Source organism: Camelus dromedarius, chromosome 1, assembly GCF_036321535.1.
Source record: "Camelus dromedarius isolate mCamDro1 chromosome 1, mCamDro1.pat, whole genome shotgun sequence".
NCBI classification, from domain to species: domain Eukaryota; kingdom Metazoa; phylum Chordata; class Mammalia; order Artiodactyla; family Camelidae; genus Camelus; species Camelus dromedarius.
Genome location: NC_087436.1, coordinates 6,201,690 through 6,315,043, shown reverse-complemented (window position 1 = coordinate 6,315,043; position 113,354 = coordinate 6,201,690). Strand labels below are relative to the sequence as shown.

At 42.1% G+C, this 113,354-nt stretch overlaps 1 protein-coding gene across 3 annotated transcripts; it reads left to right on the top strand.

The window, feature by feature from the left end:
• Positions 1-30,850: 30,850 nt before the first annotated feature.
• GASK1B (golgi associated kinase 1B) lies at positions 30,851-80,234 on the top strand. 3 transcript variants are annotated; one of them, XM_010982619.3, is made up of 5 exons: positions 30,851-31,038; positions 32,265-33,399; positions 50,616-50,830; positions 74,629-74,855; positions 77,705-80,234. In XM_010982619.3, exons 2-5 carry the CDS (start codon positions 32,499-32,501, stop codon positions 77,910-77,912), a joined length of 1,551 nt encoding a protein of 516 aa, XP_010980921.2. In that variant the 5' UTR covers positions 30,851-31,038; positions 32,265-32,498; the 3' UTR covers positions 77,913-80,234. The 3 variants fall into 3 exon arrangements, with proteins under 3 accessions (XP_010980921.2, XP_031319679.1, XP_031319689.1); XM_031463819.2 differs by lacking the exon at positions 30,851-31,038 and adding an exon at positions 31,272-31,543; XM_031463829.2 differs by lacking the exon at positions 30,851-31,038 and adding an exon at positions 31,272-31,547.
• Positions 80,235-113,354: the final 33,120 nt, after the last annotated feature.

Genomic DNA, 113,354 nt, shown 5'->3' with positions numbered 1-113,354 from the left:
CAGCCCTGGGAGTGCGGCAGTGACCAATGCAGACTCAAACTGTGGGTAGATTCCAGAGTAGCCAGGGACAGAGACATGGACAGAGAGGCTCAGAAAGAGGAAGTGCTGGGTTCTGTTCTCGTCTAAGAGTTCAAGGAAGGCCTCTCTGAGGAAGTGACGTTTAATTGAGACATTTCAGAGGCTGGTAATTGTGGTGCAGTTCCAAGAAGGAAGAAACATCCAAGGACTGTTCACAGACAGGGTTGGCCCTGGAAGGAAGTCCTGCTTTAACTATAGTCACATGCATGAACTATGATGTAACGTAAGCGGGTGGGAGGGTAAAGTAGCATGTCACTCAAAGAAGTAAAGAAGACAAGGCTTTTCACTTAGGGGAAAGGATTAACTTAGCAGTTCAGAAAAAGTTTAAAGAATCAAGTTCCACTTTCCACCTATACATAGTCACAGATAACGCACATACACGAACTCTCTGTCTTAAAAATATAGAGAGCCTAAAACAACCTAGAGTTGCTTCATTTTGTGATCACAAGGGATTTCAAGGAGTGTGATCATCTGGGTAGTTCCTGCTCCAATGGTCACATTAAGAAACTGACATTCCCTTTGTGAATTTCCTAACGTCTAAGCGCGGATTGGAAGCTGAGTCAGGTGGGAGCACATTTGTTACGGAACATCCCAGTGCAGTGCTTTTCACATCATGCTTCAGAGCCAACTGGAATATGGACAATCCTCTGCAGAAACTGAAACTTCTCTTTCAAGTTGTTCCCTATGCATTAACGCCTTAGCAGAAGGTCTGTGCAAGAGTCCTGGCAGATTCTAGAAGATCTAAGTTAACTTCCCCCATTAGCCCTTTGTCTTTGGGAAAGTCATTAATCTGTCCTAATCTCAGTTTTCTTGGACATGAAATGTCTAGCTAGGGAGATGTGTGTCCCTCACCCTGTTGTGCGGTCCAAAGCTGTAAGGGATGTCAAATATCAGTATTAGGACTTCCGGTTGCCGCTTTGATGTTTGAAGAGCTTAGAAGTTGTCATTACTGTCATCACAACAGGGAAAAAAGCTGAACCAACTGAAAATCAACAATTCTTCTTACATCTACCGGAGAAACTGAGGTCACAGGACAGATCATCTCCCTGAAAACTGCAGAAATAAGTAAACACAGACGATCACAGCTACTTAGCCGCGGAAGCCGCTGGAGCCAGTGACGGGTGGGGGCCACTCACACAGTCCCTGGTGAGTCACCGGAGATTGAGGGTGGCCAAGCTGAGAGGTGCAAACGTGGGGGAGCAGGGCCCGATCTTGGGGCACCCACACTTTAATGGTATATACTGGATATAATCTGAACCCTCGTAAACTTTCTCTGAACTTAGCTGCACTGTTTATGAAAATACCAGAACCAGTTGATGTTTGTGGTTTGGGGGAAAACATATTTGTGTTGGGGGATTGCTGTGCGGGCGGGGGGAATAGAGTAGGGGGTTATTTTCCAATTTTTTTGTACATTTGAAACAGTCACAATAAATGAGTCCCCTTTATACTGTCTTTTCTCCATGAAAAACAAAAACAAAAACAAACAAACAAACAAACAACCCTCTTTAATGAGCTTTATCTGCAGAAGCCCCACCAGGTTCTTCCCACGTGAAGATCAGAGGAAACTTCCCTCTCACAGCTGGCACGTGGAGGGAGGAAGCACTCCTTCCGAAATACACCCAGAACTTTCTGTTCTGGAGACAAAGGCCGGCCCTCAGGAGAAACTTCTGTATCAGCGCTCTGTCTGACCTAGAGGGCGAGCAGCTACACAACCTGGACCCCTTCTAGCCTGCGTCACAGGAGGGGAGAAAGGACTTCTGCTTCTTACTCTGATATTTGAAGATGTCAGAAGTGGTCACTCTTGTCTACACAACGAGAAAGAAGCTGAAAAGCTATTCTGATAGCCCAGGCTTGCAAAAAATGGACGTTTAATCATAAAGTTAGGGCATGCCTCTCCCTTCCCTTCCCAGCACCTTATGGCCATATTAAAAGTGCTCCAGTAAACAGCAGTGGGTTGCAACTAAGAGAATTGCAAGACATGGACACTGTTCAAAAAGGAGTTTCTTAGAAAACCCAAAGACAAAACAAAGGACATTAGGGAACAGTAAAACCTCTGACACAGCAAACATTAAACACAGCCCAACTCCTGGCCATATTAACACAAAACCTCACACTAAAGACCTGTTCACCTTAGCTCGTATTATTGGATACATCATGGCGAGGTAAAGCACAGTCTGAAGAGATAAAGCCAGTATCAGAACCAAGACTCCGATATGGTGCAGGTTTTGGAATTATCAGGCAGGGAATTTAAATTAATATACTGAGAGCTGTATTGGAGAAAGTTTACAGCATGCAAGAACAGATGGGTAATTTAAGCAGAGAGACGAAAACCCTAAGAATTAAAAGGAAATGCTAGAAAACAAAAACATTGCAACAGAAATGAAGAATGCTTTTCACAGCTGAGAAATAATCGGTGAGCTGGCAGATATATTGATAGAAACATCCTATGTTTAAATGTAAAGAGAAAACAGAATTTTTTAAAAACAGAACAATATTCAAAAACTCTGAAAAAATTGCAAAAAAATAGTAAAATATAAGGAATGAGAATCCCAGAAAGAAAAGAGAGAAAGGAGAAGAAATATTTGAAGTTAATAATGGCTGAGAATTTTCCAGAATGGATGACTGACACCAAACCAGAGGCTCAGGAAGCTCAGAAAACACAAACAGGATAAATACAAAAATATCTACATGTAGGTGTATCATAGTCAAATTGCAGAAAATCAGACAAAGAAAAAATGTTGAAAAAAGCTGGAGGGAAAAATGTACCTTACCCATAGTGGAACAAGAATAAGATTACATCAGCCTTTGCTTCAGCAACCACGCAAGGAAGAATGGAATGAAATATTTAGAGTGTTGAAAGGAAAGCCCACCAGCGCAGAATTCTGGATCCGGTGTAAGTATCCTTTGAAAGTGAAGAGGAAATAGACTTTCTCAGGCAACAAAAGCCGAGGGAAGTTTTCACCAATAGACCTGCCTTGGAAGAAACGTGAAAAGAAGTTCTTCATAGAGAAGAAAAATGATATAGTCAGACATTTGGATCTATGTGAAGAAAGGAAGAACATGAGAAAAGGCGTAAATGAAAGTAAAAATAAGAACTTTTATTTTTATTCCTAATTGATCTAATAGAGAACTTCAGAATAATAATACCGATAACATATTGGGAGATGATAGTTTATGGGTGAGTGAAGTGAGTGGCAGCCATGCCGTAAGGGGCGGGAGGGAGGAATTGGGAACAGTTCATTATAAAGAGCCTGCACGACCCGAGAAGAGGTGTGGTGTTATTTGAAAGTGGATTTAGATTAACTATAAATGTGTCCTGCGAATTCTAGGGTGACTCTTAAAACATTTCTTTAAAAGTATAATTAATCTGGTAAGAGAGGAGAGAAAATGAAATCACATAAATGCTCAATTAAAACCAGAGAAAGCAGAGGAAGGAAGGAAGACCAAAAAGAAAACACAGAAGAAGGGCAACAAATAGGAGAAAAGTATATGGTAGATATTAACCCACCTCTGTCAATAATCTCTTTAATGCAAATTGTCTAAGTACACCAATTAAAAGAGAAAGACTGACAGAGTGAATAAAATATAAGACCCGATTACACGCTGTTCATAAGAAACCCACTTTAATTATAAAGACACAGATTAAAAAGGATTGGAGAAAGATATACTGTGCTAACACTGACCAGAAGAAAGCCAGGATAGCCATTTTCATTTCAGACAAAGCGGACTTCAGAACGAGGAAATTAATGTTCAGGGATCTGTAATGATACAGGGGCCAACTCACCAGGAAGACATGGTAACCCTGTGTCTGCACCTCACAGCAGAGTGGCGAAGTGCACGGGAAAGAGCCAGATAACCCTGTAAGGAGAAAGAGATGCAAATGCGCTTTTATAGCCGGAGTCTTCAGCACCCCCTCAGTTTGTAATTGGCAGATCCAGCAGGTGTAAACTCAGTGAGGATATAGTCGAACTGATCAGCATCATCATTATCTGGATCTAACTGACAGCTGTGTATTTCGTCCAACCACACGGGACGACATACAGAGCACTGCGTCCCATCGCAGCTCTCCAAGATCACGTAGACCATTAACCAGGAGAGGCTACGTTCTAGGCTGTGCAAAGCATCTTCACACATTTAAGAGAATAGATATCATACAAAGCATGCTCGCAGACCACTAGAAATTACACTAGAAATCAATAATAGAAAGATAGCTGGAAAAAAAAAATCCCCAAATACTGGAAATTGCACAGCACACCTCTAAATAACTCATGAATCAAAGAAAGATTCTCAAAATGAGATTTATGTCAAACTAAATGAAAATCAAAATACTGCTTATCAAACATATGGGATGCAGCAAAAGCAGTGCATGGAGGGAAATATATAGCATATAATACATTTATTAGAAAAGAGATATCTAAAATCAGTAATCTAAGTGTCCATATTAGAACACTGGAAACCGAAGAGCACATTAAATCCACAGTAAGCAGAAGGAAAAAAAGGTTAAAGTAGAAATCAATGAAATTGAAAACAGGAAAATAATAGAGAAAGTAAAGGAAACAGCTGTTTATTTGAAAAGATCAATATTCACAAAATAAGTTTCTAAGATTTTTATTAGGATTGCGCTCAAACTATAGATGAAGTTCAGGAGAAGTGACATCATAACAATATTTTCTTCTATCCATGTGTTCTACTCCCTACTTTAAGGATTCCATGTATAATGAGAAATTATGAACTGTGTGCAGGCAAAAAAAAAAAAAAACAAAACCCTATTGATTCATTAGCTAGTGTCATCATTCACTGTAGTGTTTAAAACAAACTAAATAAAAATAAGAGACCTCTCCCTGTGTTCTTTGGAAAAGAAGATGTCAACTTAACACAAATACTTTCAAGAAGAGTTTATCATATGAAAGCAAACAAAAATTTTCCAGAATAACCTGACATTAGAAAAAATATGCTATGACACTGACAAATGATAGAACAGAATGTTAAAAATAAATGTGCCTGTCCTGATCCAAAGCTAGTTTTTCATGTAACATATTTCACAATAAAGTTTCCCTCAGTGAATAATAAAACTATTGCCTTGTGTTGACTTTTTAGAATAGGGTTCATGAGAAATTAAATCTTTCTTCCTAAGAAATTTGCAAGTCTCTGATACACTGAACCAATGATCGTTTTAAGCACCCATTCTGAGTTTAGGAAAATAATAACCCTATTCACTTCTTTCTTTTTATTTATTTATGTTAAGTTCCTGAAGTCTTTAAGGCAGTGTAGAATGAGAACACAGTGAAATAATGGGAATAAAGGATAAAAAATAGAGAACTTATAAAGAAGAGAGGAAAATCAAGATGAAACAAAGCAAAGATGTGGATTCTAAGGACACGTATAGTCACTTTACGTACCAGCAGTCAATTTCAGAGACAGCTTTATAAAAGTGGGTGCAGGTCCCAAAGGCCTACGTTTGAGGCATCTTTAAAGGTACTATGAGTTGGGTATCCTTGCGTCCTTAACAGTCATGCATTCATCTGACGATAAACTGGACAGTGTTCTAGACGTTGGGGACAGTCAGCCATCCCTGCACCGACTCAGCTCTCAACTGCCAAGGGCAGAGACCACACACAATATAATGGTATAGTAAACAGCACTGTCAGTAAGGAAGAAAAGTAAGGAAGGAGCATGCGGACGGGTGTGCGTGTGGTGGTGGGGGAGCCGGCTGTTTGGAAGGGTCATCAGGGAAGGCTTCCTGGAGAGGGAGACATGGAGAGAAGGCCTGAAAGCTGAGGGGAGGGGTGAGTATGGTGAGGACAGAGGCCCTGAGGCTCATCCTCAGGAGGGCAGGGAGGCCTTCGTGGGCGGAACAGGGCGCTGAGAAGGGGAAAGACAGAAGATGAAGTCGGAGAGGAGGTAGGGAGTGGACAGAGTGGGAGAGGCTTTGGGAGGCCTCCAGGGGGCTCTGGCTTTTCCTCAGAGGAAAGTGGGGAGCAGCAAAAGTCCTGTGATCACAGAAGATCTACCGCTTATCTACAGCTGCATAACAAATGATCCCCAATTACAGTGGCTTAGGGAGCGCTAGGCACTCATTCTCTCAGTTTCTGTGGGCTGAGAATTCCGAAGCATCTAGGGTGGGGCTCTCCCTCAGAGTCTCTCCCAAAGCTGCAGCGAGACACTGGCTGTGGTTCCAGGCATCTGAAGGTGTGCAAGGGCCTGGGGGCTTACTCACGGAAAGAGCACCTTGGCCCCGGCTGCTGGCGGGAGACTTGAGTTTCTCTTCATGGGCCCCATCCTAGGACTGTGTGAGTGTTCTCATGACCCCGTGTGACTCCCCCAGAGTGAGAAACCCAAGAGGTGGAGGCTCCATTGTCTTTTATGACCTGGCCTCTGAAGTCACACACCACGGCTTCTGCAGAATTCTCTTGGTTGCCCAGTTCCAGAAGGGACCGTGTCACAGCATGGATACTAGGCACTGAGGATCACCGGGGGCTGCCTTGGAGGCGGACTGCCAGGGACAAGAAAGGAGAGAATTCCTAGGAGAGGGTCCTTGCATGAGCCAAGCAGGTGCAAAGCAGAAGAGGTGGCCTTGTTGGCTGCACAGAGAGGTCACGGACAGTGCACGCGGGTGCAGCTGCAGGGGGATGGGAGATAGGGCGCTGTTCATGTTCCCTTCTGATTTTCTCCTGCTGCTCCATGAGACAGAAAACCAGGTCACAGATGAAGAAGGAGGGCTGGGTTCCACATATAAGTGATATCACACTGCATTTGTCTTTCTCTTTCTGGCTTACTTCACTTAAGAGTGACGATCTCCAGGTCCATCCATGGGTGAAGGGGCTGGGAAGGGCTAAATTGGGAGTTCAAGACTAGCAGATACTAACTACCATATATGCAGGAGATAAACAACAAGTTTCTTCTGTACAGCACAGGGAACTATGTTCAATATCTTGTAGTAACCTAGAATCAAAAAGAATATGGAAATATATGTATGTATATGTATGACTGAAACATTATGCTGTATGCCAGAAGCTGACACATTATAAACTGACTATACTTCAAAAAAAAAAAAAAAAAAAAAGGAAGAATGAGAACTGGGGAGGAGGTTTTGGAAACTGATCAGTATTCCAAGCTTTTCAGTGTCTCTCAAGCAATACAGCAGTCACTGTCACAAAGCCTTGCTGGGTCACATTACTAAGGAGAAACAATCCTTTTTTGATCGCTGTTGTATTATAAGAGGCACAGGCTGGGTTTTGGTAAAGAGGGAGAACACCAATTTTTTTTTTTTGATTTTATTTTAAAGACGGTGATTTTCTTCTTCTTTGGTTAAGAAATTTCTACATTTATAGAATGGGAATTTTTAAGCTATAAATGTCCTTGGGTTTGCAGTTAGGTTACTTTGTTACTTTTTCTTATGGAATGGGATAAAATACAATTAAGTATGCTTAAAGGAGACATTTAAGATATAAGATATGGTCTTTTCCTAGTCTAGCCAGCCTAGACCACCAGCTATTAGCCTGTAGAGCAGCTGCTGCCGAGTCCAAACTCATTCTGCTCACCGCACAACAGGCCAATAAATTGGGAGACCAGGTGTTGGGGCAAGGAATGGTGACTTTATTCGGAAAGCCGGCAGACGGAGAGGATGGGGGACTAATGTCCTAGAGAACCATCTTCCTCAAGTCAGAATTCAGGCTCCTTTTATACTAAAAGGGGAGGGATGAAGTCCTGGTTCTGGCCAGACTCTCGAGGGGAGGTGCTAACTTCTTCCTTCCTGCAGCCATTCCCAGGTGAGCCTGGTCAGGATGGTTCCTGTGAGCTAAACAAAGGTATTTTAGCTAAACGCTCTTATCTGGGAGGCAGGGTTCCCAGAGATGGGCCATTATGTGTAATTTAACTTATAGGTGACATCATGTTTAGTGACTAACAAGCGATAGAGTACAAAGGTTAACATAACAGGAACAGATCCAGTGTGGGGTCAGATTCGTCCTTCCTGTTACACAGCCGAGGTGGGCTTGCCGACTCACTGCCACGTCGGGGGCCGCGCGTCAAAGAACCATGGGGAGTTTCGCCAAAGAAAGGGAAAGAGAGTGAATTGGGGATTTTTGCAAGAGTAGAGTTCAGGTGTGTTTGGCTGGGATCCAAGCCAAGTAGGGCGGCGTGTGAAGGGGTCACCATCAGTGCTGGTCTGTGATGTGAACCCACGGTTCTGTTTTCTTGGAAGCAAAGTTAAGACAGATGCCACAGTACGTGTCCAGGACCCGCTCCCTGGAGCTCTGCATGTGGATGTACGGCAGGGCTGCTTCGCTGTTTCACAGTGACTAAACTCCTCCAGACCAGGCCCGGGGATTTTGTTCTCCTGAAATAGTTTCAGACACAGGTGTTTCTGAGAGTCCGTGATTTCAGACAATAAGATTTCTCAGTAGGAAATCAGTGGTCACTCCAAGAATTGGGCTGTCACGACATTTTATGGCAGCACTGCTATCTACTGTTTTCTGATAAATTTTCTGATAAATTCACACCTGGATTTCCTGACAGCTGTGATTCGGGATTGATGAATGGTGAGGCAGGCAGTTAATTTCTCAGTCAAGCCAATTTTTACTTTTTCATTCTATATCATTATAAGCTACTACAGCTCAAAAAATGGATGCATAAGTCCCTGTCCCTTCCTGGCTAATCTTGGTCCAGACACTTAAAGAGTTTGTACCTCATATTTTTAATTTGTAACATAAGGAGGCTGAAAAATCCTCAGCAGTCTGTGTATATTGTTAGACCTCTTTTATTACTCATTTATCATTGATGTAGAGTTGATTTACAGTGTTGTGTTAGTTTCTGGTGTGCAGGACAGAGGTTCAGTTATACGTGCATATGACCTTTTTCATTACGTGTTGTTATAAAGTATTGAATATAGATCCCCGTGCTGTACATTAGGACCTTGTTTTTTTATATATAGTAGTGTGTATCTATTAATCCCAAACTCCTAATTTATCTGCCCCCTTTCCCTTTTGGTAACCGCAAGTTTGTTTTCTAGGTCTGTGAGTCTGTTTCTGTTTGGTACATAAATTCCTTTGTACTATTTTTTTTAGATTCTACATATAAGTGATATCATATGATATTTGTCCTTCTCTGTTTGACTTACTTCACTTAGAATGATGATCTCCAGCTCCATCCGTGTTGCTGCAAATGGCATTATTTTATTCTTTCTTATGGCCGAGTTGTGTTCCATGGTATAAATATACCACAACTTCTTTATCCAGTCATCTGGATATTTAGATTACGTCCACGTCTTGGGTATTGTGAATAGAGCTACTGTAACATTGGGGTGTGTCTTTTTGAATTAAAGTTCCCTCTTTATATATGCCCAGGAATGGGATGGCTGGCTTATAGGGTAAATCTGTTTTTAGTTTTTATGGAGTCTCCATACCATTTTCCACAGTGGCTGTACCAATCTACACTCCCACCAACAATGCTGGGGGGTCCTTTTCTCCACACCCTCTCCTGCATTTATCACAATGCCTCCTGCCGTGTGTTTACAAGACCTCAGCATCCGAGTGTCCTGCAATTATGTTTGCCAGTCTCTGAAGGGAGTTCTCCGGGTGCTCACGGTCCCCATGGGACATCGTCACAGTCTTCTTTCCTTGCCCCAGTGTCCCCAGGCTAACACTGCCACCATTCAGGTTGTCTGAAGAAGGCCTCCTGTCGCTGTGACCGATAGCGGCACTAGCCCCGAGTTTCCGTGGCTGCAGCTCTCTGAGGCGCGGAGCCCGGTGGGGTCCAGAAGAAGCTCGGAGGACTCTCTCCTCACTGTGTGCCCTCTGGGTCCTGAAGGGGTTCTGCTCATGTTCAACCTTCCAGCAAAGCTGCTTCTGCCCCTGTGCCTCGTCACCTGCACGCAATCCTCAAAACAAAACAAGCCAACAACCAAAACCAAAACCAAAACAAAGAAACACATCAATCAATAATAATGTGATAATGATAATAATAATAATAATAATAATAATAATAATAATAATAATAATAATAATAATAAGGAAAGGCAGTCAGTCTTCTTAGAGATCGAGCTCATGATTCTACCATACATGGTGACTGATCAGACCATGACACCGAACTTCAGCCTACAGGTCACTGCAATTTTGTCAGAAACAGAGGACTTGCCTTAAATGCATATTGATTTTCTAAAAACAAGATGACAATGTGTCCAGATCATTTTAACTCTCCACCTTTAGAGACCAAAACCTTCTCCTAGTGCCATATTTAATTGAAACTTTTTACTTGATTTTACTCATCAAAAATGTGAAATCTCTTGAGTCCAGTCTTAGCCGGGATCTTGGTTGTGCTGAGTCATCTTTCACCTGCCCGCCAGCGAACCTACATAGCCTCTCAGCTTGCTTGTTGGCACGACCGACCACGTGATGGTTCTTCAACAGTGTCTCCGGCCAAGGGGGTCACAGGGTGAGAGGGATGCAATGTGACACTGGGAGTGGAAGGACAGAGGGGCAAGGTCACGGAGGTGCTGATGTGCTGAGCCTGTGGCTGTTGAGAGCTGGCAGGGGTCCTCAGTGGGTGCAGAGAGAAGTGAGGAGGGAAGTCACTAGTGGGGCTTTAAAGGGAAGCCTTCAGGGTGGTGCATGATACCACGAATGACAACTAACAATTACTGAGTGTTTATTCTAGGCAGGGACTGCGGGAAGACCCTTATCTGCATTATCATGTTCAATTCTTAGAACAACGCGGAAAGTTACATGCTATTATTATTTCAGTTTTATGGATGAGAACGCAGAGCAGGGTTCACAGAGTGTCCCTCTCAGATTCACGCAGCTCATCGGTGGTAGTGCTAGTTCTCAAGCCAAAATCTCACTGATTTCACCGCTTGGGTTATTAATTCTTAACGCGCCTTCCAAAACATTATGAGATCTGTGCCTCATTCTGACCTCTTCGATAGACCTGAAATGTGCATCCAAGTATCTGAAGCAGGTAAAAAAACTGTAAAATATCTATACACCTTGATGTGTGTGTACAAATATTCTCTAAGCCTGCTCTGTCCACTGCCAACTAGCTATGGCTCTGCTTGTCTTCTTTCTGACTTCTGAATCCTCCTAATCTGACTCTGTTCCCATCTATCTTTATACTTTCAGGTGGATGTCTCATTTTCAAAGTTAACATGGATTTCTCCCTCTAGGATCTCAGCTGGGTGTCATTCAGTTTTGAGGACCAAAACCAATAGAAAGAGACAGTTTTCCATTTGCACGTGATCACAAGAAGAAGACCAGATATGTTTGAAAGGAACTGTCAACACTAAGCTATGGATCTGATATGGGAAGTTTATTAATGAAAATGTATAGTGACTCTAGTAATCCCACGTCTGGGAATACATCCAAAGGAAATGGAATCAGTATCTCAAAGAGAGGTCCGCACCCCCACATTCACTGAAGCAAAGCCAAGAGAGGGACACAACCTAAGTGTCCGTCGACAGATGAATAAAAGAAATGTGACACAGAATGGAATGTTACTATATATAGATTATGACAGAATATTATTAATCCATAAAAAAGAAGGAATTCTTGCAGCTCGAGACAACAGGGAGGAACCTGGGGAACATTATGCAAAGTGGGGAGTGGCATGTTGTCACTTACACGTGGAATCCAAAACAGTCTAAATCATAGAAGCAGAGAGTAGAATGGTGGTTGCCGGGGGCCGGGGGTGGGAGACATGAGGAGACAGTGCTGGTTAAGGGTACAAACTTTCAGTTGTAAGTTCTGGGGATCTAATGTACGGTGTCAGGGTGACCCTTAATAATATTGTATACTTGAAATTTACTGAACAAGTAGATCTTAATCATTCTCATCCCACACAGAGAGGTAACTGTGTGAGGTGATGGATGAGTTAATTAGCTTGGTTGTAGAAATCATTCCACAATGGATATGTACGTCAACTTGTCACACTGTACACTTTAAATATGTACAATTTCATTTATACCTCAATGAAGCTGCAAAAGTGATAGTGAAACTTTAATCCAATTAGGGTCCAAAACTTGACACAGGCAACAACTCCAGTATCAGGAGAGCACGGAGTTGCTTTAGTTTTGTCTGTAGTTGATTTGGCCTTTCTTCCCACCTGCTCGTGAGAAGGAAAAACATTAGCTTTGAGTTAAAGCTTAGAGTGGTCTGCTCATTTACACAGAAGCTTGATCGAATGCTCAGTTTCTCTTAAAACTAAAACAGCATAGACAGTGTCCAGTTTATCAAATATTCACCCAGTCCCCTGCTGATCTCCCCTCAAGGGGTGTCCCTGTGCCTGGGAGAAGGGCTGTGGCTTATGAGACATTATGAACACGTGGAATCAGAGTCCTAAGATGCCATGTCTTATGCATCCTCTAGTTTCCAGGACAGCGTCCCACTTAACCTCCATCTCTCCTGCTGATAAACACGGCTCAAGAGGAACTCCTGCCTGGTGCTCCCATCACGTGGTGGAAACTGCCCAAATCACCGATGCCAGCCGCATGGCTAAATCCAGTGGCTAATTCTTTGTCGTTATTTCTGTGACCCTGTGTTAGCACCTGTCATCGTGATTTCCCCGTCACTTTGGCGTTTGTCCTTGACGTGGCTTCCAGACCGTCACATCCTTCTGGTTCTCCGGCTGCACTCTGAAGGCTTCTTCAGTCGGCTTGGATGGCTCGTCACTGCATCACCGGCCCCTCGGTGCTGGAGTGCCCCATTGCTCTTCTGAAATCCAGCCCCACGTGCCTCATAGCTTGCTTGACTTCTCTGTGTAAGTGTCCGGGAGAAAACGCAAACTCACCCCAGCTTGTCATCTTCCTGCTCCTGGTCAATGGCAGCCCCATCTTTCAAGCTGCTCAGACCAAAAATCTTGGGGTCCTGAGGCTCTGCTAGCTCATGACCTTGTCTCCTGCCCAACAGGGGAGAAACAGTTCAGGATTTTTTGCTCTTAAGGTCTTGCCTCCTTGTGCTTCACAGGCCTCTCTCCGCTCTTACTTCACAGTGTCCTCTCTCCTGTAGCACATTGCCATTTTAAAGTGCACGGAATTGTGTTGGAAACCAGAGTCCTAGGTAATCTTGGGGTGAAATCACAGTGTTCAGTTTAAATTTGAAGTGTAGTCTGAGATGACCTGTTTCATCAGCATCAATTGCACGCCTGAATTGTCTCTGCTGACTTGAATAATAACGCTAACTGTCCACATTTCCTTGGTCTCTCATTGGTCCTCCATGGCGCCTCCGATTCAACATATTTAAAACATTATCCTCTCAGTAAGAAACACCTACGGCTATGCCGCCCTTCTTCTGGGAATAGTACTTCTATTGTTCTTGGAATTAATCCTCTCCCTCCTCTAACTTTGTGGTTTCCATGAGCATGGCTGTTTTTCTTACATGAGTTTGCCCCACTGGCCTCATTTATTGGTTCAGGGGTATCTTCTAGGTCAAGTCAAGCCAACAATAGGATTTCAAAACCCTCGGTACAATCCCTTGATTTATTACATGACACAGGGTGAGTCAATGAGAATCCTTCCTTAGAGGTTTTGAACTTGGAAGTACAGAGCATAAAAGGCAGAGAGTAAAACTGCCTTTTAATCTCTGAATTTCCAGATTCAAATATATACATACATATATATATATATATATATATATATATATATATATAGAGAGAGAGAGAGAGAGAGAGAGAGAGAGAGAGAGAGAGAACCTGGTTCAAGAATAGAGACAGAGCCAAGTTCAAAAATAGGGGTAGAACTTATGAAAAGGCAACCCAGGGAGCTGGGCGGTAGCCACCTTGCCAACGATGCAGAAGAAAATGGTCTGGAAACCAGCATCCAGAGAGAGGCACAGGTGAAGGGTAAAAGACTGGATTCTGGTGACAGCCCAGTCCCCAGATTGAGTTTTTTCTGAGACTCTAGCCTTTCAGCAGGTATTCATGGAAACTCTTATGCTGTGTATTACAGAGGTGCATTGCTAACCAGCCTAAGGGAGGAAAAAGGAATTTGTTTCCTTCTATGGCTGGGAAGGGTATTGAAATAGCTAATGTGATCAAAGAAATAATTGCATTAACCAGGCTTCTACCTATGCCTGGACCTGCTTGTCTCAGCTTTTGAGTTGGTCTCAACTGAACTTCATGCAATTAGCCTTTTCCGAGGTTGCCAAGGAAGAGGGTTGCTTGTTGCTACAGTTATTCATCCTTCTAAACGTTGCCCCAAAGACAAAAGCCCTAGAAGAGTCTCTGCTGGCTTTAATAGAAGAGTCTCATGAAGTCCCCAGATCGGCAAGCTCAGGTCTGTGACCTCTTGTGAGCTGATCACTCTGGCTGGAGCGTGGGGCTCTCTGATTGGCCAGTCTTAGCTCAGTCACTGCTTCTCCGTCTGTGCGTAGGTCAGACCTGGCCAGACTCAAAACCTGGACACTGTTATTAGAGGGGATATGAAGATGCATTCTGAGCAGACGATGCTGTAGCTACCACAGCTGCATCATCTCTACTGGGACCACCCTGTGTCAAGCCTCCATCATCTCAATTGGAATTATTCTGATGGTCCGAAGATGGTTTTCCTGCTCTAACCCCCCTACCCCCGCCCTCTCAGTCTGTCCCTAAAACAACCAGAGTGATCCTTTTCGATCCTTTGTAGACTGTGTCCACTGAAAATGCTGCCGTGGCTCCGTATTTCCCTGGAGTCAAAGCCAACGTCTTTCCAATGGCCCTGGCTTTGCTCTGAGCTCTCCTGCAATATGACCTTTCCTCTCTCAATCCTGTCTGGCCATCCTAGCCATCCTGTAACGGAGTGGTGGCGGGGGGCATAGTAGGATGGTTAGGACAAAAAAGTGGGTGAAAGGGCAAGTTGGACACAGGGAATGCAGTGGGGGCAGCCCAAAAGGTGGGGTTTAAATAGCGCAGAGCAAGAAGGTAAGAGGTGGAGTAGAAGCAGGTCAGGAATTCTGTCCCAACCAAGTCAAGTAAGAACATGATCCGGACCCAGCCACTTGGAAAGGAGCCCAGGATGAAGAAGGCAAGAAAACAGCCCCATCAGTATCTTCAGAGAAACTGGCAACCGCGAATGCCCCTGAGTCCCGGGTAGACATGGGCCAAGTGTGGTCTGGCTTCGTTGTGGAAGTATTCGGTGTCAGGAAGCCTGAGCATGTCTTGACAAAATAATATTTCCAAATCTGGTGGTATGCAGCACACACTCCATTAATAATATTGACCTGCTTTTCTCCTAGAGAAGTGTTGGGAACCGAATGTTCCTTGGGAGCAGCTGGGATGGGTCTAGGATGAGGGTGAGGGTTAGCGTACCAAAGAACCAAGGCGTGTGGGAGACTCAGCCTTGATCCAGCTCATGGATAATCTTCCTTTTTCTGCAGGGACAGAGAAGACATAGACCAAAAGCAAATATGCCAAGTGCCATCTTTAAGATATCATCTTGATACACTCAGGATTATCACCGCAATGAGCAGAGACTGCAAAACAAAACGAATATAAAAACGGGTCTTTTGCTTGTTCAGTATAAAAACATTGCACTTGGGAAAAGATGCTGCAACAAAATCTCCTGGGATTTCACAGCAAAATCAGGGTGGGAGACGGACCCAGCCTCATGGTGTGCCTTTTCTCTTTTTCTGGTGCTGATCTCAGCCTGCTGACTCTGTTCCAGTCTGCACATGTTCCTTCTTGCTTTGTTTCTCATCCAGGAGCTTTTGTTAGCTGCCTGCATCTGAGATTCAATACCCCGTATGATTACTTGGCTGTGGCTTGTCTAGTGGCCACTTGCGTTGCTGAGATCCCTGTGCTTGAGGTACCTGTCAGTGCAGGAGGCTCCGCTATTGTTATCTTTCCCCTGCTGCCCCTTTGTCATCTGCATCCTGGTTTCTTCCAGATCAGGCCCTTGGGTGAACCCGGTTATCCTCGGAGATGCACCCACGGAGACACAGACTCCATGCAGACATCTCACGACAGGATAGAAGACTCCAACAGAGCACATCCAGCTACCACATAAAAGATTCTGCAGCGCCGACAAGGTTAAAGCTTGGGCGTATGCTATGAGAATTTGTTCCAGCTGAGAGTTTAGGACCTGGCACTCGATCACTTCTACTCGTACAGAGTTGATCCTGTCGGTTCGCATGGAGTTCCATCCCCCAGCTGCTGAGAATATAGACACTGAAGCTTAGAACTACAGCTCTGTCCAGAGAGTCCCCTTGGGTTAACAGGGTGCTTACTCCTCCCCTCCTCCAGCAGACCACCTGGATTAGAGTTCAACTCTCACTTTTGGCGTAGGTGGAGCTGGGGTTGAGGTGGGGGGGAATGCTTCCCCTGGGAAATCACTGTACGTGGTTCTCAGAGAAAGGTTATAAGCCTGTGACTTTGTGCTGAGTGACTGGTGTCAATCAAAATAATCCTTCCTCTCACCTTTAAATACAGTCTCCCTGGAGACTTGCAATTTTTTGTCCATTCAAGCATTAAAAGCTTTCTCTCACTCTGATTATTGGGGAATGACTTCCAGATGAGAGCTCTGACACATCTTCTCGGACAAGCTGTCAAACCCGTACTCCGTCAAGTGTGTCTGAGCCCAGACATGACTTGCATCTTTTGGAGGTAACAGATCTTCAGACTTAGAGAACAGGGGTAGGAGGCAGTGTGTTGGCCCCTCTCATCAAGCTGCAGGGATGTGAAGCTCTCCAGAGAGGAATTGGATTCTGTTGCCATGGCAACTGCTTCACTGCTCCAGGAGAAAACAGCACAGCAATTGAAGTCTGGGTTAATAGCAGCTCTAAAAATAACCAGTTATGTGTCGAAATCAAGTGAAAGACCCAGAAAGCATAGGTAAAAATTACAACCGCACAGGGCGGGACTGAAAATAAGGTATTGTGCAGACGTTATTACAATTACAATATGCTTTAGAGATAACAGGAATGGTTGGTGGCAAATATATTTTTGAGGGGAATCAATTATTACTTAATTTGCTCGTTCATTTGGGCGACTGTTGAGCCCTGATTGTGTCCCAGCCACGAGGCAGGACCTGACGATACAGGCGTTTATCAGCTGTCTGTCTTACCTCGGGGTTCCGTGGGGGTAGTGGAAAAAAGTCTGCCCTGGTTATAATGGATGTTTTGTTTGTCCACCGCACACCATTCTAACTGTTTCCCAGTTAGCAGCTGAGAGATTAAGGATTGGTATGGAATAGTCCCCAGCCCCAGGGACAATTCAGAAGCATTTACCTATGGTTTTTGGTTCAGCCACGAGCAGGTAACCAAGGGGCGAACTGGTGTCACCTTCTTTTCTCTGCAGTGATTGGCTTCTGCCTGAAGCTCAGAAAACTCAGTTGGTGCTTGTGAGATGCTTGTAGTGTTTTGGACCTAGACGTGAAAGTCTGTTGCTTCAGGAAGCCACCCGGAGCTCAGGAGGAAAGCCAGCCTGAGGAGGAAGTCAGCGTGGACAAGGCCACACACTGGAGGATGACAGAGCAATGCCACCAGGCACGCCTGAGCTGCCCCAGACCTACTCCATGCTTGGCTGTTCCAGGCCTACTTGCTAGTATGGTTTCTTCTTGGGATGCTGGAACTGAGTTTGTAGGTCTTCTGCTGCTGGAAAACAACAACATCAAAAGCACCCAAGTGATTACAAATGACGTACCATGGAGTGAGTCAAAATTTGGAAATAAACAGAGGGAATGACGGATGGACAGAGGAAGAATAAATCAGGGAGGGAGAGGAGGTTGCAACTAAGTCCATCTTGGAGAAAGGTGTGCAGGAAGGATCAAAAGCATCCTCTCTCGTGATGCAGAGAATTCAGTGTTCTGTCGGCACAACTCCTGACTGTCGGGCTCTCCAGGATTGCTGGAGAAACAGACCTCCCTTAACCCAGGCTCTGTGCCCAGGAGGACACTTCACCAACCTAAAGACATTGAGCCCAGGTGCCTGTGACTCACACTACCCTTTGGCAGCCCCAGTGGCACATCAGTGCCCCGGACACAGGTCGCCCTCCAAAGCCCTGTGGTGTTTCTGGGCTGTGGGTGAGGGAGGGGCAGCAGCACTCTGTGCTTTTCCCTGACCTCCAGCTCACAGCCCTTGGTGGACTGCATCCAGCCTCTGGCCCTTATCTCTGACCCCAACGGTGGATGCTGCTTCCTACTCTACCTCAGAATTGCTTTGCATGGCCCCAGCCCCAAAGTCGGCCAGCAGTGTGAGGGAAACCAGAATGCAGATTGGGGGCACCCTCTCTGGGTTCCTCTCTCCCCAAACCCCAGCTCCTTTGGCATCCCTGACTCCACATCTGTCTCAGACTGGGAGACCGCTGCCACTTTCTTGGGCACTTGTCACCCTGGACACAATTCAGAAGATGCCCACAGGAGAATTCCGAAGTGTCTGTGGGGTACCCCTGGTGTGCTTCCCTTTCTTAAGAATTCCAGCTGCTCCATGGTACTTGGGCTGGCTCTCCAAGGCCTTCAAAATATGGCTTCCAGGTTGTTCCAACTTTTAAAGTTATTTTTGGTGGAAGATGTCATTTACTGTAAGCTACACTGTTGGATCTGGGGCTCAAAACTGCTGAATTTTATCGCTGAATTTTAATTTCAACAATGTCTTTTTATCCTTTCTAAATATTACTTTAAAATTTCTATTCAATGTGTGCTCAATCATTTTTAATCCCTTCTCACCCTCACTTTGTTGCCTTTTGAACATTATAGATATAGTAGACAGTAATTTTATATCTGGATTCTAATTCTAAAATTTCTCTGTCTCTTTTTCTTTTTTTCTTTTCAATATTGGTGATTTCTTATATTCACCTCATATAAACTGATATCCATTTGTAGAAAATTTAAATTTGAAAATTGTTTCTTTTTTTAAATTGAAGTAGAGTTGATTTCCAATGCTGTGTTAGTTTCAAGTGTTCAAAAAAGTGAATCATTTATACATATATATGTGTGTGTGTGTGTGTGTGTGTATATATATATGTATATATTCTTTTTCAGATTCTTTTCCATTATAGGTTATTACAAGATACTGAATACAGTTCTCTGTATTATACAATACAGAGAGCCTTTGTTGTTTATCTTTTTTTTTTTTTTTTAATGGAGATACTGGGGATTGAACCCATATCTCATGCTTGCTAAGCGTGTGCTCTATCACTGAGCTACACCCCCAAGTTTGTTTTCTAAATCTGTGAGTCTAGCCTCATAATGGCTACCATAGCTTAATGTTAAATTCTCTTTAAAAAGATTTTTTTTTAATTTTTAAATTTATTCAGGGGGGAGACGTAATTAGATTTATTTGTTTGTTTTTAGTGGAGATACTGGGGGTTGAACCCGGGACCTCGTGCATGCTAAGCAAGTGCTCTACCACTGAGCTACACCCCCCAAATCTGTTTTCTGAATCTGTGAGTCTGGCCTCATGGCGGCTACCATAGCCTAATTTTAAATATCAAAGACAAAAATGTCCAAAGATTTGAATCCGAAGTAGCAAGCAGAATGTACCCCGATTATCTTTTTTTTAAGTTTATGGGTTCATTTTAAAGAATATTAATGAATAGCCCCTAATTATCTTTTAAGCCCTCTGTTAAGTATAGAAGGAGAGGGTGAAACAGATTCTGGACGGTTTGCTATAGGTGTGAGTCAGTAAGACTATTTTCAGGCTATTTCCTGACCCCGAAATCAAGCGTCCATGGATGTTTTATCCACCGGTGTTTTCTTATAGTCTCTGTAGAGAATGCCCAGCCATCAGCAACATCTTTGCGAGAACAAGAGCAAGTCTAGGAACCATCACTTCCTGCTGGGTATCAGGCACCGTGCTGAGTGCTTTACACGCACACGGTATGTAATTCTTCCAACAACCCTTGAACTAGATGTAACAATCTCAGGTTTTCAGATGAGGAAACTGAGCAAAATGAAATTTACTGGTGTGTTAGTTCCGACTGCTGTAACAAATTACCATAGATGGGGTGGTTAAAACAACAGAAACTTGTTTCTCACAGTTCCAGAGGTGGGGGGTCTTGAGATCAGCGGGCCAGCGTGGCCGGGCTCTGCTTGAGAGCCCTCCCCGCGGTTTGGGGACGGCTGCCTTCTTGCTGAGTCCGCAAAGGACACAGGGCAGAGAGACAGGAAGCACACCCTCTGCCTCTTCTTACAAGGGTGCTAATCCCACCACGAGGGCTTTACTTCGTGGTCTCATCACCTCTGAAGGTCTCATCTCCAAGACACCATCACGTTGGCCATCAGCGTCTCAACGTGAATTTTGAGGGACACATTCCATCTGTAACACTTGCCACGAGCACTTAGCTGAGACAAGAATAGTTTGTTTACAGATTCCTCAGCTCAGCTGAATTTAAACGCAGGTGTATTGTCATTAGCTGTATTGTCTGGTTATTTCTAGAGTTTTATAATTGCAAAGATAAAGCAAGGAGAGTCGCCTTTGAGATGGTGATGACCTCAAAGTTATCTTCATTCCCCAAAGAACCTCAGAGTAATGTGCTTTCTTAACCAAAGCGTTGGTTATTTCCTGTGGGAAATTGTGTTCTATTTAGAGAAACAGCATGTTCATTCTTATAAAACTATTTGATTTTTTCTGTGTGCTATAGTGCTTTGTATCTGTTCATCGTTTTAACTTCAGAAACCATTCCAGGCTTCTCACCAAAGCTTCTTGGCTTACAATTTTTGGCAACGATACACACTATGTGGTCACGGGAATCAGATGACTGCCTTTTGGAAACCAGTGTGATTTTACCCTACAGTGTGTCTCTCTGGGTGCAGAACTGGTGATGGCTTGGAGAAGATTTGGTTTCTTTCTGCCATTTGCCTTAGACAGTCCCTCCACCCCCAGCCACGAGGGGTCCTGGGTTTTCATTTTGTGGGTTGTGAATTGTAGTCTCTCCCAAATACTTTCTTTTGCCAGTATTTCCACACCATGACCCTGCTTTGAGAAAGGGGCTGGAATGCATAGGGCTGGGTAGGTGAGGGTGGCTGATGTTCACATTCTGTCTGTTCTAATCTGGTGGATGAAATGTCCAGGAGGATACAGATCACTTGTAAAGAGGGAAAAGGTACAGGGCGCCCTTACCTGATGTTGCTCTGAGTCTTCACACAACTTTTCACTCTATCTTTCCTATTTGGGCATTTTCCCCTCTTCTTCCTCGCCTGCCCTATTCTTTTTGGGTCCTTCCACCAGGGCATTGGTTCTCAACCATTAGCTTGCACCAGATTACCTGGAGGGCTTGTTACCCTTGTGAATGAAAAATACTGCAAGCCGTATCAGTAAACAAAGAATACTGAAGCTATCAAGTCATTAGCGGCTGCCGCCACCCCCTAGTGAGGACAGGCCTGCAGCCCGGCCTCTGCAGCCACTCACAATGGTGCATCCTGAGGGGACTCAGAATAAGAAAGGACAGGATACTGGCCCTAGATGGCTAGGTGCTTGTCAAAGGGATGAATTCAGTGAGCCCAAATGTTTGCTCCCTCCCATACACAGAAAAGCGCTAAATTCTTTAACTTGAGATGTCTGATCTTCACTTAACAAGTAATTTTGTAGTGTTCTGACTACTTAGTCTTTGTTGTAAAGCTCCTATAGATCCTAGCTCCTGCCCTACCTCTGGAACAGTCCCTCAGAGTGATCTGAGAGTCAGTCATCCCAGGCTGAGTCCTCAGAAATGTCCACCGAATAAAACGTAACTCTCAACTTTTAGGCTGTGCATTTATTTCAGTCAACGCCCTGCAGATTGATTCAGTGGGTCGGGGGTGAGGCTTAAGGACTGCGCTTCTCATAAATTCCCAGGTAATGTCGATGCCGCTAGTCCAGGGCCAGTGCTTTATCATCTTAATATTTTCCTTCATTCACTCATGGATTCCTTTGTTCTACATTTATTGAGCCATCACTGAGCTGGGCAGCACCTGAGACCCTGCGTGACCCCCACTGCCCACAGAACCCAGCTTTGGGAACTGGCATTTAGTGGGTCTTTAATAAATGTTAGGTTATTGTACAACCTACATTTCCCCAGATCACAACAGACAGCGAGTACCTAGCTCTCCTTAATGGGACTGACTCAAACTGTACTGATGCTCACCCCCTTCTGCAGAAAGCAAGACCTCTGGCAGCTCTCGAAAAGCACTCACACATGTCCCAGGGAGGCCTGGGCTTGTCACGCATGTGCTAAGAACCCAGTCAGATCTGGTTACCGCACGCCTGTCTCTCTCCTGGGTGTTTTCTGTCCATGCAGCTACTGAAGGGTGACCCGCTGCCCAGCCTGGGCTGCTGCTGCCTTCTCCAGGGTCCAAGCCAGGACCCCAGTGCCCATGCCAGGACCCCAGTGCCCCCCCCCCCCCCAGCTGTCAGCGTCTGCAAGTGAGGGAGGATGGGCTGCCCCTCGACCCTGCGTCCCATTTCCTTGCCTGGAAAGCAGTGTGTGCTACTGGTGCCTCAATGTCTCAGAAAAATACATGAAAGCACCTCTATCAGGGTTTGTCTGTGGTTCTCTCCTGGGGCTTGAATCTGTCGGGTGGGATACATGACATTAATGCATCCTGTCTTTTCTAATCGTTTCTCTGTCATTTCATAAAACATGCATGTGTGGTTTCCACACCCTTGCTGCTCAAACACGGCCTCTGTACCCTGTTTACCAAATTGAGACTTGAGGACAGAGTTGTGGACAAAGTAGAAAAGGCAGCTTAATTTCTTTGCAGGCAAAGAAGGTCATAGTGGGCTAATGCCTCTAAGACTGTGAGCCTGCTGGGGAGAGAGGGCAGTAAAAGTTCAAGAGTTCAGGGGGCAGAGCTGGTTTCCATAGAGATCACACACAGGGTAACAAAGTTTTGCAAAGTTGTCCTTGGTTTTGCAGATGCAGTTACCCTCTTCCATCTACTGGGTATGAAGCTCACCTCTGGCTCTGGGACTTTCAATATTCTTATTCCTAGAACACAGGATGTATAGGAAGGGGCTCCGTGCAAAAGAGCTCTAGAGAGAAACTTGTGCAGTTTAAAGTCAAATTGATAAATGCTTTTAGCCTTTTGAGCAGGCTGAGGCCTGGGACCTTCTGTTGCAGGCTGAGGGCTGCAGCTCGAACAATAGGATACAAGGAAATCACAAGGGGTCAAGAGGAGGGCACTGGAGGCAGGAGCAGGGCACTGAGCATGACCCCTGCACACAGGGGGTTGGGCAGACCACCCAAGCCTCCCTCCTCTCCAGCCCAACCCTGGTCAGAAAGAGCAGGAGAAAAGCCTTGAAACCATGATGCAATCAGGCAGCTGCAAACACCGTTGCAGATACCAGACAATCACCGACAACAACAGGGTCTTGCCCGGTCACAGCCCACAACTTGTCAGCTGTGCCGCACGTGTCAGAAGCACAGTGGGGGACACAGCTGAGTCTCAAGACAACCAGATAAGAATTACAAAAAGGACCCCAGATTTCCCTCTACCTACTTCTGTAATTTCAGGAGTTTAATTGTAGCTCCAGAACCTTCTTAATGGGCTAAACTTAGTCTAGGAAGGCTGGGGGCCTTTCTTCCTTTAAATGTACACTGTCTGCTGCTTATTCTTTCACACTGAGTCGCCTTAGGGGAGGAGAGAGGAGACTGTGGCTCTGTGCTCAGTTTCCAGCAAGGAGACCAGGGATTCAGACATGGATAGAAAATTACTGCTGCTTGGGGAGTGCTCTCCAAAGCCAAGGATGCCCTGGGGCCAGCGCATCTGTCCTGCCTTCTGTGTGTGTGGCAGGGGAGTGGGGCGGGAGGCTGAGAGTTCAGCACCCACGGCTGGACAGAGAAGCCTGGTTGTCTGGACGGGCCGGGGGCTCCGAGGAGGCTCCCGAGGAGGAACTCAGGCTGCCTCTGACTCACCTACTTCTTCAGTTGACTTCTTTCAGCAGAGACCATGACTCTGGCTGCCCTTGGGTTTTAGAACTAGGAAACAAATGCTGATTTTTTTTAACATTTTTTATTGATTTATAATCATTTTACAATGTTGTGTCAAATTCCAGTGTTCAGCACAATTTTTCAGTTATTCGTGAACATATACACACTCATTGTCACATTTTTTTCTCTGTGAGTTATCATAACATTTTGTGTATATTTCCCTGTGCTATATACAGTGTAGTCTATTCTACAATTTTGAAATCCCAGTCTATCCCTTCCCACCCTCCACCCCCCTGGTAACCACAAGTCTGTATTCTCTGCCTGTGAGTCTATTTCTGTCCTGTATTTACGCTTTGTTTTTGTTTGTTTGTTTGTTTTTGTTTTTGTTTTTTAGATTCCACATATGAGCGATCTCATATGGTATTTTTCTTTCTCTTTCTGGCTTACTTCACTTAGAATGACATTCTCCAGGAGCATCCATGTTGCTGCAAATGGCATTATGTTGTTGGTTTTTATGGCTGAGTAGTATTCCATTGTATAAATATACCACCTCTTCTTTATCCAGTCACCTGTTGATGGACATTTAGGCTGTTTCCATGTTTTGGCTATTGTAAATAGTGCTGCTATGAACATTGGGGTGCAGGTGTCATCCTGAAGTAGGGTTCCTTCTGGATACAAGCCCAGGAGTGGGATTCCTGGGTCATATGGTAAGTCTATTCCTAGTCTTTTGAGGAATCTCCACACTGTTGCCAAAGCATTACTGAAGAGAAAGAAAGAGGCTGGAGGAATAACTCTCCCAGACTTCAGACAATACTATAGAGCTACAGTCATCAAGACAGCATGGTATTGGTACCAAAACAGACATATAGACCAATGGAACAGAATAGAGAGCCCAGAAATGAACCCACAAACTTTTGGTCAACTCATCTTTGACAAAGGAGGCAAGAATATACATTGGAATAAAGACAGTCTCTTCAGCAAATGGTGTTGGGAAAACTGGACAGCAGCATGTAAAACAATGAAGCTAGAACACTCCCTTACACCATATACAAAAATCAACTCAAAATGGATTAAAGACTTAAACATAAGACAAGATACAATAAACCTCCTAGAGGAAAACATAGGCAAAACATTATCTGACATACATTTCAAAAATTTTCTCCTAGAAGAAATAAAAGCAAGAATAAACAAATGGGACCTAATGAAACTTACAAGCTTCTGCACAGCAAAGGAAACCAGAAGTAAAACAAGAAGAAAACCTACGGAACGGGAGAAAATTTTTGCAAGTGAAACCGACAAAGGCTTGATCTCCAGAATATATAAGCAGCTCATACGACTCAATAAGAAAAAAATAAACAACCCAATCCAAAAATGGGCAGAAGACCTAAACAAGCAATTCTCCAAGGAAGACATACAAATGATCAAAAAGCACATGAAAAAATGCTCAGTATCACTAATTATCAGAGAAATGCAAATCAAAACTACAATGAGGTATCACCTCACACCAGTCAGAATGGCTGTCATTCAAAAATCCACAAATGACAAATGCTGGAGAGGCTGTGGAGAAAGGGGAACCCTCCTACACTGCTGGTAGGAATGCAGTTTGGTGCAGCCACTGTGGAAAACAAATGCTGATTTTTATAACATGTATAGATCGTCTAACCACCCAGGAGTGAAACGAGGACCATACCAGTATCTGTTCTTCCCGACGGACGTCACGTTGGCTGCCGCACGTTCCATCGGTTTCCCGGGCAGCGCTCAGTCCGCGCAAACACTGCTCAGTTTCTGGTCACGTGGCAGAAACATCCTACCACAAACACAACGTTAAATAAAAGGAACAAAGATTCCCAGGGAGATGGGGCTCCAGGGAAGATTGCAGGAGATTTCTACGCTGGGAAAAGGGAGGGAGACTCTTCAGCCGGTGTGACAGCAGACAGAGAGGGAGGACCCAATGCAGTGAGATGCGGGAAGTTCGTCCCCTGGAAACAGGCCTGTTGGACACTCTCTCGGTCACCCGTGAGCCGGGGCTGTGGTTCTCAGCATCCCTTCGTAGAGTTGTAAGGCTAGCTCTGAGGAGACACAGAGTTTTCTCTGAAGTGCTTCTCCTACGGAAAGCAGATGTGGCGGCCCCGGGAAAAGTGTAGGTCAACGGGAAGAATGTCTTTAAGGAGCAAGTCATCAGGTGCCAGATACAGGTGCACATACTTCTATAAAACATAACACAATAGCTGCAATCTCTTTTTATGGTTTTCAAGACAGGTATGATGTAGAGCGCTGTTTAAGGAATGGTCAACGTCTTGGTGCCAGTTAAACATTTCTGAAAGAAAATTTCAAAGATGACAGGGCTAAGAGTTTTTCAGTGACAGGCCAGGCTAGCTGGCTGCTGCCCAGGCCCCGTGTGAGAGTGGGTGGCGGGAGGACTAGCTGATTCCACGTGACAAGCAGGACAGAAGTCATACCCAAGAACTGTGGCTAAGCCAGGATTAGAGCTCTAGAAGGGCTCTGGGTCCTAGAGGTCAGGAGGGTGGTGGGCAAGGGTTAGGGGCCCAGTGGGCAGGTCTGGTCAGCACAGAGCAGAGACAAAGCATCCATCTGTAGATCTGCAATCTGTAACAAGCCTAAGTCAACCACAGCAAGGAGGAGCTTACGACTTAGCTTTGCAGGGGCTGGAGGCCTTACCTATGCCTCCGAGGGGCAGGCCTGAGGCCGCAGCTGCAGGGAGCAGTACCCCTGCCATGGTGGACACTTGGGGAAAGAAGACTGTTCCGAGGTGGGAAACTTGGAGCCCTCCCCACTGTCGGATCTGGTCCTGGAGTTCTCCCAGATTGAAGGAGAAACATCCTTCCCACACTCGGGTCTCACCACTGGAAGCCTGGAAGGATTTAAAAATTATTTCCCTGCCAGGAAAACCTATGACTTATCACTTGACTGCAGAAAGGTGCTAATTTGCTCCTGAAACCGCCCTTTACCTTTCAGAAGAGCGCATCATAACCCTGCACGTTAGACGTTTTTCGAACAATGGATTGGGGGTTCCACCTCACACCCATTACATGGGAATCTCCGGGGAGCCGGCTGGGACCTAGGCATCTATCTGTTTCTGAAAGTTTCGGTGATTTCATTGTTCTTTAACCTCTTCACTGAATTTTTAAATGATGAAAGTATCATGAGCTCTTCACTACAAGTAAAAAAGATGGAAAAAAGGATTTGTTTTCCACTGTCTTTCTAGAAGGGGTTTAGCGTATGTCTACATGCTATAAAGAATATTCTTGTTTACCCACCACCTCTTTCAGTTTTATTAAAGGATAAGGTGCACCAGTCATAAATGGACAGCCAATGAACTATCCCCAAATAAACACCATCTGGGTTTAAGAGCATCACCACCAGCCCCAGACCCTGCCCATGTTTCTTCTCCACCATCACCTCCATAATTGTATCAAAATTCCCAGGTTATTCTAATGGTCCAGACCATTATCTTATGGTCTATTCTTCAATTTGTTTTCCCCAAAGATTTTTTTTTTTAGTGGAGAGAAAATATTTTAGGTATGAGGATTAGTGTATCAGTCACTCGGAGTTAATAACAGCCGTAACGATAACAAATGCTTTGAATGTTTTACGTGTACTCACACGGCAGAGCTGAAAATTCTATTGTGGCAACAGATTTTCGAACCATTAGTCATGCAAGGAATTTAGCCTGATTTTTCTAAAACTAAATGAAATTTTTCTCTTGAGTCTCATGATACCTGATGGTAGAAGGTAACTTTCTGGTCAATTTCAGCAGAGACCACGAGCAACATGTGGTCCCGTTGCCAAACACACCCAGGGAAGGAGGCTGCAGTGCTGGGGAGCCTGAGGTTGCTGGGGTGAAGGGTGAGGACCATGTCTGTTGGACCACTTGTGGACGATACATCCAGGCCCGAGTGAGGAAGCCAGCCTTCTGGTCATCTTAAATGCTGCCCGAGAGAACAGCCCGAAGAAACGAGGCGGTCTCCGTGGAACAGTGGGCTGCCGGATTCCAAGGCGCTGAGTGGACACCAGCAGCCAGCCAGGGAGACAGCGATCTTCAACATGATGGCAAAATGCCTCCAAAGGTCAGCTTTATACACCTGCCGCTCCCTGAGAGCCGGTATGCCCGTCCACAACAATGACAGTGGAGTAGCAGGAATGTTTCTGCTGATCTCACCCCTCCTTCCCCACCACCCTGTGACTCCGAAAGAGCTGGAGCCAAACTCAAAGTGGAGTGACTGTAACAGGGAAGTATAAGTCTGACTCCACGTTAGATCCATTTCTTTCACTTTGACCTTTGTATCTATTGCTTTTGCTTCCAGTTCATCACTAAAGGGATGTAGCCTATAAGCTTAAATTATACAAAATGGTGCATCTCTGGGAACCCTGTCTCCTAGATAATGAGCATTAAGCTAAAATATCTTTGTATTTAGCTCACAGGAAACATCTGACCAGGCCCACTTGGGAATGGATGCAGGAAGGAAGAAATTAACACGGCCCCTCTGGAGGCTGACTGGAGCCAGGAAATATTTGACTTTACTCCCTCCCCTTTGAGTATAAAGGAAGCCCCAATTCTAACTCAGGGAAGATGGTTCTTTGGGACACTAGTCCACCATCTTCTCGACCTGCTGCTTTCTGAATAAAATCATTATTTCTTGTCCCAACACCTCATCCCTTGATTTACTGACCTGTTGTACAGTGAGCAGTACATGCTTGGGCTCAGTGACGTGAGTGGGTGGGTGGATGAGGAATAAAGCCCTAGACAGAAAAAATAATCCTAGATGGATTTCTTCTCCCCTTTTTCAGTAGCTTTTGGCCATACTTTTTGAGGGACAGCTAGCTTCCAGACAGGGGAAATGCTTTAAATTTAAAAGGCATTTGAAAATCTTGACCAGTATGTAGAATCCAACTTTTGATTAGGTGTGTGTCTTTGATGAAAAGGACCAGAGAAATCTTTAAAAATCTCAATACGACTAGGGAAGTCCTGCCTGAGTTTTTATCCAAAGGAGTTGAAAAGAGCTACTAGGTCCACAGAGCAGTGGGGAGAATGATTAAAACTGGTTTCCGATTTTATCTGCTGAGCATGGTTTCTGCATTGTATTTGTAATATCAATATACTAGCTACACCAGTAATTATATTTTTTAAACTGAAGTGTAGTTGACTTACAATGTTGTTAGTCTCTTTTTTTTCCTTATTTTTATTGTTTTTATTTTTATTTTTTTTATTCATTTAATTGATTACTTTATTTATTTATTTTTTTTATTCAGTCAGTTACCATGTGTCAGTTTCTGGTGTACAGCACAGTGTCCCAGTCATGCATATGCATATTCTGGTGTACAGCATAGTGATTCAGTTACATGTATATTCATTTTCATATTCTTTACCAGTATAGGTTATTATAAGATATTGAATATAGTTCCCTGTGCTATACAGTAGGGCCTTGCTGTTTATCTATTTTATGTAGTAGTAGCTTGTATCTGCTAGTCCCAAACTCTCAATTTATCCTTCCACTCTCCCTCTCCCCTTTGTAACCATAAATTTTTCTCTATGCCTGTGAGTCTCTTTCTCTTTTGTAAATAAGTTCATTGGTCTCATTTCTTACATTGTACATATAAGTGATATCATATGATATTCGTTTTTCTCCATCTAATTACTTCACTTAGTATGATAATCTCTGGGTCCTTTCATATTTCAACAATAAGTCAATGAACTGGTTCCTAACTCTACCAGACAGCATCCCCTTGGTGCAATGGTGACTCCCTGTCAAGATGTATGTGCTGGGAGAAGGGCCTCCCAGAAGTTCGATATGGTGTCAGGGACAAAAACACTCTAAATTTTCATCCTATCACCACTGTCTCATACAGGCGTCCCAAGAAACCCACGAGGTAAGTGCAACCATCATTCGTCTCTTTGACAAAGGAAATGAGGCTAGAGAGGAGGTGGGTTTCCTGTGCCTTCAGGAAGGACCAGAGCCAGGAAGCGAGAGGGTGGGACTCCAAGCCACGCCTCACCTTCTGAAGCCCTTTCCCTAAGTATTACCCTCTTCAGCCTCCGCTAATCCCTCTTGTGCCTGGAAGGGAGGTGATATATTGGCCTTTTAATAAAAAGACATTTCGTTTGGGGGAGAGGTGCAGTCAACAAAATGTACTAACTTGACAGCTCTTATCTACTTCCTAAGCATTTCTTCACCAAAAAAACAAACAAACAAAAAACTGCTTTAGAAACAGCTGGTGGAGGCTTCTGTTTAGTATAACCCAGTCTCTGCCAAAGACAATTTTAATTTTTAGAGTCAGGTCAGTTATTCTTCAGAAGGTATGAAAACAACAAGATAGTTTGAAAAACCAGCCTTGAGACAGTTTCCTTTGCAGAAGTTAATATTTACTAGCTAGAAAATAATTCTGTGCTTAGAGAAGGGTATCTTAAGAGTACTGGAACACCAAGGGAATTGACTGGATGCTTAAATTCTCATGAAGTTTAACCAAAATCGACAAGTACTTCCAGGCCTGTGTCAATATTGAAATTGTTTCTTCTTCCTCCACGTGGCAGAACTTGTCAAGAGGCAGAAAGGTCTGCGTTTAAGAGTGCTAAAGTAACAGTTCTGTTACAATATTTGGTATTTTACACTTGGAAATTTATTCATTCTTTCCCTCTATATTCCAATACCTTGACCCTTTTTTGCATCGTAAAAAGGCAAACTTGTTAGGATTGTACACCACATCCCAATCCCTTACCTGCCCCCCATCCCCATAGCACAACCTTCCTTTCCAGTGGGAAAACCTTCCCTGTCCCCGTCCTGCCCTGCCGTCCAGATTCTATTTGCTGTAGAAGGAAAATCTAAGTGAGACCAGAGGTTATCAACCCTGCCTCTGTGCCAGGACACACAAACCACCTAAACCAATCACTAACCTTTTTAAAAAAAAAAAAAAAAACCCTCCAATCAGAGAGCATCCACAACTTCTTCTTGGGAACTGTTGCACCGGGCAGAGGCAACACTATAAACGTGTCTCCCCATCCATGTGCACTCTTATCTCTCGGTTCTGTTTTTTCCCCTCATTTGCATTAACCCTTTCTTACCTTTTTATGAACTTCTAGACCTACGCTTCTCAGAAGGGGTGGGACACCCACGTCACTCTGCCCGTGGCCAGGATGGAAAGGTGAGTCCCTGGGAACCGGGGCACTGTAATCCTGGGCAGCCAGGACGGACAGAGAGCTGGTGGCATTCAGACTGCCGCTGAGCACACTCTCAACCCCTTTTAACTCCAAGAGACTCTCATCTCCAAGTCTGTTTCCAAACAGGACGCTAGAGGGCTCCCAGGGGTTAAAAATCAATGGGAAAAAACGATCTGAATGAAAACTGCTTCTATACGGCATTTGTTTTTTCCAGAATTTAAAATCAAAGTTTATTGCTTAAACTATTAAAAAAAAAAACCCTCAAAACTTACACGTCTGAAAAGTGAGTTGTCAGTCGCCAGTGAAGAAGCAGCTGTTTTGCTTTGCAGTCAGTAATTTTCAAGGACGCTTTTGAAAGCTGAGCTATTTGAAATGTGGGACACTCTTGACCTTGAAGTATGTTCTACTTACATGCCTCAGCCTTTAAAAGTTCTTTGCATTAGAGTCAGGGATCGCATTCTTCCTGGAGCCAAGCACCGGGCCAGCCGTGTAAGTAAGTCCTTATCAGCCCTTGTTCTTTCTAATAATGTGACAGAATAGAGCTGGAGAGGTCTTTGTTTTCTTTCAGCCGACTTTGGTGGAAAGAAAAGAAATAAAAAGCAGTTTGATGTGTGTTTTGCATTTATGTGTGTGTGCCTGTGGATGAATACACGGAACTGCTTCCAAGATACGTAGGCATGTGTGGCTTTACATTATAATAACTCAATATATGCTAAGGGACTCTATTATGAAAAAAAGGATGGTACCATCCGATGAAGAGATTATGTTTCTGAATTTGCATGTGAATACTAGCTGCTTCTTCCCAAGTAGCTTTTTGGGACACAGGACTTTTTAAAATAAATGTGAGAGAGCTATAGGTTTTTGTTTTTTTTTTTAAACTATTTGTTACTGGTCTTAAATTATTTCTGACTTTCAAAAAAGGAAAATCTGGATTTGCTGAATTATAACACTTTTCCTTCAGGATCGAGTTAAATGAGTCTAGTTACAAGTTATACAATGCTCTTGGATGTTAGTGGTTTGTTTTCACTCATTGAAACTGAAGGACAAATCTATACATCTTGTTTCTATTTTTTAAACCTCATTTAAAAATGATTTGGCGGTGATGGTGATGACAAGAAAGGGTTCCGCTTTTTCCTTTCCTCTTGTGGAGGAACTGGACTAGTTTGAGACGGTGACTCAGTTAATGAAGTCCGTTTCCATTCATTCTTAGGAACAAGCCGCACTTCTTTTGGGGGAGACTGATAGAAGTTTAAAAGGTCGGCTGTGGCCAGTGTCAGAGACATTCCCGGCTCCATCACGCACCCTTCGAGTCCACCTCTGCCCACTGGAGACCACTTAGATACCCAAGCGGAGGCGACAGCTGCATTCAGGAAACCATGCCTCCCGTCAGCGGGAGCCAACTGCAGACTTTCAACCCTGTTCAACATGTGGATGCGGCCGAGAAATGACCTGTCCGGACAAGCCGGGGCAACTCATAAACTGGTTCCTCTGCTCCCTGTGCGTCCCGCGGGCGCGGAAGCTCTGGAGCAGCCGGCGTCCCAGGACCCGGAGGAACCTTCTGCTGGGCACCGCCTGCGCCATCTACCTGGGCTTCCTGGTGAGCCAGGTGGGGCGCGCCTCTGTCCAGCACGGAGGGCCGGCCGGCAAGGGCCCGCACCTCAGCCGCGACTCCGCCGAGGTGCCCTTTCCTGAGATACCCTTGGATGGAACGCTGGCCCCGCCCGAGCCCCAGGGCAATGGGAGCACGCTGCAGCCCAACGTGGTGTACATCACCCTGCGCTCCAAGCGCAGCAAGCCGGCCAACATCCGTGGCACGGTGAAACCCAAGCGCAGGAAGAAACACGCGGTGGCTCCTTCGGCCCTGGGGCCGGAGGCTTGGGTTGGACCATCCTTTCAGCCTCGGGATGCTGCGGGGGCGGCTGATGCTGAAGTGCCTGGGCATGTCCAGGGAGGACACCTGGGGGGGCCACCCTGGAGGGGGATACAGGGTCCGGGAGTGCGAGGTGGCCGCTCGGACTTCCAGCTGCCCCAGGCCAGGGAGAGCAACATCAGGATCTACAGCGAGAGCGCCCCGTCCTGGCTGAGCAAAGAAGACATCGGCCGGATGCGCCTACTGGCGGACGGCGCGGTGGCGGGTCTGCAGCCGGCCCGGTCCAGGAGCGGAGCGCGCCTGCTGGTGCTGGAGGGGACCCCGGGGCCCTCCGCGCCCGCCTGCGGCCCCAGCCCCTGTGGCCTGCTCAAACAGCCTGTGGACATGAGCGAGGTGTTTGCCTTCCACCTGGACAGGATCCTGGGGCTCAACAGGACCCTGCCCACCGTGAGCAGGAAATCCCAGTTCATCCCAGGTAACCGTCCCCCGCGCGTGGTTATTTGCAGCTGTTGGGGGATTCGGGCTGATTTTCCTCTTTTCCCTCAATCCCTTTTTCTAAATGATTTTCTCCGCCCACGTTTCACATTTGAACAGCAGCAGCAGCGTGTCTTTCCAAGCGCTTGGCATGCTTGAGTCTCCCAGCTTTGGGAGGATGTGCGAGTTCCAGGGAGATGCTGTTCTCCGCGGGCAAGAGTAAGCCCACGCTGTGCGATCAGTGCTCCACGTTCCCCTCACTGCACTTCCCAGAGGCTTATTACATCTAATTAAAGCCGTGGCAATTTGCATGATGAGGAGAGGAAGGGGGTGAAGCAGAGAACTTGCTGACAGTCAGGCGTATGATTAGAGAGGTTGCTATGGAAAGTCAGTAGGATTTTGTTCATTGGAAGTTTTGAAAAGTGAGGGGAAAGTGGCTTATCTTTCCATCTTCAACAGGGGAAATCTTTTTAAGAGGCTCCAAGCCAGACCAGGTTAGCCAGATCCACCTCCTTGCTTTTTCATGATGGATTTAACCCCTTTATTTTGCAAAGAAAATGAGGCAAAAAGAGGTGATTTGTTCTGTATATGTACTAACTAGCCATGTGGTTTCTCCAAGCCCGTGACTTTGATTCATGGAGACTGAGGGCCAAGACGCTCGCAAGTGACAGTCATTTTGGCAGGTGTACAGTCAGCCACTTCAGCTGCAGGCACAAGGGCTAGTCTGTGACCACACTCATGCCAAATAAAGAATTTTCTCTGCATCCCGAAGCTATTCCAGGCTTTGAGTACAAAGTCAGGTGGGTCCACGACTTGCGTTTGAAAGCAGAGTGATCCTGGAAGTTGTCACCCTGAATCCAGGCTGGTCCAAGAGGCTAAAAAGGACCACAAAGAGATGATAAACTCCAAGTTTATTTCCTTACTCCCTGTCACCATACAATTTAGCATTTCAGCCCAGCTTCCGTGGGGTCTGGACTGGAACGGATAAAGCCTTGGGAGTGCCCAGGAGGCACACTGCATTTTCAACGGCTCTAGGAGTATAATTTAGTCTCAGAATGAGTACTTACGGAAGTACCCGTGATTGACTTAGAGAGACTTGGCCTTCCTTCCTTACCCCGGTTTGTGGCTAAGTGCTGCAGGTTGACAGGTGTGTTTTGATGTCTCACGTCCCAAGTCACAAAGCTGTCTACCATGCTGCTGCTGACATGAGAAAGCCTCTCAAACAGTCCATCAGATGTTGGTGAGGGCTCACGATTTGCTAAGCACTGTGCTCACTGATTCATAGAATCCGCACACGCCTTGACTCCTGTGTATCCCGCAACAGTGCAAGGAGGTAGGTTCTCTGGTTACTTCCACTTAGTAGATGAGAACATTGAGGCTTATTTAGGCAAAGTAACTGGCCTCAATGGCCACCGCCAATGTTAATGGCTAAGCTGGGTTTCGAACCAACTTCAAAAGGTCAGTTCTTAGCCATTGGGCTTAGGTGACAATACTCCTTCCTGTCCAGACAGGAGCACCCTGGAGACAAGGATGATGTTGGCAGGCGTTGGGGCAACAGACACACGCTGAGGCTGTCCTGGGCCAAGCAGGGCAGAGGGTCACCCTGTAATGCTCTCTTGCTGTCTATTGTGATGTCATAAAGTCCCCAAAGAGGTGCTTGAATATATCTGGAGGCACGGCACGCCCATCTGTCCTTTAACTTCCCTGGGATGCTCCTGGGTGGAAGTTGGGAGAGTAAAGCAGTGGTGAAGACCCTGGGCTCTGGAGCTGAGCTGCCTGGATTTGAATTTACCAACCACGTGACCTGGAAATGTCACAGCATCTCTCTGTGCCTTGGTGTCTTCAGTTGTAAATGGCAATGATGCCTACCTCGGGAGGCTGTTGTGAGTTAATACATAGAAAACACGTGGACCTGGTGCTTGACACGCAGGAAACCTCTAATAAGTAAGTATTGGCTATTTTTGCTACTACTCGAGGCATGTGAGGTATTCACTGAGGTCACTCACATAGCCTCCAATCCTCACGTGTCATTTCTTTTATTTTTTAATTGAAGTATAGTTGATTTCCAATGTTGTGTTAGTTTCTGGTGTATAGCAAAGTTATTCAGTTATACACACACACACGTATATATTCTTTTCAGATTCTTTTCCATTATAGTTTATTACACAATATTGAATATAGTTCCCTGTGCTGTACAGTAGGGCCTGGTTGTTTATCTATTTTATATATAGTAGTTTGTTTCTGCTAATCCCAAACTCCTAATTTATCCCTTCCTACTGCCTTTTCTTTTTGGTAACCATAAATTTATTTTCTATGTCTGTGAGTCTGTTTTGGTTTTATAAATAAGTTCATTAGTATCATTTTTTAAAAGATTCTACATATAAGTGATATCATATGATATCTGTCCTTTTCTGTCTGACTTACTTCACTTAGTATGATCATCTCTAGGTCCATCCATGTTGCTGCAAATGGCATTATTTCATTCTTTTTCATGGCTGCGTAATATTCTGTTGTATAAATATACCACAGTTTCTTTATCCAGTCATCTGTTGTTGGGCATTTAGGTTGCTTTGATGTCTTGGTTATTGTAAATACTGCTGCTCTGAACATTGGGGTGCAGGTATGTTTTCAAATTGGAGTTTTCTCCAGATACATATAATTTCTTTGTGTGATAGAACTAGGTCAAAACCCAGGTCTCCCGCTTACCTGGTGAAACTTTTTGGTTTCAGCATATCTCTTAGATATTTAATTCTGTTCTTTGAATATCCAGCATCTTTGGAAATAAAGAAGGCAGTTGCATCCAGTTTGAAGGAGGCATTTATAATCCCAGTATAGACTGGCTGTTCCTTGCTCCTTTCAGAAGTAAGTGGTGATAGGAACTGACAAGGTTGTATTGATGTGACTCTCAGTGTGGTGAATTAAATACCTAAGATTATATCTCAAGTGACACCAGACCTTTCTTTGTCCTTTCTTTGATACTTTCTCTTAGAAAGTGGTTAAGAGTCATAAAATCAGGTCAGTTTCCTCAGGAGCCTATGACGTGATTTAGATATAGTTATGAGCACTCAATATGATTCTGCTCATGTAGACATGGTACTGTTGTAAAGTCCATAAATAGATCAGTTCTGGTCATGGTAGGGGATACACAATCCTAGGTCCTCAGCACCTACCTCTCGTCTTTTCCCGACTTGCGTCTTTATTCCACTGATTTCCACAGATGTGTGTCTTCCCTAGAGGGTCTTCCTGGTCTTCTCTTGGTGGAAGCTCAGCTTCATTTGATTATCTTTCTATCTTCCTGTCTAAGTAAGAGGGTGATAGATCTTATCTAATTACCCGGCACCTGTTTCTGGTTCATTCTGCATCATTGCTTTGTAATCATAATCACTTGTTGGTAATTATAACCATCTGTCCCTCCCCATTGGGGTCTAGGTCTGTGAAGGTAGAGATGTTTCCTGCCTTGCCCATCATTATGTTCCCGGATCCTAGTGGAGAGTCTAGCACATAGTAGGTGCTCAATAAATATTTTTGAATGAAGGCAGGGACACATATTTGGCCTGACTCTAAACAGTAAACCTATATTTGCTTCCAGCTTTCAAAACTCAGGACAGATATTCCCTTTTCAGTCCTAAATCCAAGCTGAGATTTCTCCTGGCAATTCTTATAAATGGCTTATTGTAACGGTAATGACAGATGTCCTTGGCAGCCTCTGTATTATGTGAATAATAAGTTTCATAGGACTTATTCTTGTGAGGCCCATCAATATGGTGGGCTTCGCCTCACTGTGACGTCCGTTGATAATGAGTTTTCTGTAGGAGGGACATGGGGCCTTAGTGGAGGAATGTGTTTCCCTGATGACCTGGCTTGGTCTGGGAGCAGATTTTTTTTTTTTTTTAATATTTGGGGAGTGGATGGCCAGCGATTTCTGTAAGTGATCTGCCCTAAGTATTGTTTCTGTTCTCTGACTTTTGATTAATGTTTGTGAAAATAAATTCATGCTTTATACCAAGAACTTAGCTAGTCTGCCTCATGAGTTGAATATAGATATTTGCCTTGTCTGGGTTAATCTTTGGAAGCAATCTATGCTGTAAATATTTTTTCACCTCAGTTTTGAGATGAAAGAAAGGTAAGAAGAAGGCAGTTCAAGGTCACACAATGAATTAATTGTTCAGAAAGAATTCCAGCCCTTGTCTTCTAACTTCCAAGTCTTTCTTCTTTGTCAATCTGTTTTCCTCAACAAATCCTTCCAGGGGCCTTCAGGTACGTCTTCTTCCTCCATCACCATAACCTACTTGTATATCTCTCTCTCTGACATAACTGGACCCTGATGACTTCCACACTGATGGGCAGGTACAGGCAGCGGGAACCTGTTATTTCTCAATGAGACAACAGCCATCACCACAGCAAGAGGAATACTGAATATGACCATATACCAGGCCCTGTTTTTCAGTCCTGTGCGTGTATTATCTCGTTAAATCCTGCCACACATTTTAGGAGGTGGGTACTCCATGAAAGACGTTTCCTGGACGTGGAAATAGAGGCCCAACATCATTAAATACCTTTGCTCAGAGTCATGCACGTTACCTAGGTGTAAAAAGGAGACCTAAGATGCAAAAAGATGTGTGGAAGAGAATCAAAGGCTATGACTGAAGGATCTGCCAGCCCCAGCCTCTCAAGTGACGCTTTCTGTTCTTTCAGTCCAAAGGCAAAGGGTCCCAATTATAAAGCTCATCTTCAGGTATTTATTTGTTTGTAAATCTGACATGAGTGATCCTACCAGCCCAGAGCCTCCAGCTCAGGTTATTCTGGGACAGGTTCTTGATTGTGTAACTTGATGAATTCCAGATGATTCTCCTTGACTGCAGACATCTATGTGTGAAGTTGACAGGTTTACTGGCCCCGTACTGTACACCAGACCATTTTCTGACAGGTGTTAACTCTAAAGGTATCCCAGAAAATGCGAAGGGCAAGGTTGTAATTATGTAGACGGTGCCAAGAGTCTACCACATTACAAAGTCCAGCCATTCACACTGGAACAGAGTCTTGTCCCATGTGTATCTTTGGAGGAAAAGGGGAAATACAGAAATGAATTGAAAAATAGCATCCAAGGCCTTTTTAAGAAATCCATTTTTGCAATAATGAAATCTTTTTCGGTTGTGAATCTATAAAGAATCTAGTGTCTAGATCTCACATCACATTTTAACACAACGAGTGGGGAGGGTATAGCTCAAGTTGTAGAGCATGGGCTTAGCGTGCACAGGGTCCTGGGTTCAATCCCTGATACCTCCACTAAAAATAAATACATAAAATAAATTATCTCCCCCCCCCGAAACAAACAAAACAACAACAAAAAATTAACACAATGATTTCTGATTTACCATTGTGCCAATATTTCTATTTAACTTCTTTTTCCAACTCAACAACATAGTGTAATATTTTTACTCAGGGAAGTAATTATGATAACTACTCTGAACACTGCTCCAAGGGTGGTGGTGGTTGTTTAAATTCAAGCCAATGCTTACCAGATTTTCTTATTTTACCACAAACAATCATATGTATATAAATATGGCTCAGCATAGTAATGCATTTCTTGCCAAACTGTCTTAGTGAAAATCATCAATCCTTGCAAAGGTCACCAAAGACTATGTGGTGCTGGTACCTTCAGATAAATTTTTGTTAAACAAAATCTTCTGAAATATTTATCTAAGACAAGATGAACCATGTCAAAGCCAGGGGCATAGGAACCCTAGCACCTCTCCAAGGTCTTCCATTTAGCAGCATGGCCAAGCCTACCAGCAATCCGAGCAGCCCCGTGCATGAATCCCAAAGGCTACCATTTTGGTAGCACTTAAGTGTTATGCTATTTCTCATGCCCAGCATGGAAGATGCATTATGCGTGCTTCATTTTTAAGATGTTGCTTTCTTGCCACAGAGCTGTCATACTGAATTAAAGTAGCCTTGTTCTAGGAATTCTGTGTGTCAAGGCTGCTTGGATGACAAACTGCAGGCACCTCACCAACTTCCTGATGAATTTAAATTCATCAGAGATTGCACGTTGTCCACTGTTCTTCAACTTGTGCTGCCTCGTCTTACTCTAAAGCAGGAGAAATACACTGTGTATTTTCCACTCTCTTTTTGAGTCCATGTGAGCTGCACTGGGAGTTGTCGGCTGATGGTGCAGTGGCCGGGGCAGGGGGATGGCAGGTGTGCAATTCATGTTGTCCCAGGTTCTCAGATAAGATCAGAGGCATTTTGCAAGGAGTTGTGAGCATAACCCAGTTGCCCACACAACTTGGAAACACCCTGACTCCAAAATCCTAGAAATCTGGGACATGTGTGCAAACTTTCTTAAAATATTGATGTGAGAGTATAGGAATCATGTCTTATTTTTGAAAATCGAGTTGAAAGCACACTGTGTTCTTTATCAGAAAAGCCCTAAGGGTATTTCTTTAGTGATCAAATTGAGCTGGTCAGCTTAATACTTTCATTCATCAGTGAACAAAGTTTGCTGAGCGTAGGCTCCAAGCAGCGAGCGCTCGGCTGCACGGTCCTCTGGTTTGCTCACTGCACACCTTCCTCGGCAAAGTGGGGGCATGGGGTGACCTTCTCTGCTGTCCCTCTGGAATGTGTCCCTAACCTCACACGGGGCTGGGGCAGAGGGGACAGTGGGTAGTGGTTGCCACACGGCTCACAGCTGAAAAATGCTCGTTCTTTGCTCCAAGCAATCTGTCCCCTTTCACAGTATCATATTGATCTTTTCTTCTTTTAAGAAATATTTTACCGAGCACCTGCTGGGTGCCAGCCACTCCTCTAGTGACTGGGGTCTACATCAGTGGACAGAACCATCCAGAATCCTTGTCCCTGTGGAGCTGACACTATTGGACCACGTGAGAGTTCAGTGGCCTGGAGGGGATGTTCATATGGGCCACGGATTCCGAGATTCACTCAGCACCAGCCTGAGCCCAAGGTCATGACCCTTCCAGCAGGACTGAATCTGTTGCTGTCTCTGGGTTAGTTCAAGGACAGCAGAGATGCTGACCTCCGTTAACGGGCAAACATTGAAGTTTGGGGTGAATTCGATTGTAACTGATAGCATTTGCTTCCTCTGCGTGAAACACTGTTCTAAACCTGGAGAGAAGCTGAATCTTTTCTAATTCAAAAAGCTTGGCAGTTAAGAACGTGGACCGGCGTGTCAGTTTGCGAGGGCTGCCGTCACGGAACCCCAGGCTGGGAAGCTGGAACGGCAGACATTTCTTTCTCACACTTCTGGAGGCTGGAAGTCCAAGATCAAGATTTTGGCAGATTTGGTTTCTTCTGAGGCCTCTCTCCTTGGCCGCCTTCTCCCTGAGTCCTCATCCGACCTCTCCTCTGTGCACACACACCCCTCATGTCCCTTTGTGTTTCCAAATCTCCTCTTCTTACAAGAAGGACGCTGGACAGATGGGCTGAGGGCCCCCTCTAACAGCCTCATTTTAACTAAATTGTCTCTTCAGAGGCCCTTTCTCCAAACACAGTCACATTCAGAGGTGCCGCAGTTGGGGCATCAACATACGCATTTTGGGGAACACAGTTCGGCTCATCACAACTGGCAGTCTAGACTCCCTGAATTTGATTCCTGGTTCCACCACTCGATCACTGTGTGACCTGGGAGAACTAACTTAACCTCTCTGTGCCTTATGCCTTCATTAGTGCGACAGGGATGATGATAATGAAAACGATGACCCTGATGACAGCACTTAGCTCCAGAGCCGTGAGAACTAAGTGAGCTGCTACGCATGAAATATCTATGATGGCGCCCATCCGATGTTCTTGGAGAGATTTCCTATTGGGAGAGTGAGGCTGGGAGAGCGACGCATGTCCTCCAGAGGCCCGCAGGTCGTGGGTGGCGGGGCTGGGATGTCGACAGCGTGGGTCAGAAGGGTTCCACAGCCCTGTTCTTTGCGCTGTCTGCACCATCTCCCATTTCCCACATCACTTGTCAGCCCCAGCGGTTGTGGGCTGCGGTTCCCAGGTAACCACGCATCCCCATGGGAACCCACTGCCCCTACTGCCTTTTGGTCTGATTCCTGAATGAAGCCGTGATGCCTTAAGTGTTCCCGTCTCATGACGGCGTTTCAGGGTCCGGAGGAGAGAGGCAATGGTCTTTCCACCTCTTGTTTTCATCACTCTAGTGCCTCAAAGAACGGTGGAGACAGAAGAGTGGATTGTTGAGCACAAGCAGGGTAGAAGGAGGGTGTGGAAACCCCTGCACACACCACCTCTATTTCTCGAGTGTCTCTCTGATCCTTCTCAATCCTTCTCAATCTCAGTTTAGAGTGAAGACAGTGAAAGCCCAGCTTACGAGGAGGTCACACCAACCAAACTTTTTTTTTTAAATTGTTTTCATTTTTATTGGGATACAGGGGACAGGTTGAGAAATATTTATGCAAGTCATGCTTCCCCAGGAGACATCCATCATAATCTTGCTGGGACAGTTTTCAGAGCCTTTTATTTTTCTTGGAGCCGCTGCTCAACCAACCACACTGTTATTCAGGACCCACTGACCATTCCTTAGAGCCTAAGGGCTTAGAGGTGAAAACTGGGGATTCTGAACCTTCATTCAGTCATTCATCAGAAGTTTTGAAAGCTTGCTCTGGTTATGTCAGGAGTTGGAGACCCAACGGTGATTCTCAGACAGCTCCCAGCTTGGAGGGTAGGAGACAGCCAAGCAGACAAGAAGTGCAGGATAAAGACCTCAGTGGAGATATTTTCAGGGAATCCTATAGGCACAGAGAGGGGGAATTTGGTCCAGAATGTGTGTGCATCGGTGGGTGGGTAGGGGGATTAAAAAAAGTTTGAGAAGAGGTAAAGTCAGAATTGGTTCTTAAAAGTCACCGTGGATGGAGTGAGGGACGCAGTGGGTACTGACAGGGAGGAGAGAATTGATGGGTGAGAAACCTGTGAAGGCAGAGTGTGCTGGGGAAACTGCCAACAGTTCTGAAACAAGGAGATTGGGCTTGGGGGGGCGGTGAGAAGGGAGTGGGTGGGTTTTATGGCATGTGAGGACAGGGGACTTCATCTCAGCTGTAATGGGAAATCACTGAAGGGTTTGAAGAAGAGGGGTGACATGGTAAAGGTCACTCTGGCCAGGAATTCGTGGCCTCTTCATTCACATTAATAAACGCTGAGCAGCCCAGGGCCGGGGCACCCTGATGTGATCAAGACTTCATTGGCAAAATGCGACTGTTTGTAGAGCCTGGCAGTGACCACATCATCCCTACCCTCTGAAGTCAAGGTCAGGGTTGGTTCCTGTTTTTCTACATGGAATATTGAGACAGGAAGAGTCTGAGAGTTTCCACTGACAGAGCGGAAGTCCAGGGCAGACCTAGAAAGCAGAAGTTCCCGTCCATTAGTCAAAGGTTCAGAACAAAGCGTGGCTTTGTTCGTAAAGTGGAACTAACGGTCCAGGTCGTTTGAGTCGTTTGTGATGGAGGAAGTCACAAGTGCTTCACACTTAGCCAATTCTGGAGGAAATGTGGAGATTATTTTAACTCAGTCCAACCTCGGGAAGGCAAGTTATGAAGTGAAAAACAGTTAGGAAGGTAACTAAATACATTTTTTTTTTGTTAGAAGAACAGTATTCTAAATCACTTAGAAATCCGTTCCTAAGAAAAGTCCTTACTTCCAGGACTTGGCTGGTTAGAATCTACAACATATGAAATCTATGGAATTCTGCCTCTCTACTGCCTCCCCTTAAGAACTGAACAGAGGTTGGTTCTTTCTAATATTCAGCAGTGCTGTATCTTCACTGTTTCCATGGATATCCCACAGCCCTGCTAGGGCAGGTTTGGAAAATGGTCTTTTCATGCCTTGAGGAACTCGCTGTCTTGGTCAGGGTGGTTGGAGGACTGGGCTTGAGTCTGGGGAGGCCAAAGACATGGGCCAGAATAGAATAAACGCCTGTGATTTCTTCTTTGACCCCACGCCACACGCTCAGCTCCTCTTCAGAGAAGGTTCTTCTCCTATTATTGCCCCAGCTCACCACCTCACTGTTCCGGGGCTCGGCAATCCTTTGTTTCTTGGCTTTATGCTGAGAGCTCAGTCTCTGTTTTAGTCCCTCCCTTGCTCCCTTCAAAACACCCTTCAACTGGCAAACCTTTAGCTCGATCGCCATCACACGCAGGCTTGTCTGTTTCTACGAGACTCCGAGCTGCAGCCCGGGTCTTGCCTGGGACTGGGATCTCGTAGGACCACCATGTCTGGCATGCCTCACTCTGAATTCTTTCTGTCTGAAACCCAGCAACCAAGTGGGTCCAGATATTGAGGGACGATGGTAAACACATGTTGCTGGAAGAAGTGGATTAACCGTGATGAAAACCCTGAGCAGAAGTAACGTCTCATCTCATCCGTCACATTTCCTGCCCTCTCAAGGCTGTCACAGCATCCTGCACCCTGTTTTGCCCTCCCTCACATTGACTAACTGGTTCACCATCACCAACTCTAAGCCAAGAGATCTTACCTGTTTTTTTCGCTTTGGTCTAGTGCTTTTAATGGCCAAAACCCTACTGTGATAAGCACTGTCGAAAAACAGAGCAGATAGTACTTAGGGGATCATTCACAGCCAGACGCCTGCCACACAGTCACTGGAGACACACCCACATCAGCACGTGATTTCAGCAGATTAGAGATTTGCAATGTTAAGATCTTCCTTCAGTGCGTCGGACGGTTGGAACATGACAGAGTTTCCTTCCCATAGCAAAGATGAGCCTCAAGTTGTGACGGGTCTCTGTTTTCTCGAATGGGTTTTAGAGTTATTTTTAATGAAGGGCTCTGAGCTGAATTGTCACTTTCCTTTTTGTCTTGTTCACGAGAAGTCTTGGAACTTGGCCCATGTGATAGAACAGACCTTTGACTTCAGAGCTCAGGATGTTTTGACTTATTTTTGCTCAGTGATAAATGCAGACAGACATTCACAGCTCCACCCAGCATGCTTAGCATTCACCTGTGGTTCCACAAAACCTGTCACCCTGTGTTCAAAGTGTGGGGCACTTAATAAATCCGTGCAGAGGCGGCTGTGTGTAGCACTCATTCTCAGTGAATTTTCACATTCATCTTCTCAAGAGAATGTCCTCTTTGTGCTTTTGAATAAAAAATGACTTGGGAGAACATCAAAATTCAGAGGAAATATTCCGATTTTGGGAAAAGATAAGTTTTACTGGCAAGTCTCATCTTTTCAAAGACAGCTGCATAAGCTTTAATACACGTGAACACCCACATATCTTTAAAACCCCACCTTCTCTCCCCACTCTGACAGTTAGAATTGTATTTCTTCACCATCACGAGGTCTTTAGAGAGGACAGTCCTGCATCATTTTGACACACCTGGATGCAGAGAGATGAATGCTCCTCGTCTCTGAAACCCTTCAGGTGAATTGCTTTAACCAGTTTCCTGCTTTCCGAGGTTGTTTTTCTGCCATCCTTTCAGATGGATCAGAGTTCATTTACTTCTGTTAACAGCCATATTTTATAAAAAGTGAAATTCCCCTCACAGTAGTGGTCATAGCTCTGATGTTAGCACTAAAAGGGAAATTTGCAAGGATGCTTGAAGAAGACCTGGCTCAGCCTGAGGACTGCCACGCCCCTGCTTCCCCGAATCCCGCCTTCCTGCAGTGACGGACGCCAGGCAGGGCAGGACAGAAAGTCTTTCTGGGACAGTCAGCATATTTTGCTGAGGGGAGAGGGATGTGAGGGAAAACAGATGATATTAGCTGAAAGACAATTACTCCTATCAGCTGAAAACTCCCTTTGGCAGTTGAAGAACAATTATTAAAATAATTTAATGGAAAATGTATCATTCAAAATGTTTTTGGATTTAAAGGAGAGAAATGGTAAATGAAATACAATTTACTCATCGGTAGCTCAGGGGTTGATTCTCTATGGTCCGTGGGTGAAAAATGCCCCTCACCTCCTGCAGCCCAGTTTTGCGTGGTCTGTGAGCTACCAATGGTTTCTATAGTTTTAGATGATTGAAAAAAAAAATCAAAAGGTTAAGAATATTCCAGTAATGCTTAAAAATTCTATAATATGTATATTTCACTGTCTATAACAAAGTTTTATTGGAATGTAGTCACCGCCATTTGTCTATATATTGTTTGACTGCTTTTGTATCACGATGGAGTTGAGTACTTGCTAGTTGAGATGGTATGGCCCTCAAACCGAAAACACTCATTGTCTTCCCTTGACAAGGTTTGCTGACCACTAGGCTAGACTATTATATCACAGTTAAAGTCATACTATTTATTATTTATTATTTATTTTTTATTGAAGTACAGTTGATTTTCAGTGCTTCAGGTCTACAGTAAAGAGATACACTTATAAATATATATGTAAATATATATTGTTTTTCAGATTCTTTTCAATTATAGTTTATTACAAGATACTGAATACAGTTCCCTGTGCTGTACAGTAGACCCTTGTTGTTCATCTATTTTGTATACGATAGTTTGTATCCCAAATTCCAAATTCATCCCTCCCGCATTAAAGTGATACTGTTTAAAAATATTTAATTGTGAGAGAAATGTTTATGATGTAACATTAAGTGAAACAATTATGACAAATTTTATATATATATATATATATATATATATATATATATATATATATATATATATATATAAAGATTCCAAATAGTTTATTTTCATTGCATAATTTTTGCCTTTCCCCTGGTGGAAGTGTAAGGTTTATGAAACTAAAACAAAACAAAACAGAAAAACAGCTGAAAATCTGGCATGTATGTATGTATGTATGTAAATTTCTTAAGACAGTTTACTTTTCCAGGTCGGAAAGAGAGGGATGGGAAAATGCCAGATGTAAATATATAAATAATAGAACCAATTACTAGGATAGGAGATTGTCGATATTGTTGTTTTCTTGGCTATGAATTTTTAATTTTTTTTTCTTTTTTGTATTGGGATATAGTTGAGTATAATATTATATTAGTTCCAGTTACAACATAGTGGTTCCATATTGCTATAGTTTTATACTCCATTTAATAAAGTACATAACAAAGTTATTACAAACTATGACTATATTTTCCTGTGCTGTATACTATATCTTTGTTGTTTATTTTATACATAGTAGTTTGTGACTGTCAGTCCCCTGCCCCTATCTCACCCCTCCCTCTTTCTCTTCCCACTGGTAACCACAACTTTGTTCTCTATGTCCATGGATCTGTTTCTGTTTTATTGTATACATTGGTTTGTTTTATTTTTTAGATTCTACATGTAATTGATAACAGAGTGTTTGTCTTTGTCTGACTTATTTTACTAAGCATAGTATTCTGTAGGTTTCTCCATGTTCTGGCAAAGGGCAGTTTTTCATTCTTTTTTTATGGATGAATAATATTCCACTGTGTATATATACACCATATCTTCTTTATCCATTCATCTATTGATTGGCACTTAAGTTGCTTCTTTATCTTGGCTATTGTAATAATGCTGCTGTGAACATAGGAATGCATGTATCTTTTCAAATTAGTGTTTTTGTTTTCTTCAGATACATACCCAGGAGTAGACTTGCTGGATCATATGGTAGCTCTATTTTTAGTTTTTTGAGGAACCTCCATATTGCTTCCCATAGTGGCTGCACCAATTTCCAATCTTACCAACAGTGTGTGCGGGTCTCATTTTCTCCACAACCTCATCAACATTTGTTATTTTCAGTCTTTTTGATGATAGCCATTCTGACAGGTGTGAGGTGATACCTCATTGTGGTTTGCTTTGCATTTCTCTGATGATTAGCAAGGTTGAGCATCTTTTCATGCACTGGCTGGCCATCTGTAAGTCATTTGGAAAAATGTCTATTCAGTTCTTCTTTGCATTTTTAAGGGTTCTTTGCTTTTTTGATGTTGAGTTGTATAAGCTGTTCAGTAGGTTGTCTTTTTGTTTGGTCAATGGTTTCCTTTTCTGTGCAAAAGCTTTTAAGTTTCATTAGGTCCCTTTTGTTTATTTTCTTCCTTCCTTCCTCCCTCCCCTCTTTCTTTCTTCCTTCCTTTGTTTCTTTTCTTTCTTTTCTTCCTTTCTTTCTTTGTTTCTTTGTTTCTTTGTTTCTTTCTCTCTCTTTCTTTCTTTCTTTCTTTCTTTCTTTCTTTCTTTCTTTCTTTCTTTCTTTCTTTCTTTCTTTCTTTTTCTTTTCCTTCCTTCCTTCCTTCCTTCCTTCCTTCCTTCCTTCCTTCCTTCCTTCCTTCCTTCTTTTCTTGCCTTAGGAAACAAGTTCAAATCATAGGGCTATGATTTATGTCAAAGAGTGTTCTACCTATGTTCTTTTCTAGGATTTTGATGGTTTCAGGTTATACATTTAGGTCTTTAATTCATTTTGAGTTTACTTTTGTATATGGTATCAGGAAGTGTTCTAATCTCATTCTTTTCCATGTAGCTGTATAGTTTTCTCAATACCACGTGTTGAAGAGCCTGTCTTTTCTCCTTTGTGTATTCTTGCCTCCTTTGTCATGGATTAATTTGCTGTAGGTGTGTGGGTTTATTTCAGGGCTGCTTTCTGTTCCATTGATCTCTGTGTCTGTTTTTGTGCCAGTACAACAATATTTTGACTACCACAGCTTTGTGGTATAGTCTGAAGTCAGGGAGCAAGATACCTCCAGCTGGGTTCCTTTTTCTCAAGGTTGTTTTGGCAATTCAGGGCCTTTTGTGGTTCCATATAAATTTTAGGATTATTTGTTAGGCTACTTCTGTGAAAAATATCCTGGGTAATTTGATAAGGATTGCATTAAATCTGCAGATTGCCTTGGGTAGTGTGGCCATTTTAACAATATTAATTCTTCCAGTCCAAGAGCATGGGGTATCTTTCCATCCCCTTGTATAATCTTCCAATTCCTTCATCAGTGTTTTATAGTTTTCAGCATGTAGGTCATTCTCCTCCTTGGTTAAGTTTATTCCTAGGTGTTTTATTCTTTTTGATATGATTGCAAATGAGTTTGTTTCTTTAATTTCTCTTTCTGAAAGTTCATTTTTAGTATATAAGAAAGCAACAGATATCTATATATTAATCTTATATCCTGCAACTTTACTGAATTCATATTTTAGTTCTAATAGTTTTTTTTTTTTATTTTGGGTGGGAGCGTTAGCATTTCCTATATGTAGTATCATGTCATCTTTCAGCTACACATTTTAAGAATTTTCCACATTTTCTAAAATGAGTAGATTTACTTTTAATTGCTTTTAAAATATGAAACAAACGTTTCTAAAGGGAAGAGAAACAGCCCAGAAGTTGTTACCTGTTTCAGTTGTTTTTGTGCATCATTTCCTCATTTCTCTGAGGGCCTTGTATGAATTGCTGAGGAGAATGCTGGCCTGTCTCGTGTATTGACTTGTGTTGTTGAAGTTCAGTGTCAGATTTCAACTCCCTCTGAATGCTTCCTGACCCTAAGAATGCAAAGCGCTATCTGCAGACGACTTTGTTCCAAAAACACTGACCGATAAAAGCCTCTTGGTTGATCTGGATAAGTCTGAAGTGCCCATGTCTTTGAAAGCCGTGTTGTGTCTTCCATGCACATTTGGTTACGCTGGTTTATACATGTCTCCCATTGCACAATGGACTGCTTTTACCTCGAATTTATTATTACTATTTTTTAAATTGGCATACCATTTGGAGCATATACGTTTAAAATTGTGTTTATCTAATAGCTAAGATAATTAGGTCCCAGCAGCCCCAAATCATTTATTAAAATAAAACGAAACAAAAAGGATGAAGATAACAATTAAGTTCTTTAGTTATGGTTTATGTTTCTTCTCTATTTTTCTCTTAATTGTACACCAAGGCCTATAGCCTGTTTTCCACAATCTAAAGGACATTCTGTGTGCCCTGGCCTAAATTGGAAGGCTAAAAGGAGGAAGATTTTTATTTTGAACAAAACAGGAAAGTAGGTGATTAGAATGATTAAGTGAATGCTATTGAAATTATTGAGGTTGCTGTAACATTACATTCAAGGATGGTGAGAGAGGGTGACTGTTTCTTGTATTAAAGACCAGAGATAAGAACTCAGTGAGAAGGCAAACCAGCAAGGGGGTAAAATAAACGTCTTTAACAAAAAAACAAACAGTTATAGAATGAGAACCTCTCAGGTTACTTAGAAGAGCTTTAAAAATCCCTGTGATGTCTTGACATTCCAGCCATAATTTCAGTCTTCTGTAGTCCAGGCCTGCTAAGAATGAGTTAAATGGGTTTTGTTTTGTTTTGTTTTCAAATCTTTGTCTCTTAGTTGTTGTTTTTTTCCAAGGCACCATTCTGATTTTTTTAGCTGGTTTACCTTACCTCACCTCTCAGTGACTTTATTTGGCAGACGTGGGGGCTTGAGCGTGATCTTTTGGTTTTAAGTTTAAAGCGTCATTTCATGTTCAGTTTACCAATGAAATTTCTAAACCGTCCAGAATGAGGCAACAACATTTGAGTGATCAGTTTTTGGAAAAGTCACCCATGCACAGGCAATTGAAGAAATGACATTTGCTTAAACTTTGTGAGGCTGTGACCTCACCTGTAAGTGAATAAATAATCCATCACCCGGAGCGCCACTGTTTCTATCAGAAAAGAAGAAAAAATCCTCCTGCTTCTTTTTTCTTTCTTTGGAGTTTATAGTTGCTGGTGTGAACCATACAATTTCACTGTTAAATTTGCGACTTCTAAAAATCCCTTCTCTTCCTGACATCATGCTGTGGCCTTAGAAAGTCAGACAGTTGTTTTTACAAATAGAGAGCAGCTCCACTCAGACACTGAATAGACAATTATAAATGTCTGGATTCTTTCCTTTTTCAGGGCGGCTGCTTTTAGATGTGGAAGAAAACCGCATTAACCAGAGGACGTTGTTATTGGTGGTTAGTGGTCTTTTCCTGCCACATCTGTAAGGCATCTTGTTTAAAAAAACAAAACCAAAAAACCAAACTTTTCTCTCCTTGTCGAACAGTAATGTTTTGTGTTACAAGACTTCTATCAGGAAGTATCGAGGTATAAAAATATTAAATGTTCAGAAGACAAAGGACCGTGCGCTAACGTTCTGTTATAAAACTTGTACCAGGAAGCATCGCTGAGGTATAAAAGGACCATTCATGTCATCTGATCACACTGTGGCATGTGGCAGGTGACAGTGTGACGCTGTAAAGGAGGGCACGGTGGTCAGGAGTGCACACTGAGCCAGCGGCAAGCTCAACGTGTGTTTGTTTTTTGGATTCTGTAGATGGCCGCCCACGGCCGGTGATTCTCTGGGACCCATCTTTGTGTCCGACAAGCAACGAGACCCACTCTTCTGTGAAGCTCACCTGGGGAACTTACCAGCAGTCGCTGAAGCAGAAGTGCTGGCAGAACGGCCGGGCGCCCAGACCCGAGTGGGGCTGTACAGATGTGCATCACCACGAGTGGTCCAAGATGGCCCTCTTTGATTTTCTGCTACAGGTAAATTTATTCAATCAAGTAAGTGTCTATCTGAGCCTGACACTGAGTTATGTACTTCTGCCATGAAGGAGTTTTCTGCACCTTGAGTTTTTATGAAGCCAGGGTTTAGGTTCTGGAATGCTGTATTTCGCAAGCATAGCACCCCATCACAAGATGTTATATCCTTTCGGGAAATATTCAGAAGTGTCCGTTAGCCCTTTCATTACATGCTGAAAAAGTACTTCCTCAGCACTTCACTCCTGCAATAGTCGTACCCATTATAGATACAATTTATTGAGATAGCCCATCGACGGTTCTCCAAGGGGAGTGTTCTTACCTGACTTGGGAGGCAAGTAAGTAAACTGAAGTTTGGTGAGGTTAAGTAACTCACCCAGGTTCTTACAACTACTGAAAGTCGGGGCTGGGATTCCTGGGGTCCGCTGACAGTCAAAGTTTGTCTTATTTCTGATATTCCACACTGTTTCAATGGTCACTTGGCCACCTAGCTTACAGCCACCGTTTCCTCTGTTTTCTTTCCAGTAATTTTTTGCAAATATTTTATTACAACTAGACATTAGAGAATTATAAATATTGGCCATCTACATAATTGAGTGATTCAATGTTTTGTAGGTTTCTTTTTTTTCCTTTCACATTTTTTAAAATTGAAGTATAGTCAGTTTACAATGTTGTGTCAGTTTCTGGTGTACAGCATCATGTTTCAGTCCTACATATACATACATAGATTCGTTTTCATGTTCTTTTTCATTATAGTTTGTTACAAGATATTGAATATAGTTCCCTATGCTACACAGTATAAACTTGTTGTTTATCTATTTTATATATAGTAGTTAGTGTCTGCACATCTCGAACTCCCAATTTATCCCTTCCCACCCACTTCCTCACTTGGTAACCATAAGTTTGTTTTCTATGTCTGTGTTTCTGTTTTGTAAATAAGTTTATTTGTGCCTTCTAACAGAAATTCTACATATGAATGATATCATATGGTATTTTTCTTTCTCTTTCTGGCTTACTTCACTTAGAATGATGATTTCCAGGTCCATCCATGTTACTACAAATGGCATTAGCTTTTATTTTTTTATGACTGAATAGTATTCTGTTGTATAAATATACCACATCTTCTTTATCCAGTCATCTGTTGATGGATATTTAGGTTGTTTCTATGTCTTGGCTGTTGTAAATGTAGGTTTCTTATAACTCTTATCTCCTTTTGGTGAAGATCTCATGACTCTCCCTACTCCTCATTCCAATTATGACCTTCCTTCCTCCTTTTTAGAAAAGCTGGTTTTCTGTAGTTGTCACGTTAATTAGTATTTTGTGGCAATTTAGGACTGCCTTCACACATGTGCAAACCATTCTCCTTATGTTAATTCTTGTGTGTATGTGTGCATGTGTGTGTGTGACATTTCAGCAAAGAACCAGAGGGAGACAAAAATGTAAGAAGAAAATCAGTTTGGTGCAGAGTCAGTGTGGGATTGGGAACCTCCGAGATGGAGGGGATGACCTCTGGTGTCTGTGCTGCGAAGCCCCCAGTGAGAACTGAGCCTGAGAGCAGGCTACTTGGTTTGGCAAGCTGGTCATCAGGCATCACCAAATACTCACGAAAATACAGCTAAGCAGCTCAGGCTGGTTTGAAGCTCTGTATGTGTATTATTATTCCATTTCATTAGCACACTTACTCTGTGAGGTAGGCAACCGTTCTCCATTTTACAGGCAGGGAAACTGAGGCATAAAGAGGTTATTATCAAGAACTGTGAAGGCTCTGAGGTCTTACTCTTCCTGTAAGCTGACACGTAGCTAGCCACAGGTTCATAAAAGACAGAAGGCTTCCAGCTCAGAGACAAATGACTTTGCTAGTCGTGTTGCTTTGCCCTTCGAGTCCCACTGGGTGATTTGAGGTGGCCCCAGTGAATGCTGTATATGGTGGGTTTTTGTACATTTTGAGAAACTCTAAGCCTAGGAAACCCCAATCTTCTAAGAGTTGCTAGCAAACCTGCCCAACATTTGCCCCAGAAGCTGACATTATCTTTATTATCTTGGTCAGGAAGCAAATCTGTCTTCCACCCCAGCAGGAGACACTCTTTATACCTTCCAAAGCTGTTTGCTCTACTGACATCCTTGAAGAGAGCATGCAGAACAAAACTTGATATAAGATGTGCAGAAATGCCTTCGAGAATTTTTTAACAGTTTCCTGTCTTACTTGGCTAACTGTGGATGCCATCATTTTAACTATTATTCTATAACAATTACCAAGTCATCCTTTGTTCAATGAAAGAAGTTGGTGTGATAAAATGTAGTAGCAAATATGGAGAAAGAATAAAGATTTCAAGGATTAAACGGACTCACAGACATAGAAAACAAGCTGTTGTTGCCAAAGGGGAAAGATGGGGGGAGAAATAACTTGGCAATTTGGGATTAACATATATATACTACTGTATATAAAATAGATAAACAACAAGGTCTTACTGTGTAGCACAGGGAACTCTGCTTAACACCTTATAATAGCCTATAATGGAAAAGAATCTGAAAAAGAATATATATATATATATTATATATATATATTATATATATTATATATATATAATATATATAAATAAATCTATTGAAAAATCTCTATATAGAATCTCTATGTAAAATCATACATATATATATGAGGGAAGCTACAGCTATCCTTCAACAAATGAAGATGTATTTTTGCAACATCTACTGTGCGTTTTACTGTAGAAAACCACCACAGGGGTCACAGAGTAGTATAAGATGGTCATCCTCTCTGCCCCTAGAAGATGACTTAGTTAGGAAAATACACTATATAAAACAAAAACATAGATCCATGTAAGAATGGGTGGCTAAAATTATATACGTTCTTAGTGTTACAAGTCAAAAGAAGACCTTGCTGCAAAATAGATAGTGAAGGAGAAAGTTTGAGTAGGATTGTAGGCTGTAAATGAGAAAGACGATGGAAAAAAACATGAGAAAATACATAGGACTGGGGCTGTTCATGCAATATTGAAGATATCCTAAATACAGGCACAGCTCAGAGAGATTTTGGGGTCGGCTTCAGACTACTACAATAAAACAAATACTGCAGTAAAGTGAGTCACGTGAATTTTTAGGTTTCCCAGTGCATGTAAAAATTATGTTTACAGTATATTATAATCTCTTCAGGGTGCAATAGCATTATGTCTAAAAAAAACCAATGTATTCATCTTAATTAAAACATAATGCTGCTGGGAAATTGCTCTGATAGACTTACCCCATAGACTTCTTGATGAAGAGTTGCCACAAACCAACTTGTAAAAAGCTCAATGACTGGGACATGCAATATAAATGTTCGCCTGTGTACTATTTGTCTGAAGCAGTTATGTAAGGGAGTAGTGATGCTCACTGCCTGTGAGAGTTATGCTAGAACATTGAGGAAGAGAGCTATTTTCACAGAGTAGAGTTACTTTGTAACTCTCTCTGCGCATCACCCTGACTCAGCAGGAGCAAATCCCCGCTGAGTCTCCCCCGCATCAGCGGTTTTATCATTGCCATGTCTATTTTCTGTGGTCTTGAGGACATATCTGGGCACATGGAATTGCTATTATAATGTTTCAAATCCGTAAATGAATACTATTAATAACCTCACCATCATTATAACACTTGCTGTGTGCCTGGCACTGTTCTAAGCACTTGGTTCTAAGCACTAAGGTATTAACTTATTTAATTCTCCTATCAACTATAAAGTAAATACTATTATTTCTATTTCAGAGATGAGGAAGTCAAGAGAAAGAGAAATTAAGTAACTTGGCATGGCTGGTATGCAACAGAACTTGTAGTCACACTCAGGAGTTCTGTTTTAGGAGACAAATCCCCTACGATGCCTCTTCCTATTCCTTTGGTGGGGAAACGGCACTGCTGTCATCCAATTTTCCAAGTCAAATGTTTGGAGTCATTCAGGGGCTTCACAGTACTTACCTTCCATTCATACCGTGACCAAATCCTTCATATCCACCCCAATCCATCTTGTCTCACGAATAGCTGGTGCCTTACCTGAGTTCGGACTTTAACCAGCTATCACCCGGATGACTCCCTCCAGTGCCCTCAAACCATAGGAGCCAAGATCACCTTTGGTCTGAGACACTGGGCATCAGCTGCTGCTGCCCGAGCAGGAGCTGAGCCTCTGTGTAGGTCAGCTCTATCTGTGGTCTGCCCTCTGCTCCTGATGCCTGGGGCAGGGGCAGGGGGTGAGGGAAGGGGTCTTCCTCATCCTTGATAATCCCTGAGGATGGGATCTCTGACCTGCCCAACTTCAGACACCAAGACTGGAGTTCCTAACTTTGGATCCTGTTAAAGCACTGAAAATCTAAGTCAGAAGTTACTCTGATTGTTAAGAGTTCATTTAATTACTGTTTACAGAAGTTTATCAAGCTCCATATACACAGATGGCTTTGTGAGAAGGCACTTATTTTTTTTTAAATCCATCCAACTTTTATTTACTTCCCACAGTAACAGACAAAAGGCTAACTTCCCCTAGATGTTGCTGTGTTTTACAGTTCCACCAGGAAGGTATGAGAGTGCCTGTTTCCTGTCTTTTGCCAGCTTTGGGAAGTGGAAAACTGATTTTTTTTTTTTTTTTTTTGCTGTTTTTATGGAGGATAGGGGAGTTTTGTATATATTTTGAGTTCATATATTACTAGTGAGGCTGAGGATTTTGTATTTTCAAATATTGATGGTTTGCATTTTGTTTTCTATGAATTGCCTGTTTGAATCGTTGATCTTTTTTTTATTGCATTCCATAACTTTTTTCTTATTGATTTATAAAAACATTTTTAATACCATGAAGATGAGCCATTATCTAGTCCCAAATGTCTCAAATAATTTCTCTTACTTTGCTGGTTTTCTTTGGACTTCGCTAATAGTAGATTTTGCTCCAGAGCAATTTTATATTTTTTGTAAGATCATATTTCATTTACTCTTTTTCACTCCCCATGTTGAGCCTCATACAGTGTTTATAGAGAGATGCTTATTGAAAATGTTTACTGAAAAAGTAAATGAAGAAAAGAACAAACTTAGGTCATTTTTCATGAGTACCATAATAGTTATCTTTTATACAATAATCCTTCTCATCAATTACGCTGAAATATTTAAAGTCAAAATATATGCCTTACTTAAATGGCATTTGGGAGTGTGTTGGGTTGTCTTGGATGGGTTTTGTGAGCAGTCTTAGAAAAGTTATGCCTGAAGCAAACCAAAGTCACGAGATCTAGGGCACCACAGCAAGGCGAGGGAACACAGAACGCAGTTGTTAATTTTCTGTACACAACACTCTCTGTGTTTCACCCAGTTACCAAATCCACATTCACAAAGGCTATGCCATTTTCCTGGGTCTGTAAAATGTGACAGAGGCACAAGTAACCTTTTATTCTTGAAGCCTGGGGAGTGAACTGAGTAGATAAAAATTTGCTTCCATTAGGATGACAAAGAGTGGTATTCTAGAGAGCGTTGGAGTTTCCAAGGCTTGGTCAAAATTTTTTCGAAAGATTAAATAACAGAAGAAGATTTAAGAGGTAGAAAACTTGCTTTCTGACCTCGGATATAGTCTGTATAATAGGTAGGGATTGAGATTCCGGATTCCGGAGCCAGCCTGCTAAACTTGAATTCCAACTGCCAATAACTAATTTTTTTTTTTTAACATTGAGAAGTTCCTTCATCTCTCTCTGCCTTGGTTTCCTCATCTGTAAAATAAGGATAATAATATCGTTTATCTAGAGGGCTATTGAGAGGATGCAATACTTTTATATGTGTAAAGGATTTAGAATAATGCTTGTTACACTGTAGGTGCCCAGTGAGTACTCATATTAATTAAGAAATTGATCATCCAGAAATAATAGTAGAGGTAAATATCAATATAAAAATTAAAATATTTTATCATTATTTTTACTCATTAAACTGTAAATTATTCCCAAACCATTTCGTTCTTTCTATTCTTCTGTACTTTCATATTTACAAGCTAGGTTTTAGCCTACTAAGTTTTAATTATTTTTGACTAGTCTGTCTTCTTTAATAAGCTGTGAATTTCTCAAGGGCAAGTTCCTGTCTTCTTCAACTTTGTAACCTTTCAATTTACAGCAGCGTGTCTGAAAATGTCACAGTTACTCAGGGCATTGTGGGTCTTTTTTTTTGATCAAAGAAAACTACCTAGTTATATTAAGATATTAAATCCAAAGTGTCAAAAGTGTTAAAAAGGAAAAAAATAAAAGCATACTTGCAGTAAAGAGGTAAAGTTTTGTTAAAGGAAGGAAATGAGAAGTTTAGCAAATGAGAAATCAAATGAATAGAAATATTTAATATTTTTACTATTTAATAAACAGTCGTCCCTATATTTATATTTTCTGTTTATTTGATGAGAAATTAAGCAGTATTTCCATGGAGGGGGACCAGCAGAAAGGTGTCTTGGGAGCTGTTTGCTTCCACCATCAAGAAAGTAAGTTTCACATATATCTTCCCACTTGGGTTTGTCAGACGCTTTTCAAGGTCTTCTCTGTCCCAGACACTCAGCAGGCTTAGTGCTGGTGCTAAAAAGATGACTAACATCACCTATCTCTCTGCCTATGAGAGTTACGCAGTCTAATAGGAGAGAGATCATCATAGCGGAGTGTCTCGGGTCTAATAACCCAGTTTAGCGTCCTAAGGAAACAGGTAAGGTGCTGTTAGTTCTTGTGGCACTTGAGGTAAAAGAGTGTGGATGGAGAATGTGACATTTCACCCAGAAACTGAAGGCCTTGCAGAAATCAGGAGAGCACAAGAGTCAGGAAGGGAGTTTGAGAGAAAAGGCCTTCTAACAAAGGACCGGAAGTGAGGACACATTCACTGAGTGGGAGAAACGGCCCTTATGGAAACTTGCTGTTCCACCGAGGTCGTTGGCTCCCAGATGTCCGCGAGTTATGAACTTATGTTCGTAAATTCAATAAGAAACAATATGCACTGGCACGCCTGGCCCCCTAGACTTGTCTCTCCTAACTTTTACCTGGCTGCTTATGATTTAGTTCCTCAGTATAATGAATTCGATTGATCTAGGGTCTTAATCCTTAATATGTTTCCTCCCCCTCTTGATTCTGTGGGTCCCTTTTTTTTTTCTCTTAATGGTCTGACAGAATGAAAGTAAAATTTCCAACCAACTGTCATCTAAACAAGAGGACACATTGCTTTTCATTAAAAAGGAATTGTTTTTGTAGGAACGTTCTATATGTTAAGCAAAAAAAGATTCTGGGGTAGATAATGACTATCTTCCAGGCACCCTGTCCTCTTAACCCTCCTACTCAGTGATCAAGGGTCTCGCTTCCAACTTTTAGAGGTCAGTGAGGAAAAGCACACACAGGCAGGTGCTCTGACAGGGTCCCAGACATTGGGATTTCAAATCTAGAATTTGGGTCAGTTTTGCTGTTTTGTAGAATTAGCACCTGCCAGTCTAAATGGCTTCGAGCCCTGTATTTATTGGTCAGTCCAAAGAAGCAGATCGCATAGCATCCCATTCACTTGCTAGCAAGTAATGAGGGGTGATGCAGTCAGACACTGTCTTGGCTTCAAGTCGCCAAGAGAGTCTGGGATTAGCTTTGGCAATATTGGTTGGCATGCTGCATCGGCTGGGATCTGGGGAGCAAGGATTGCCAAGGATGAGAGGATGTAGAGAACATTACATTCCTGCTTTTTATTTTTTGTTGAAAAATCACAGTGGTTGGCTTGATTATAGAGGGTTGTTTACTAAGGTAAGAGGACATGGGGAATGTGTCATTCTAAGCTTTAAAAATGACACGCTTCAAACTTTGCAGATCTGCCTGGGCTAAGCGCTGAAATATATTGTAGGTAACTATAGAAGTGTCATTCTGTAAAACTAAGTTTGCCCTTTTGAAATTCAAAAGCCTGCCTTTGACATAGCTTCTACTATACAAATGTTCACACGATCACCGGGAGAAGTTATTTTTAGTATTAATGATGCTACAATACAGGGATTTTTAAAGAGGCCTCAGAAGACTTTCCAGATTATCTTGTGACACCATAGTTTCATTCTTCTGAGTACTGCTTGCAATGCGTGAGCAAACTGGCCAGAACACTTGGTATGTTTTGAGCACCTACAATGTTTTTTATTGCTTTTTATATTTATACGTGAAGAGATAGGAAGGGAAACTTACTTCTGATATCAAAGAATATAGACATTGTTTCAGGAAAAAGGATATAAATGAAATGACTAAACCATGCCAAGAAAGCATTTTTTTTTAATTGAAGTGCAGTCAATTACAATGTGTCAATCTTTGGTGTACATCACAATGTCCCAGTCATGCATATATATACACATAGATTCATTTTCATGTTCTTTAAAGGTTCTTACAAGATATTGAATATAGTTCCTTGTTCTTCACAGAAGAAATTTATTTTTTTAACCTGTTTTTATATATAGTAGTTGATATTTGCAAATCTCAAACTCCCAAATTTATCCCTTCCCATCCCCAAGAAAATATTTTTATTAAAGAAGGATTTGGGTTATCTTGATATTTGTTCCAAGAAGATTTGACTTCCATTTTGATTCAAGCATTTTTATTATACAAATTTATGACACTTTATTTTTAAAGAAGTCATCATAATTGGGGAGAGGACATCATGTTTGTGCAGGTGTAGCTAAACAAGAGTTTACTTTTAACAAGTCAAAGTACGACTTTTTAATTTTTGACAGAATTTTATTTCTGAGAAAATCACGTTGTCACGTCAGCCTCTCAGACTTGAAGTCTGGGAGCACATTTGTCACCTCGTTCCCTAACAGTTCCTGTCTCGACTTGAACCTATGTCTATTTCTGACATTACTATTTTTCAATCAGCCAGGTTTGAAATCTTTGAGTCATCCTGGCATCTTCCTTTGCTCGATGCCTCATAGTTGAGTAGCACTAAACTCTGACAGTTCTTTGAAATGCCTCCAGTCCCTTTTTCTTTTCATTCCTGTTAATGCCACCTGGATCAGGCTCATCCATGCAGGGCAAGATGCTGTAGGAGGCTCCCGAGTGACCTCCTTGTCTCTACCTCTGCCCCAGAGGCAATTTATTGTGTGAATCACTGCTAAATTTATCATCCCTACTTTCTTTTCAATCATATTGCTTCTTGAGAAAAAAAAAAATCTCTCAAGACTTCCATTTGATTGGAAAATAAAGTCTAAATGCCCTAATGCATTGAAAAATGTCTTATGGAAAAACTAAGCATATACAAAAGTAGATAGAATATTATAACGAAACTTTATGTACCTGTTATATCCAAATATAACAATTAATCAACGCATGACCAGTCTTGTTTCGGCTCTGTCTCTGCTACTTCTGATGCCCGCAGTAATTTGAAACAATCCCAGACCTCATATTCTTTCATCTGTAAATATTTCAGTACGTATCATTAGAGGACAAAACATGCAAGCACAGGACCATTATCCCACTCAAAAGAAAAATTAGGAATAATTTCAGACAAACATGCAGTCAGTGGTCAGACTTATACTTGTCTCCCTAAATGTCTGTTTGTCTCTCTGTCTGTCTATCCATCTATCTACCTTCCTACCTACCTACCTATCTATCTCACAGTTGATTTCAGTCAGGATCCAGATGAAGCCTACCCTTGGTGAATGGCTGGTATATCTTTTAATCTACAAACTCCACTCCATCACTTCTGTTTTTTCCCCTATCAGTCTACTTACTGAAGGAACCAGATCACCGGTTTTGTAGAGCTCTAGACTCTGGAGTTCGCTGGTTGCACTTCTCTGGTGACTTTGTTTGTCCTTCTATAATCTCTGCTCCATCTACATTGGTGTCAGGCTTAGGGACTTGATCAGATTTAGATTTAATTTATTTTATCCAGGCTCCTTTATAGATGGTGATGTGTTACACTGGGAGACCCTGGCAGATGTCCAGGGAGCCAGTCTGGTCATGATAGTAGCAGCTATTGGTGCTCAGTATTAACCTCTCCAGTCACCAGGCATCAAAAAATGGGGGTATTCTAATTCTGGCATTATTTCTTCATTGATTAGTTGAAATACTTCTTTTTAAAAATTTTTTATTTTTATTTTTTATTTTTATTTAAAAAATTTTTTAATTTTTCTTTTTCTTTAGTTACTTTTTCTTTAATGGAGCTACTGGGGATTGAACCCAGGACCTCCTTCATGCTAAGCACGTGCTCTACCATGGAGCTATACCCTCCCCCTCAGAATACTTCTTTAAAGAGTAATTTCCCTTCATCTCTTATCTAGTTCTCTAGTGGTACAGTTTATATAGAAAAAAAAAATAACAGCATTACTTTTAAGGAACACTGTGACCTGAACTTCTAACTCCCTTTTTATTTTCATCTGTCACGATAACTCTTGTACCGTGTTTGTGTCTCTGAGGCTGAGAACTGGGCAGTTAAACACAATGAGAAGGTATGTGTTAGTTAACTTCAGGGGGTGTGTGTGTGTGCGTTTTGTGGTTTGGTCTGTTCCAAACTGTCAATAATTGAACACGTCCCCTCACTCTTTTCTGCTCTCCCGTCCCCACTAAAACACCGCCCAGTTCTTCCCTAGTGGACAGTCTGCCCACGCCTCAAAGTCCAGCCCAAATCCTGTCTCTGCAGAGCCTATGGGACTAACCCGAGTAAGCTCCTTTCCTCAGCAGAACATCTAGTATGTATATATACATATATTTAATTCTACAAGTTTTCAGTTCATCAATATCATAGAGAAATAGCACTGAATAGCATTTATGTAAAAGAAACTTGGGCTCAAATTCCACTTTTTCAATAGTCACATTTGGGCACATTTATAGTCTCTCAGAGCTTTGATTTATTATGTAAAAAAGAAAATGACTTGATTTCCCTTGGAGATTTGTTGTGAGATTAACAGGAGTGTTGCACATGAACTATTTATCATGGTACCTGGCTGTTACGGGCTGAATGTCCCCCCAAATGCATATGTGACTCAGTGCCCCCAGGGTGTAGTATTAGGAGGTGGGACCTCTGGGAGGTGATGAGGTCAGGAGGACAGAGCCCTCATGAACGGGGTTAGTGTTCTTATGAAAGAAGTCCAGCAGGTCCTCCCAGCCCCTCCTCCCACGCGCCACACGGTGAGACGTGCGGCTCCCAAAGAGGGTCCTCACTGGAACCAACCGCACTGGCACCAGGTCTCAGACTGGCAGCCTCCAGCCCTGTGCGAGCTAGATGCTTGCTGTTTCTAAACTGTTCTAACAGCTAAATGGACTGACAGTGATGCACTGACAGATCTGCAGTTATCACCTAGAATTTAAACTTGCTGTAAATGTATATTTGTATGTGCATAGCTATGATCTCCTGAATCTCCAGATATGACAAGGTATTCGGTGGTAGGGGCGTGTAGGTCTGACCTTGGATGTTCTGCAGTGTGGAGCTGTGCATTGCAGCATTTGTGCTGTGGGAAACCATGCAAGCGCGTGACACAGTTTCCATGCACGTGCCGTCCAGGTCAGGTTGGGGTGGGGGCATTTTTGCACAGACAAGGAAACTGCAGATAATACCTCCTTATGTGTCTGTTAACTGCAGGACCCTCAGCCTGCAGAATTTGTGAAGCTAGCTTGGGTTTTATTCTCAAATTCTGTTCCTCGAGGTCTCCTTGCCAACACATAAAAAAAAAAAAAAACCAAAGAACAAAGACTAACATAACAAATATCATGTTGCCAACTTCTAGAATTATCCTGTCAATTTTTTTGTGCACATTGGCTTTCAGAATGTACTTGAGAGGGGGTATAGCTCAGGGGCAGAGCATTTGACTGCAGAATGTACTTTAGGGACATAAATACCTCAAAGTCAGAATCCCTCTGACCATCTCCTCATGTCTCCTTCCTGCACCTTCTCCCCAGAGGTGATCACACTTGTGAGGTTAGTATGCATCTTTTCAGCCAATTTAAAAATCATTTTACATACATAATCAGTGGATATCTGTGTGTTTTTTTTAAAAAAGCTTGCATATTGTAAATGCAGTTGACAACATGCACTTTTCTGTAACTTGATATTCCTGTTTTTTAACAACTGCTCCTACTTTAACAAGTGGAGAGGTGCAGGGTCTAGCCAGGCTGGGGGCTACGGTTTTATGGTGCCAGAAATAGGGCTGAACCCGGAGGTGGATATGAGGGACGGTCTATTCTTTTTTTAATACCTTTTTGCGGTATGGTTCTTGTTCAGTAAACTTCACATATTTCAGATGTACAATTTGGTGATTTTTGATAGATTTACGCACCCATGAAACCACCACCACAATCAAGATAGCCAATAGTTCCATCACTCCCCAAGAAGTGCAATTTTCAAATTCCCAATTTATCCCTTCCTACCCTCCTTTTACCCTCTGGTAACCAACCATAAGTTTGTTTTCTAGGTCTGTGAGTCTGTTTCTATTTTGTAAATGATTTAGTCTTTTTTTTTTAGATTCCACATATAAGTGATATCATATGGTATTTTTCTTTCTGTTTCTGGCTCACTGCACTTCGAATGACGATCTCTGGTTCCATCCATGTTGCTGCAAATGGCATCATTTTATTCTTTTTATGGCTGAGTAGTATTCCATGGTATAAATATACCATAACTTCTTTATCCAGTCATCTGTCTATGGACATTTAGGTTGTTTCCATGTCTTGGCTGTTGTACATAGTGCTGCTATGAACATTGGGGTGCAGGTGTCTTTCTGAATTATATTTTTCTCCACATGTATTTCTTGAGAACATAGTTCTACAAGGCATCAGCCAAGAAATTTTCCTTTGGTTGGAACAGGAATATTTTTTTGTGGGGGAAGGGTGGGTAATTAGGTTTATGTATTTATTTATTTATTTTTAGTGGAGGCACTGGGAATTGAACCCAAGACCTCATGCATGCTAAGCTTGCGCTCTACCACTGAGCTGTACACCCCCCTCAACCCTGAGGTGGAATCTTACTGTGACAAATACCACATTATTGCCTTTGGACCCTTTAACATCAGATGAGAGGCTTTGCTTGGCTTCATAGATGTTCTATTTAAATAATTGGCTTACAGCCATTTGTTCTATTTTTCTCATTAGCCTATCTTAGTACTTTTAATTCTACTTTATAAACAAAAGCAGGATTTATAAGAGTACAGGATACTGCTTACAGGGTTCAATTAAATTCAGCAAACTTGGATTGAGGCATTTCTGTGTTCTAGCTAAACAATTCCCAATTAATCTTTGCGCCTCGGGCATCCTTTCAAATGGTTGTGTCTTGGCTCCTGAGTCTGACACAATGTCGTCTCATGCGTGGGGACCATTGTTCTCCTGTTTCTCAGGGTGATCCCTTCCCAGATGTCTTTCTGGTTGATTCCCACAGCCAGCTCCATCTAGGAAGGCTGCAAACTCTCCTCCTGCAGAAACTGACCGGCTAGCTTATCCTTCCCACTAAGAAGCTGGTCTTTTCAAAGCCTCGGGGAGATTAGGAAACCCACAGTCGAATTACATTGCCCTTTATTTCAAAAGGCACAGAGTTTCACTCTGTGTGGCCCTGAAATGGCATGTACTCCTGATACTCAAAATTCCTCTGCGAGAACATGAGAGAACGTGGAAAGTAAATACAAGGGCCCTGACCTTTGACATCCCGTCTTTTGGGTTTTGACAAGGTTTCTCCGGTAGAAGCCTGATTTTAGAGACCACATTCTTTCACTCCACGGAATTTAAGGTATTTATTTGATTCTCCATGGAGGCAGCTTTGAAGAGAAAGAGCTTCCCAGCCACACTGACCCCAGTCCATCACACAGACACAGCCGGTTAGCTGGCCGGCCTCTCCAACAGGAAGGCGCCTCTCCGGGTCCTGGCCCACTTCCTGTGAAGGGTTCTCTGTGTCTCAAAGCTTATCCTTCCTCTTAAGGAGCATAAAGATCCTCAGATGTCTGCTCCCAACCTAAAAGCCTTTAGAATTTTACGTATTCCTTCCTCCTACCGGCTAGCATTCAGAGAGCTCGGATTCTGCTAAAGCATCATTTGCATAAAAGGCAGGCTGGGGGACTGGCTGATGTAGGTCTTTCCTCTTGCATCAGTCTGCTTCCCGGGGGAAATGTCTGGTCAAATACATTCTATTCATAAGCCTCAACTTGCTAACTGACAACCAAGTGAACATCTCTGGGTCATTTCGAATTTAATTATTAATCAAAAGCACAACATATTTTACTTAATTATGGGTCCTTCTTGCTTCTGTCAAGCCTTGCCATACAGTGCATAGTCAGTGCACTTCAGTCCTGAGTCGTCCCCACCACTGGGCTGGAGACAACAGGGACTGGAGGAATCCTGCATGAGTCCATAAATAATCTTTTGAGACTCAAAGATGGCTTGATGCATTGTTTGAGCTGGCTTTTGGGACTGGCTTCCCCATTAATCCTATGTCATTGAAACATAGACAGTTTGAAACCATCCTTGACTGCTGTGTTCCAGGAAAACAGGAGGTCGAAGCACTGGATCTCTAGATCAATCTGCCTGGAAGGAAAAACAAAACCATGGAAAGGGTAACACAACAGTATTGCCACAGGAAAAATGAAAGGCCAAGCAAATATTTACCTGGCGCGCTCTCTCTCTATATATATTTTATGTAATTATTTTTAAAAGATTTATGATTCATTTTGCCCCATGAAGTAGACTCAAAAAATTAAGGGAAAGCTGGCATTTTTGAATCCAAGCTACTTTAATAAAGAGTTTTGCTTCAAAGCTGTTTGCCAACCAGGGAGTGTAGAAATAAATCCATTTTCAAATGGGAAATTCTATATATACATGTAAAAATAATTTTTAAGAAAGTTTAATTTAGTAACCCGGGGAGCATAGAAACAAATCCATTTTCAAACAGGAAATTCTACATATATGTGTAAAAATAAATCTTTTTAAAGTTTAATTTAGTAAAGCAGAGTTTATTTGTTTATTTTCTCTTTTTTTCTTCTAGCTTTATGGAGGCATAACTGACAAATATAATTGAATATGCTTAAAGTGTACAATGCGGTGATAGGATTTCCATATACATTGTGAAATATTTACCACAGTTGAGCTAGTTAACACATTCGTCACCTCACATACTTATCGTGTGTGTGTGTGTGTGTGTGTGTGTTTGTGTGTGTGGTGAGATTGTGTGAGTTCTACTCTTGTTAGCAAGTTTCAAGTGTATAATACAGTATTGTTAAATACAGTCTCATCCTCAGAGCTTAATCTTCTAACTAAAAGTTTGTACCTTTGACCAATATTTTCCCTTTCCCCCCTCCCCTGGTAACCCCATTCTGTTCTCAAACAGCATTTATTGTTCAATAACCAGAAAACAATCAGTTTAACAGAATTAAGTTTTGTAAAGAGAAGCGATTTCCATAAAAAAGGTGAGTTTAACATTTGGATATATTACATTAGCTTGTGTTCATCATTGTTAAAGAAAACCACATTCAATGATGCCTGTTAAAGATGGTAAGGCCGACTTTACTCAGGGCCATCACAGCTTGTATGGGGCCACTGCAGGGGGAGTTTACCGCGGGGGGGAGGGACTGGGCTCAACCTGGAAGGCAGCAGTGTGAGTGGGGACTCACAGCCCCACAAGGGGTAGAAGAGGGGTCAGCGGATGGAGAAATGACTAAGAAGAAACACCAGGGAGAAGGGCGTCCAGGTAAACTGGCCTCAACAGATTCTTGCTAAGGACAGGCCAGGTGATCGGACATCACCTGGGGGACCCAGTCGGATGCTGAGAGTGATCAGATAGCAAGCATACGGGCTTCTGGTCAAACTGACTTTGCAGGGCTCTTGCTGAAACTCGATTTTATCAGAAAGTGCACAGCTGGGCCTAAGAGAAGGTTCAGGAGCCCAGCTAAAGTTCGATCAAGCCGAGAGTCTTTATCACCGTGGTCACAATTATGTTTTGGTATAGTCCTCATGTTATTTTGTCAATATCCTTGTAATAATATACGACGTAAGGGGGGAAATGACATTGATAGGCATTCCTTAAGGGTGCTAAATATGAACACACACCACTTTGAGCAAAGGAAAAGCTTTCAATGACACGATTCCCTGAGATGTAAATGTACATAATTTTAAACTTATTTGCAGCCCTATTTAATGTTAACTCGTTAAAAATGGTGCCTCATTTCATTGAAAGAAAGCATTTTTAAAAAATTTTACTTATGTTAAGGTTATTTTATTCCTATTGTAACTTTACTGGCTTAATATAAATCCATTCTATAAATCAGAACTTCATGAAATGTAAACATTTTCATTTTTCTTTGTCCAAGTGCTCTTTGGAAGTCTTTGCATCCAGGAAGGTGGGTGCGCCTTTGGTAGACACTATTTTCATGCAGCTTTGCCTGTGCAAATTATAGAACATGAATTTTCTTTCTCTAAAAATAGGTTGTCACTTGCCTAGTGACTCGCTTCAGGGTCTTTCTGTGGCAGGATGATGTTTGAGTTCTCATCTTGATTCAGAGGTTATATGAATTCAACAGATCGCATCTTTAGAAACAGATCCAAATATATTGTAGCATTAAAAATATTTTTACTTATTTGTAAAGAAATACTGTTTTGTCTTTACTTATGACTCAGTGATGTGAAAGCAACTAGAGATACTGCACTGAACTGGTCCACACTGATAGTTACTGTAAAATGTGGAATTCTGGAGTATCGGTGATGCTGAGCAGTGACTGCAACTTCCTGAGACTGAGGCACAGGGACGCTGGTGCCCATTGTTAGATGCACGTACTGCAGACGGTTTCCACTTTTCTCATCGTCTGCAACTGCTCTGGTAGTCACATGTGCATGCAGACTAATTTTACAGGCACCTGTTGCCATGGTAGCACAGAAGAAGAATGAAAGCCATTATTTTACGGGGTGAGAGTTCCCACGAGGTGCAGGTGCGGGCTGGTGAGAACACCGCTTTTGCTTTGTCAGGTTGCCAAGGTACAGGGCCAGGTCTGTAATAACAAGTCCCATGGGGACTGTGGGGCTCGTCTGAGGCTGTCCTTGTCTGTGATCTAGGCTACCTTCACACGTTTATTAGACCACAGGGACCCAAATCTAGCCCCACTGATAACATGGCACTGATTTCCATCAAGACACACCGAAGCAGATGGATTTTCCAATGTGAGTTATTAGCTGATAAAGAAAGAAGCCCACATGTTTGTGTGTCTCTGTGCTTAGGGTGGGGCTGACAGTGGTAGTGATTCTTTCTGCCGTTTTGAAATAAGATAATTACAGAAAGGTTTTTCTCCGTGTGTTTTCTAAAAACTAATGAGACATCAAATGAAATCGTTGGAACTCAAAGGAACCTTGCAGAAAACTGATTTATCACTCTGAGGTTGTACCTGTTGTATCTTTGTCACGTGTCTGTTACATGCCAGGTGTCACATGGACTCCCCGTGAGAGGTAAGACTTCACGGTCCACGGTTAGTGAAATGAAACCCCTAGAGAGACCCAGACGAGAGCAAATGACCAGCACAGGCAGTTCCATTTTTTGCTCCTTTCCCATTTTTTCCATTCCATCCAGATGCCGTCTTACAAAGACCCATGTCTTACTCTGCTGGCATTATTTTGTTTACTTCACTCTTCCCAAAGGAGGCAGTGTTTTGGAGGAGCTTTGTAAATAGCCAAATACGAAGTGGATACTGACTTCCCGCAGGGTTCTGTCAATAATAAACGTTTATCAAGTGCCTCCTGTATGCCGAGCATTGGATGAGTTCGTTACTATGGTGAATTACTCAGTTCCACTCATTACCTATCTTATTGCATCGTTTCAACTTGCTAAAACCAGTTCCCGTTAAAGGTGCGGTCTTTAACACAGTAACTTGACAAGAGATGGTGAGAAGCTTAAGCTATTGACTTAACAGACTGGAAACACACACACACACACACATGCTCACACGCCCCTGAGCTCACTCAGACCCTCAAAGAGGTGCAGGAAACAGGTAGAAGGCTGTACCAGGTGGTGTAATTTAACTAAAAGAACTGAGTGAGAGGAGTTTCTCGCCTTGGTTGGAAAGTACATCTTCACTTTACTCCCTCTTCAGCCCCTGAGAGCGTCTTGCCTTGGTTCCCTTCAGTTTTTGCTCTTTTGACGTTTTCACCTGATGCCGTGTTCCCTCGCCTGTCACCGCTCCTCCAACCCTACAGGAGAGAGGGCTGGTGGGGCTTGCAGACACGGCAGATCTCCCAGCTTCCCCCTGTGGGCACAGAGCCCTTATTCAGCATTGACTCTGGCCGCCTGCCTTCCTGCCTCCCTCTCCCGATGGTGCAGACCCAGACCGTGGGATCAAGGGCCCGGGCAGTCCAGACCAGTCCTTGGAGAGAGCAGGGCCAACATCGAGCATTTGGACACTTTGGTATCAACTTGGGAGAGTATTTTTGTCTCTTGAATCTAACAAAATACTTGTTTGTATTTTTAAAGAATTTCATTTCTCTAGTAATAAATTATTTTATTTTATTTTATTCTACTATTATTTTATTCTATTTATTTATTTTATTCTATTCTATTCTACTCTACTCTTTTTTTTTTTTTTTTTCCTTTTAACAAAACAATAGTCTGCATGCAGTGTCAGGTCTGGGGAGAGAAAGATCGAAAACACCTGGCTTTTCACTACAGACCATTTGAGAAGCACTGGTCTACCTGCTCTCAGGTTCTCTAAAGATGTGTTTTGATTTCCTGCCTGCATGCTTTTGCCTATTTTTTTTAGCTAACACTGCCTAGCTCTTAAAACCCAACAGTGATATCCTCCCCCTCATGAATTTTCCCTGAACTCTTACACTGAAGTTCTTTTGTTTCTGCTGAAACCTTGTGACTGACATCTTATTGAAAGCAGTCTCACTTTGCGTTCTGCACAAATGCACGTGTCGTGCTGCAGCGCCACCTCGGAGGCTGCACCTGAGACATCCACTCAGGGCGCGTAAAAGCGTGCACTTGGAAGTCACAGACATCGGGGCTAGAGTCCTGAGTCCTGTCGCGTGTCAGCCGAGGGGCCTTGCGTCAGCTAATTGGCCTCTCTGTGCCTCAGTTTCCTCAGGTATCACAGGGGATTGCTGGTGGCACCTAGCTCTTAAGGTTGCTGTGAAAATCAAATAATACATGTAAACAGTTAAGGGCACAATTCCTGGCACACACCTGCCGCTCAGTGAATGCCTGCTGTGACGTTTTTCATTATCAATATTGGCAGCATGTTTAGAATATATTCCATTGCCTTTGTTCAGGCAATAAAATTAGTCATGTAATTGTTTTGAGGAGAAAGAGATAAGAAGAGACTCCCACAATGGCTTTGAAAGACCCACTTTTTTTTTTTTCATTTTCATATTCTTCTTCATTATAGGTTACCACAAGATATTGAATATAGTTCCCTGTGCTCTACAATAGAAACTTGTTGTTAATCTATTTTATATATAGTAGTTAGTATCTGCACATCTTGAATTCCCAGTTTGTCCCTTCCCACCCCCTTTTCCCCTTCTGGGAACCATCTGTTCTCTGTGTGACAGGCCCACTTTTTGAAGACACGGTGAGAATGGATGGGGGTGCCGAAGTGTGGAAAGTCACTGGATTTCTGCAGATTCCTACTGAGCTTTGGGGAGCTGGTCTGGGCAGCCGAGACATCCTTGTTTAGGCTCTAGGCACATAACTCAGGTCACTTATAAGAACTTTTTTTTTTCTGACAGACAAAACTAACACTACCAGAAGGAAAATGGGATTTAAAAAAAGAAACTTTAGAAGAAAGGCAACATGTCTAAAAATATCCCCACCCACAAAATATTTGGCTGGAGCACCTGGATTTTTCTGAATATATTTTTAGTTAGGTAAACACTGAACGGATAGATTTTCCTAAAAGAAGAAAGAGTCATTTTATGGAAAAATGATGGTTGGCCATCATCTTCAGCTTCAGAAGTTCAATTTTGTAAAAATTTTGCCTTTTTTTCTTTTTAAAGAGTGAGAAGCTGTGAATTTGAACAAGAGGCAGTAATGGTGGTGAATAATCATAACTGCTTAGTTGACAAGCTATACCCCCAAGTGGATTCTTTGTAGGGTTACTATCTAAGAACAGAGACACGTCAGTGGTAACTCTGGGGCTTCGCCACGTGACAGTGAAACGGAGTGATTGTTTTAATGCGTGCACTACACAAGTACGTATATTAGAACCATGTGGCAGATACATAGGTATCTAAGATATGCTTTATTAGGCCTTAAAAAGTTAGGTAAAATCTGCTAAAACTAAGCAGAAATATATATATATTTCTATATATAACTAAATTAAATGCCAAGAAAAGTGGCACTGAATTTAAGGATTATGGTTTCCTGGTCAAATTATTTCCGGTATATTGAATGTCAATTTGAAGGGAGGGCCATAAACAAAATTCTGGGAAGAGCTGGAGGCATGATTTAAGAGTTACTCAAGCCCTTGCTAGACAGAGACACTGATACAGAGACAGAATTTAGCCTCCAGTTGGAGGCTGAGAAAAATAAAGTAAACCCCAGTGATCTGAGGTCTTACAGTCTGATTCTGTGTCTGTAGGTGTAACACACACACCCAACCCGTGTTAACATACACACCAAGCAGGCGCATGGATCTGAAGTACAGGACTGACACATGGTTTTGGAGGCGAAGTTCAGCTGAACACACGTTTTCAGTAATAAGGTCTGTTGGACCTGAGAGATGCAGCCGTCTGTTGGGGAAGTGAAATCATCACAGGCTGTTGAGTGATTCAAAATTAGATCAGACAAAGCGCCTTAAAAACACACTGTAGGAAGCAATCTGATGTGGAGAAAAAGGCAGTAAGAAGATGACCCAAGTTGGGTCTTTTCGACCTCTGACTTTGAACGCTTTCTTGTAGTTTAAAAATGGAAAAGTATGATATTTACAGACGTCCTGAAAGCGAGGGTCTAAACTCTAAAGTGCTTGTTAGTCTACATACGTGGCGCGTGGCGCTCATGGCTCTCCTGTAGAAACAACAGAAATGTCGCTACGTGTCTTAGTCCTTTCTCACCACTAGAAATCGACAATGAAGAAACAGCCTGGGGCTCAGCGCGCTCTTTAAGAAGTGCCTGGTGGATGTGTCCTTGAAAGTTAGTATCTGCAAATCTCAGAGTCTCAGTTTACCCCCCCACCCCCTCTTCCCTCCCTGGTAACCAGAAGTTTGTATTCATTCTATGCACAAAATAGATAAATGACAAGGTCCTACTATATAGCACTGGGAACTGTATTCAATACCTTGTAATAACCTGTAATGGGAAAGAATCTGAAAAGGTATATATGTATCTATAGCTCTCACTGAATCACTATGCTGAACGCCAGAAATTAACCAACATTGTAAACTGACTACAATGAAATTAAAAACAAAGCTCTATACACATTTATCCAAAATGTGGTAGCCTGAATGAAATAGGATTAAGATTTTTTTTTAACCATATATAACGTCATTATAATTGGATAAAAACATATGGTGCTTTTTTGGGGGGAAATGGTATAAAGATTCTTTGAGATTCATTAGCTAATGTTTGTTAAAAAGGGACCTTGGATGAGAAGCAGCTTCCAGAAGTAATTTTTTATGTTCTCTCTGACCCTCTGGTCTTCACTTAAATAATTGGTGACCATGTACGAATCTCTTTATATCATTTGGTTTCTCTTATATTCACAGGCAGTCAAGGTTCTCCATAAAAGGAAAGAAATTCAGGGGAAAGGGTCCCATACAGGTTTCTAGTGGTTTCTAGTTCACGCGTCTTTCGTGTGCCCTAGAGGGGCTTGGTGGGCGCTCTCTTGCTCACCTTGGGGGAATGTTGGTACCCGTGGGTTCAGCGGATGCTCTTGAACCAGCAGTGGGAACTGGCTGTGCCCTGGAGTCAGCCTCTGTGGCCTTCTGGATAAACCACTGGTTAGATGTAACAGCCCCACAGATCAGCTTCCTGGAGCCAGTTCTGACGGAGACCTCCCTGATCTGCAGGTTGTTTGGAGACCCGCCGTGCACGCTCTGAGCTGTCCAGGTGCCGGTGGCTCCGTGACCACCCCGCCCGTGTGACTGGTTTCATATAAACGTCATAGAAAGTTGGCTTATGCTAACTCCTCTTCCAGTCCCTGCTTCCTGAGGTGTGCTATTCGATACCAAGTCCCTTTACGTGCAGAAAACAGAGATGAGGGTCACTGGTCCAGTGCCTGGAGTTTGCTGTGGTACTGAGGCAAAATTAAACCACTTCATTTTCCTTTAGGAGTAGTGGTGATGCTGAGGAGGTGCTGGCCATGGGCGGCATTTGCCTCGGCACCCAGTCCACTGATGGGTGGTGGAAGATGCCCAGTGAACAGCTGGCTGGCTGGCTGGCTGGCTGGATGGTTATTTCAGAACAGGCTACATTTTGAGACTGCTATTCCTGACACCCTTTCTTAGCACCTGGCCACCTAGAGCGGCCAACCCCACAGATCTGCGAAAACACAGGAGGGAGAGAAAGGACGGGAGTTCGGTGCCAGAAGAATCAAAGTGCCAGTCTGTGTTGAGGAATCTTTGAATCACAAGCATCTGTGCGACCTTGCCTAGCCTTCAACTCCTCAACGTGATGACCTAGGGGGACACTGGGAAACTGAAGACAAACACAGCTGTGTCTGAATCTTACCTTTGCTACTTGCGGGAATTCTGCCCTGCAGATATTAAACCTCTCTGAGGCTGTTTTCCTCCATTGAAATGGAGAAATTACCTTTTGCCTTGGAAGCTTGGTTTTTTTTTTTTTAACTCCTTCCCCACAATAAGGTTTTGTTTGGTTTCTTTTTTTTTTTTTTTTTTTTCTTTTGGAAGCTTGTTTTGAGATAAAACACTTCCTACAGTGTGCACGTGTGTGTCTGGACAGTAGTACTAACAGTTTTTATTTTTTCAAGGATCTTCTCGATGCCTAGGTCAGGGCTGGAGCGTGTCCGGACCCTTTCATTAATCCTCTGACTAAATGCACAAGGTGAATGCTATCATCCCCATTTTACAGATGATCAAATTGAGAGTCAGTGCAGTAAAGGCATCGCAGAGCTGCAAAGTGTGAGAGCCGATACTGGACTTTACGTTTATCTGATTCCTGAGCCCAGACTTTAATTTACCCTGAAGAATAAATATTATTTCTTCCCTTGCCCCAAAGAAATGGAAATGACACAGTTCTCCCTTTTCGAGTTCATCTGTTTACCCTCTTCTGTAAGGTAGTGGTCCTGTTCCCCCAGTAAACCCCAGGAGGCCCAACTGCTCTGCTTATCCTGCTCACCTATTTAGAATCCAGCCGTGGGCTTCATACAAGTAATGTGTTGGGTTTCATGATTGAACTTAACATCTTGTCAATAGATTTGTCCTCCGCTATTTCAGGTTAGATGCTGCAGCACGGAAGTCCAGAGAGGTTCAGAGATGCAGTCGAATTCTAGAGACACTGGGGTGACTCAGGTTTTCTATAACACAACCTGAGGGCGAGAATAAGATACAGCCTTCCGGGTGGGTCACAGGACAGTGGTTTCTAGCTTCTGTCCTGAATAGAATCAGATTCTTCTGGCCATGCGTCCACCCATGATGTCAGTGGGAACTTTGAATGTTAAGGGTGGAGATGCTTAACTTGGATGATCTGACCTTGGAGCTGTTAGCAGAAGCTGGAAACGCTCATGCTGTGCCTGAGTCAGAAGGATGTGAACCTTGGACTTTCTCTGACAGTTGCCTTTAATTAAATGAGCCTGGCCCGATCGGACGCTGGCAAGTCAGCTATTGAGAAAGAAATCTCCAGTTCTTTGGAAATCTTCTAACTTTCCCAAGTTTTGTTTCCACTCAGCATCTTGGGTTTTGTTTTTTGCTTTCCATTTTCAGATTTACAATCGCTTGGATGCACACTGCTGTGGATTCCGCCCTCGGAAGGAAGATGCCTGTGTGCAGAGCGGACGGATGCCCAGATGTGACAAGCAGGATTCTGTGGCTCTGCAGCACATTGTCCAGCGAAAGCAGGACCCCAGGCACTTGGTCTTTATAGACAACAAGGGATTCTTTGACAGAAGCGAGGATAACTTGAACTTCAAACTGTTAGAAGGCATCAAAGAGTAAGTTTTATGATGTAGTGACAGAGGGAGGACCTCACATTTATACTGAATAAGTAGTGAGGTTTTGAGGAAACTCACATCCTGTGTCTGATTGATGGAGCCCTGAGAAGGAACCAGGGAACGGGGGCCCTGAGAAGGGACTCAAGACAGATCATCACCGACTCACACCACCTGCAGAGCTCCCACTGCATCTCATGTCCGCCATGTGGCTTGGCTCTCACTGTGACAACCAACGTGGGTGAAGTGGGAAGTCCGCGGGGGTCTCTGAAATAGAAACTGCAGGGATAAGCAAGTGGCAAAAGCTCTGTCACCAGGACCCAGGACAGGGGAGTCACAGATGTGCAGATACTGACGTGCAGGATGTCCAATGGCGGAATAAACTCAAGTGACTTTATCAACACGTGGAAAGTCAGAGCCAATCGGCTGAGTAGAACACAGTGTCAAAGGCCAATGAACGGCTGTTTATTCAAATAGGGGGGCTTTCTGAGCACTTGAAAATCCTTCCATAGACGTAGATTATGGGAAAAAGGTATCCTGAGCTTACACATATTTGGAAACCAAGGGACTAAGACACTTAAGGGTGGCAGAAACCTCACTGTAGAGTCTGAGCTGTTTGCCCCCAGCCACGGAGTCTGCGGCTGGATTTCAGGCTTCCCCTCATAACCACCCTTCCTGGTCTCCCTTGGGCAAAAATCAGAGTCACTAGAAGGGGGGCTGTGTCTGAGACTTGAAGATAAAAGATGCTCTAGTGTAACAGTCGGCCAGCTTTGTGAAGCTGAGTTACGGCTGGGAGCGCAGGGGCGAGTCTGAAATTGACGGGAGAACCCAGGTCCTCCAAGTCTGGTCATTTTTCTGCGGAATGTCATTGTTCCTGCTGTTACTATTACTCTTTTTACTAAACCTTTGAAGCCTATTTCAACAGTTCTTCCCAGCACCATGAGTTAGGGAGCGTGGATTTTATGTACTGTCAACACTAGAGAGGATGCGTTTCGTGAGTCCCCATTCCATGCGTCTTGGCCGTGTCTTTCCCTGTTAATACCCACTCCTCGCACCTCTTTGTGGACTGAAGGTAGAATGTATAGCAGATTCTCTTCTCTCTGTGTCTAAACTAAGAAGATTGTAGGTGTGGGGAAATTTACACCCCAGAAGCATCACTTCCTGGGTTGATATTACAGTGTCTTAAATCCCGGAATTTCCTCTTAGAATTAAGAGTGCCTGGAGACCCTACCTATCCCATACATTCATAAAAATATGAATAATATTTTACTTATGCTTTCAAAGAAGATTTAACTTTAAATGCATTATGAGGAGTAATGAGCTTCAAGTTAAATCTTCTTTGAATAAGTAATTTACACCTTCCAAAGCAAAAATGAAGACTTGGCTAACCCAGATTTATGCCTGGAATATTTCTATGAATCCGGGTAATGCAAAAGCAGGTAATTTTTTCTTCCTTTATGAAAAGAATTTGTCACGAAAGAGATCCATGGTTTTAATGGTCTCATCTCATCATTCTGCCACAGCTAAATTGGTTCAAGGGCCATAGAATTTATAAATCACGGATTATGAATACTTCATAGAGCAAAGGTGCTTACTTAATTAATACTGTGGTCACTAAATTATATAGCACATGTCTTCAGGGAGCTTGGAGCATCTGATTAGCATTCTTTAACCCCACACTGACTCAGGCCCATTAAGCACGTCCAGCTCTGCGGCCTCTGGTCTGTCTCCAGCATCAGCGATGCTGGAACACGTGGACAGCTTGTTCTCATGGCCCTCGGCGCCGTCCCCAGCCTGCTCCACTGAAATTTGTAAAAGGTGCTTGGAGGCCAGAAACTTCTAGCAAACTATACTCTTGAAACATGTTCTCTTTTAGTGTTTTAGGGACAACTGAGTTTACTTTGAAGATGACTATTAAATCCCAATATTTTTATGGTGCTTTCAGCAGCATTTTCATGAAAGCTGGGAGAGAGACCAAACTGGAGATGTAGCAAACCATTGCTTATAATTTTGGATCAGAAATGTTATTAATCCTTCAGAGAATGCAGGAGCTAGGCCCCTGGCTTTATGCTTATTTTTATTTTTATTTTTTTCCTTAATGAAGAACAGAAAGCACAATGCTCTCTCTTTAGCTCATTCAGCAAGGAGCCTTCTAAACTGATCTCAGGTTTTCCAGGAGAGATGCTTCATTGTGGAATGCCCTGGCTCTCCAACCTGACTTCTGCTGAATTTATTTGCAAGCAATTTAGTACTCTAGTTCAATGGAATGTTCCCAGATTCTTAGAATTCCTGAAGGATCATCCGAATCAAAGGCAATTGTTTATTTAATTGGGCATTTCGGAATGATTTCTTTCTCTAGACTACATGCATTTTGGGTGATTTCACATCAAATCCAGTCATGCAACTTCTGTTCAGGAAGAGAACTTTACTGACATTGTCAGCATCTTGCTTCTATGTTTTCTTGCATAAAACTGCGCGTTGACACTTCGGAGGGTATGTTCTGCTTGACAGATTACAGTGGTTTCTCTGAGGGAGATGGAGCTTGCAATTGAGGAAAGTATTTTTGCCAGGTTCTCCAAATTCTTCCTAATTCTGTGCCTCTCTTTGCCTACATATAATGACCTTAAGTAAGATGTTAGCATGTCAAGTTCTCAATGGTGTAGAAGAGTCAGAAATTGACACAACACTGTAAACTGACTATACGCCAATAACCTATTCTTCTAGCACATAATTATTAAAGAGGTGTCAGCTTGACAGTGACAAAAATGACTTGATTCTCGAGGCGTTACCTGACAGTGTGATTTGGGCCAGACTGAATGACTATGGATGAAATAACATTTTATCTTTTGCAGGTTTCCCGAGTCTGCAGTTTCTGTTTTGAAGAGCCAGCACTTACGACAGAAACTCCTTCAATCCCTCTTCCTTGATAAGGTTTACTGGGAAAGCCAAGGAGGGAGGCAGGGGATTGAAAAGCTAATCGACGTAGTGGAACAGAGAGCCAGAATCCTTCTCACCTACATCACGGCCCACGGGGCCAAAGTCTTACCGATGAATGAATGACAGAACGCTCTCCCGGCCAGGGGACGGGCTGTTATGTGTGCCTTTCGATTTTTGGTTTTGAGTCAAGTCCACAGACCTCAAGCCTTTTTCAGAACGAGGCCATGGCCATGAATGCATGGAATCAATGAATTGAATCAAGGGTACATGGTGAGTGTGAACACTTGAAGCCGACTCGAGAAGCTCTGGAAACCCATACGGATAAAAAGATACTCGTTTACGTTTTCCTTTAACATCACTGCGCGGGAGTCTTAGCGTCAGAGTGGCTGCACTGGCTGTCCCGTGATAAAGCACTGGTCACGTCGTGTAACAGGACAGCGTAAACCCGAGGTAGGGACTCCTTCAACAGAGCAGATCTGATGCCACTTTGACTGGTCTGACCAAATGCCCATGGGAACCATTCTGGACATTTTTCTGTTGCTGATTGTTACAACAGGGCAGTCCCAAGGCTGCCCAGAGACAGCTCTACGGTGGAAAACCGGGGCCATGATCCGCAGAAACATCGGAGCACACGATAACTCTAGGTGGAAATGGTGGTTTATTTGTAAACCCCTCAGTGTATATTCTATTGGACCTACAAATGACCAGCCAGCTCTGTGATCCTGAGCAGCAAGCATCATTTTCCATTCCTTCCTAGGCGTGCCCTTTCTTGTCACTATGGAAACCATCCACACCTGACAATTTACACGTTAGGTGTAGTTTTACTCTCTCACTGTTGGTCCAGCTTGTGTCCGATGGCTTAGAAATTAATCGCTTTTCAGGTATAAAGTTACCTATGTGAAACTGCACTTAGCGGATCTCTTTTTTAAAGTGGATACTGTTTTAAAATTTTTTGTCATTTTTACCAAAGATGTACCATACTTTCTGTATATTTTATTAATAATAGTGGATCTCTTCAAATTTGTTCCATATAATTGTATTTAAACTGATTTAATTGATGTCATCCAGGATCAGATATGGAGTGTGTTTCAACATATTGTTTAGCTTGTTCTCATGTGAATAATATGAACAAACTAAATTAAAGCCCAGCCCTGATCAGTTCTCCTCAGTGTAAGCTCATGGCTAGAACTAAAACAGCAAGTCAGAGGGTATTAAGCCTCAAATAATTCTCCTTGAACTCTACCAACTTTTTAATGCGGTGGGAGGGTGTGGACACAGAGCAGGTCACCTGCTGGGCCTTTGTGTCCTTGGAGATCCCCTGTCATCGGACAAGATGGATGTTCATACGGAGGTTCCAAACCTTGAACAAATCATGATTACCCTCCCACCACCTCCCACTCCCTACCCCTCATTTAAAAGCTAACATACTGACTTCTCCTTTCTCTGAAAGCTTAAAAATACAACTTAAGAATGTTTATAATACAGGCTATCCTCTGTTTTCTCAGTTCCACATGTTTTTGCTAGACTACGCCCCCTTTTCTGTGTTCTGATCAAGGGTAACTCAATGTCACCGTAAATTAGAACTATTCAACACGTTACGACAAATGCTAGGTTTTTTTTAAAAAAGAGCATATCTATAGATTTTAATTTATACAAATGTATGGGAGCAAAATGTCAAACTAATATGTTGAGTACCAGAGAAGGTGGACCAAGGGACAGGGAATGTTAGATCATCTAATTATAACTGTTTCAGGCTTGCGTTCAGGTCTGACTTTCAGCATCCTCACTTGTCGGCTGACTCTTGGAGAGCTGGTCTCCAGACCATTCTCTCTTTGATATTCCCTGGTGAAATATTTGCATTTTACTATGCTTTTTATGGACTAGACCATCCTACGCAAATTTGTGACGCTGGTGCTGGGAATCCCAGGTTCCTCAGAAGTGGCTTTAATTTTACATCTCATACTCCACTGCTTCTGGGCAGCTAGGTCCTCCTGCTGGGGGGTCTGGTGGTTTGTCTGCCTCCAGTTATTCTGAAATGCTGAATGTTGAACGCAAGGCCCAGGAACACGTGTTTGTTTTGGTCACCTTTGCTTTTTAACAATGCTTTTTGTTTTAGACTCAGCAAATAATTCAGGCTGTATTAGTTTCAGATGATAGGTAGCTGGAGGCCAGGGTTTTCGTCCTAATGATTAATATTCTTCTCTTCTCTCACTGAAAACAGTGGGGATGCTCTGTGCCTTTCGGATGCAGTCCAACGATGCTGTGGTTTGGTTCACAGAAGCACATGATGTGGCTTATTTATAACTTGATAAACTTAAGATAGAGCAGTTTACCTTGGCAGACATACAAAAGCTTATTCTTGGGCAATTAATTATTTTTAAGCTGATGTTATGAAAATAAATATGTATCTGAAAAATCTGTAATAAAAATATTGGAAATTAAAAACTCATGCTTTTTATTCTGTAGATTTTTTTTTTTTTGTAGATGGGTTGCTTTTCAGAAGTTATGTTTAGGAGAATGTTGGCTACCTTTATCCATGAGAAAAGAAACCATTGAATAATTTAGAGTTGCACTGGGTTGTGTCTGCGTTTGCATATATTTGATTGCATTAATAGTGATATGACACCTTCTCTTGGTGTACGTATAGCATTGTTTTAGGTGGTATGCAAATTAGTTCATAGATGTCACAAGCTATAAGAGAACACTAATTTGGTGTTTTCTCTGCTTGGGGTGAGTTTTACCATTATATTTAAAATTTTCTTTATAACATTCATATTTATTAAGCTTATCAGGCACCTGGGGAACTTACTGAAATGCAAAATGTCTTAGACTCATGCTCAAAATATTTATAATCTCTGAACTTGTGTGATAGCTTGTTTATACCATTGGACTTTTAAATATACATTAAATTACACCTAGTGAATAAAATAACCTACATGTAGATTCATCTACACATTGTCTTATAAATTCTGATGTTTATCTCAGCACAGAACAAGCTGGGCACATTTAGGGCACAAGCCTGAAAATGTGCCACGGGAACTGTACATGGGTCAGATAAAGATGATGGAGACCTGTCTCTAAAAACTGCATAATGTCATCAAGAACGAAAGATTCATATATGAAAGACGATGCAACTTGTCAGAAGAGAATTCCAAGTGTCCTTCCAGTGCGATGCTGGGCCTGGTTTTGTATTGAATGGGCTGTTTGGTAAAGCTGTAGGTCAGAGGTTAACTTGAAAATTTTTATCCCTGGGAAATGCAAATAATTTCTGTCTGGTGAAAAAGACAACCCTAATGGTTTTACAGTTTATTACCTTGTTGGACATTAACCAGTCTTTACATCTAGTCCAACAACCTCATCCGAACATTGCCTATAAACATTCAGCTTTTGAAATACACTTGGAAATGCTTTTACCATCTTACTGGTTCCTGCGTTAGTTAATTACTTGACTAAAATTTTGACATGTTCATTTTACATTTGCTAAAAGTTGCAGTTTTACCTTTAAGAAAATTTTACTTTAATAAACTTTTGACTGCAGGGTCATAGAATTTTCTCTGCTTGACAGTCCTGATTTTACAATTTTGAAACTTTTACTTTCACGGACTCTCAAAACAGTTACATAATTTTAAGTACTGAATGTTACCAGTTGATCAACATCTTAAGTTTAGTTTCATCTACTTCTTTAACTTATTAAAAATTATTAGTTGATTTTCAACTTGAAAGGTCTCTGACTCAGAAGGTTTGCTGGTAGGCTGTTTTGCAACCTAGAAACACACATGGTGGGTGAATGAAGTTGTCACAGAAATCTTTTCTCCCACCATCAATGCCTATGGTTAAATTAGTGCAGCATTTTTTTTTTTAATCTTAGAAAAGGACCTGTTTAACCTCACGTTTCCAAAGTGCATTTTATTTGTTGATAAAAATATGCACAATTTTGTACACAGTAAGAAATCTCTATGCATCTTCTTTCCAAAAATGTAATCTGTATTTCTGAGCAATGCTTGTCAAGTTTTCTAAAGCTTTTGAGACAAAGAGCTAAAAAAAAAAAAGTAAAGAAAACTTCCCTTGTCAGTGGCTTTAATCACATACTGCAAAATGGCTAGCTAGCTGTGCTATATTTCAAAAGGCAAACTGGCTGCAGGGAGTGGGCCCAGTCGCTAAATGAGACAGAAACAGCTGTGATTTTGCAAGACGGGCCAACATTTTCTTTAGCTCCAGGACACCAGACATTATCTGGCTCATAAAGTTCTCTATGTTATTGGCTCCATTTCTGTTTAGGAGAACAAGGGTTCTTGTTCCATATCCTCGTTTCAGGCCCTCAGGAGTATTAAAAGTTGAGGTCAATGTTATTTTTTTTTTAACCTCAGAGTACTTAAAAAAAAAAGAACTATGATTCAGAAGTCCTCTGTAACTTTGTGAGAATACGTTAGGACTAAGCTTGCAAATGTCACGTCTTTCCTAGGAGAATTCTGAAATAATTTGCAGCATCTCCCAGGAGAGTCAACCTTCCCTCTCAATCCGGTAACAAGTGACAGTTATAGGACCTTCCCAAGAGTTTTGGTGACAATTGTGGCAGTGCCATTTGCTGCTAGTGATGTGTCATTTCCTTTTTCTTACTTTATTGTTGTTGCAAATAGAGATAAAATGCGTTGAAAGAGGAGTGACACAGAGTAGCAAGCGCCTAATTAAGGACGTAGATTACTAATTAAATCTTGACTTGAGCCCCAGGCTGCCTCCCAGTTGCCAGTAATAACACACCTTCAAGTTGGGACAACCGAAAATGCCTCCACGTATTGTAAACTTGCCCGAGAGGCAGAGTCATCCCTGGTTCAGAAACACTGCTGTAGTCCATTGGTAGCAAGTCGCCCATAATGGGGAAAACCCTTGAATTTTCTGTTGTCTTCTCACATGCAGCTGATGAAGATTTTTCTCTGTCCAATTCCTGATGTTAGAATGCACTGCTGCATTTTATGGCGTCAGTCAAAAGTCCCGAGAGGTTGGTTAATTCAGGGACAGGGATCATTGAAATGTGCCACGTGTGTGTGAGCAGGAGGAGACATCGTGGGCTCTGAAATAAACACTGTAGGTGCAGAATGAATCTAGGAGCACATGACAAATTGACTATGAGGGCACACATATTTGAATGGGAGGTGATAAAAGTGCCAGGAAGTCTGTGCTTCCCTTCCTCGTTCCCAGGGGCCAGATCTGTGTCCTTTGAGACAAAGAATGAGCTGCAAGGAAGCCACACGTCATCAGGGCCCCAGAACCCCCTGGGGCCCTCCCCTAACTGAAGGTCAAACGACATGGAGGGGAAGACAAGTAACGAAGCCCATTAGAGGAGAATTGTGGGCCACGACGCAGTTAGCAGCCAACAGGAAATCCAAGAAAAGGATGGGCTATCAATCCGACAGGCTAAATAATAATGCTAATAATGCTAATAATAATAACGTCCCAGACGGCAGTGGCTCGGAACCACAGAGGCAGACTGCTCATGCTGAATGTCCGTCCTAGCTTGGGGGACGGCTTTGCTTTTCATAAACACCTAGAGACCCAAGCTGACGGACAGCCTGGATGGTTCCAGTTCTGTGCCTGAGCAAAGGGACGTTCTGGAGGGCTGGCACTTCCAGTCACCAGTCACTGGACAAGGGCCACCTGGAAAGCGGAAGCTACCTGGTAAATCACACTGGGACCTACAGTGGATGGTGAAAGCTACAAATGGCGGCTCTGGTTACATCTGAGGCAACTATAACCTACGTCTGTTAAATGTCCATCCAATAACCCTCTTCTCCTGGGGACCAGCCCCCAAACCCGACTTCACATCACCTCTGCCTGAGCCTCTCGGCGGTAGCTGGGAGACTCAGTGAGGCACATGTGACCTCACTGGGCAAAGCCCAGCCTCTCAAGTCAGCTGTTTGCTGTCACAATCGATTGGATCAGAACTGAACCCTTGACCTCACTGGGTCACTCAGAAAGCTCACCTCAGAATTCTAGAGCTGAAAAGGAGGAAAACCAGGACTGTAGTGATAAAGGGCGATGTTCTGGAGATCTCAGTCAGGTTTCCTCTGGTGAGATGGACGAAGCTGATGCAGAGGAAGCGAGGAGAGATGGAAGGAGACCCCAGAAGTGCTGACGGGAGAAGGGGCGGCTGGTGCCTGGGGGTCGGTCCCCTGCTCCTGTCACATTAGCTGCCCTGGAGGTGAGTTCCATGTCTTGGTCTCTTGCAGTGGCTCGGTGCCCTTTGTTAATTCACCTTTTTGCTTCAACTTAATCTTGGTTGATTTTTTCTGATACTTGCAACAAACAGAAAATTGGTTGGCATCTAAGGCACGGAGGTCTTTTTCCGATGCCAAGCTCAGAAAACACACCTCGATTTCTTCCTGTGACCGGTGAAGATGTTCACGTCTCACCTGTTCCCCCCCAGCTTCTTTCCTTCACAAACCGACTTCTAAAACACCGATCATCATGCTCCCGTGGGTAACCTTCTCACGCCTCACCAGCCGGCGTCCACCTGTGACAGGTGCCCGCCTGTGACAGGTGCCCCGCTGCTGTGTGTGAATGGCCTCCCTGCCCACCATCAGTTCCAGCGTCCTCATTCCTGAGGTCGTTGTGCTTCCTCGCTCATCTCTTTGCTGACTGGCTTCTGCATCACACGCTTTGTACCGACTTACTCAAGAGTCCCACATCCACTGAGACTTGCTCATGTGTGAGTAACGCTGTTTTGTTACTTCTATAAACAACAGGCTGGTGACATGAAGGTTGGATTTCATACTTTTTTTCTGGAAACAAAATGCCCTTGGAAGTCTGTAGACATTGCAAGCCTATCAGTTGGCATTGAACATTACAGATAAGACTTCAGAGGCCAGCCTGCACTTTTTTCTCGTTCTAACTTGTGGGTGATTTGTTTTTCCAGTTTTGGAACACACTGGATTCTTTTTTTATCTTTTAATTTTTAACACATTCTCGGGACATGTCTTAAAGTTGGTCATTCTACATCAAGTTTTCCCCAAACACAACAAAGAGTCAACATATTTACATTTTCCCTCATTTCAGGAATATTTTTACAATATATATTTGAATTTTTTTTAGTTCTATTTGTTCTGTTTTCAGGTAAAGAGATATTTATTATGCATGTATGGAATTGGACTCTGAACAACTGTGTTTTCCTTATTTGCTCATTTTTCTATATTTTTTCTTCACCAAACGTACTGTTTTCGAAAGTGTTTCCTCTATATATCTGCCTTTATGTCCTCAGCATCTTTTCTACTTGCTGTTTCTGATTAGTCTTCATTCTGCTAGTACATTTATCTTCAAATTTCTTTTTAGAAAGTTCAGCTTTCACCTTTTGCTGCTTTATTAACACTTCATTTATTTTTAAAACCTGTTTTTTCAAAGGGTTTTAAAATTTTTCTTTGAGACTGTAGGAAATAGTTTCTGAAAGCCTTCAAATTAAATTCAAATCCAATAAAGGTAAAATTTTGTCTCCTCGGTCCCACACAAGCAGCGTTTCAGAAGCGGGGCAGCCGCAGGTGCTTAATGGAAAGTGTATTCTCATGTCAGCTCGCACAGATGGACGACGTTTCCATCACGTAGGAAGTCTGTCTGCTGGTGGTGCTGGAGGAACACAGGCCGTCCTGTGTGTTTCTGGGGGTGGTCCTCAGAAGCACCTGCTGTTCCCTGACTTTCCCCTGTACCTTACCTGCCAGGCAACACATTGAGGTTAGCGTTTTGCTCTCTGTCTTTGACAGCTCAGGCTGCCATAACAAGACGCCATAGACTCGGTGGCTTTGACCACAGGAGTTTTCTTTTCACCATCTTGGAGCCTGGACATTCAAGACCCAGATGCCAGCATGGCCAGTGTCTGCAGCGGGCTCTCTTGTTGGTTACAGATGGCCACCTTCTTACTGTGTCATCACATGGCCTTCCCTGGGTGTGTGCAGGTGGAGAGAGGAAGCCAGCTCCTGGGTGTCTCTTCTTCCAAGGGCACTAATCCCACCGTGAGGGTGCCACCCTCATGACCTCATCTGAACCTCCCAAAGTCCCCATCTCCAAATGCCATCACAGTGGCATTGGGGCTTCAACACATGGCCTTTGGGTGACACAGTTGAGTCTATGGCACAGGCCCTTTGACACTCATGTCCTTGCACGCCAAATACATGAATTCCATGCAAACAGTGCCCCAAGTCTTAAATTGTTTCTGCATCAATTCTGAAGTCTAAAGTCCAAAACTCCATCTAAGTGTCATCTAAGTCACCTATGCAGGAGACAAGGTACGATTTGTCCAGAAGCAAAATTCCTCTCCAGCTGTGAACCTGGGAAACCAGACTGGTTATATGCGTCCAGAATACAGCAATGGGACAGGAACAGGGTGAACATTTCCATTCAAACGTTCAGAAGGATTGAGGGACATACACACATAGAACAATAGATCCAGGTAAAGAGATAAACTGTCTTCTTCCTTCATTTTTTAAATTAAAAAACTTTTATTGACGTATAGTTGATTTACAATGTTTCAGGTGTACATCAAAGTGATTCAGTTGTACATGTGTATATTCTTTTTCAGATTCTTTATCATTTAGGTCACTACAAAATATTGAATAGAGTTCCCTGTGCTGTACAGTAGGTCTTCGTTGTTTTTCTGCTTTAGATATAGTAGTTTGTATCTGCTAATCCCAAACTGCTAATTTATCCTTCCCCCACCCCTTTCCCCTTTGGTAACCATGCTTGTTTTCTATGTCCATGAGTCTGTTTTTGTATTGTAAATAAATTCATTTGTGACACTTCTTAGATTCACTTACAAATAATATTGTATATTTGTCTTTCTCTGTCTGACTTACTTCACTTAGAATGATGATCTCTAGGTCCATCCATGTTGCTGCAAATGGCATTGTTTCATTCTTTTTTATGGCTGAGTAGTATTCCATTGTGTGTGTGTGTGTGTGTGTGTGTGTGTACACACACACACACACACACACACACACACTTTTTTATCCAATCATTTGTCAATAGACATTAGGTTGTTTTCATGTCTTGGCTATTGAAAATAGTGCTAGGGTGCATGTGTCCTTTTGAATTTTTTTCCTTAATGAACAGGCTGATTTCTTTTCACAGTTGCTTATAAACTGAGTGATTTAGTATTATCAGAATTGAAGCTTTGCACTCTGGTTGGGGTGCCCCAAACCATGAGATTAAAGCCATAACAGGTTTTTCTGGGCCAACTAGCTCTGAGCTGGTGGTGATGGTTACAGAATTTATTTGCTAATTTGATTTCTTTAAGGCTTTATTTACTCATTCATGTAACAAATATTTCTTGAGTGCCAGGTATGCGTGCGGCCCTGCCTTAGACCTCAGGGTCCAGCAGGAGAAAAGAAAGGAACACAGCCTCCTTCAGCAACCTCCCCTTTCAAATATTCACTCGTGAAACTGTGAAAGTTCTTATCTATCTACATGTGGTGTGACAGAGCTCAGGCACTGGCTAAATTTTTTTCATACATAAGAAAAACTGATTTTTATATAGTGTTCCCTTAGCCTTCCCTTTCTTTCCTTCAAATGTTCCTATTAAAAAAGGAAACATTGTTCTTCAGCTATATTTGTGAACAGAATCCAACTCTCTTGCATATCATCTCAAATATCCCTCACGATAGCTCCAGCCAATGCATTTTATTATCAGGAATTGAGTGTTTTGTGCACCTTACGTTCTGTTCTTCTTCGATCTTATCTTTGGTAGGAAAAAACTCCTCGTATAAATCATGACAAGGACTCCGGAAGGAAAGAGCTTGGATTTTTGCCCATCTGGGCAGTGTACTGGCAGATCAAGGAAATGTTCTAAAAGCAATATTTAAAGAGCATATTTGGCAAAATGTACTGCCCTGAAAGGAATGGATGACTTTTTTTTTTTTTTTTTTTTGGAGAGAAAGAGTAAAGGGAACCATGCAGCTGAGTTCACAAAGCCAGACTCCCTACGCCCACCTCCTTCTGTTGCCGCACAATTCCCTTCCAGTGCCCTCAATGTCTCAGACCTCCGTCTCCATTATCAGCTGTCTTCTCTTTACATTTTGTTTTTAGTGCTTTGCAGAATTGCTACCTTCTATTTTATTTTCACAGCAATGCCGGACTCTTGGAATGCCCTTCTGCCACAGACAGCCATTTCATCCTTGTAAAACCTGCAGTGTTTCCTCCCCTTTCCCACGAGTGCTGCCTTATCCCCTCTTTCTCTGAGAAGCAGAGATGCAGCTTTGCTATTCTGTCCTGCCCTCCCCTCCTTCCCTAAGGCTTTCTCCTCCCTTCCCTCTGTTGTTGCTCTCCAGAAATTCACAGCTTTGCTTCACCGCCTGGGACGCTGACAACTCAGTCAGCCTTGCCTTACTGCACACTTCCACGAACCTCTTGCTTGTCTCATCTTTCAGCTCTTTAGAAGTTCCTTGCATAGGTATTGGGCACCATTTATATTGACCGAAGGACCACGAGGTAAAAGAAGAGGCAAGTAACGGGTTGAATGACACCCTTGGAGATCTGGTCATTACTGAAGCTCCTCTGGTACAGATTTTTCATTTATATTTTGAAAATGATGGCACGTGCATTCTAGAGAGTTGCGACACGAAGCAATATGGTAGACCTCCCAAGTTAATAGCGACAGTTGCCCATATCAGGTTCACACGCTGGGGCTGGCGCGATGCCATATGCTCCAAAGATATGATCCACCTTAGTTCTCTGGACTCCCTCTGACAAACGAGAAAACCAAAGGATGGAGGAGTGAATACTTCATCTAAGAACAAACAGCCAGGAAGTGACACCCCGAGACTCATCTCCAAATCTGCTTGACTTCACGACTTATGCTCACGGCAAGGAGCCCACACAGCCTTCCCACCCTCTTCCAGAGACTTCTCCACTCCATCACTGTGACTCACTTCCCGGAGGGGATTTGTATCTCTGCACACACCGAGATAAATTGCAGAAACCACGGCCAGGTGTTTAGCGGAAAAACTGACTAATAGACATCTAACTGAGAAAAAGCCAAGCCACTCAAGTTTGAAATATCCCTCGCATGTCTGGTTCTGCTCCGACGTGGGAAATGGTAATGGCCAGTGCTCCCCATGTCGACTGAAATAAAACGCACCACCGAAAAGCTAAGAGTTATGTTTTATTCGGCGTATTTTCTGAGGACTGGAGTTTGGGACACAGCATCCAGATCTCTCTGAAGGACTACTCCAGAGTGACAAGGAAGGGTCCAGGATACACAGGAGTTTTTGCAACAAAGACCAGATAGTCAGAGCATTAACAGATTACTGTTAATTAAAGAAAACCAGATATTTCAAGTTAAGGAATTTAGCGCTTTTCCACATGTGGGAAGATGCAAGAGTCTGGCCTCACTGAAATCATTCCTTTGATGTGCACCATAGCTGTCTAGGGCCAGTGTCCTGTGCTTTCCCATCCTGAGTCCCCTCAGGGGCCACCGTTGGGGGTGGCTGCTGAGGCCGGGCTGCCTGCTTGTCTCCATCCTGAGGTCCCTCCGCTCACATTGGTGGCTGATGACTTGATAGCTGCAGCATCCTTTGTTTACTGATATGTCTGCAATATTTTTCATTCACACCCAGTACCAGTGCTGACTATTTAAAAGCATTATCATCTGGGGCCATGTGTTTGGGCTTTGTGATTCATCCGAGACAAAGAGAATCTCAACCCAGAACTGTACTCTCCATCCATTGGTCACGACGCTGAGGTACACAGAACTCGGGCTCATGTAAAATAAATACCTCTTTCTGTCCCAAGCCTCACTGAGCATTTGTCTTGATGCATTTGGATTCCTCAGGGAAGAAAACCACAATGTAAAGCCGTTCTTTACATTCGATGTTGTGAGTTTGAACAAAGGGCTCTGAGACGGCTCTGGTGTGAAAACTGGTCAAGTTCCCAGAACAAAAGAGGGCAAAGCCCCCTTAAAATCACAGCATTCCACTTCATTTTCCTTTGTGTTGTTATGTCGAAAATTGAATCTGCTAGTTTGCAAGTAGATAGAATAGCCAGTGGAGCTTTGTTCAACTGATTAGTTAGTGTGTTTTAAAGCAAGAGATTGAAAAAACAATGAACAGATTTAAACTCATATGAAATCACCTCTGTGCTGGGAAAGAATTTTTTTACTTTCACTTAGAGTCATATAAAAAAGTTTCAGTTCATGATCAAAAAGCGATACTTTATAATTTTTTTTTTTTACCTTTCTTGGATTGAAATTTTTTTTTTTTTGCATTCCTGTTGTCCGTTGGATGAGTGACAGCACTCTTCAAAATGGGATTAAGTGCCCAGTATATTCTCAACAATCCAATAATTGTCTGGTCAGTGTGTATGAAGGTTTGGATCTTTCATATTGAAGATTGTGGAAGATTGAGAGGCAAAAATGTGTAGCTCTCCCTCTACAGTCATGAACGGTTTCCTGAGAACACTGTGCTCTCCGTGCAGACATCTGTCTCACTGCGAACATGGAGCGGCATCCAAGCTTCCAGCCAGCGGGGTATCTGAGAGTGCAGTGCGCAAAGTAAAATGAAATTCATGGCCTCAGCCCTGTGTTTTGGAGGGAGATGAGGTGCTCTTTAAGAACACCATGTTCTTTCTTATGAAGCTGACAGACTAGCAAATCCGTTCCACTGCCGTATGTGGAAATGGGAACTCATCCCCAAAGAACTGGTTAGTACAAGACACGTTTTACAAGAGTCTATTGTTGGGAAACAAAACTCCATAAATTCCGTTTATCATGCATTTGTACGGCGTGGATTTATTTTTACTGATGTATTTCCCTATGTCATTCCGAAAAGGACTTGAAACACCTAGCTTCACCTACTCCTAGTGGAAGCTAAGAATAGCAAAATACTTAAGCTGTGCAAATACAAGGGATGAAGACGTAGAAGCTGAATTTTGGTCCCTAGAACACAAAGAGACTAAGACATAGGGGGGTTCTTCTGAAAGTTTGGTATTGGATATAGGAGTTCATGGAACAGAAAAAAAAATCAGTGAGTTACTCAGGATCAGGACAATCAAAGTGTGAGGGATGGACGAACATGTGAGAGAGATGGCTTTGGTGCCATCACTGCATGAAAATTTCACCAATGTTAGTATCAGTTTTGCAGATTAAAACCAAATTATAACATATAAGGAATACTATTCAGTCATAAAAAGAAGTCAATAATGCCATTTGCTGCAATATGGATGGATCTAGAGATGATCATATTAAGTGAAGTAAGTCAGACAGAGAAAGACAAATGTCATATGATGTCACTAATGTGTGGAATTTAAAAAACTTTAAAAAGATACAAATTTTATTTACAAACCAGAAGTAGACTCACAGACATAGAAAACAAACTGTGGTTACTGAGAGGAAGTGGGGAGGGATAGATGAGGACTTTGGGATTAACAGAGACACACTACTGTATATAAAAGAGATAAACAATAAGGACCTATAGGACCTATTGTGTAGCACAGGGAACTATATTCAATTTCTTGTAATGAGCCATAATGGAAAAGAAACTGAAAAAAAAGTATGTATATGTATCACTGCTGTGTACTTGAAACTAAGATTGTAAGTCAACTACACTTCAATAAAAAATAAGAATTAAAACACCCCAAATTATAAGAAACATTTTCCTTATATAAATATGAATTTAATGCATTATATAAGGTAGACGGCTACACATACATATAATGTATATATTATGCATGTATATACTACTATGTACATATGTAGGCATATATTTAATACCTATGTGCATAAAATATATACATATTAAATACACATATGCATAGATACTATATAAGGTATACATACATGCATTTATAATGTATATAGTATGCATTTATGTATTTATATTGCATAATGCATTAGGCATTTAATAACCGTGTATAACTTATTACATAGTATATGTCTAGTCACAGACACCTGAAAATTGAAGTCTTGTAAGTTTGGGATCCACGGAAGTCCTGCAGCCAGTGTTAGCCAGGTCATCACTCCTGATAAAATTTTAGCATGTATTAATGAAGTCCTTCAATAAATATTCCCTGAAGGCCTGCCACATCCCAGGACCAATTAGAAACTGTGAATTAAATAAACATGGTTCTTGGGATTTTTTGAAGCTTACATTTAGGGGAGAATATATACAATAATACTGAAAATTGCAGTGACAGTTGTGAGAGGTAATAGGGGAGCTGAGCTGTGTCTGAGGTCAGGTAGAAGTGGGGGCCTCTGGAGGAGGGGTGTTGAAGCTGAGATCTGAGGTCTGAAGATTGAGGAGCCATTACTCTGTGGATTAGAGGAAAGCACGTCTGGCAGAAGCAATGGCACGTGAAGGATCTTGGAAAAGGGTCAGCGTCTTCCAGAAAACGAGACCAAGTTGATTTTTCTAAAAGTCAGTGAATGAGGGAGTGGCACTGAAGGTGGGTAGTGCGGTCAGCAAGGCCCAGATCATGCACACCTGACCTGAAGGCCATGCTACCAGCAGTGCCGGGAGATCAGCCTGGTGGCCGTGTGGGAAACGAACAGGAGGAAGGGAGACAGGACAGAAGGCCCTCCAGTTGCTCTAGGGGGAGATGCTGGACCGTGACGCGGACAGTGGAGGTGGAAAATCTAGAGAATGAGGGGTGAAACCGACCAGATTGCCAATATAAAGTTTTCAAGAAAGAGCATGAGGTTCCTAATCTGAGCAGTCCGGTTCACGACAGTGCCCTTAACCGAAATGGGAACGACCAAGTGGGGAACAGTGCTGGTGAATACGAACCAAAAAGAATATCCTGTTTGACAGGAGTCAGTGTGCATGGGGGTGGAGGTTCGAACATCGGTGAGAGGCGCGGGCTGGGCAGGTCTCCCAGCACCGGTGCTGTGCGCGTCTTGGCAGAGATAATAACGTCCTGGGGTCTGTGGGATGTTCAGCGTCATCTCCGACCTCTGCCCACCAGATGCCAGTGGTTCTGCCTCTTGCTGTGACAGTCAGCACACCCCCAGAACTTGCCAAATGTCCTCGGGGGTAAAACCACCACCCGCTGAGAATGACTGGCTTAGAAACCTAACTTAGGGATTGCTGAAACATAGATGAAGTTTTTAAAATTCATGAAAGTAGAAATCACCCAGAGACTTTCAGTTCCTGCAAAATAGTGCATCAAATAAATGCAGAAATTCTTCCACTGTGTTTGAAATGCTTGGTAAAACCTAACAATAACAAAATGGAAGGGCAAGAACATAAAAAAAAGGAACTACCCAGGCAATAGTATGATATGATAATACTATTCTAATATATCGTATTATTATAATATAATGTAATAATACTATTATATGATAGTAATAATAGTAAGGAATGGAACTTAAATCAGTAAACATGCAGCTGCTGTAGCCCTGACACTGGAGGTGGACAGAACCAGAGCACAGGACTTGAATTTTAATACCTGTGCGTGGCTGTATGAGGCAAGGATTAAGGACTCTTCGTGAAAACCGTTCTTTTGTAAAGTGTGGATGTAGAAACCCGAAAGCTTCAGTGAAAGGTGAACATTAAAAATATCTGCTTCTCACCCAGCGTTTGACACGGAAGCTCCTGTGTCTGGTGTCAGGAAAAAGGCTACCCTCAGCAATCAGAAGCCAAGCCCATGTCCCATTCTGCTTTGGAGTCTAACGTTGCAGGATCTGAGGAGACCAGAAGTGCCCAGCTGGGAAATTAATATACATGGTGGTTCTTGGGATGCCCTGGGGCTGTACAGAGGAATTAATATTAAAACTTCCTTGGAGGATCATTCTCAGAACCGGTCCACATGTGAGACCCCTGCCAAAAACAAGCCCCTCTCAAGGAAGTGCAAAACGTAAAACTAAAATATAAAGAACTCACGCACCATGAAGCAAAAGTTTACAGGAACCAGAAATAGGAGAACCATTGCTTTACTCATTTGAAACAATAAGTAAATTGAAGCTGACTATAAATTAGTAATGTGAAAAATGATTAAAAAATACATACATATATATATATATATAAAGAACAAGACACCAGGGAAAAAAGAGAACCAGATGGAATTCTTGACACAACAATTATAATAAATGATTGCAAACACAGTGGAAATCCAATAGGAGGCTCTTGCTTTACAGAAACTGAAGAAACTGGAAGCTAAAGTCGAGGAAATATCACAGATTAAGATAAATCAACAGTAATGATCAAAGAGAAGTCAAAGATGACTTCCTTATGGAAGGTAGCATGAAAATAACCCACACCTATTGGTGAGGAGTTCCGAAAGGACAGGACAGAGAGAAGAGAGAAGTGGTAATAATTGAAGGGAAAATGCTTACAAACTTCCAAAATCGATAAAAGACACAAATTCTCAAATTAAGGAAAAACAAAGCATGAATCTCAAGCGAGATCATTCACACATTCAGCATCATCGGCACAGAGTAGGGAAAGGGCAGAACACTGAAATGAAACGAAGTGTTTGAAGGAGAGAGATCGTCTCATAAAGGGAATAGGGGCAGATGAGAAGAGGACTAAGACCCAGTCTGGGGGAACGTCCACAATGAGAGAAGCTGAGGCAAGGGTACCAGGACAACCACTGTAGTCACACTATGATGAACAAGAATATGAAAAGGAATGTATGTGTGTACATGTATGACTGAGACGTGATGCTGTGCACCAGAAACTGACATGACATTGTAAACTGACTGTACTTCAATTAAAAAAAAAAAAGATACTCACTGGAAAGGGAAAATGGAAACAAGAGACAGACTGAGGGGATGAGATAAGAAACAGAGACAGATCAGGGCCATGAGTGGGGCACTGTCTCAGCGTTTCACAAGAAAACTGTGTTATTTTTGCATACTAATCATTTAATTAAAAATATTGACTAAGGGCCTAATTTATAAATAACAGTTTACAAATCCCTACTTTCCTGGAGCTTACATTCCAGTGGGGGAAAGTGGATGATTTAAAAAAAAAAAAAAAAACCCAACAACAAATAATGACATAATATGTTGGAAGATTGTAAATGACCAGTGGGGAAGAGTTGGAGCAAGTAAGAAGAGAGGAGAGTGCCAGGGTTGCCAGTTTAAACGGAGTGATTTGGGAAGATCTCAGTGAGGAGGTGATCTTTAGGAAGTGCTTGGAAGCAGCGAGGGGTGGAGTCACATCTTTTTGGGAAAAGAGCAGGCAAAGGCCCTGAGGCAATGGCTGCCTCCTGTGTTCTGGGATGACCAGAGCCAAGGGCACCACGGGGACAGCTGGAAGGAACAGTGGCAGAAAATGACAGGGTGCCCATTCCAAGGACTTTCACTTTTGCTCAGATTGAAGGATTTAAGGGGTGACGCCATCTTGCTTCCCTTTTAATGGTCTCGCCCTGGTTGGCGTGTGGAGAGCACATTTGAGAGGCAAGAGCAGGAGCAGGAAGGCCATCCAGGGGCCGTGGAGTGATCCAGCGAGCCATGATGATGTCTGGACACACCGTGGGGTAGAAGGAGGTGACTGGATGCCAGACACCTTTGAAGCTGGAGCTACTGGATTGCACGTGGGTGTGAGAGATGCCACGAATGATGACCAGGATGGTGGGGCCTGCAGGTGGATGGGCTTCAGGGTGGAGGGAGAGGCTTACTTTTGGGCATTTTAAATTTGAGCTGTCTTAGGCATGATGGCTCCTGAAAAAAGTAACAGCATAGCTAGAAAACAGAGCTATTTTAGTGCCTTGGAATCTAAGAACAAGAAAAAAAACAAAAATGTGGCACAGAGGAGGGAATGAGCAACTGTGTCCGAGGACCGAGAACTGACCACTTGTTACTGATTCTGAAAATCAGTTTCATTGGAGGAGTGGGGATGAAAGTCCATTTGGAGTGGTTTAAAAAAAAAATGGGACGAGAAATTAGAGATGGTATGTATATGCTGAAACATGGTCTAAGATAATAAATTCATCTTGAAATTTATATTGCCTGGAAAATCTAATTTTCTTGTATTATTTTTATCTTTTTTAATATTCCACAACTTTTCCCCTCTATTTCTCCTATCTGAGCCCTGGGGTAAGACCTACATGACAAGGAAGAGTAAGGAACACACTGAAGACTCGTTTGCACAGCACACGACCAAGCCAACAGGAAAGCCAAGACTGCCTTGACTTCTCCTCCTTTCACACTTAAGGGGATGCCTCATTAGGTAAGTTAGACATTTTCAGCTATGATACCCGTCATCGTGGTACAGATTTTTAATGTTATGAAGTTCTATTTAACAACTCGCATGTAAACATTACCGACGTGTGGTTTCCCTAATGACCCTTCCTGGCTGGCATTTGATTTCAAAGCTTTCCTGACTCTCACGAAGCCTAAGATGCCCTTCTCCTCGTGCATTCCAGGAATGAACATCCTTAATCGGCAATGAGTCCAATCGGTGGGGCTGTCTTAGGGAAGATCTCTGCAGAAAGCCGCCAGCAGGGCTGTGCTCTGCTCGCAACTGTGCTCTCTGTAAACATCACACGTGAAGAATAACACCAAACAGTGCCGCAAGCTTTAGATGACTGCGCTTCATATCAGGAGTTCTTGTTCTATGTTTAGTGACGATCAAACATCCCTGTGGCACCATTTCGGTTTCCGTTCCACACGCCTTTCCTTCCCGCCATACCTTCCTTGACTTTCCTTGCTCTGCCTCCTCTGAGGACTTTCAGTCAATCAAATGGCCTGTGTTAACTGCTGTCTTTCATGCCTGCCTCTTCTCTGCTACCTGCCTAATCACTAAATGGCAGTAGGATGGATTAAAACACACACACACACACACACACAAAACATAAGCGAAAAAGAATTGGGCTGGAGAATATGGATGGAAGCGGGGGTTAAAAAAAAAAAAGTCAATCCCAGGCGTTGAAGCTTGGAAGAGACTATGTACAGTGGATGAATGCAGGAGCTGCTTTCAGATGACAAGAGGCGAGGACAAGAGGAGACCAGAGGAGAGAGGCAGCGAGGTGCTGCAGAGAGCTGAGAACAGACATGAGCCTTGCTTGTGTCCCTGTGCTGGACCAAGGATGCTGAGATGACAGCAACGGGGAAAGTTACAGCTATGAAGTCCAGGCTCTGGGACAAGGTGGTATCTCTGAAAACTAGGAATGAACTACCGAGGACCCCCTAATCAATAATTAGGGGCTAGATACTGCAGGAGCTAAATTATCCACACATGCCAAAATTAGTGATATCGGGGTCAAAATTTTACTTGTTAAAGAGTCAGTGTAATCCAGCAACAGAATCACTGCTTCCTGCATCCTTGGGCATCTCTCACTTTCTGTAATTTTCTTCGTCTGTCATTTACTGGATTTTTTCAGAAAGCTCTGACCTTGGCGTCTTTTTTTTTTTTTTAATTTTTTTGGATAACAGTATGCATAAGCATCTGCTTCTGTGGCTGCAAATGCCAAAGTTCGTGGCCAAGAACCGAAGACAGGTTTCTCAACATTTTGCAAATAAATCCTTTGGAAAACAAGGGATATCATGGGAATGAGACTACTTTGCAGTTAAAAAAATAGTGGAACACTTGCTTGCTCTTTTTGGTGATGAAAAATACTCATAAATTATACATTTGCTTCTTGGATGGGCGTAAAATCTGTGATGGTTTCACCTTCCGTCCTTAGAGGTATCCGCATTTGATCTTGTCAAAATTTCAGAAGGCTGGCCAGAACAGTAATATTTCAAGAACACCTTGTCACTTAGTTTGGTATCACAAATTCTCTGCAGGAAGTGACCGGCACCTCGTACTTCATTTTAGTGCATCTCTGGAGTCCAGGTGCCTTCCCGGTTACTCACATTTTATACTGATGTAGTAGTTCTACTGGGAGTTTCAGGGAGATGGATGAGGAGGTGGCCCCTGTCTGTAGGAGGGGAAAAAAGACATCGTGTGCAGCCAGTGCTTAAAACTCTGCCTGTCATTTTCAAGAAGTGTCCATGGCCACTCCTTTGCACAGATCGTGAAAGATTGAAGAGGCTTGGGGCAAAGTCCCCGCAGATTGTTCCATTTCTTTATGACTTACTTGTCACTTCGTGACACCTTGGATGCTCATTTTTACCTCGTTTCACCTCCAGAGAAGGTTGTCAGGGGACACACCGTGTGCTTGCCAGCATCTTTTCTGTTCACGCATCTCTAGAGAAGTTTGTGCAAATAATATGCGATATTTTATGCTCTTAAATTCCAGGGGAGCAAATAAATGACTTTCTTAGCATGCTACCAAGCCAAAAAAAAAAAAAAAAAAAAAAAGGGGAAATTACCAGATTAAATTTCACTGGTCATGGCCAAAATCTCATCTTCTATAACTTTCTGAGGAAATTTCATGAACAGCCTCTTAGTTGTTTTTATGTATAACTTTTTTTCCCTTTTTAAAAAACTATTGTTTCAAAATTTATACAGGGTAAGAAATCAAATAGCTATCTCTGACATGATAATTACTTATGGCTTTGACATACTTTAAAAATGAGCTATTCATAAATCCACTGATGGTACATTATAAGTTGGCTGTCTAAATAAGGTTCTCTCATGTGGACATAGTTGTTGTACTAAATGTGCTTCTGTAAGCAGCCATGAATTATTTCTGAATGGCTTATTGTAAAGAAATAAACAAGCAGATTTTTCCCCCTTTCTCTCCACCTAAAATCATGTATTCTTTCAGTTAGACTTCAAAATATTGCATTTGAAATGAATAATCTTGAGGTTGAAAAGGGAGCCCCAAATTAAATGAGTGTTTATTTTTCCCAATTCCTTAATGCCATATTCAATCAATAGCAGTTACTTTTAGTAAAATCACATTTGGACAGATAACGGCAAGGAAATATTTAATGTGAGTCCTGAATTTTGCTATGATAACATTGATGCATATCTTATACAAAAGAATCACTTTTTCTTGAGTTCTGCAGAACATGAGTTTTTTTTTTTTTTACAGTGACATCTTTTATTTTTATTATTTGTTTTTATTGAAGTATAGTCAGTTTACAATGTTGTGTCAATTTCTGGTGTCCAGCATCATGTTTCAGTCAGACATATACATGAGTTTCTAAGTCTAGAGGTGTTTTAAAACAGAACTCTGAATGGTGAAGGGCTGGTTGAATCAGCGCCATGCTATGAGTTCTCTGCACGTGCCTTGTGGGGTGTAGACTCCTGTAAAGTCTTATCTTGGCATAAGAAGTGTGTGTGTTGAGTGGAGAGGGTGGGGAGGTTCTGAGTAGGGGTGGGGGAATGGGAATGGTAGAGAGGATTCTGATTTTACTAGAAACTGGAAGTTTCCATAGAAAAAATATTGAGAATAATTTAAAGTTTTCCGTTATAACATGTTTGCCCTAATGAATTTTGTAAAATCATATTGTTTTATTTTTTTAATTAAAAAAATTTTTGCTCAATTTTTTTTGGGGGGGAAGTAATTAGAGTTATCTATTTATTTATTTAATACTTTTGGTGGAGGTACTGGGGATTGGACCTGGGACCTCATGCATGCTAGGCATGCACTCTGCCACTGAGCTGTACACCCCCCCACAAATCATGTTGTTTTAAATATCATATAATTGCATTTAATTTTTTTGGAAATGGAAAAAGAAAACTAATCAGTCGTGGCTGCATTAGCTACTGTTCACATTTTCTTGCATTTTCTCCCATTATTTTTGATTTTCTATATTTTATGCTCCAAGTGCCTTATTTGATGTAGATTCTTCAAGCAAATAATGGTGGATTACCTAAGAAGCACCTACTCGAGCAGGTACTTGGCATGGTTTTTCCTGTTACATCTATATAGCATTCCTGGGAAGCAGGTAATATTTATCACTTCTGCTTTACAGATTTAAAAATTGAGGAAGACTTGTAAAGGTTCATTAATTTGCCCAAGGCCATGTGGCTAGTAAATTGCAATGTCTGGCCTTAAATCCAGGAAGCCTAACCTCAGAGTTCTTGATTTGAATGCCGTGCTGCTCTGTGTCTCTGCAAAGTTACTTCCAGGGGAATTTATGGAGATTGAAGATAAAATTATCTGGTTAGTGCCAGAAAAAAACTTTACTATATTTCTCTGTTAAAGATACCACTTATGGGCTCCAAGCTAATTTTGCGGATTCTTTACATTGTTCAGATTTATCAATCGAATTCTTCTTATCAAAATCATGGTTAACAATTTTTTAAGGAATATTCGGCTTAGTAGCTAAGTAGCTAAATGAATGGCTTTATCTTTAATTTTGACTGAATTTTCCTGCCTTTGTATAAGTTCTTAATCTTTCCCTCTTCTTTGACTGTGGTTACCTAACTTAATCAGAGAATAGATTTACTCGCTGCAAAGACTCCTGCTCATTTTGAAATACGTATTTCCTCTTTGGTTTTAAACAAGGGATTGAGGCAAAATTAATTGGGCCACCCTTTAAAATTTATTTCTGCAGGTATAAAGCCACGATAGTGCTTGATATTTCTGACTGTACAGAAAATGAAAATTGCAGAAAGGATGCGTGACTCGCAGGGTTGAAGGCGTAACTTACAAAAAATCAGTCTGAGTTTTTATTGCCCAGTTTCAAGGGCATAAATCCTTATTTGACTAAGAATGTGATTGTTCTTTGTGTAACTATCTCCGTTATATTCAGAACTAGACATTAGCAGCTGCCCGAGCAAGCCTTTGGTGCCCTTTTGAGCAAACTGAAATGCGCAGAACTCGGAGAGTTGGGTGAAGAAGGCTGACCTTGAGACGGTATGAGCAGTTACAGAGAACCTGAAACTTTGGCTTTTCCTACCAGCTTGTCTACTAGATTAAGAGTGATAGTAGCAAACATTTGTCATATTGGCATATTATAATGTACGTCTAGGTCCTCGAATGAACTGCAGAGGGGAGAATTCTCCTGGAGACAAAACTGGGAGTCCTCTCTTCCACATTGTCTGTAATCAGGGGTAGAGAGCCCTGGAGAATGAAAATCGGAGCAACCCTGCTGCATATGTATTCTCGTGAGTTACCTAGACATCATGCTGTCATAGGGAACTGAAAATAAGAATAGATTAAGTACAGTTGGTACCTGGGGATATCTGGTTCTGTCACTCACTAGAGAATTAGCTTAAGAAACAACTAACCTCCCTGGGTCTTAGTTTCCTCCTCTGAGCACAATGAAAAGATTGGATGGGTTGATCTCTTCTAATATCACATTTATTGCTGTTTCAGTAGCTTCCTAGTTCTTAGCTGGTGCCCAGCACATAGGAAGCCATTACACAGCTTCTGAATAACTGACTGTTGAGTTAGATGTAGGGAAACCTGGGGGTGATCATGTAATTCAAGAAAAAACACAAGAAGCTTTACGTGATTGATGAATAATACATACACGGCATCGAGAAAGAAAGGATTATACATTTCATATTTTAATGGCCAGTGTTTAGACTGAATATTTTCCTTGATTTCTGTGAGGACTCTGATGCCTGAGATGATGGTCTTTAGAGTGAAACCAAATCACTGAATTCTGTAAAGTAGCCAAATAATCAGTCCTAAATGGACAGCCTTGATTCTTAGCATCTAAATTCTTCTACAAGGAGGGTAGTGTTGTGGGTTGAATTGTGTCTTCTTCGAAAAAGTTTGTTGAAATCCTAATCCACATTACCTGTGAATTGGATTCTACTTGGAAATAAAGTCTTTGTAGATTTAATCAAGTTAAAGTCAGGCCATTATGATTGACCTTAACCCAATGTGACTGGTGTCCTTACACGAAGAGGGACAACTGGGCACAGATGCCCACAGGTGGTGCAGATGGGCACAGGCAAGTGCTATGAGAGGGTGGAAGCAGAGACTGGAATGAAACCTCTACAAGCCAGGGAACACCGAGGACTGATGTGAATCACCAGAAGCTGGGAGAGAGGCAAGAAACAGACTCCCCCCACCAGAGCCTTCAGAAGGAGCCAACCCTGCTGACACCTTGATTTCAGACTAAAAGCTTCTGGAACTGGGAGGGACCACATTTCTGTTGTATTAATCTACTCAGTCTTTGTGATGCCCTAGGAAATGAACACAGTAAGAAACATCTCCCAAGCTATTCTGTCTTGGATGATGAGTTTAAAATAAGTCCAAGTAATAGAAGAGAGCTCGGGTGGCCACCTAACGCTTTCTTTCCTAATCAAGGAAATCCAAGTTCTGAGAAACCCAAGGATTGTGGCCTTGAGCTAAATATTCTCACTAGTCACCAGAAAAGGAGTCAGTTTTTTTCCCTCCTGTGTTTAGAAACTGTCCACAATCGCCCACAGTGTCAATGATGTATGAAATTTGCAACTCTCTGCTTTCCACTATTCTAGTGAAAACAATTTTAAAGTGTAACTATTTTAAGATTAAAAGATAAGCATCATGTCTGGTGTCCCAGATTCAGGGGTCTGTGTGTGTATCTATGAAGGCGAACAAGAGCAGATCTCAGTGAGCTATAGCGAGGATGCTCAGTGCGGCTGACTCGGTTTCCTAGCAACTACATGACACTATTTGTCTCTTGCATCAACTGAAGCAGCAGTTGTACCCTGTGCGCCCTGCCCCCTCTTCCACATTCACCTCCTCCCAGTGAAATCAGGGGAGCACCTTTGGGATATTGAATCTCTCTAGATTGCTTGATAGTTAAAGACATGAAAGGAAGAAGTATTAATTTATCAGGCAAGTGTTATATGCTTCAGCATTAGCTAATATTGTGCAGATGCTTCAAAGAAGTAAACAAAATATTAAGGTATGATCCGTGTCTCCCAGGAGCTTAAAATGAGGTGAAAATTGGGATCGAGAGTGTAGTAGACGCAGGAGTCAGATCGTCTTGGCCTTGATCTAACCTCCATGCAAACTGTTTCTGAAACATTGGGCAAATCACACACTCTCGGCTTCATTTCTTCATGCATCAAATTATAGTAGCTCCTGCATATGCCAGAGGAGTTATTTGTGTGAAATCATGTGCTTAATCAATATTGTCTATTGTTATATTACTGATATTACTTGTGAAATTCCTTTGAGAAGCAATATTAACCAACATAAAAACAATTCTAGAGAAGACTTGAAAATAAACGCTATGAAGCATGATTGAACCTGGACATATGTAGAACTCATTGCATGTCTGATGTCACCATTTTAATCTTGGAAGGTTAAGGAAGAACCAGGGTTACGGGCCCATAAAGAAGGGCTTACCAATAGGCTGTGTAGACAAAGCAGTCTGTCCAGTTAATTTTTTTCATCAACTGGGTGGGAAAGGAAAAACTGGCAAATTTCTTTTCTTAAAATTTTGTGTTTGACTGAATGTTTTTAAAAGGGTTTCTGGGAACGTCCTTCTCATTAGTTAAAAATGAATAGAATAGTTTTCTATGTCTATGAGTTTGTTTCTGTTTTGTAAAGAAGTTCATTTGTGTCATTTTTTAAGATTCCAGATATAAGTGATATCATATGGTATTTTTCTTTCTCTTTCTGGCTTATTATAAACTGACTATACTTCAATAAAAAAAAATGAATAGAATAGTAGAACTCAGGTCACCAGATCTTAGTTGTTAGGGGCAGAATAGTGACCCCCCCTAAAGATATCTGTATCCTAATCCTTCAATCCTGTGACTGCTTCACATGACATGGTGACAGGGACTTTGCTGATGTGATTAAGCTGAGGATCTTGAGGTTGCTGAGAGCAGACTGGGTTATCCGGGTGGACACAGTCTAACCATGTGGGTCCTTAATGGCAGAGAACCTTGCCTGGCAGTGGCTGGAGGGAGACTCCAGGAGAACGGTCTGATGGGGCAACGAGCAAGGAATCCGTGAGCTGAGGGATGTGGGTGATCTTCAAAGGCTAGAAAAGCAAGGAAATGGACTTCCTGAGGCATCCAGAACGAGATGCAGCCCTGCTCACGTCTTGACCTCAGCTCCCTGAGACCTGGGTCAGACTTTTGACCTACAGAACATAAGTAATAAAGTGACATTGTCGTTAAGCCACTAAAGTTATCATTTGTAACAGCAGCAACAGGAGTCGAACCTATGAGCTCTTGTACCTTAATCCAAACAAGCTCAAGAGGAAATTTTCAGGATTTCCCTGCTCTCTTTTCCACAGTCTTTTGCTTTTTCCTTTCTTCCTTTAGTTGTTTTTTAAAGGCTGAAGGAGAGCTTCCTTTCCTGCACAAGATATAGTATCAGAGACTGAAAATACCCTCTCTGCTTGAGAAAATCAAAAAACCGAAACCAAAAACCAAACAGTATATAAAATCTTGTTTTCAAGACACTAGGGATCAGGCTCAAAGCATAATGATCTCCAAAGAGAAACAGAGAAAGTGAGTCCTGTAATTTCCCCAGGTTACTGCCCCAGGTTACTGCACAGGGTGGGGGACCCAGCAGGCCTGTGGACCCCTGAGTTGAAGAGTTGGGTTTGAGGGTTGATCTGGGGAGACCAGGAGGCTAGAGTTCTCTGGACAGGGCCCTGGAGGAAGGAGAGTTGCAGAGTTAGCTCCCTGGAGATCCAAAGAGTAGATTTACCCTGAGGTATTCATCAGAGCACTGATCAGTGCCGGGGAAGAAAGAACTCCCCAAGGCCGAGGAAACAGCCAACCAAGAGGATTAGAGGGAACAGTGATTGGCACTCACACAGAGCTGGGACTGGTTCCCATTTCCAGTAGCAGACTGGAAAACTCATAACTCAAGATAGATCCTGCCCCAGTACTAGGAAATTATTAGTCCGAGACTGAGCACCTCTCCAGATCTGCGTAAAAATCAGAAAGTCAAGATCAAAAAGCTTAAGTCATTTCCAAGCACTTAACTGAATCCTAGAATAAAGCACCAACAAGGCAGAATTCACCCTGTTTGCTATTAAAGTGACGCTTACAAGGCCCACAGAGAAGTAGGAAAACATAACGCATATGAAGAGGACGATCGGAAAATCAAAACTGACTTAGAACCGCCATAGATGTTAGAATTAGCTAAAAAAGAACGTTAAAATAGTTAGAACTATTTTTTATATATACAATGTGTTCAGTAGGAACAGAGAAAAAGGACCTACTTCAAAATTTTAGAGGCGAAAGTTACAATGTATGACAGAAAAATATATTGGCTGGAATTAACAATGGATTAGACATCACAGAAGAAAAAAAATAGTGAACTTAAAGCCATAGGAACAGAAACTGTGCAAAATGAGAAGTAGAAAAAAATGTAAAAGAACAGTCTCAGTGAGTTGTAGGAAAATTTCAGAAGTTTCATGTCCTTGTAATTCAACTTCCGATGGAGAGAAATGTAGGGGCAGAAAAAACATGTGAAAAAGAATGGTCAAAATGTTTCCAAACTTGATGAAAACTTTAATCCCATAGATTGGGATCAGTACCTCAAAAGCATATAAGAATTTTAAATGTATATGCCCCTAGTGACAGAGCTTCAAAATACATGACACTAAACAGCTACAACTCCAAGGAGAAATAGAAATATCCTCAATGATAGTCAGAGATGTAATAATCCCTTCTCAGTGAATAACAGAACAAGCAGAGAGAGAATTAACAAGAACACAGTAGACTTAACCACACTGTTAACCAACATGGTCTGTTTGACATTTATAGAATACTATACCCAGCAACAGAATAATATTTTTCAATTGCAATTTCAATTTCAATTTCAATATAATTTCAGTTTCAATACAATTTCAATTGAATTCAATTTCAATACTTTTTTTCAATTGCACGTGGAATACTTACCAAGATAAATAATATTCTCAGTCATAAAATAAGTCCCAAGGAAAATCTCAGTGAGTGATTTGTAAAAGTTAGCAAGCTGATTGCAAAATTCATATAGAAATACAAAGGATTTAGAATGGCCAAAACTACTTTAGAAAAGAACAAATTTAAAGGACTGGTCCTAACTGGTTTCAGCCTTAATAAGGCTACAGCAGTCAAGTAGTGTGGTATTGCCATTCAGACAGACAAACAGATCAATTAAAAGAGTACAGGGTCCAGACGTAGACCCACATGTTTGAGGATAATGGATTTTTGACAAAGGTGGAAGAGTAATTCCATGGAAAAAGGATAGTCTTTTCAACAATTGATGCTAGAACAATTGAATGTCTATAAACAAAAACAAAAACAAAAAATAAAATCCTTTGATCCGCACTATATTTCACCATATACAAAATTAACTTCAAATGGACTATAGACCTAAATGTCAAATCTAAGATGATAATAATTCTGAATGTAAACATAAGGGAAAATCTTTGTGACTTGATATAGGCAAAACTATCTTAGATGTATTACCAAAAGCATAATCCATAAAGGAGTAAATTGACAAATTGGATTCATCAACATTTTAAAAAAATCTGCTCTTTTGGAGAGACTCTTAAGAGAATGCAGAAAATAAGCCATATAGTGGGAGAAAATTCAAGGACTCGTATCCAGAATATATAAAGAGTTCTCAAAACTCAAAAAGTAAAAAGCAAAAAACAAAAAACACAAATAAAACCAACCCACAAAAAATAGGCAAAAGATCTGAAGAATCACTTCACAAAAGGATATTTATGAATGGCAAATAAACACAGACAAAAAATGCCCACTCATTAATTAGCAGGCAAATGAAAATTCAAATCACAGTGGATCTCATTACAGACTGTGCAAAAATGATAAAAATTTGTAAGACTGACCATACCATATGTGGTCAAGGATGTGGAGGAACCAGAAATGCAAAATGATGCAAGCACTTTAGAAAACAATTTGGTACTATCTTTAATAGTTACATGTATAAATGTCACATGATCTATCCATTCATTCTGTTCCTAGTTACTCAGAGAATTACCCAGAGACTTGTACACAAACATTCATGCAGCCTGATTTGTAAAACCCGGGAACTGGAAACATTCCAAATGTGTACCACATGTGAATGCATATGCGAGCGGTGGTATATCTATACAATAGAACACACACACAAAAAAAGTGATGACCTATTCATACACACATCCAAATGGATGATTTCAAAATAACTATGCTGAGGGAAAGAAGCCAGGCAGAAAAGGAACACAAAATTGGTGATTTCATTATATATCATTCTAGATCTGCTTCTAGGACCATACTAATTTATAGTAATCTAATCTATGCTAATCTATAGTAACATGATGCAAATCAGTGTTTACCTGAACAGGGGAAGGGAGAAAGGTGGTGAGTTTGGGGTGGTGGATATCAATGTTATTTTGACTCTGGTGATGGCGTTACGTGTGTACACATGTTACTCAGTCTGGGTTATGAAGATTAAATGCATTTGTACCGGGAAAGTCCTAAAAAGTGTGTTAAAAAGTAAATGTTTGCAATTATTAAATATTAACATAGTATCTACATTAAACTATTTCCTATATTGGGAGTTTTGTCATTTTCAACTCAGTTTCTCACAATTACAACCTTTCTTCTCATCTTCTATGGTTTTGTTTTTCTTCTTCCTTTCATGAGTTTTGTTTTTGTTTTTGTTTTTTGGTTGTTGTTTTTAATTTCTCTTTTTACTTTTATTCTAAAAATGCAACCTTACTGCTTCTTTCGCTACCACTGGATTTCTTTGTCAGTGGAAACAATGAATAGTGTAACAGTCACTAATTAAAAAATCAATCCAATAAATATGTTTTGGAGGAAGAAGTTTGTGACAAAGCATGAAAAGAATGTGCCTGCTTTCAACAACCTCTGTAAAAACTGTTTTGTATGGTGGATCAGCTTTTATATTAAGAGATCCAACATTTCATATGCACAAAGTAATAGGATTGAAATTGTTGTTCTTTTAATTAATAAAATAATCAGGGAAAGAGAAAATCCTGATTCTATTTAGCACTATAGAGTAACAGAGAGGAAAAGGTAAGCTTTTTCATCGTTCTAGTCCCTGGGTTTTATTCACTCTGGAGTTAATGAAGGAAGCAGTGAAATAAACCGCCGGATCTACCTGCTCATAGATAATATTACTGTGGCCCCTATAAGGAAATATAACAAGCACCTCTGTCCTCAGTTTACTTAGAGCTATTAGAGGTGGGATGGGGAGTAAAGAGAATTGTGGTGTGTCAGCGCAAATAATCCATTCTTAAGTGTGTCTTTTCTTTCCGATATAGAAAGGGGATAGAGGTTAGAGAAATCCAAAGACGAAGCAAAATAATTGTTAGAATTCTCTCATACAGGAAGGGCTATGTGGTGGCGCAAAATAGCCCTGTGATTTTCTTCCCACTAAATGAAAGAGGAGGGAACTGCAGGGACAAGCAGTGATTATTCAATACAGGTTAAGAGACCTAGAATCAAAGAGCATCTCACCAGTGCCCTTATTCCTTGTGTGCATCGCCAATTGTGGAGATAAATTTAGTTCCATCAACTATTTTGTACAAAATGTATCCTGAATACATAAACACCATAGCAACAGCTTCTGTTGGTTTTTGTCAACCACAGTGAATCACACAAAATAGGGGATTGCTAGGAAAGAATCAACAATTTTATCAATACAGTCTACACCTTGAGAAAGATGGCCGTGTCGTTTTGTATAGCAGCTCATGAATGTTTCAGGATTGATGGTCTATTCTTTTGAGTATTGTGATTTCTTATTTCTTCATTGTTAATAAAATGATTTTTCTATAGAATTGCTCATGGATGTTATAACTTGAGCTACAACCGTTATTCTGTGGGTTAAGAACCTATTGTTTCCATTTGGGGCTTTCTATGTCTCCATGGAAACTGTCCATGAGTTAGGTGTTTATGACTGATTTGTGGTCCTTGATGAAGCAAACTTTTGATGAAATAAATCCCTTCATGAGCCATTTTTTTTTTTTGTCTGAAAATTTCAGGATTTTTTCCCCTAAGATTCAGTGCCCCATTTAGTTTCTTTGTTTTAGTTTTTGCAGTGTAGTTATCAGAGTGCTTCTAATTTTTATCTATTGTACTTGCTTTTTGTAAATTTCTCCACTTCCTCTTTCAAATGTTTCTGTGGTGGTGGTGAGAACTATCCTGGCCTGTCTCGGAAGTGACTGTTCTCCTTCCGATATTTTATTCAGTGCAGAGTTGCAAACAGAAAAACCTGCTTTCAGCATCACACCTGTCTGAGATGCTCCCCTATTTCTTGAATAATTTGGGGGATGGAATTAATTTTCCTTCCACTTTTTTTTCCTCTAGCAAACTTGTAATGAAGCTAAGCAGACAAACATTCTTATTTATGAGGCAAAGTCAAAGTATTTTTGACACAGGAAAGATGGGGCAGGGGTGGGTGGTCAGGTCCCAGGTGAGTCCCTGGGATGCACTTCATCAAGTAAGGATTTTCGGCTTCGCCCAGAAAAGGATTCAAGAATGAGCCATAGTGAAGTAAAAGCAGATTTATTCAGAAAGATGCCCACTGTGTAGACAGAAGGCGAGAGAGAGCAGCCAGAAGGTGCGGGGTTGTTCGTTTTTATGAAATTTCATATGCTAACAAGTTGGAAGATTATTCGAGCTGCTTTGGGGAAAGGGCTGGGATTCCCAGTCACTGGGCCACCACCCACATTTTTACCTTTAAGGCCAGCCTGCTACCTCTGGGAGGACCATTTAGCAGCTATTGTATTTCAATGAGTAGATACTGAAGCCCAAAGTTAACTGGGAGTTGAATCTTCCATCATCTTGGTGCTAATGACTGTTTCATTCTTTTAATGCTTGTGCCCGGCCCCCTTCCCTCCTGTCTCATTTCCATCAAGTATTTGCAAATATTAATTTCCCTAATTCACACTATTCATTTTTATTAAAATATTTTTAACTTATATCATTATGAGTATATATATTTAGAATTTTATCCAGGAACATGAGCATATTCCAATATTTTTGATAACAGTATTCTAATTGCAATGCTTTAACACTAGTATTAGAGAATACTAGCCTTAATAACTTAGTATTTAAATAAAATAAAAAAAATTGTATTTCCACAGAACTCCGGCAACAATATATGAAAATTTTAGTTGCCCTGGTGGGGGCGGGGGAGTGGCATCTCCTGGTTTTGATTTGTATTTCCCTGATGGCTGATGAGATGAACATCTTATCATGTGCTTATTAACTATTTGTATACCTTCTTTGAGGAAATGCCTATTTAGCTTCTATGCCTGGTTTAAATTGGATTGTCATTTTATGGTTGAAGTTTAGACTTTTTTTTTTAATTAATGAAAGTGGTCCCCCCACCCCAAAGCTGTTTTTTAACTGGTGAGTTTTAACTGACTTAAAAAAAAATGGGGGTAGAGTATAGCTCAATTGGTAGACCACATGCTTGGCATATACATCCTGGGTTCAATTCCCAGTACCTCCTCTCAAAGTAAATAAGTAAACCTAATTACCTCCCACCCGCTGCTCCCCCCCCAACAAAATACAGAAATTTAAAAAAAAAAAAAAGATTTCTACTCTTACTGTAGACTCTGGTCTCCTTAAATCTAATATATAACATTGATTTTATATAAAAGTGTCAATATAGTTTTGTATTTATTTAAGCATCAATCATAGCAAAATGATCTCATTAAGCAGCAGTTTTAAAATGATACTGTCTTTTTCCAAGATAACATTTTTGGAGAAGAAACACACAAAGCCTATCTAGTGAAGCAAAAACTGCTTATTGCTTAGCAACTAGTGGGACCTGATATCGCAAAACTTTCGCAGCTCCAAGAAGACCTGGCATTTAGACAATGACATTATTGTTTGAATAGAAGCCATTTATTAAACGATGCTAACTTTTTCCTATTCTGCCTTGATAATTTCCCCTGAATGTCTCTGTAGGAAAATTGACAATGTTGTCAACACCAGCTACATGGCCAAACCTTAAAACCTTGAAGTTGGTTGGATGTTATAGCAGGGAATAAAAATATATTCTGAAAAAAATACATATTTCCTGCAAAACAGCAATATTCTAATATATTGATCTTGCAGAACCCTGGAAATACATGTTTGATTTTTAACACGGAAGCTCTTTGTAGAGTGGTAAATTACAATAGAAATATACATGTAATTTGCCAAGGTAAATAACAATATAAATGAAAACACTACAAAAATGGTTTTGAAAAAAAAACATTATTAATATATTTTTCAAGACTATTCTCAAATTGTCTTTAAAAATAATACCACTTGCTATTTGTAAAAAAAAATTTTTTTAATTATATTCTTGGAATTTTCCTCATTAGACATATAAATATATCTGTCTTTCACAATAAAAACCCATTAACACATTTTTCAACCACTGAAAATTAATGTCTTTTTATTTAAAAAAAATTAATACTTAAGTGGTAAAATTTGTCTTAGTTTTTTTACTTGTAAGAATTCTGGGCACAAAGACTTGTTTGGTGGCCAGAGAACCCAGCATACACTAAGTACTTAATATATGTTTATTGAATGAGTGAATAAAAGCTATTTTCTAATTGATGAGTTTTAACTGACTTAAAAAATGATTTCCACCCTGTTCAAATTCATCCTAGTACATTACATTGATTTTATTTAAAAGTATCAATATAATTTCATACTTGATAAAATAAAGGCTGTCCCACACTGGGGTGCGTGGGAAAACTTGGTCTGCTTCACCACAAGAGGTCAACCACCAGAACCATCAGGGATGCAGGGAGAGGGAGGGGGTGGGGGAGGGGAGGAGAAGGAGAGGAGGGGTTGACAAAGGTGAAGGGCTTACCCTCCCCCTGATGGGGTCCTCCCAGTCCCTCTGGTCTGGCCTGGCAGGACATGGCAGGTCTGGGGCTGCCAGATGCTCTGGGCAGGGAAGGGGCTGGAGAGGGGCTCTCAGAGGCCTGCCCTCCAGAGCGATGAGCACGCAGCTCCCAGCCTGTCTGTCTGCAGGGCTCCTTGGTCCGGGACCTCCTCCTAGCAGTTTGCTTGTGCGCAGCCCTGATGTCCATCCTTGGGGCTGGCAGAGACCAGTTTGCTGGGAAGGGGTGCAGACTCAGGGCCCTCCTCCTTGCTTTCCCTATGACAGTTTTACATAGTCGCTTCTTTTTCTAAAGTAGGCTGTCTGTTACGGCCTTGGGTGTCTGTGAGAGTAACTGCTGAAAGGAGGAATCAAAGCCTTGCACGCTGATCTCCTGCAGGGTTGCAGCTATTGGAGGAGTGGTCTCTGTGCTGTTTGCCCTTTAACCTCTCCAACCCTGTGAATTCCAAGTGGACCCAGTGTCTGTCTGAGGTCAGGGGCCTTCTTCACAGCTGCCTTTGCATTCCGATCCTTTCTGGAGTCTTGGGAAAGCAATGGCGAGGAAATGCATTGTGTTTTACATTATCTGTCCAGAGATCGACCAAACAAACAAACATTGATTACCACTGGACAGATTCTGATAAAGCTCTCTTCCTGCCCATCATTCCTCCCTGATTCTGGGTATTTTTAGCCAGTGCCAAATTAGCACTGCAGCAAAGCTGGGTAACAGGCCTGTATGAAGCCAGTGCTGAGAAATAACACACACTGAAAGCATTCGACTGGCAACAGATCAATTATTTCAACACTTTTCTTTTACTTGTAAGAATGCAAGCAATCTTAGGCATGAGTCAGCATTTTTAGAATCCTCGTTACGATAAGCTTCTTTCACTAATAGTCTCAATTAAAAAATTAAAACTATGTGGAGAAGAATTAGCAGGACAACAAGCCTCGCTTCACCTTAATCATGAACAGGAATGCACTGCTTTTCCTCCCAAGGGATACAGAAATGCGGTGGGTGAGATAATTACATTTACTCTGAATTAAAAAGAAATTTGAGGAAGTGAAATATGAAAGAGATATTTTGGGGATAAAAGAACTTAGAGATGTAATCTGGTGATTACTCAACTGTTCTTATTCTGCAGATGAGGAAATTTAAGCCCAGAAATATTTATTTCGCAAGAAGGTCCCACACAAGAGACCAGGCAATACATCTGAAAACAGAGTTAACAGTTAACTTTCTGCAACACATTTACCAAAGAGAAGATGTGCAAAAGATAGCCACTGGCTAAACTGATGCCACAAACTCGTGGTCAAAGGCAAAGAACTTCACTCAAACACTGGCAGTTCTTCCTGCAGCAGAATTAGCAAAGTATCAGGGTTCCAGATCCATCAGTGATGAGACGATGTGTCCAGGGGAAAGTCTTCTAACTGGTCCTCAGCAGTAATAAATAATAGATGTTCCGTCAGGAAAAAACAAATGACTCTTTGACCTTGATTGGTCAATTTTTAACATCTTGCAAAACAGACTATTATTCTCTCTTGCTCTCTGTCTCCGTCTCACGATGCACATATATACACACACACATTGTTACAATTTTTTTTTATCTGAACCATTTGAGAGTAGGCTGCATATGCCATGCTCCTTTGTCTGTTACTGCTACTGTATGTATTTCCTAAGAACAAGGATACTCTCTTACATAACCATGGTACAGTTTTGGAAATTCAGAAAAAGTTAACATTTCAATCGAATCTACATTTTTCTCTTGTAACCAATTACATCACAGTTTCAGATTTATTCTTCTTTTGATTGTTTTCACAAAAATAAGCTGATATATACATGTTTTCTTATTTCCCTAAATAGGATTGTTTTGTACAATATTAAACCTACACAAATAAAACACAAAACCAAATTTGAAGTCATTTGTAGATTTTGAGATATTTTTTATTCTTTCCGATGTCTCTGCCCTTACCTCTTTCCTTCCTTTTCCCTCATTGCTTAAA

Bases quoted from the DNA above. Each gene is read 5' to 3' on its own strand.
- GASK1B (XM_010982619.3), top strand. From the start codon at position 32,499: ATGACCTGTCCGGACAAGCCGGGGCAACTCATAAACTGGTTCCTCTGC. The intron at 50,831-74,628 runs GTAAATTTATTC...TTCCATTTTCAG, and splicing joins TCTTTGATTTTCTGCTACAG to ATTTACAATCGCTTGGATGC. The intron at 74,856-77,704 runs GTAAGTTTTATG...TATCTTTTGCAG, and splicing joins CTGTTAGAAGGCATCAAAGA to GTTTCCCGAGTCTGCAGTTT.